This window comes from Equus caballus, chromosome X, assembly GCF_041296265.1.
Source record: "Equus caballus isolate H_3958 breed thoroughbred chromosome X, TB-T2T, whole genome shotgun sequence".
Classification (NCBI taxonomy): Eukaryota; Metazoa; Chordata; class Mammalia; order Perissodactyla; family Equidae; genus Equus; species Equus caballus.
The window spans coordinates 133,248,782-133,392,960 of NC_091715.1; the positions used below are offsets into that span (position 1 = coordinate 133,248,782).

Sequence of the window (144,179 nt, forward strand, 5' to 3'; positions counted from 1 at the left end):
TGAATTTGGTGAGCTAACTATGCTCTCTGTCACAGTGAATCTCAACCAGAGCGCTTTGGCACCCTAGAATACTGCGGCTCCATGACCATGTTTTGATCAACATGTGATTTCTTTTTTGCCACAGCTGAGGTTCCATACTGTTGGGAGAGGTCTGCCAGATGAGGCATGAGCTGGATAAATGAGGAGTTGTGAGTACCATTGGTCATGTGTACAAGTAAGAGGCAGAACATAATTTCATACCAGCACCAAGGAAAGATGGTGTGATGCCTGGGGAATATAAGAATTTGGCTTAGAGAGTATTAGAACATAAGCTATCAGTTCCACACAAAGAGCCACGTGGGTGTGCAATAACTGTGGATGTGTTCCTAAACACAGAGAAATAGTGATTGTGAGGACATTATCATTCACATGCTTTGGGCTATTTAGAATCTTTTAATCTCTTTAAGTGTACTGTCTAAAATGTAGTATTTGTCAGTGTGCCCTGTTCACAGAACAGCCGAGAAGCACTATTCTAGTGAAACCGACTTCTGTCTGCTGATGAACTATTGTTGAAATCTCACGGAAAGTATCGGCAGCGAACTCAAAGAAGGGAGAGGTCCTTCCTGGCTGGGATAATTAGGGAAGGCATTGTAGACGGGTGGGATCTTAGCTAGATTTTGAAACCAATTGCACTAGTACAAGATGGAAGAGATGGGCTTAGCAACCCATGTGAAAAGGGGTCAGGGTTTTAGTCCACAGTAAGCCCATGAGTTAATATGTTCCTTAAAACTTGACCACACCTATGTTGGGGGGACTGTGCTAGGTGCTGAAGATAAGGAGCTGAATCAGGCCTGGTTGTGCCCGGGAGATGCTCACAGTTTGGCTGGGGAAGATATGCTAATAGATAGCTGTTATGTATGTAAAACTACCTGCCCATTTGGAACCTGAAAGCAATTTGTAGGGCCTGGAGCATAGGTCTCAAGTCAGCATGTGGAGAGAATTGAAACTGGGGCCGTGGGCAGAGGCCTGATCATTGAGGGCCTTGTCCAGCATTTTAAACGGTTCATGCTTTATCATATATAGTCAAGAGTGCAAGATGCGGTTGCCAAGAATTTACTATATTTCCACCATTTAAAGATGCCGCCCATTGTTTACAGCTTGCATCATTGATCCAAAATGATCTCTGTTGGAAAAGGTAAAGTGCTTCACATTAAATGTATGTAGTTACTTCTCAATTTCAGATATCTTAAAATTATAAAAGTAACGGACCTCAGGACTCAGAAGTGAGGAAATATCATGATTTGATGTTAGGTTGTATTAATTGAAGTTTAGAGTCTGTAATGATGGAGATGTTGCTTGCTGTGCTCATCGTAATACACCTATGTATTATTTCTGGTCCATTTTAAAAGGAACATCTAGACAAACTAAGTGCATTGGGAGAAAAGCGACTAGGCTGGAGAAGGACTCCACCGTTCTCTATCTGGAAAAGATACAGGAATCATCTGTGCTCCCGTAGTACTCCACACTTCATCTACCCCTAGCACTCTCTTGTCACTCTCGGGACCAAAGTTTCTGTCTTATCCACTAGACTCTGGTTTCATGAAGTAGGGAGTGCTGTCCCTGCGACACCCCTACCACGCAGCACAGTACTTGTGCTTCCATTTGACATTTAATACGTGTTGAATGAACGAAAGAGTGAAGGAGAGGCTAAGGCTTGGAGGGAGAGACAAGGAGAGAGAACTGTTAAATCTTGGGAAGGCCGGCATGTGGAAGTGGGAGTGTGCTTGTTTTCTATGGTGGCCTGCATAAAATGACGCCCAATAGATACAGAAAGAAACTATAGGCAGACACAGTGGTCTCCAATAAAGGGAACTCTTCTCTTCTCTAATCACCTAAAGACAAAATGAATATTTATATACTGTAGCAATTTTTAACCTTGTTTGGGGCAATCTGATGAAAACTATGGTCAGTCTTCTCAGAAAAAAACCCTGTATATGCACACATACAAGCAAAGCTTGCAGATAATATCAAGAGGTTCAACAAACCTCTCACAGCCCATTTGTGGACCTCATGTTAACAATCTCGTTTCCATCACTTTGCAGTTAACAAAGCGCCTTCACATACATCATCTTAGGAGAAGTGATACTGTGGGTAAAAGCAAGGCTGGACTATGAAACCTATTGTGCAGGTGAAGAAAATGAAGCTCAGAGAGGTTAAGTCATTTGTCCAAGGTCACACAGTCAATAAATTCTGGTGCAGGGATAGGAGTCCAGATTCCAGGAGCTCTGCAGTGTGCCACTGTCGTTTCTGTGTCCCTAGAAGTGCTCAAAAGGCTGGGTTACCTCTTGGCAGGCAGACAGGTTATGTGAGCGCTGACAGGGTAGAGGTGAAATACTTGATGAGTGTATACAAGACTTTACAAGTCAGAAAGCGCTGTGTGCATGTTTGCCATCGGAGAGGGTGTAGAGCATAGCAGGTAAGGGGTGGGCTCTGGAGACAGACTCTCCAGCTTTGAATCCCATTTTGGCCGCTTAGCAGATGCATGGTCTTAGGCGAGTTATTTAACTTCAAGTCTCAGTTTCTTCATCAGTAAAATAAGGCTAATAATAGTATCTCCCTTATGCATTAGTGAGAAGCTAAATGAGATAATATGCATATAGTGCTTAGTGCAGTACCTGGCACTTGGGAAGCACCCAATAAACTTTAGCTCTTGTTAATAAATAATAGCTAGTGTTGATGTAATTACTGTTATTATTTGAGGTAATTTTTATTTCAGTGACACCATTAATCTCTAAGGAGGGTATCCTGTCTCTCATGGCCAGTGCTGAGAAGGAGTTTTTCTGTACCTTTAGCCAAGCTGTGAGGTTTCATGGATATGCTGCTTTAATCCATGCCACACAGGACAGTGGCCTACTTAGGTTTTGTTTTTTCTTTTAAGAGTAGGTATGGGGATAAAAAAGTAGTGGAAATGACGACCATCATTTTTGTGGTTTTAGTTGACAAACAAGCTTATATTTAATATTTGTATTTTGACAATAAAATAGTATACCTATATTTTTCCAAATTTAAAGCAGCCTCAAGAAAGAGAGAGAGAGCAGACGATGCAATTTCCTCTTAAAAAGTAAGCGGTCCATCAAATTGGCTAAATGTTTAAAATATCTATAGAAGACAAGGAGGTATTCATAGAAAAAAGTCAAGAGTCGTCACTTTTGGGATGCTGAGCATCAGGGAGAGATAAAGAGTGTGGTAACAGCTAGTGTTCTGGGAATTGTGCAAAATCCACAACGTCTGACACCCTGCAGTAAAGTAGAAGAATTATTAGGTTTCCTTTGGTGTTTTTGTCTTTGACACTAATGTCTGTAAATTTCCTTTTTTGGCAGATAGTTGTTAGATTAGGAAAGGCAGTTGGCAAATATGCTCCTTCAGATTAAATGGCAGATAACATTTAAATTGAAAGTGGGCATAAGGATTTTTTTTTTTTTTTTTTTTGCTGAGGAAGATTCACCCTGAGCTAACATCTGTTGCCAATCTTCCTCTATTTGTATGTGGGTTGCCATCACAGCATGGCTGATGAGTGGTGTAGGTCTGCATCTGGCATCTGAACCCGTGAACACTGGGCCACCAAAGTAGAGTGTGCCAGACTTAACCACTATTCCACGGGGCTAGCCCACAATAATGTTTTGATAAAATGACTTTATTTTATTTTATTTTTTTTAAAGCTTTCAACTTTTTTTTAAGATTTTATTTTTTTCCTTTTTCTCCCCAATGTCCCCCAGTACATTGTTGTATATTCTTCGTTGTGGGTCTGTCTAGTTGTGGTATGTGGGACGCTGCCTCAGCTTGTTTGATGAGCAGTGCCATGTCCGCGCGCGGGATTCGAACCAACAAAACACTGGGCCACCTGCAGTGGAGCATGCAAACTTAACCACTCGGCCATGGGGCCAGCCCCGATAAAATGACTTTAGAAGGATTTAACCTATCACTTTTTCCAGCAATAGATTTTTCTAAGCTTTTTTCTTTCCTCCTAATAAAAGCAGCTGGGATGTGGTCTTGTTATGTGCAGTATTTTAAACTACAACCTACTCTGTGTTATTTTACTCTAATGTATTGTATTAGGCAAATATACTGGCAAAATCCATTTGGCTTAATTTGTGTGTGTGTGTGTACGTGTGTGTGTGTGTGTGTGTGAGGAAGATTGGCCCTGAGCTAACATCTGTTGCCAATCTTCCTCTTTTTGCTTGAGGAAGATTGTTGCTGAGCTAACATCTGTGCCAAGCTTGCTCTATTTTATGTGGGATGCCACCACAGCATGGCTTGATGAGTGGTGCTGAGTCTGTGCCTGTGATCTGAACCTGTGAACTCTGGGCTGCCAAAGTGGAGCGTGTGAACTTAACCATTACACCACCAGGTTGGCCCCATTTGGCTTAAATTTTAACTATATTTAATTTTATAAGATTGGAGAACAATTCTTTTAGGCTTTGAATAATATAAACTACCAACCAAGATGTCAAATTTACCGTTTGATGCTTTATTTTTTCTTTCCAGGTTGCAACTTTTCTTGGATTTCCAAATTTTCTTTTCTTTTCTTTTCTTTTTTGAGGAAGATTAGCCCTGAACTAACATCTGCTGCTAATCCTCCTCTTTTTTCTGAGGAAGGCTGGCCCTGAGCTAACATCCATGCCCATCTTCCTCTACTTTGTACATGGGACGCCTACCACAGAATGGCTTTTGCCAAGCGGTGCCATGTCCATACCCGGGATCCAAACCAATGAACCCCGCGCCAGCGAGAAGCAGACCATGCACACTTAACTGCTTTGCCACCGGGCTGGCCCCTTCCAAACTTTCTATAGCTCTTGCAGGGAGATAATCGAAGGCAGAAAATTAATTCATATTTTATAAAGGCAAAAAAAAATGGAGTGGAGACTTATAACCTCAAGTGCTGGTTATTAAAATGATCACATGAGTTTTATCTTTCTATGTAAAGTAAAGTGGAGAGTTGAGACAGCTATCCAGGAGAGGGGAAAGTCCCCTGTTTACCTCAATGATTTTGTTTAAAGGCTTGCTGACCTCCCTCCTGGAGTGTCATGACGGGCCTCCCTTGATCAATGCCCAGTGTACTTCTGCTGAGCTATAAAGGGAAGCATTCAGCTATGCTCTATGAATTCAGTGGCTTCTCCCAGCTTTATTTCAGTTTTTCATCTGGGTAGTGGGAATATCCGCGAAGCTCTTAATAACTGCCTGCATTTTGAGGAAAAACGGCTAGTTAGCAGACATTTAGTATTTTAAAGCAACCTATACAATGGTGCCTTAACGTGCAAGGTGCTAGTGGTTCTGTTTGTTTTGGTTCTATTTTCTGCCATAAAAAAAAGGGAATAGATTTGGAATTAAAAGTACCTGACTTTGGGGGCCAGCCTGGTGCCACAGTGGTTAAGTTCGTATGTTCCGCTTCAGGGGCCCAGGGTTCGCAGGTTCAGACCCCAGGTGCGGACATGGCACCGTTTGGCAAGGCATGCTGTGGTCGGCGTCCCACATAGAGGAAGATGGGCACAGATGTTAGCTCAGGGCCAGGCTTCCTCAGCAAAAAAAAAGAGAGGAGGACTGGCAGTAGATAGCTCAGGGCTAATCTTCCTCAAAAAAAAAAAAAAAAGTACCTGACTTTGACCTATGTTTGAATAATCCTTGAGGCATTATTGTAATTAAGGGGACTGACTTGGGTGCTCTTCCATTCCTCCCAGTTTCTAAATAGGGGTTTTCTTTTTTTTGCATCACAAAAGAAAGTGAAAGGGTTGGAAATTAGTAAGGATTAACATATACTCTTCTTCCTGCCATTTCTTATGCCTGGTTGCCAAAGTACTGCACAGAATAAAACAGGAAAGTATTACCAAAAAGATACCAACGTTGAGCTTAATAAAATATAGAGTCTCTATTACATGCAGGCAGCAAGTGCTTTTGGAGCAGAGCTATCAGCCCACACTGACCGGGGAGGTATTGCCTCATGTTACTTTAATGTGAAATGTTGTGAGTGACAATCTAGAATAGAGAAGGGACTGCTACTGAGGAGATTCCAGTACCACAGAGGTACACTCTGCTATTGCTGCTTGCAATGATTTCTTTTTAAAGGAGATTGTACTTTTCCAAAATGAAGATGATGGTGTTCCAGAAAGATATTGCTTGAGCTCATTAAAAATAAGGTCCTCTATTTTTGTAGAAAGTCACACATGAAAAGATGAGGACTTGGTGATGAATGGGCCCCGTGCTTGTCCAGGCGAGGTGCATTTTGATACCTGGCCTTACTTAAGTTTTCTGTCTCTCTTGCAGTTATTAAATGGTACAATCAGTGTCTTATTTTTTTCTCCATTTGGACTAAATTTGGTTTGTCCCTTATTAAGACGCCAAAACTCTGTTGAGTGATGTGGGTGAGGTGGCTTGTCTGGAAGTTCTGCATCCCTTCAGGAGGTTCTAGATGGGGACTTCAGCCACGATTTCCTTTCTCTTCAATTTAAGGGGGGGATGTGGGGTAGGAGTCTTTGACCGGATGGCAGGGGATCTTGGGGTCCTTTGTGCTATCCATGTTGGGAAATCAATTTAATTCACTTCAGCTTCTTATGAAGCCCCTCTGGAGAGTGCTGGTCTGTGTCCCAGACGGCTCTAGCCCCTGAGAAGTGAGAGCGTCAGGCTGATACTTACCTGCCTACCTGCAACCAGATTCCCAAACTGAATCATGTGAACAGTAGTGTCTCTTCCCATTCCAGGTGCAGAAGACACTTGCCACTTGCTGAGAGAGGGTGTTTGCCACTCTGCAGAGTGAGGGCCAGAGTTGGAGGGGCTGGAGGTGGCAGGTTGTTCTTTGGTCAAGGCCATCTGAGCATTCTCCGCAGTTTCGAGGTCTCAGCCAAAGAGCCTGATAAGGGGGAGGAAGGTGTGGGGAAATGTGGTGAGGGATTTCAGAACGTCAACCTGCACTCACCTAGGCTCTTCCCCTGGCAGTTGGCATGGAGTGTGGCACAGCTCTTAGGTACTTAAGGTTGGGGGAAAGCAGCATGGGGTTGTGGAAAGAGTTTGGAATTTGGAGTCACTGGGCCAGTACCTGAGTCCCTGCTGTGTGATGAAGCAAACCACTGCACGTCTCTGAGCCCTCCCAACTTCAAGGGCTATGGAGAACATCTAATCCAACAATAATCTTCAAAGCATTTTCTGAAACCACAAAACACTAAATCAGTAATACTTATTTGTGTGAGAGCTCAAGACTGGAAATGTAGATTTAAGCCACCAATATAAAAGTGAGAATGAAAGCCTGCGAGAAGTCTTACGAGATTTTTCAGTCAATTTAACTCCTTAAACTATCAGATTTTGTAAACCCAGATTTTCTCATGTCAGTTTTGCTTCTTCTGTTGTTGACCGTCCTTAATAGTCTCTCCCCTTGATGGTGAATTTGAGCTCTTCCCTTACAAAGTCACAATCCTGGCAGGTAGACTCTACATTTATCTGTTCAAAAAGGCTTGCTATTCAGCCCTGCCACTCCGTCCTATTACTGTATAGGGCATCCCTTCCTGAGCCTCTGACGTGAAGCTGAGGAACCAGCCAGTCCAGCTGGCCTTCTCTGTCCTGACACCTGAAAGGACTTGCCTAGCACTGATTTGCCCCAAAGATGGAATGGAAATCTAGGGAACTCCCAATCGTACTTGGATAACAATAGCAAAGATTCCTGCCTCACTGAAGGCATCTCCTGGACTGGGGCTGCGGCTGGGGAGGGATGGCTGGCTGGAGGGAGAGTACTGCGGTCCAATGGGGAGGAAGAATGAAGATGAGAATGGAGAACTAGAATTCACTTCCGCAGTTCTAAACTTTAGATTTTGGTTCTTGCTTATTTGGGATGTAAATGTTACAAATTTTAGTGATTATTTTCAGTGGGTCAAACAATTGATTGGGGGTGGGAGCAGGAGGCACTGAAAAATATGAACTACACCTAGATTAAATTGTCTGTAATATGTAACTTGAAACAGTCATTTCACTTCAAAGTAGGACTTTTGTCACATAGCACGCAATGATTTGTTGTTATTGTAATGTCAGCTTTCTGAAAGCATCATAAATCCACAATGTCGACCAAGTATATAACACTGCCAAGCAGGAAGAGTCTTCAGTATGAGAAACAAAACAAAATAAAACACTAGTGAATTGCAATAAAGCCTGGAGCTATAAGTATAGATAGTTAGAAATAAGTTAGAGGAATAGCTATTTTATTCCCTGTCATTTTTACATACGGCAAAGAGGCCGAGTGGTGTTACTTGGCAGGCGGTATTACTGGAGGCAGGTGTTAGATATGCAATTATCATAAAGGCTCTATGAGAAGGATGACCACATGATACAAATTTATCTTTATTCTAATATAGTTTACAGAGTTTTTTTCTGACAAATTACACTACACTTTATGGAAATGTAACATTTTGTATGAATGGGAAGGGTAAGCCTGGTTGCATACTAATGAAGGAGACAAAGTAGCCTCCCTCTTATTTGCAACTGGCCCAGACCTTTCCATTAGCAAATTAAAATCTGTTCAAATTTATTTACTAATATATTAGGAGAAGCTTCAGGATAACCCCTTGACCTGTATTATATAGCAAACAACTGTAGCAGTGAAAATAATTAATAGCATGTAATGCACCTCCTGTTTATTTCTTCTTCATGCCCAGAGGTCAGCTGTATAGTGGGTTTGCCATCTGCATTTGGTTACAAGGGTATATTTACTTAAAAATTATCAATTACAGTTTTAAATGGTTTTGCTTAATTGCAGTCTTCTTATTCAAGTGTGATACATATCATATATATGCTTTGTGTTATTTGTATATTATATCACCTGCTCCTGACCAATTCTGAGAGGAACCCATTCATTTGAAAATAATGTCTCCTGAAGCCTGTTGTGTTGTTTGTGTTTACTGCATAATTGCAGGAGCCAAGGCTTTGTTCGTCCTTATTATACCAATACTGAAACGATTAGGGTTCACTCTCTATATCTAGGAGAAACCTTCTCTCAATTATCTTGTGGATCCTTATGAGAGGTTTGGTTGCTAATGGACCTGATATATGCAATGTGAATGTCAGGGTCTGCAAGGCTTCCCAGGAGTAGATGAGTGGACTGGGCTTTGCTGACCTCTGCTGTCTATTTTAACAGGCAGTGGGGTTTTTTCGTGCTGCAGAGAGTTGTTTCCAGACACTCACTATTGAGTGTCTCATTCTACTGAGAAGCTGATCACAATTTTGAGCAGTGGAAATGAGAAAGTGCTATTGGGATGGCAAGTGCACGTAGGTAGTACCATGGTCGGTGCCTGTTTCATCTAAGAGCCAAGCCCATGCACCTTTCATAAATCTGATTCAAAATTTGGGGCCAGGAACTGTCACACATGTAATGCTATCATTTTGTTGCAATTTTTTCAAAATCTTTGTCAGGATATTTCCCAATATCTCATTGGTTCAGAATAATATCTGTTCTGGGATGGTTTTATGATGAGACTCAGAGCCCAAGGAGCCACGATATGTCCCTTCCAGGTTTGGACCCAAACTCCTCCTCTTCTGGTGTAAAGTTAAAAGACTTGCTTATCTTATGAGAAATGAATCTTTTGATAGAGTAAATTGCTGTGCTGATGCCATAGTGGAACTACTTTTGCCTATAAGATTTAGCCCCTTTTTCCAAATGGCTATCAGTTTCCTCTATACCTGTAGGATTAAAGTCCCTATTGAGAGGCGACCCAGGACTGTAGACTCAGGCTGCAATTGGTGTTTTGATTATTCTGATTGAACACTTTCTCTGCTGTAAAAAACCAGAGCATTGTCCACAGTTCAGTGGTTCCTACCCTAGGGGCTACGCCAGGCATTTACTGTGGACTGAATAAATAATATCTCAGAAAATAAACATACTGTAGCTTTTCAATGTATGTAAATAACTGTTATGTTGTATTTGTAAATACAAATTGATTTTAAAATGTTATTGACTTTATAGTAGCAGTTTACCAGTTAAGAGTTTCTAAATGAACAGATACGATCGCGTGGAAGTCAGAGAAACATTTCAGTGTTAAAATAGTATTCTAATATTTAAAAAAAGGAGAGAATCTATAGCAAAAAGAATTGAGCTGAAACTCAGGAGGACCCAGGTTCTAATCGTGGCTCGGTTGCCAATTCTGGACCAATTATATACTGAGTGATTTGGAACAAGTGAGATATTTTCCGGTTCTGTATTTTCCCAGTCTAATGCAAAAATTCACTTATTACTAAATATTTATTGCAATTCAGTTACACTGCTAACATCCACCCAGTATTTATCAACATGCCATTCAACAGCTTTTTAACATTCACAGCGGCCCCATGAGGTAGGTATTATTATCTCTTCTTTCAGAAAAGGAAAATGAAGCATATAGAAGGAAGATATTTGTTCTTTCCTATTATTATAGAACTTTTTTTAAAGATCTTTTCTTCATTTAGAATTCACTATGGCATACAATTAGCATTTCAGTTAATCTTATTTTTCAAAATACAGTTGATTCTTCAGTTACTATTTATTGAATCTTTTTATCACTTATTTTCAATTCGGCTGTTACCATGTACTGAATTTCTATCTATACAGGATCTGCTTCCTGACTCTATTCTGGTCCATTGATCTGCCTTCCTAGTCCTGTGCCATTTCATTGTTTCAATGACTGTAGTTTAAAATGTTTTGATATTTTGTAAGATGTGTAACTTTTTAATTTTTTCTTAATGTTTTCTAGAAGTTAAAAAAAATCCAGACCACTCTTGCCCATTTTCTCTTCTGGATGAATAATTAGACTGAGATTTTTCAACTTTAATGGGGAAAAAAATGTGTTGGATTAAGATTAATTTGTGGAGAACTGACTTTTCCAGACCCAGGAGGATGTCTTCATTTATCTCCATCATCTTTCATATCCCTCAGTAAAATATTATAGTTGTATTCATGTAGATCTTATGCGTTTTGTATCAGGTTTATTTCTAGAGATTATTATCATTGATAATGCAAATGGGGTAAAGCTAGGTTTTTGAACAATGTGTAAAATTTGGGTTTGGGGGACAAAAATAACACAACTGAAGGCTTAGTGCAGAAAATAAGCCTGTAGTGTCTGGGAGAAGGTAAGGGCTAATTATTGGGTGGTAGAAGCTATCTGGGTGGCTCCCTATTATCTCCACGATAAATTTTACTGATAATATTTGCCTTGCTCCTTAATAGGGCTGTTATGAAGGTTCTCGAAATGTGTGAAATATATGAAAAGTAGTTTTCTAGTCTCATGCAAAATAATCGGAATTAATTGAGGACTATTTAAGTGTTAGATGAGCACATTCTGACACCTTGTGGTCACTTAAGGGTATGAGTAATGTAGTAATTCCATTGGTTGAACTGAAAGCATGTGAATTGTCCACAGAATCATATTTGGAGCTAAAAGGGGGGAGGGTATGGTTGGAGATAATCTAATCAAACGTCCTTGTTTTACACATGAGGAAAGTAAGGCCCAGAGAGCAAAGGGACCCTGCTCAAGCTCACACAGCTTCTTAGTAAGAGTTGGGATCATTTTTTCTGACTTCTTGCCTATTGCTCTTTCTACTATATCATGTTCCATTTGCTGATTTCCTACAATTATGGAAAAAAAGAGTTAAAATACAATTATTATAATTTTAAATCCCAGAGAGACATCTCTACGTAATTTTGGTGTCATCTCCGAGGAATTTAAATCAATTATGTGTGTATGTGTTAGGAGAGTGGTGGTGGTATTTTCTGCAGGTGGGAGGGAGGAGTAGGGCAGGTTTATAGGTGTTCCTAAAACTGGTGGAATTCTAAGCCCTAGAAGATTTAGTCATCCCAACTCAGTGCAGTGGATCTACACGATGCTTTGAGCATCAGTGACCTAGAAAATTTTCCAAGCCATTCACAGGGTTTTCTTAATAGCCCAAGGAGGCCTGCGTCTTCCAGGAATGGGTCTGCCTTAGTATGCCTGCTGCTCTGAGTCCCTGGAAGTATAGCCTCAGTCTGAATGTAGTGATGGATTCAGAGCACAGCAGCTGGGACCATTGGTCAGTTTCACTCTGGGGTTGGGGATCTGAACGGTGCATTTTCATGATCATGAGTCCTTCCATTGCTTTATACAGATCTACTTCTCCACACAGGTTCAGGGAGCAGGGGCTCCATGGTTCCCATGTACTTTCTTCTGAGAAGAACTCAGAAGAGGGAGGTTAGGGGGGTAACCTACAGCCCTACCCATTGCAGTTGATTTTGGGGCCACAACTGGTAATCATTCTCTCCCTCCTCCACTATGCATTCTAAATTCACCTTGCCCTCAGTTGTCTCCTCAGCAGGTCTTGGCAGCTTACATGGTGGTGTGACTCAAACCTTCATTCTTAAGTGGTCTGAACCCTTGGAATTTACACCCTTCTCAGAATGGCATTGCTGCACTTGTCCATTCACAGTTACAATGGGGAAAGTGTACCCAAGTGCATCAGCTGGGGTTCAGACCCAATTCCTGCAGGACCCCTTGTGTAAAAGTGCTCCCGTCTCCTTCTACTGATAAGGGTCAATTATCCCTGCCAGTGTCATGATTCTTCTTCTTGCAAGCTGGGCCTTTGGCACAAAGAATCCAGAGCTCTGATTTTCAGTTCCATCAGCTCTGATTTGTTGTTCGACGGGGCCCTTGCTGTGTCCCCTGGAAAGAGTGTGCCCCCTTTGGGAAACAGGACCTACAACCCTGGGAAGCTGAGTTGAGATAACAGAAAGCATAAAATCCCTGGTTGGTCACCAGGAGTGATGTTAAGTGGGGCCACTCCTGCTTCCGTTCCTTAATTCTCAGACCCAAGTGCTCTTCCTAGTGAGGATACTACACTGTATTGAGGTTTTAATTTAATACATAGACTGCATTTCTTAGGATGACACCCCGTTCTTTCAGAGTATTGTCCCCAAGCTAGTGCTTCAGCTGTGCCTTTAAAAACCCATTCCAGCAATCTCTGAGGTTGCTGCTTTTTTTTTTTTTGAAGATTGGCCCTGAACTAACATCTGTTGCCAATCTTCTTTTTTTTCTTTTCCCCCAACTCCCCACCCCAGTACATCGTTGTATATGATAGTTGTCGGTCCTTCCAGTTCTTCTATGTGAGACAGCACCTCAGCATGGCTTGATGAGTGGTATGTAGGTCCGAGCCCAGGATCCAAAATGGTGAACCCTGGGCGACAAAAGTAGAGTGCGTGAACTTGACCACTTGGCCATGAGGCTGGCCCCGAGGTTGGCTGCTTTTGAAGGGTGTGGTACGTTATATAACCAGTAGGTCTCATAGTCATGGATCCACTCCTATACCTCCTTCACTGTGGTATACTTCCATGTCTGTGCATTCTGTCAGCCCGAGGATAGCAGTGTCAGCTGAAGCTCTGCAAGAAGGAAAGGAAAACTCATTGCTGGAATAAATATTTATCCCTGTGAGTATGAATCACTGACCCATCCAGGACGGGAGGGTGTGATTATAGTCAATTTGAAACCAAGTGGCCGGCAGTTCTCTTTGAGGCATAATGCCATACCAGGAGCACCGACTTGGTCTCTGTTGCTGACAGTTTGGACATTGAGAAGCAGCAATAGCTAGTTTGGCCTTGGTGAGTGGAAGTTTATGCTGCTGGACGCATGAGCAATCTCTTTCTTTGCCACCGTGGCCGTTCCATTCCAGTGCCCATCCTGACAGTTCTGGGCTGGCCAATGACAATGGATAGCTAATGTCAACTGGTCAAGTTATTTTTCTACTTGATAAGTGTAGCTTCCTAGTAAATTTTTTAATAGGGAAATACAAATCTTCCAACTTCTTTTTCAAGATTGTTTCACCCATTTTGTGTCTGTTACATATCCACGTAAATTTTAGGGTCAGTTTGTCAATTTGTATTAAAAAAAAAAGCCTACTGACATTTTGATAGAGATTGCATTGAATCTATTAATCAATTTGGGGAGAATTTCCATTGAACAATATTGACTTTTCCAATCCATGAATATAGAATGTTTTTCCATTTGTTTAGATCTTCTGTAATTTCTCTCAGCATTGTTTTGTAGTTTTCAGTGTACAGGTCTTACACTTGTACAAGTGTTTTTATCATGAGTGTTTTTTTTAATTATGAAAGTGTTTTGGATTTTGTCAAATGTTTTTCCTGTGTCTAATGATACGATGTGATTTTTTCGCCTTTATTCAACTAATATGGCATATTACACTGACTAATTTTTGTATTTTGAACCAACCTTGCACATCTGGGATAAATCCCATTGGCCATGGTGTATAGTCCTTTTTCTATGCTGCTAGATTCAGTTTGTGAGTATTTTGTTGAGGATTTTTGCATCTATATTCATAAAGGATGTTGGTCTGTAGTATTCTTTCCTTGTGATGTCTTTGGTCTTGGTATTGGAGTAATACCGGCCTCATGGAATGAGTTAGGAAGTGTTCCCCCCTATTTTTTGAAGAGTTTGTGCAGAATTGTTAATTCTTGTCAGATGTTTGGTAAAATTCACAAGTGAAGCCATTTGGGCCTGGACTTTTCTTTGTGGGGAGGTTTTCAATCACTAATTCAATCTCTTCACTGGTTATAGATTGATTCAGATTTTCTATTTATTCTTTAGTCAATTTCAGTAGTTTGCATCTTTCTAGGAATTTTTCCATTTCATCTAAATTTTCTAAGTTGTTTGCATATGGTTGTTCATAGTATTCTCTCATAATCCTTTTAATTTCTGTTAGGTCGGTGGAGCTGTCGTCTCTTTCATTCCTGATTTTGGTAATCCATGTCTTCTTTTTTTCTTGTTTCGTTTTGCTAAAGGTTGTCAATTATTGTTCATCATTTCAAAGAACCAGTTTGGTTATACTGATTTTCTCTATTGTTTTCTATTTTGTTGATCTCCACTTTCATCCTTATTATTTCCTTCTTTCTGCATTCTTTGCATTTAGTTTGCTTTTTTTCTAATTTCTCAAGGTGGAAGTTTAGGTTAATGATTTGAGATCCTTCCCCTTTTGTAGTACAGATGGGTAAAGCTATGAATTTCCATCTAAGCACTTCTTTGGCTACATCTCATACATTTTGATACGTTGTATTTTTGTTCTTGTTCAATTCAAAATATATCCCATGTTCCCTTGTGATTTATTATTTGACATTTGACCTGTGGGTTATTTATAAGTACATTCTTTAATTTACAAATATTTGTTAATTTCCAATATTTTCTTTTGTCATTGGTTTCTAATTTAATTCCATTTCAGTTGGAGAACATACTTTCTATAATTTCAGTACTTTTACATTTATTGAGATTTACTTCATGGCCTAGTATATGATCTATCCTAGAGAATGTACCACATACACTTGAAAATGTGAATTTGTTGTTATTGGGTGGGGCATTCTATAGATGTCAGGTCAAGTATGTTGATAGTGTTGTTCTTGTCTTTTATATCCTTGCTGATTTTCTGTCTCTCAGTTATTGAGAGGAGGATATTGAAATCTCTATTGCTGTTGAATTGTCTATTTTCCCCTTCAATTCTGTCAGCTCTTGTTTCTTGTATTTTGGATTGTTAGGTATGTATTCTTTAATTGTTATAGCTTCCTGATGAACTGACAAATAAAATGTCCCTCTTTATCTCTAGTAATTTGTGTCTTAAAATTACTTTTGTGTGATATTAGTATAACCACTCCAGTTCTCTTTGGGTTGCTGTGTATGTGGTATATCTTTCTCTATCCTTTTACTTTGAACCTATTTGTATCCTTGAATCTAAAGTGTGTCTCTCATAGACAGAATATAATTGGATTGGAGTTTTATTTTTTTTGAAGAAGAAGATTAGCCCTGAGCTAACATCTGCTGCCAATCCTCCTCTTTTTGCTGAGGAAGACTGGCCCTGAGCTAACATCCGTGCCCATCTTCCTCTACTTTCTATGTGGGACACCTACGACAGCATGGCTTGCCAAGCAGTGCCATGTCCGCACCTGGGATCTGATCTGGCAAACCCTGGGCCATTGAAGCAGAACGTGTGAACTTAACCACTGTGCCACCAGGCCGGCTCCTGGATTGTGATTTTAAATTCAGTCTGAGAATCTGCCTTTTGATTTATGTTTAATTCTTTTCCATTTAATGTAATTATCTATATGGTTGGATTTACCCCTGCCATTTTGCTACATGTTTTCTATTGTCACATATCTTTTTTGTTCCTCTGTTCCTCCCTTACTATTTTGTTTTGTGTTAAATCGATATTTTCTAGTGTACCATTTTAACTCATTTATTGATATTTTTACTATATTTTTTGAGTTATGTTTTAACAGTTTCTCTGGGATTATAGTATGCATCTTAACTTATCACAACTTACTTCAATTAATACTAAATTCTAGTAAAATATAGAAATTTTCTTTAATATTCTTCTATTCCCTCACTACTCCTTCATGCTATTTTTTCGTATATATTTTACATCTTTATATGTTATAAGCCCAACCTTGCAATTTTATAATTATTATTTTAGCAGTTATATCTTAAATAAGGTAAGAGGAGAAAAATAAAAAGTGTATTTATACTGCCTTGGTACTTAACGACATCATTACCTTTTATAGATCATTGTTTTTTCATGTGAATTCAAGTTACCATCTGCTGTCACTTCCTTTTAGCTTGAAGGACTTCTCTTAGTATTTCTAATAGGACAGATGTGCTAGTGATGATTCTCAGTCTTGGTTTTTGTAGGAATACCCTTTGTTCTTCATTTTTGAAGGATAGTTTTACTGGATATGGATTATTGGTTGATGCTTTTTTTCTTTCTTTCTATTGTTTGCTACATCTCCCATTGCCTTCTGGCCTTCATTGCTTTTGATGGGAATTCAATTGTTAATCTTAATGTGCTTCCCTTTAAATCATGAGTCTTTTTTTCTGCTTTTAACACTTTGATTATGAAGTATCTAGGTGTAGATCTCTGTGCTTCTCTCACTTGAAATTTGTTGAGATTTGTGGGTATATAGATTAATGTTTATCATCAAATATGGAAAGTTTCAGCAGTTATTTCTTCATATATTTTTCTTCTTTTTCTTCTCCTTCTGAGACCTCCATTATACCTGTTTCAGTGTGCTTGTTAGTGACTCTTAGGTCTCTGAGGCTCTGTTCATTTTTCTTCCTTCTTTTTCTTTCTGTTCTCCAGATTGAATAATCTCTATTGATCTGTCTTTAAGTTTGCTGATTCTTTCTTCTACCAGTTTAGATCTGCTGTTGAGGAAATTATTTCAATTACTGTACTTTGCAACTTGATTCCTTTAAACATTTCTATCTCTCTGTAAATATTTTTTCTTTGATGGCTAATTGTCATCATATTTTCATCAATTCTTTAAACAGTGTTTTCTTTAATTCTCTATAAAAATATTTATAACAGCTGCTTTGAAGTTTTATCTATCTTCCTGGCCCATAGAGACAGGTTCTATTGACCACTTTTGTTTCTGTGTATGGAGTGATCTTCATTTCTTATTTGTGTTATGTAAGATTTTGTTGATAACTGGATATTTAGGTAGTATATTATAGCAAGTATATACTCTCATCTGCTCTCTTGGAAGTTGTTGTTGCTTTTTGTTTTTGTTTGTTTAGTAACTTGTCTGAATTATTTTTTTAACAGTCTGTCTTCTCTACAGTGTCTCTGCCCAGTTGTTTTCATTTCTATGCATGGCTTCCTAGGAGCTGTGACTGGCTTATTAAATATAGTAGTCAGCCAGTGTTTATTCAGAGGTTTTGCTTAAACATCTTGAGACAGTAAGGCTTCCACCCTTGCAAATGGATCTGTGGGGATGGCTTTCAAAATTGAGGCAAGTTATGAGACTGCCTCAGCTTTTACTTTCTACTGGGTCTTTTCATGTCTTCTCTGTGTATGTGCAAGGCCTTGTATTCAACCACAGAAGTAGAGCTCTGGAGTCTTCTCCAGTCTCTTCGGAATGCAAACAGCCTCATACATGTGCACAGCCTTCCAGAACACCAGAGCTATTTGGTAGCTTATCAAGGCCTACGATGACTGTGTTGTTTCTCTTTAAATTTCTGGCCAGTATGTTGCTTGCCCCAAGTAGTATTGCAGTCTCAAGCAGCTGTGATATTGGCCTTCCCCTCTTGTTTACCACTAAAGTCTGTTATTTTTGACAATGTGCCAAGGCTTTGGGCATTTACTCAAGTCAGTACCCTCTGGCGCCAGAGCTGCTGGTTTTCAATGTAATTCTCAGAGCTGGCGGGGATGGGAATGCAACATCAAAGACTCCCACTGTTCTTACCAAAGTTTAGTACATTTTCTTATATAAGTGCTTTTCAATATGTTGTATGCCTTTGGTCAATTTACAGAGTTCTGAAATAGCTGTTTTTTGACAACTTAAAGATTTTTGTTTTTATCTAGTTTTATAATTGCCTTTGGAGAGAAGATTTGCTGAGCACCTCACTCTACCATTCTCAACTTCCTTCTCCCTCTCGTAGCCCCTTTATTCTTTCCTCTACTATCTGCTAGAACAACTTAAGCATTTCCTCTTCATTGAATATTGGCCATAGCTTTTTCCAGGCTTCAATGATACCCCAAGTAAATATGTGCCTGCACCCATGAGGTCTTCACTAGGGTGTAAAATTTTGTGTCTTAAGAAAGTACTCCCAAGTCAATGAATTCTTGGTTATTCAGTCTTACATTCCATTGCCCTGGACCAACAGCCTCAGAATCCAATCCCAGGAATACTCTCATGGATCCCACAGATACACATGGACTAACTTTTTCAGCATATAGTCACTTTCCTTATATATCAGGCCCAGCACATCCTCATCTGGGTTATACTGGGATTTAACCTCAGTTATTGTCCTGGTAGCCTCAAGAGGAAGTGAGGGCAGCTTCTGAGTGGAGCATCTGTTATGTTGCAAGGGAGAAGCCTTTGCAGCACGTTCTAATACAGCAGAAGCACTTACACCTACTAGGGAAGGGTGAGCCACCTCTGCAATCCCATGTGTTCAAGACAGAAGGATGCAGAGCTAACATCTTCAGGGTCTTCCATCTACATGTTCTATTTGTATAGTTCAGTGTCCCAGGTTTTTCCTACCAGGGACCCTTTCCTGCACATAACTGATCTTGTCTTGGATAAATATCTCTGGCTCTGCATCTTTAACAGTTAGGTCTTTAGCTGTGTTTGCTCTTCACTTCAGGAGATAAGGGCCTCTTTGTGAGCTACCACCTAGGCCTTGTTCTCACACTTAGCCATTAACTGCTTGTTAGAGGCCTATAGACTCTCATTGTCTCTCTTCAGTGTGTTATTGTAATTTATTGGTGACCAGCCAACTCCTGTTTTTGAAGGCATTATTATACCCATATCTTTCAACTGCCTGAATCATCACACTTACAACATTTCCCTCCACTAGGACATTTCCCAGGTCAGTACTGGGGAATCTTTAGCAATTGTGCCACCACTGTGTGTCGGAGACTATCCATATTCCATCTACCAACCAGGATGGTGTCCTCTTCCTCTGCTAGGTAGTGAGTGAGCCAGTCTAAAATCTCCATATTATTGCTTGCTTTCTCAGACCACTCTTGGTATTAATTGTGCAAGTCTAGGTCCCCAAGAAGCAGATGCCAAGATGGGATTAGACACACAGATAGTTATTAGGGAGAATGTCTATAAGGGAAAATGTTAAGGTTGCCAGAGGAGGCTGGGATAGCTGAAAAATCATGAGGCAGGTTGATCCTTGTGAAGGAGTTAGAAAAGGAAGGAAGAGGGGGTTGAAAGAATCTTAGACTAAGTGCAGTTCTAAGGAAGTTTGGCGAGGCCGATGGGTGGGGTCCTTGAAGTAAAGCTGGCTGCTGGAGAAGTCCTGCTTCTCCCAGGAATGAACTTGAGTTAGCATCCCTGCCTTGTTCAGTCACTTTCTAGGAGAAGCTCCTGGAAAGCATGGCTTCAGTGCAAATACAGTGATAGATTTCAGAACACAGCAGCTGGGACCATCAGTAAAATATACTCTCTATAGTTCAAATTCTGAGACGCATAGTAAAGGGAGGAGATTTCATGGCTACCATACTTATTCTGTTTTCTTACTGAGGTCACATTGGTTTATAACATTATATAAATTTCAGGTGTATGTGATGGTATTTTGACTTCTGTATACACTGCATTGTGTTCACCACCGAAAGTCTAGTTGTGATCCGTCACCATACAAATGTGCTCCTTTACTCCTTTTGCCCTCCCCCATTCCCTTCCCCTCCTGTAACCACCAATCTGTTCTCTTTGTCCATGTGTTAGTTTATCTTCCACATATGAGTGAAATCATACTGTATTTGTCTTTCTCTGTCTAGCTTATTTCGCTTAACATAATACTCTCAAGGTCCATCCGTGTTGTTGCGAATGGGATGATTCTGTCTTTTTTATGGCTGAGTAGTATTCCATTGTACATACATATATATACCACATCTTCTTTATTCAATCATCAGTCGGTGGGCACTTAGGTTGCTTCCATGTCTTGGCTATTGTGAATAATGCAGCAACGAACATAGGGGTGCATGTGTCTCTTTGTATTGTTGTTTTCAAGTTCTTTGGATAAATAGTCACTAGTGGGATAGCTGGGTCATATGATATTTCTATTTTCATTTTTTTGAGAAGTCTCCATACTTTTTTTCATAATGGCTGTAGCAGTTTGAATTCCCACCAACAGTGAATGAGGGTTCCCCTTTCTTCACATCCTCTCCAACATTTGTTATTTTTTGTCTTGGTGATTATAGCCATTCTAATGGGTGTAAGGTAATATCTCAGTGTAGTTTTGATTTGCATTTCCCTAATAATTAGTGAAGTTGAACATCTTTTCATGTTAGCCATCTGTATATCTTCTTTGGAAAAGTGTCTGTTCAGATCCTGTGCCCATTTTATCTTTTGTTTTCTGATTGTTCTATATTTCTATTGTTTCTTTTTCCTTGTATTTCTGTCTGCCATTTCAGTTTGGTGGTTTTCTGTGATGTGTTTCTCAGATTCCTCTTTTTTTTGTTTTGTGACTCTGTTCTGATGTTTTGTTTTGTGGTTACCATGAGGTTTGTATAGATGAGATAGTCCTTTTTCTGCTGATAGTATCTTATCTCTATTGGCCTATGCAGGTTCCATCTTTTTCCTCTTTCCCTTCTATGTTTTTGTTGTCACAAATTATCCCTTTTTGTATTGTGAGTTTGTTACCAAATTGAAGTGGTTACAGTTATTTTTGAGGCTTTCTTTCCCTTTAGCCTTTATGTTATAATTAAGTGTTTACTAACCTATTCTGATATAGAGTTGCAGTTTTCTGATTCTGTCTGTCTATTGATCAGCTTGCCCAAAGCTTTGTAAACCTTCACTTTTTTATTTCAGGTATGAGGGCTCATTTCCACGTTTCTTGTAAGGCAGGTCTAGTAGTGATGAACTCCCTCAGATTTTGTTTGTCTGGGAAAGCTTTTATTTTTCCTTTTTATCTGAAGGATAATTATGCTGGATAGAGTATTTTTGGCTGATAGCTTTTGTCTTTCAATATTCGAATGCATCATTCCATTGTCTCCTAACCTGTAGAGTTTCTGCTAAGAAATCCCTTGATAGCCTGATGGCAGTTCCTTTCTAAGTTATTTTCTTCTTTCTGGCCACCCTTAATATTCTTTCTTTGTCATCGACTTTGACAGTTTTAATATAAGTGTGTTGGAGAAGGTCTTTTTGTATTGATATAATTAGGTGTTCTATTAGCTTCATGTACTCCAGTTCCTTTCTCACATTTGGGAAGTTCTCAGCTATTATTTTTTAAAATAAGCCCTCTACTCCTTTCTCTCACTCTTCTCCTTCTGGGATACCCATTATCTTTACATTGCTTTTCCTAATAGAGTTGGATATTTCTCATAGGATTTCTCCATTTTATAAAAAATCTTCCCTCTCCTACCTGAATTGTTTTTAGATTTCCATTCTTGAACTCACTAATTCTCTCTTCCATATGGTCTGCTCTATTTCCAATGCTTTCTACTTTTTTTCATCTCATTGTGTTCTTCAGCTCCAGAATTTGTTTGGTTTTTTTTTTTTTTTTTAGAATTTCAATCTCTTTGGTGAAGTACTCCTTCTGTTTTAATTTTATTCCTGAGTTCATTGAACTGTCTTTCTGAGTTTTCTTGTAACTCCTTGAGTTTCTTCATGACAGCTATTTTGAATTCTCTGTCAGGTGGAGTGTAATCTTCCGTGACTTCAAGTTTGGTATCTGGAGAGTTATAATTTTCTTTCTGTGCAACAGTGTTACTGTAGTTCTTAATGGTGCTTGATGAGTTGTTCCTCTGCCAGTGCATTTGTGGTAGTTAACACCTTTCTTATTTGGGTAAGGCTTTGGTTACTTTGATTCCAAGCTGTTTCTGGTTGTATCTGAGAGCCTGCACTTTTCACCCTCCACTGCCTCTCCCAGGGGCATTTCCAATGCCCTCCTTGTGTTGCTTGTACCTCTGAGGTTGCTGGTGCATTGCTGCTTATGATGTTGCTACAGTCACGGGTGTCACCACTTGGGTCACAGGAGGGTGCTGTGAGCACCTCTGCTGCTTCTGAGTTTGCCTGGGTCTCTTGTTCCCCCACTGGATCTCCATGGGCTCTCCATGGGCTCAGGTGCTGCTGCCAAGTGCATCATCTGTGCTGCTACTCCTGGGTTATCTTGGGGTGCTGGCAGCACAGTTGCCAGGGGCTCTAGGTTCCAAGATGTCACTGCCACTGCCAGGGGCCCAGGGTCCTGTATGCAGCCCCACTGCTGGTAGGGCCAGTTGAGGGATGTTGCCACTGGGGGCTGAGTCATGGGTACTGCTGTGGCTCCTGAAGTGTCAAGTCGCAGGCACCACCCACCACTGCCGGGGGACAGGTAGGGGCTAAGCTGAAAGTGCCACTGCATTTTCTGAAGCCTCAAGTTGTGGGCAGCATCTGCCACTGCAGGAGGTGGGGTAAGGGCTGAGCCGCAGGTGCTGTTGCTCCTCCTGCAGCCTCTGGCGCACTTTCTGAAAACTCTGGTCATGGGCACCATTGCTACTGCCAGGGGTATTCATGTTTTGGATGCAGCCCCTGCTGTTGGAAGTGCTGATGTTGGAGGCTCTGCCACTGATGGGTCAAGGGGCTGGGTCCTAGGTATCTCATGGTTCCTGGAGTCTCCAGTCGCACACCTGCTGTGATTCCTGGTGTCTCTGGGGGCATGAGCTGCCTGGATTCCTGGGGCCTCTGATCATGGGTATTAGCTCAGTTCCTGGAGCCTCTCTTCGCAGTCAGAGCCAGAGATCCTGGAAACTCCCCTCTCAGGAGCTGCTACCACTTCTCCCCTAGTTCTCTTGCCTCCAGGAGGTCCAGTCCACCCACCTTCATATGTACAGATTTATGGATTTCTTAGGTGTTCTGGTGTGCTGTGCAGAGAGCCCTTTGTTGGTCATTGGATGTCCTACTGTTTGTAACTTAGAGGGGAGAGACAAAGGGAAAAACTCACTCTGCCATGATGCTGATATCATTCCTCACACTTATTCTTTATTTTCCTTTATAAAATAGCTTTTCCAAATTTTCACTTTTACTTAATCTCTTTTCAATACTCATCTTCCTTTGTATTTCATAATTAATATTTAGACAAAGTGTTATTGAGTTATTAATGGTTAATGAGTAAAACTAGAGACAAAAGGGGTGAGAAAAATGTAAGGAAAGATAAAGGTGTAAACAGTAGAGTTTCAGGGGAAAAATATATGCTAATTATCAAAAACAGATTTTAAAAGTTCAATTTTAAAATTATTTTCTTGGGGCTGGCCCCGTGGCCAAGTGGTTAAGTTTGTGCACTCTGCTTGGTTGACCCAGAGATTTGCCAGTTGGGATCCTGGGCGTGGACATGGCACTGCTCATCAAGCCATGCTGAGGCGATGTCCCACATGGCACAGCCAGAGGGACGTGCAACTAGAATATACAACCATGTACTGGGGGGCTTTGGGGAGAAGAAGAAAAAAAAGATTGGCAGCAGATGTTAGCTCAAGGCCATTCTTTTAAAAAAAAACCATAAAATAAGATTGCTTTCCTACTTTCCTCAAAATTTATAAAGAATGTAAAACAGTTTTTAATCTATGCTAGAAATTATATATTTTATATATATACACAAATATATTGAGGTAACATTGTTTCATAACATTATATAGGTTTCAGGTGTACAACATTATAATTTGACATCTGTATGTACTACAGCATACTCACCACCAAAAGTCTAGTTCCCATCTGTTACCATATAATTGAAATGGAATACTCCTCAGTCATAAAAAAGATAAAATCCTGCCATTTGTAACAACATGGACAGACTTTGAGGGTATTATACTAAGTGAGGTAAGTTAGACAGAGAAAGACAAATACTGTATGATTTCACTCATGTGGAATATAAAAAAAACAAATAGAAATAGTATTTAAAATATTTTTATAGGGCATGACAGGGGCCATCTACTTCAGTAAATATCCAGTATTTCTTTGTCTCTTGGGCCCTTTAGTCCTCCTTTTGAATGCCTTTCTGTGTATGCCCTGAATTGTGAGAAGTAACCTGTGCATGACTTGGTTAATGTGTCTTAACAGTGCACTTCAATTCCTAAATGTTTTGGCTTATATTGTCTTAAACAAGTAACCTGAAATCTTAGAACTTTTACAAAATCAGGTTTATGTGATAATATATGTTGCATTCTTACTGCTGTTATATGCCGAATAGTTTTATTGCAGGCATGCCTCTAAAATAGGGGTCTTTCATTGGAGTGAATGTTTTCCCTAACATTCCCTGATGTTAGCTCAAGGACGCAAGTGGGCTTGGATCACTTGTAATCCAAACGTGGGTGGGGAAGGTACCCAAAAGCAGGAATAATACCACATCAGTATGTATGTTTATGGGAAATATTTTGTCTAATAAAACAGTTTGTTCACAGAATTCTGTTTTAGATGCTGGAATTTTCCTGCAAAATGGAGCATGCAACCAAATAAGCTGTTTGTCCCTCAGTATAATTTGATGAAAACTGCTCCATTTCTATAGGTGGCTCTGGATGTTAATCTTTATTCGCTTTAACTGCATTCAATCCCATTTAGCATTGCTGTTGAAAATCAAATTATCATTGCTAACTTAGCTTCCATATAAACTTGACTCTGACAAATTAAACATTTAGATCTACCACTTGAAAGAACTTTTCTAATATCTTCTCATTTTCTATGGACACATCTTTATCCTCTCAGCTATCTTCTTCCACTACTAATAAGGGTAACATTTTGATAAAACCGATTAAGTTGAAGTCTTTCCACAAGCTGTTTGTGACTAGTAGACATATTAATATATATGAATTTGGGAATAAAATTTAACTGGGAACCATCATGTCTTAATCATGTGACCTTTTTACTGTAAAGATGTACAACCATCTCTATAAGTCTCTGAGTCTCCTGTTGGTGTGAGTTAGTGAGAAATAAGGGTAGAAATGGATCTTTAAACCATTATAGTTAGTTCTCAAATTTATATGCCGTTAAGTAAGAAAGGAGTGACTGATAATCCCAAAGAGTGGATCGTCTAACAACTGTTTCTCTTTGATGTGGAAATGGATAATGAAAAATTCTATTTTTTCCTAACATGCTGACTTTCTTCTATTTGACTTTTGTAATGAAAAGTAATTTTTGACTTAGCTAATTGCATTCCAAGAGCCAGGAATGGGAGAAGAGGGAGTGCTCTGGAAGCATGCTGATTGGCGGGAAGAATTTGGCCTCTATTAAACATTGTTAAAGATACTCAAGAAACCGGGTAAGCCAAATATGGAAACTATGAGAGATTACTTTAGATCAGCTCCTTAGTTGGGCACTGAATGATCGGGAGGATATTCTTTCCATTTCAATTTTAGAGAATTACTTTTAAAAACTTTGTTTTGATATTTGTGTACACTAATGAAATACACAAAATTTGCCCATTTGAATAAATTGAATCCCAAAGTAGATTGAGATAATCCAGATATCTAGCTAACCAAACTAGATAACCCAGAAACAGACATTCCACTTACTTTTTCTCAGTAGCAAGGTTTCTTTTTGTTTTTCATCTCATTTTGTCCACATTTGCATATTTCAAAGTCATCCTAAAATGGCTGCATGAAAAAATAACTACACTTACATAGCAATATACTCCTTTTTTTCTACTTAATTTTAGAAGAATAAGTTTGTACTTCTTGAAATTCTTCATGATGAGATATATTTGAATGCTGGAGTACGAATCAGAATATGTGGATTCTGTTCTGAGTTCTACCTCTTCCTGCTAGTAATATGATGATACATCATGGCTCACTTTTTTTTTTTTAAGATTTTATTTTCCTTTTTCTCCCCAAAGCCCCCAAGTACATAGTTGTATATTCTACTTGTAGGTCCTTCTGGCTCTGCTATGTGGGATGCTGCCTCAGCATGGCTTGATGAGCAGTGCTAGGTCTGCGCCCAGGATCTGCACTGGTGAAACCCTGGGCCGCCGAAGCGGAGCAGGTGAACTTAACCACTTGGCCACAGGGCTGACCCCATGGCTCACTTTTTCTAATGGTAATTTCAACTTAATAATACTAGAAAGAGCTTGAGCTTGGCCACAAGCTTGTTATGTGCAATCAGTGTGATCCATATTCCAAAAAACTCCTAATACTATCACAGGCTGGGCTGATAAGAATAGGTATCTATAGGAAAAAGAGGGTGATTGTCCTTTTCTGATCTGAACTGTTAAGACTTCAGCTGGAATAGTATGTTCATTTCATGACACTGCCTTTTGGGTAGGTTGCTGAGAAGATGGCCAGCATCTGGAACAGTGGCTTTCAAAACTTTTTTGACCATGACCCATGATAGGAAATATATTGTACGTCACAACCCAGTATGTGTATTTGTGTGTGTGTTTGTGTGTGTAACAGAATAGTCTCATAAAACATTTAGTACATGTGACGCACTATGATATTTTCTGTTTTACTAAATTGTATGTTCTGATTCAATTTAAACAATTGATATCATGGAACAACTAAGGAGCACATTCCCACATTTTGGAAAACACTAATCTGAAACATATTTGACAATAATAATATAATGGTTATTATTATCATCATTAGTTGACTCTAAATAATAGCATCGTTATTATGCAATTGCTTATCTAATGGATAGTATATGCTGTTTGGTATACACTGATATATTGAAAAAAATAGTCATTTCAACTGTCAGAGAGACACAGCTGGCTGTATACATACACAATTAAAATTACTTTAGCAAGACCTGCTCTATGTAGACTAACTGCTTAAAATGAAAAGACATTCTTATGATAATTTTGTTTTAACTTTGTGCATCAGTGACATATTTGTTAATCATGTCGTTATTCCCATAGGGGAATAAAAGAGAAAATCAGATATACCTAGAGGAATCAGAAATAACATTTTAAAGAAATAAAAAAGAACTGAGACTAGATTGCACAGTCTGTGTAAACAAATACAAATTAAACTCCCACTGAATGCCTGGCTCCATTATTTCATCCGCCTCCTGTCCCAAGTCAAAGCACTTCTCTCCTGCATTACAGAGAATCTGAATTCCTGCCTCAGTATGACACTTGCAGTCTATTTGATTGAAAGAAGAGGGCCACACTTTTCTGATTAAATGATGCATTTATTGTCTCAAGTTGTGTAGTACTGTATGAAAGGGGATTACAGGGCAATTTTGGATTGAATTTTAAAAACCCCAATTCCCCATATTCCATGTGATGTATCCTTTAGGTATAGCATATGCTATATCATTATCTCTCTGGGTTCTCATCTCGTGGATAATACTGTCATATTTCATTATACCTGGAATGAAAAAACCCTGAAATTATTGTTGGTATAAATTGAATAAAAGAGCAACAGGTGATATAACTGTATCACTCATTCATTCCTTAAATCTGACATTTTGAGTTGACTGTCCCTAGCTCTACCCTTTACCTTCCCTCACTTTCTGTCCCTTAACTAGTCCGAGTTCATGCCACTAAGAGAGAAGGAGAGTGGCATGGGCTGCGAAAAGGAAGTATAGTAAAGTGTTTAATTTTAATATCTAGATGATGAGTGTGTTCAGTGTACAATTCTTTCAATTTTTCTGTGCATTTGAAAAAATTCATAGTGAAATATTAGGAATAAAAGAAAAGTGGTTTAGGTAAGATAAGGCCCGAGAACTGACCGTGGAATGGCAATGTGTAGGTAATTGGAAACAGTGGTGGAGTGGTAAGGATGCACGCCTGGTTGGAATGGATTCAAGAGAAAAAGGAAGGAAAGGAACTGGAGACAGTAAGTTTCAGCAGCTCTTTTGAGGAGCTTTACTGTAAAAAGACAAGTTTACTGTAAATGGGGCAGTAGCTGCAGGGGACTGATGGAAGGAGATCATGGGAGAAATGACAGCATGCTTGTATGCCAGTGGGAATGATCCAGTAGAGAGGTAAAACATAATGATGCAGGAAAGGGAAGGAATTACAGGAAGGATGTCCTTGAGTTGGCGGTGGGGATAGACTTTTGTGCACAGGTGGAGGGGTTGGCCTTAACATGGATAGTTCCTCTACAAGAACAGGAGGGAAGGCAGAGAGTATGCATACAGATGCGTGTAGGAGGGGGATGAGTGGTTGGAGCTTGTGGAAGTCCTCTTTTGACCACTTGTATTTTCTCAGTGAAGGAAGGAAACAAGACCATCACCTGAGTGTGAGGCTGTGGGAAAATATGTTAGGGATTTGAGAGGAGAGGAAAATGCATGAGATAGTCTTCTAGGAGAATGGCTGAATAAATGGACCAGGGAAATGGGATAGTGTATTTTTTAGGAAACAAGTCCTAGAAGTTGAATTGCTCATCAAAAATAGTATGTACATTCTTTTCTTGTGATAGATATTGACAATTTTCGTCTATAAAAGTTGGACCCATTTATACTCCTACAAATAATATATGAACTAATCTGTTTGCCCGTTCCTTTGCCAACACGGTATGTTGTCAAACATTTTGATCTCTTTCAACATGATAGCTGAAAACCCATCTTTTGATATACTTTTAATTTGTATATCTCTTATTGTATGTGAGGTAAGCATCTTTTCATATGATTAAGAGTTCAAGTTTACAGGAGAAAATTGGATTTTTCCAGGGAACTACTTCTCAATTGTATGAGGCAAACAATTCTACTTTCTGTCTCCATGACTAAACCTACCCTGGGACCTCGAGCCCTGGATCACAGAAGCTTAGGGGTAGAAAACATCTTAGAAGAGGTCTTTGGTTTTGTCTAAGCTCACAAGAAACAAGTTAGTGTTATAAGAAGGACCATAACCCAGGACTTCTGATGCACTGACCAGGACTCAAGTTCTGTGCTTGGTGCTTGGGGAAGACAGAGTTTTTGGAGCAGGCAAGTGATGAAACATTCATACGTGAGCTTGAGGAAGATGAATAAGCCCATGTGTTTGTGATGGACGAGGATGGATGAGAAGCAGCGGCTTGCTTACATAGCAAGCATTTAGTGATTATGCAAAAGAGAAAGAAAAAGGACACCTTCCAGGATAGGAGAAAGCTGCAAGACACAACCGTGGCCTTTTGGCTCATAGAACTCTGAGTCAAGTGGTCTTACATGGTTCCAGGAGAGAAAGCCAAGACAGAAGAAAAAATTGCCAGAAGTGCGGCTCACAGGACTGCTGTGTATGATTGTGTAATTTGTGTGCTACACAAAGGTATGTGGTGGGTGAGAGTGGACAGTCAGTCCTGAAAATCAGCCTATGTTCTGTTTGCTACGCCATAAACCCAGAGGGCTGTATAAGCCCAGAGAGGGTTCTCATGTTCAATATGTCCAAAATGAGGGGGCGCTTTACTTATTTGTTAACCCAGAGGGGCATCTTTTTCCAGTATATCTGTTCTGAGGGGGCACCTTTCCCTAATTTGCATAAAAGTGCTGTGTAGTCTAGTGGTGGCCACCTTGGTGCCCTCTGTAGTCATGCAGCACAATGTCCCCGGCAATGGCTGTGGGTCCTCACCCCCCTCCCCAGGTCCTCAGCTTCCCATGATGTCCCAAGAATTGTATGGAATGGCTGGAAGTAGAGCTCCCAGTTAGAAGGCTGTGGAAGGACATCAGAGGGAGGCGAGAGATTAGAGATAGGTTTAGGGAATAAGGAAATAACTTGGAATTATACAAGAAGCCTAAAATGCAGCTTTCCTATAGCTAAAATGTTAAACGTTAATAAAATTAATGTAATGTATTCCATGCTATATTTGCAAAATTATGAAGAACTATTCATTCACATCGAATGTTTGTTGTCATTACTATGGAACATTAAGAGTAGATTCATTTGGTTTCTGGTCTGTTTTGTCATGGTGCAGATTAGGAAGCCTATTCATCAGAAGATAAGAAAGTCAGTGTCAGGGAGAGACCAAGGCTAACACCAAGTGTTATTATATTATGCAGATATTATTTACTTTGTAAGAAATTGAATCATCTTTGCCTACCGCATATCTCAAACAAATATTCACTTTCTGACATTACAGATTGGCAGGTGTTGATTCCTGTCTTTTGAGATAAACAGAATTCCTTCTAGCATTCAAACAAAAAAAGCGAAGCGAAACAAAAGACAAATAACTTTAAAGAAAGCTATATACTTGCAAATCATCTAAGTTTAGACCAATATTCTCTGCCACCAAAACATGTACATCAAATTACAATTAAGGTCATACAACCATGTTCATATGATCTGGCTAGGAATGAAGTTTTGTGGGTGCCAACCAAAAAAATGAAAGAAAAAAAAGCAGCAACCCCTAGAGAGAATGTTCAGCTTAAAGACCTGGAAGATTATAGTATGAGATTAGAAGTATAGAGCTTCTGAGCAAATGCTCATCTAATTATTGTATTTTATGGACAGTGCTGATAACCAATACGCAGGCAAAGACAGAATCACATAGTGTACAAAAGAAGCTCTAGCCTATATTTTCTTTAGGAATAACTGTAATCTTACTGAATGGGAATATTGCCTTGATTTACCTGAGTATTTTGATGGATATTCACCATCTTGATGTGCTCCGTCTTTTTCATTTGGTCTGGTTGGTGATCCATTGATTTTTATGGGTGCTGAAAAATATTCGTGACTATTTACTGTCTTGAAAGTTTTTAACAGGGAAATATAATTACTCTAGGATACAATTTTACATCCCCAGGGGTTAATGTTACTTTTTAAGACTATTAGTTATCCACTCGATTTTCACTCACCGGAATAAGACAAGTGAAAATGAAGTTGACATTCCACCAAAAACACGAAAATAAAAAGATAAAAGAACTTTGGAATTTTGTCCATTATTTAAATATTTTTAGTCCTTTTGTCTTATGGACAAAAGGAAAAGTTTAACTGTAGTCCAGTTATCTACCCTTTATCTTTGAACTAAGATGCTTTGCTCCCTTCAGGATTCTGAAGTGGAGCCACTAATATGAGGTCAGCACACATCAACATAATGGTATTACTTCATAGAATCAAGTCAGCCAATGGGGTGACTAACAGAATGAAAGGGCAGGCCTTGAGGGCTGCTTGGGAATCCTGCTGGACCTCTGGATACAGGGGTGAATGAGACTATATCCCTGTCCTTCGGGAGATTGTAGTTCAGTAACAGAAGGCAGACAGATATCAGTGATAATTCAGGATGAGCTCTGTATTAATGACGTTGACAGAGGAGTATATTTTATAATCCCTCTGGAGTTAGAGATAAGGCTTTAGCAAACAATTAGGCTGCGATAAACTAATTAATGCCGTATTAGTGATATATTAAACAGCTCATTTCAGATAATAGTATGTTCAGAATCCTCTAGTCCAGTGATTTCTAAACCTGCCAATATATCCTAATCCCTTAGGGAACTTTACAAATATAGATTCTCAGGTACCAACCCCCAAGACCTACTAATTCTGTATTAGGGAGATTCTGAATATAAAAAGTATTTTTCTCGGTGATTTTGATGCATAGGCATAGGCAGTTTGGAAAACTGCTGATATGTCCTGGCCCCCTTTTGTGACTGATAAAGAAATTCTTACAATAATCTTTCAACTGATTTGTGTTGCTTATCCATTCTGCCTTTCAGAATGCTTCTCATTTTTGAGAAAGGGTTTCCTTTAGGGTTGATTGTCTGCCATAAGATTAATTATGCAGTTTCCTTTCCTTCACTGTCTCTGGTTGGGCTACAACCTCCCACAAACAGGCTCAGTCCCACTCCAGAATTGGACCAGGCTGGCCTTCAGAGAGAGTACTAGGAAAGCCTCTTGTACTCACACTCAACATTTCTAGCCTCGTTACACTCCTACTTTTGACAATAAACCCTAGCTATTTTAACTGAGCTCTTACCTTGTTCCTTGTGCTACTTACAAAATCCCTTGCCTTGGTTCACTACTTTCAGCACTAGAGTTCTGCTTTATTCATAAAAGTTATCTTTCTTCAACTAGAGTCCTGTCAATGAACCAAGGTTCATATGGCTGGACCTAGTCACTACATTTTTCTTCTTGGCATTGCTGCCTTCCTGTTTCCTTACCTTCCTGTTCTTTAAGTCTCTGGCTCCCATCCACTTTTTGCCACAGATACCCTTACATCTTCCCTCATCTTTGCCCCTTATGCCATATTGGAAGATAGTACTAATTAATACTTGGGCCTCACTGAATTGCTATGAGAAAATTATGCATTATAGTTTAGAATTGTTTAGATATTTGCCCAGCTCTCTTAGGTTGTTGATGCTGTTTGCCAAACTATGGCTGAACGTGCTGTAGTCCAGTTGCCTCTTTGAAGTCTGGTCAATTTTTCAGCCTGAGTAGGGAAATCATAGATAAGAAGCATGACGGTGCCCTCATGACAGCATGAAGCATGTAGGAAAGGGGAGACAGCATGATCTGGCTAAGATTGAGGCTGGAAATAGAAGACACGTATTTTGGTGAAAGAAATCAGTGACACTAGTACAAGATGAAGGAGGAGATCTGAACAGAAGAGTATCATGTGAAAGGATGTGGAAGTTTGAGTTAACATAGACCTGCTTACCTACCTACAGTAGCAGAGCTACTAAAAATAGTTTAAACAGTTCTAGGCTACATCAATTTTATTTAATCCGCACAACAACTCTGTATGGCACAGACATTAATGGGTATCAACTCCATCTTATAGATGAAGATTCTGGTGTTCGATGAGGTGCATTGACTTGCCCAAGGTTGTACACTCAATCACATGGTATCTTCGACTACTCCCGTGGTTTTAAATACCATTTGTAGGCTGATGACTCCCAGTTTATACCTCTATTCCACACCTCTCCTGTGAAGCTATATCTAGCTTCCTATACAACATCTCCAATAGAGTCTCAAATTCAGTATTTCCAAAACGGAACTCCTGATTCACGCCTTCCTCCCCCAAATCTGTTCCTACTCCCGCGTCTCCATCAATTGCCTAGCACCACCATCCACCCAATTACTCATGTCAATAGTCATTCTAGATTACCTTTTCCCCTTACCTAGATTTTATTTTTCCCTTATTGCAGCAATAATACCCTGTTGACTCTACCTCCAAAATATGTCCTGAATTTGAACCCTTTTCACCACCTACTCTACTTCCATCTGAATCAAGCCATCAACATCTTTTGCCTGAGCTCCTGAAAGATACTCTTCACAGATCTCCCTGCTTCCACAGCTTGCCAAGATTCAGCCTATTCGCAACACAGCAGCCACAATTATAATTTAAAAACATAAATTGTATCATGTAATTTCCCTGCTTACGTCCCTTCACTAGCTTCCCATTGCAATTAGACATCCAAGTTTGTTACCATTTCCAATAGGGCCCTCTGTGATCCGACGCTTGTCCACCTTTTTGCCCTTATCTCCTGCCCTTTTCCGTCTTTTTGTCTCTGGACATGTCAGACTCATTCAGTCTCAGGACGTTTTCAAGAGTTGTCCTGTCAACCCAGGGAGCACTTCTACCTACAGTTTCTTGGTTTAATCCTTGTCATTCAGATTTCACCTCAGATGTCACTCTCTGGGTGACCTTTCCTGATCACCCAAGATGCTCTGTTGTATTACTCTGTTTTACTTTCTTTGTAGTACTCATCACTATCTTACATTCTTATTATTTGTTTGAGTCCTCATATTGGTCTGTCTTCTCTCTTAAGCTTCTATGACCTTGCAAGGCACAGACCTTGTCTGTCTTATTCGCTGTTGTACCACAGCACCTAGTACAATGCTTGGCTTTCCCCTCGACCCCGTGCTTTGCTATATAGTGTCCTGGAGTATTTTTGATCATCAGAAGTAACAATCCTAATCTTCTCTGTGTTCTTCAGCCAAAATCTGGACTATTTTGATGAGTTTGTAGCATTATTCTCTGAAAGACACACTAGGGAATCTCCAGAGGAAGATATTTAGAACAGTGAAAAGTTTTAAAACTTCCATCAGCGAGGAACGGGTCATGAAATTTTGATGTTTAATCTGGAGAAGGGGAGACTAAAGAGCCATCGCAAGTTCATTACTAATTCTCATTACTCTCTGGTTGTGCTTTTTCCTCAGGTTTTAGTCATTAATGTTTCTAGTTGAGTTAAAGGTAAGCTCTAATTCTGGGCCTTCTTTTCTCCTTATAATGAAAGCCTTTGAGTTCGGATGCAAATAACACTTTTGTACAAACTCTCAGCAGAGAGATCAAGCTTCTTAGGTGACTTTCTGTGACTTTATTTATGCTGTACTGACCCTGGTACAATCCCGTGCTAGAGGCTATGTTCTGACAGATGCAAATGGCTGGAAAATTCAATTGACTTTCCTTTCATGCAAAGAAAAGTGGTTAAATGCATTATATTCTCAGATTTCCTAGGCAGCAGGTTGCAAACACCATCATCTTCTCTTTTATCTCCTGATTTAAAAGAAATTAAAGTTATTTATCATAGCAGTATCAGGCATGGGAACATGAACAGCTCAGGATACAATCTTAGTGGAATGTGGTTCCAGTTCTTCCAGTCCTTCTTCCAGAGCCTGGTTCCTGTTTTCCCACTGAAATAGGTCCTGAGTATCTTACCTTGCTGTAGGAGTGGCAGGCATGGCTCTGTTGTTGAGTCTGTTAGTGTGCCTGCTGTGGCTCAGCAGTGCTGTTCTCCTCGTTTCAAATGGGGATCCAAGGAGCAGCTCCAAAGTCCCAAGGATCTCACCAAACAGTGCCATTGATGACTTGCCTTAACAGTCCACAGTCCCAGAATACTCTCTTTGAGGAGCCTTCCTAAACAGTTTATTTTATTGGAAATATTTTATTTAAATTGGATTACATTGTAATCAGCGAAGAATTTAGGTCAGGCATAGAATAGAGTCATTCCTTTGGTATAAATATTATTTCCAGAATTCTCCAATGAAAATATTTATATCTTATTTGGAAACTGTAACACTCCAGAACACAAGTTAGAAGTCTAATTTTCCCTTCTCCTGCTATCCTTTCCCAGAGTTGATATCACAATTATCATAGCATTATAAAAGATATTGGGGAACTTGGGCCTGAATAGTTATTTTTATTGTTTAAAAAGAAGTTCCTCAGGGCCGACCTGGTGACGTAGTGGTTAAGTTCTGCTTAACCTGCACAACCTGCTTAAGCCCTGCTTCTGTGGCCCAGCATTCATGCGTTCAGAGCCAGGTCATAGACTTACACACCACTCATCAAGCCATGCTGTGGTGGCATCTCACATGCAAAATAGAGGAAGATTGGCACAGATGTTGGCTCAGGGACAATCTTCCTCGCAAAAAACAACAACAAAAAACAAATAAAAAGAAGTTCCTCATCAATCATTCACTAAATTGTTTTGGCAGCTATTAAAGATTGTTGTCTAGTTCTGTTCTTTTGTTGAGGGTTGCAAAATGGTGGTTTTTCCAATTCTCTCATTTCTTCTGCATTTACTAGCTGGGAATTTCCTAGAAAAAATGAACATCCCCTTATTAGCTATGTTATTATGTTGAAACTCAGCTTGCACAAGAGAGTTAAGAGAAATGCTTGAATATTTCCCTGTACTTATCAATTTTCAGATTAAGGGGCTGTTACCCTTGTAGCTACCAATGGTGACCAATGATTTGGTGGGGGAGTTAATTATGATTTTTATATATTTGATGCATTGCAGTCATTGCAGGCATTATTCTTTTTGATGCTCATTAGGGGCCCCTTTATGTTGACTCCTGGGTGGGACTGGAAGTTTCCATTAGGCGACCAAGTAGGCATGTCAAATCAAGAGCCACTGCACTGGGATGCCTGAGAGGGAAGAGAGGTGGTTACTGAGGAGCAACTCTACTTAATTGGCCTGAAGCAATGTGTTGAATTCACAATGAAGCCATATATTTTTCTCTTCATGATTTGTTACTGCTTTATTTATGACTAAGTGATTACTTGGGTACCTGTGTTAATTTCTTCATATCTATTCTTCATTCCTTTTACCTCTTTGTGTAATTTTACTACACTGGGCACCACCCTCTACCCAACCCTCACCCTGGGACAATGTTGAATAGTTGTTGTAAAAGCAGACATCACTCATCTTGTTTCCCATTTCAAAAAGAAAGCTTTCAATTAGCCAGAATGTATGAAGTTTGTGTACTTTCTCTCTCTATGCACACATGCACACACATGCACATATTTGCAGATACTTTTTGCCCAGCAATGACAAAATCCCTAAGCCACAGGAGCTGCTAGGTTTGGCTTGCTACTCTGCCATATAATCAGCTGATCAAGAGTCAATGAGCCAAATAGATGCAGTCTGTTACTTACAAGGACGGAAAAAGCCAAGATCAGAAGACCAGTAAAGTGTCAGCTCCTTACATCCTTAGTCCCATGACAATGAACCAAAAGGACAAGATAACAGATGGGTATGAGCAGTGAGTCATTCTATCATGGAGGAGTTGTTTCCGTATTACATCTAGTTGGTTTTGAAGCCTGAAGTTGTCTCCTAAGGGAGGAAGCAAGATGCAAAGTCCTATGCCTCACCAGAATGAGGGAGGTGAATGAGAAACTGCCTCCTGGCAGCCCTCCACAAAATAGAGAGATGGTGAGAAACAGTCCTCACAAGAAGGCTTGTCTTGCCATGTTCCAGGGAGGATTAGAGTGCATTGCACCAAGACTTAGGTCAGCTTGCAGCTGAGGCTTGCCTTTGGCGCCTTTGTCGACTGTGCCAGGTTGTTAGCGCAGCTGAGCAGAGGCATTCCCCTGTAACCAAGAACAATACTGAAAATTAAGGAAACCTTTTAACCATACTGATACACAATAATAAAAATACTTTTATTTTAATTAATTTATTACAATAAAATTATAGTAATTTTTAATTGGTCAATTGTCTAATTGTGGTATTTAGAAATCCTTCAGTCATGGTAAATCAGGATTTGAGCACTAGATGGCGCATGACAGATGGGTAGTAGTCATCATCCAATTGGTCAGTATGGAAAGGTCTTTAACTGGGGGATTACAAACCTAATTGTCATTAATTCCAAAATGTAAAATTCCAAAATTTTAACTTTAAATATAATTATTGTGCAATAATTATTTTCATCACAGTATTTTATTTTCTGGATTTTAGATTAAAAATAACAGTAAACACAAGCATATACTTGACCCAGATTTACCAATTATTAACATATTGCTATATTTGCTTTACTTATCTCTCTCTGTGATTTTTTCTAAAGCATTTCAGAGTAATTTATAAACATTATGGCACGTCACCTCTCAATACCTCAACATATGTCTCATGAGAAGAAGTCCATCATCCTACATTATCATACCAAACCACTACTACATTGATCTAATATTACCTAATATCTGCTCTATATTCAAATGTCCCAGTTGTTCCCCAAATGTCTTTTATATCTGTTTTATTTTCCATCCAGGATCCAATCAAATATTACAGATTGCATTTGGTTGTCATATCTCTGTTCTTTTTGGTCATATTTCTTTAACCTGGAGCAGTTTCCCTGTCCCTCCCTTTTAAAATGTGATAATTCTATACAGATATACAAATGCACATATATATATTTACATATTAAAAAGTTTAATATGTATTTCTTTACTACCTCCACTCACGGGGAGTCTAATATTTTTAGGCAGACGATGTAACAACCCTAGTTATAAATGTTACACAAAATTAATGAAATAAAAAAGGAAGTTAGCAAAATACTTCTGTTTCTAAATGTAGCAAATCTACATGTCATGTATAATAAAAACCCACATAAAAGTTTTGGGGGTAGTTGTTTGTTAGATTATGAACTTTTAGAAGGGGAATGGACTGTGTTTTATTCATTTTTTTTTTCTTTTTTGAGGAAGATTAGCCCTGACCCAACATCTGCTGCCAATCCTCCTCTTTTTGCTGAGGAAGCCTGGCCCTGAGCTAACATCCGTGCCCATCTTCCTCTCCTTTATATGTGGGACGCCTGCCACAGCATGGCGTGCCAAGCGGTGCCATGTCCGCACCCGGGATCCGAACAGCAAACCCTGAGCCGCCGAAGTGGAACGTGCGAACTTAACCGCTGTGCCACTGGACCGGCGCCACACTCGTGACATTTTGGTGTATATCCTTCCAGATTTCTTTAGTCCATTTATTCCTATCCGCATAAGATAGAAAATTGAACGTGCTATACATACTGTATAGTAACCTGCCCTTATTTACTTAACATGTAGTCAGTATTTTCCTTGTTAATAATTATAGATAAATGGGTGTTTTGGATCTGGTTCTATTTCGTCCATTGTTTTTATGGCTTATGCCTACAGTAGCCCTGCTAATGGGTGGGGGTTATGGTGACAAGGCTAAGGATTCAGATGAATTCTGTGCATTTTTCTTTTCTCTGAGCACAGGGGGTAACAGCACTGGTTTAGGGCCTGGATTTCTAGTTACGGAGCTATGTGTAATTTGGGGATTGCGGAAGGGGTTAGGCGTCTTTTACTGAGGCCTGTCATTAGGTCAGGGGTCTAGTGACAGCATTGTACCAGAGGAAGGGACAAGAACAATCTCTGTAGCTTGAATGGAACGTCATTTGAATCTGAAGTCTTCCTCTGGAGAGCTTGTTATTGAATGCCTGACCCTCCTTATTACTTACCTGGGGACAACGCATATTGAACAACAGAATAATTTTGCTCACTCCCAGAGACTAGACCTTGTCAATGTTCTCTGATGCCTAGTAGGACCACTGCAGAAAAAAATATTAATGAGATTGTTGCTAGGAGACGGGAGAGCCAAAAGCCCAGGGTATTGTAGGGGTTCCACTGGAAATCAAGGCAATTTAAATGTGTTTTAGATCAGAAGTTTAGCTATTAAAATTTCTCCTTTGACGAGCATGTAGTTTTTAGCATGTGATGTTTAATGTGATTTTATATTTGGGGAGGAATTTTGAGGATAGTCCCAAGGCATTTCATTTCTTTCCATACAGCTAATCCCCTCTTCAGAGCACAGCTCATTTTCAAGTGGCTACTGCTGCTTTTCCCCCACCCCCTCAGTGCGACAGCCGCAGACCTGGCGAAGAGGCAGAGCGCATGCAGCTGGTAAGTAGCTGAGAAATCTTTTGTAAAATAGATATCCAAAATATGCTTTTTAAAGCAAGTGATATGGAATGAATTTTGATGGAATTGAATAAACAGAACTGTGGAGGAATTTCTGATTCTAATCAGTGGTGTTGGGAAAATGGATTAATTAAATTCTAAATATTCTATGGTCAATTTTCTAGTTTAAAGCTTGTTTCTTAAATGGTGAATGAGTTGCTAGAAGGAAATACAGAAACCTCCCCTTTGTGATTCTGGTAAGATCTTTTCCAAAATAAGACCTGATGAAGATGTTACTGAAATGAGAAATTGCATTCGGAACAGGAGCTCAGCTTTCAATGTTTACATCAGATGTGTTGAAATGAGTTACGATTCAAGGTGTTCTTAGATCTGATTTCCTTTCACAGTGTGGAGAGAACATGAGGAAAATGTTACTTTGCAATGGAGAAAAGGATACTATGCCTAATTTTTTTAATTAAAAAAATCATGTGACTGGATGTCTGTACAGGAGAGAACATGGGAAGGACGGCAGTCTATAATGCTCAGATTAAATGCTTCATGTGTGAGATGAACGTGTGTTGAATGGGAAATATTAAAATTTGGTTTTAGGATCAAAAATCTTGAAAAGAAATAATGAATATTGTGGCTATGCCTTTATTTTGAAAATATTCATTTGTATTTGTGGATATCAATTTGTATAGTAAAGACAGAATATTCTCAGTGCTTTCTTTCTTTGAAAAGGGATGTGACAAGGATAGCAGATTCCTATCCACAAAGCTTTTATGTTTGTTTCTGAAATGTGCCTGAAAAGGTGTAAGCTCTTGTATCCCCTTTTACCTGGAACTTGCTTTTGTAGATCTGTTTCTGCAAGAAAAAAGAAAAGCTGAAGTGGTGGTTTTTTATTTCTTTGAAATTCAGATTGTTCTGACACTTTCAAGAAGAAGAAAGGAGAAAAAAGTTAGAGAGGTAGATTTTTGAGTTAGACGACAAAACAACAATCAGCGAGGGAAAATAAGAATGAAAAGCTTAAAAGAAAGTCCAGAAGATGGGCTGTTTTTCCAAGCTGAAAATGTCTGCTGGTAGCCTGTTTTGCAGGGGAAATGGGGAGAGCATGTTGAAGGCAGAGAGAGTGGGGGGTTGAACAGAGCACTGCGGCAAAGAGAATGACTGACGCATCCAGGGACATGTGACCATTCTCCGGTGTAGTGAAGGAAATTTTCCAGGAGTCCATCTTGTATAAGAAATTCTGTACCTACTAACATGCGAATAATACTGCAATCTTTATGTAGGACATACTGAGTTTGTTTTGCTTGCTCCTCTGTTGGTAGACGTGGGTACATTTAGTCTTTGCTTTTTATTGTCTTTATTCCTAGACTTGCTCTTCTGTGCTCCCACTGCTTTTATAGCACTTACTAAAACATCTTGTTAAAAATGCTCTTTTTCTCCTTTATTATAAAAATATTGCGTATTCATTGTAGAAAATTTGGAAAAATCTAAAGATGACTATAAAAATTACCCATAGTTCTATAACCTAGGGATAATTACTAGTAACATAATTACTATCAGTCTCTCTTCTCTGAATACATGCAAATAAATGCATAAAATGTATATTTGGTTACAAAATGAAGATCACATGTACATGTGGTTTTCAACCTGCTTTAATCATTAAATAATATATTGGGAGCAATTCTCCATATTTTTAAATATTCCACAAGAATGTGATGTTTTGTGGATGCTTAATTTTTGATCACATAGGTGTCCCGCTAAATGTTCCATTACTGGATGTTTATATGTGCAATTTTTTCTGTCTAATAAGGAATATCTTTCCATATAAATCTCTGTGTGCTTTTCTGTTTTTTTCCTCTAGGATAAATGCTTAGACGTGGAATTCCTGGATCAAATGGTATGAACCAGTTTAAGGTTTCTCCCCTCACCCCCACCCCATGCATATCACCTAATTTATTTATCATATATGGTAAAAACATTATTTTCCGGTTGTCGTTTGCCTACTGATTTTTTTTTTTTTATCATTTATGGTGGGGTTTTTTTTTTTAACATGTTGTAGATTTGTATTTTTAGATATCTACAGCTATCAATTTTTGGTTTTGTGACTTGTTTCCTTTGATGAGTATATTTACCTGTATTTTTTTTATTAGTCATTTCTTTGCTTCATTTTTTACAATTAACTCTAACCATCTGGAATTCATTTTGGTATATGGTATGAAGTAGGATCTAATTTTGTTTTTTTTCCAAATAGGTCACCAATTGTTTCAGCATCATTTATTGAATAATCCAACCTTCTTCCACTGATTTGAAATGGCAACAACTGCTCTCCCATTAGATAGGGTGTAGCTTTCCACAGGTCGGCCATTTTCTCTCTACCCAAGACGTTACATTCCACAATACTGCTCGTACCTTCTTGCAGCTTCTGGCAGCATTCTAAAGCATCATGTTCGTGCTAATGCCTTTCGAGAATTCTAGGCACATGCAGTTTAGGGCAGTGGTTTTCAAATAGGATTTTAAAATTTTAAATACTTGAAAATTTTATTTTTATCAGATGCCTTTTACAAATTAAGATTGAGGAATCTGAATATATAAAACCTCTGTTCCAGATGGGCTATTCCTCTTGGACACACTTGACATCCTAATTGTGTGTTCGAAACTCACCCCCAGGGTTAGTGTTACTTCTAAGGTTCTTCCTTCAACCTCTTTTTCTATTCCTCAGGTACTCGGAGAATTAAAGCTGTCTGGACTCAGTTCCTGGAATTTTCTAGAATGGTGTAAGAGGGAAAAGTGAGAAATGTATGAGAAGCAGAAATAAATAATGTTTGCTAGCCTGTTGCTGGCAGTAGTCTGATCTAGGGATTTAAAGGAGGTAGGGTGAGTCCCAATCCATGCCACCACTGCCACCATCTGTGGTGGATAGTGACACACCCCAATGGTTCACCTCGTTTCACTGCAGGTAGAAGGCTCAAGCATAAAACATGGAATCTTTTAGTGGGAGATGGGTTAAGTGCTGCTCACAGAAATATTTCGCCTACCACCCACTGTTGACACCCGCCCCCCAACACAGCCTTCTTTCTCTATCCACTTCTGACTCTGGCCTCTAGCCGTTACTGATTCTGGAAGAAAAAAAGAGGTGTGGGTGGGAGGATGCCTTGCCTGCCCTTATTGCAAGGGGCTCCTTTGGCTCACAGCCACAGCCCCAGTCATTTCTTGACTTGCCGAATTCGGCTGTGATTTGTTTGTGACTGAAAACTGGTTTCCCTGGCAACTGCTGCTCACCAGGGCATGCGCATTCTCTCCTCTGCAGTGGCAGAATGCATCTGTGGAGGCAAGGGAGGGGTCTTGGAGGCCCCAATCGCTGAAGGAGTTATTCTGCAGTGATGATGTCAGCTTTTCTGGGCTAATCAGCCATCGTTATTGTATGTAAAACATTGCATTTTTAAAAATCATTGGAAGGCTTTGAGACACTCCCTTTTTCTTCTTCATCCCCAATTACCTGCTTTCAATATGTTTACCAGTGACCACGAAGTCTTCCCAATGTTTGAGGCCCCTGATGTCCTCAGGGCCCGAAGGGGATTCATAATAGTGTGGGCAGAGGAAACCGACTGCCTGGTTTCAAGCCTCCACCACTTGCTAGTTGCATGACCATAGTACAGTTGCTTAATTTCTCTATGCCTCAGTTTCCTCAGATGTAAAATAGGGATAATAATAGCACCTGTAGAACAGTGTCTGGTACATAGTAACCATTGTATGCATTGGCTATTATTATTTGTAGATATTAAAGGAGACTTGCCCTGAAACAGACTTGTGCTGCAATGTACAAACTCACCCTCTGATGTCCAATGGTTAAATAACACAAACACGCATTTACCCCTACAACACAGAATCTTCCCATGGCACACAGATAAGCACCATGGCAAAAAGACTTGTCCCATAGCACACAGACATTTCTCATATCACTCAGACTCACCCAGAGGCACACATGTTCTCCCCAAGACAAAAAGTCTCACCCAAGGGACACAGACCTGTCCCAGGTGACTCAGACTCCTTACCATAAAAACTATCCGTGACATACAGACAGTCCCGACATCACAGACTGTCCCCATATCACACAGACCCTTCCTCTGGCACACAGTCTCTCTAGAGTACACAGACTCACCCCACAGAACACAGATTCTCCCAAGAGCACGCACATTCTCAAGGAAAAAAGACTCACTCCACAAGACACAGACACGCCCTACAGCACACAAATACTCCCCACAGGACAAAACCCTCACCACCGAACATGGACTCTGCCCATGGCACACAGACTCCCCACAGCACACAGATTCTCCCCATGCCACACTGACTAAACCCATGGCTGAAATTCTCCCCATGACACAGGCTCCCTTCACATCACATTAACCTTCACCAGAGCGCACAGACTCATCTCGGCACAGACTCCCACGGAGCTCAAAGACTCATCTCATGGCACAAAGATACTCCCTGGAGCACACAGATCCTCCTCAGAGCACACAGCCTCACCCCACAGCACACAGATTCTCCCCAGAGAACATACACTCTCCCTATGACACACAGACTCGCTCTAGAGCACACGGACTCTCCAGAGAACACAGACTTCCTCCCAGAGCACAGTTCACAGCACAGCTTGAAGACCCACCCCATGAAACAGAGACTCCCATAACAGACAGACTTGCCCCATGGCACACAAACACCACAGGACACAGACCATACCAGAAGGAGACAGATTTGTCCCACACTACACGGAAACTACCCAGATCATGTAAAGTCACCTCACAAAACAGACTAAACCCATAGCACAGAGAGTCTCCCCACAACCCACAGATTTTCCCCACAGAACACAGTATGTCTCACAAACCACCATGCCACATAGCATACAGACTTTCCCTGCAGCACACAGACTCGCCCCACAAACACAAACCGTCTCCACAGGACACAGGACCTTCTCACAGCACACACACCCTCCCCACTTCCCGCAAACTGGCCTCAGGACACACAGCGTCTCCCCAAGACAAACAGACTTGCCCCACAGCAAAAAGACATGGCCCTAAGAACACACATTTGCCCCACAACTTGAAGACTCACCCCATGGCACAGACTAAATCCACAGCACAGAGACTCTCCCCACAGCACTCAGACAAGTTCACTCCACAGCACAGAGATGCAGCAGTACATCTCACAGCACGTATATGCCCCCATGATGCCCAGCTTTGTGCCATGACACAAACTTTTCCTACAATGCACCAATTCACTTCAAAGCAAACATGGTTACCATGCAATGCAAATACTTGCCCCACGGTGTGCTCATTTACCCTACAACATGCTGGCCTCCAGCAAACAGACTGAGTTACACAATGCACACCGTGGCCTTCCATCAACAAAACACACCCGAAGTTCCTCAGACACGCTCTGCAATAGATAATAGACACACCTCACACTGCACAGCACCACATCACAGCGTACAAATTGGCCCTACGAGGGACAGACTTGTTCCACAATAGGCACACTCATGCCGTAGCAGCACCCAATCTTTCTCTAAAGCGCCTCAGGGCACAGGCACAGCTGTGATCCACAACACCCTCACTCATCCCACAACACAGATGCAACCCACAACATACAAACATATCCCACAGCACAACACTCCACCCCCACAAAGCACAGAATTCTGTCACAACACACACTTGCCATACTGATTCACTTCATAAAGACCATACTCCTTATGGTGATTACACGGTGCAAACAAATGCCCCAAGCATGTGCAACCATTTGCTCTATAACTTCCGGATTTACCTCAAAGCACAAAGACTGCTTTCACTGCTCACGCTGCTGCCCTTACACAAGAAATGCCCAACCACACTCAGAATTCCACCCAAATACACGAGTTCTTCCATCAGTATACGTAGTTGCTCCACAACACACACAAATACCACTGAACCCTGAGGCTCCCCTTAAATGCACAGACAAACTCTTTGGAGCATAGACTTGCCCCACAACATAATCACACCCACAAAACTTACAATTCACAAACATGCCGGTAAACGCATGGATTTCTTCCACAATGCACAGAATTGCATCACAACACAGACTTACTCTAAAATGGAAAACCGACAAAGCATATAAACATTCCCCAGTGTGTAGACACACAATACACATATTACTCCTGCAACACACAAGTTTCCATCATAGTTTACAGACATGCTTTACTACACTACTGAGCTACAACTCTGGCCTACACCAGAGACACAGCTTGTGTAATGTCTAAGAGCAAGGCCTCTGGACCCAGACTACCTGGGTTCAAATCCAGGTTCCGCCCCTTTCTAATTGTATCACCTTGGGTAAGTATATTTTTCTATTCTTTAGTTTGCTCATCTGTAAAACAAAGATTGCAACAGTACTTACTCAAAAAGGTTGTTGTGAGTATTAAATGAATTAAGATATGTTATGTGCTTAGTACTATGCCTGGCACATAGGAACTATTACAGTTGCTAATTTATAATACTCTCGTCCCCCCAACCACCAGCATTACTACTAAATACCTAGAATCATCTGATAGCACAAAGATTCACAACGTGATACATAGACTAGCCGCAGAACATCTAGAAACAATCTATAGCATGCAGACATCCCACCACAATGCCCACATACCCTACAGAGAGCACAGACAGAACCCTAAACCAGATGCTGCTCACCACACACTGAACTGCATCACAGTGAAGAAATTTGCTCTACAGTCCGCAGGCTTGCTCCATAATACACAGATTCATCCTGCAATATCCAGACTGAATGCATAACACCAGGCCTCACCCCACAAGGCACAGACCCACCACACAACACACACACTCCATACAGCTCAGTGATATGCCCTATATAACACAAACATACACTACCACACACAGATTTTTGTTCCATAGTGTGTGGATATATCTATTATTCACAAACATGCTCTTAAATCCATGGTCCTAAATTTACAACTTTTGTGCTATGATACTAAGACTCATCCTGCAACACACAGACTCATTCAACAATTCACAGATGTGCCACAATGCAGACTCATCACAATACAGACTCATCACAATACAGACTCATCTAGAGACACCTAGATATGCTCTACAGTACATATACTTGCTCTAAAAAAGTTGAGCATGCACAGACATACCCTATACAGTGCATGGAATTGCATTATAACACACAGACTAAGCCCACAATGTGAGGCTTTCCCCCATAAACTAGGGCTTGGCTCATGCATACATAGAACATGCCATAATATGTATTACATCTCCCAACACACGTAGAGGTACTTTAATGTGTACAGAGAAGCTTCACAGTGCTCAGCATTGCATAACACACACCCTCACTCTACAATGCACAAACTTGCCCCCTCAATGCCTACTTGCCTCCCATGCACAAACATGCCCCAAACATTAAGACACTTCCCATGAGCATAGATGGGCCCCAGAATGCTCAGACATAATTCCGCACCAACACACACACACACACACAGCCTGCAACACACAGAGGCATCCTATAACGCACAGACACACACCCCCAATGTAGCAATTAGCCTCAGAATATCTAGGGACCCCTACATCATATACACACTTATCACAGCACACATGGTTCCCCCACAACTCACAGAATTTCATCACAATTTACAAACTTCCCCTGCAAAGCACAGACTTGGCAACAATACCCAGATTCATTCCACAAGGCACGGGGACATGCCATAATCCAGGGACCAGACTCACAACAAGTAAACATTCCTTTCAAAATAGACACTCCCCAAACACACAGAACTCTCTGACAGCTCACAAAACCACATCACAAAACACAAAACAGCTGAGAAAAACACATCTTTCCTATAAAGCAGAGGCTCAACACACAACTTCACAGTTAGTCCATAATCGAAAGCCTTGCCACATACACAGTGCAAATGTTAGCATGTTGATTGTCAAACATGATATAAAACAATGCCCTCTCAACAGGACCCATCCCACAATGCACAGATAAACCCCACTGTTGTTTACTTGGATAAATTTTATAATCCCTAGGTTCTCTGCAACCCAAGACATGCTACAACATCTAGACATACCCCACAGGCCCAGAGACATGCCACAAAGCACAACATGCCCCAAAACAAAGGGGCAGTATAGATTGTGGTTAAAAGCTTACACTTAGGATTTGGGCTGCCTGGGTTCCAATCCCACATGGATCATTTACTAATTTTGTGACCTTGGAAAGGTTTTTAAACCTCTCTGTGCCTTACTTTTCTCAGGTCTAAATTGAGAATAATAATGGTACTTACTTGTCAGAACTGTTAAGAGGAATAAATGGGTGAATGCCTATAAAGTGTTTAGAACAGTGCTTGGCACAGAATTAGTGTTATTGATGTTAGCTGATCTTGTTGTTGTTATTGTTGTTGTTTCTACACATGGAACTGGACCATAATGGTAAGATTCAATCTAAAATAATTAGAATTAACCCACAACACATAGAGTATACCCCCACAAAGCACCGAATCACATTACAGCTTACAGTTTCACCATCCTTTCCTTACAATCCTATATAGACTGCACTTAGCCCGCAACACCCAGAAACATTTACCACACAGTCTCTGCGTAACACCTAGACTCATCACACAACACACAGACACACATCGCAATGCACAAACATGCCCATGGTACAGAAACTCATCCATGCAAAGTCTCATCCCGTTCGACTAAATGCACCCCATCATATATATACACGCTCTGCAATACACATACTCAACACCAGACACATTGGCCACACAACACAAAGAACTCACTTTAAAATCCCTGGAAACAATCCACAACACACAGACTTCTCCAACACACAGAATTATATCACATCATTCCTATCAAACCCCGCAAATATCACCCATACTCCCCAATTTTCCACAGTGCACAGATTCTCCCCATAATGCAGATAATATCTCCACAGGATCCAGCCTTGCTCCACAACACACAGGCTTGTCCCATATCACATAAATTGCCCCATTCCCCATAAACATGATCTTTAATGTACAGAGTCATATAACAAAGCAGACACACCCCACAATGCCTATACTAGACACATAACACACACACCGGCTATCCACAATGAAGACTTAACCAAAAACATCTAGAATCAACCCAGTAAACACCTTCGTTTCACAATACCAAGATTTGTCCTACAGAGTATGGAAAGCCCTCCAACACACAGACCTGATACACAATACCTCAACATGCCCTACAATGTACAGACCCAACTTCACAGTGCAGACTCCTCCCACAAAGTAGAGAATGGCATCACAGCATACCATCTTGCTCCACTGTGCACAGTCTGGCCTCACAATATCTGGATGTATTCTTCAATGCACAGGCATCCCCACAGCCCACAGCCCCCCAGGGGAACAGAATTATATTATAGTGCAAGGGCCCCAAATGCCTTCAGTTGTTCCCACATAGTCTTCCAATTGATATGCAGGACTCATAACACTCAAATACAACCTATAACCACAGACTTATTCCACAATCTGCAGACATACTCCATGATGCATAGACATCGCCCACAATGCAAATGTCTGCCTGCGTTACCTACACTCACATCAGAACATTCAGAGTCAGCTCACTGCTCACAGATTACCCCCCAACCCATAAACATGCCCTCAACATACAGACATGCTTCTCAAAGTATGGATATGACCACAACCCACATGCTTGCCCCATAAAGCACAGGATAATAACACAATGCCAAGATATGCCCCACAAAGCCCAGACTGCCACACAATACACAGAGTCATCACACAGCACAGTCATGCTCCACAGTGCCAAGCATAAACCCCAACAAAGCACACATAGACTCCAGAATGCATAGACCTGCCTGGTGACACAAGGCATGCCATGCAACACATAGACTGTCCTACCTTGCAAAGGTTAGAATCACAATGCACAAACTCACTCTACAAAACTGATTTTTTCTACAATAGATGCAATCACTGCACAATGAAAACACTAGAACCACAACACCCAACCGCACTGCAAAGCATTCTCCCCGTATTTCCCCACCACATAATGCATCTGTATGCCCCTCAACTCCCAAACTCGCCCAACCACACTTAGACACACCATACAATGCATAGACATACTCCACAATCCAGACAGATACCAGAACACCTCATATGCGACACAAACACGCCTCATAACACACTTAATCTTCCACAATGCACAGACTTATCCCATGAAGCGCAGGTTTGCCCAATTGAGTCTGATTTAATATCACAACTCCTAGACTTGTCCCCAAACACAAAAGCATACACGCAGACATATACCACAACATCCAGAATCACCCCAAGATGCCCAGATTCACTCCACAATACCCAGAAACACCGTGTCATTAATGCGCAGCCAGAAACGCACAGCACACAGACTTATCTCAAAAGTACATAGCTACACAACAGTGCACAGACATGCCCTACAACAGAGATGTGCCCACAATCTACCCTTACTTTGCAGTGCAAACACCTGGCTTACAGGGAAAATAGGAGCAACAAAGCACTTCGATCTGTCCTGCTGCACAAAGACACATCCTGTAATGCCAGTCCGCAACCCGTTACACACACTCATCCCACCAACAGCGAGCCCATCGCACAACATACAGAACTGCAAAAACCCAATACACAGACCCAAATGCACAACTCAGACTCTTACCCAAAAGCGCAGAATCACACCTCAAAGCACTACTATGCCCCGCAATGCACAGTATGAAGTCACAGTGGAGAGACACACCTCGTGTTACAAGACTCTTCCTACAATGCAGAAACATGCCCCCATGTGCATCTCTTCCCCCATGACACAGCCATCCAGATATTCTTTACAATTCCTAGATACAGTGCCAAGACTCTGCCTACCACTCACAGACCCACACCAAAGCATACAGAACCACCCCAGAGCATACAGATTCCCCACACATTGTATAGGATCAATTCATGACACATAGATGTACCACACAAAACTCAGAGTTGACACAAAACATGCATATACACACTTGCCCCTCAGCACAAAGACTGACCCCAAAACACTTGAGGTCAATGACAACACTCAACCTCCTCTCCCAACAAGACATGGAATAGCATCACAAAACACAGTCCATCCTGCAATATATAGAACCATCCTACAACTAATGTGCTTGCCTCACGGTGCAAAGATTTGTCCAAGCATTACACACACATGCATTATAATGTGTAGAAACATCCTACAACGTAGAGACATGCCCCCAGATAAAGACTTGTCCCATGACACACAGGATTGTACCACAGCACATCAGCTCACTGTTCAAGATCTAGATTAGCCTAACACACAATGTTGCCCCACACCACACTAATTCTACAAATCCCATACTTGCAGCAAAATATACAGATTTGACCCATAAGGTCTCAAACTCACAGTACAACACACAGACTCTAAAAATAGCTGCCAAATCATATTAAAACATAAGAATATTCCCCCATAGAAACACCTTCATCAAGCCCACAGTTGCCCTGCAATGGACAGAAAGGAACAACAACACTCAAACTTGGCTCACAGTTTTCCGGTTGCCCCACAACATATGGAATTGCATCATAATGCATAAGCATGACCAATAACTCACAGACTTACCCCAGAGAACAAAGAATGGCCCCACCACACACTTACCACACAATTCCCAAATTTACATAAAACACTCACACTCAACCCAAAATACACAAATCCACCTTGCATCAAACACAACATAATACCTAGCTTTACTCTCACTTAGAATCAATTCACAATTCACATTTGTCCCACAATGCCCAGACATAGACTATAATGTACAGACAATGGTCACAACTTAAACATTCCCAAAACAATGCACAGAATCCAGTAACACCACAGAGCTCTCCATACAATCTTCAGACTCACCTCACAGCACCCCAAATTACATAAAAACACGCACTCATTCCAAAATGGACAGCTTCTCCCACAGCTCCTGTATAATCCCACAATACACAAACATGCCTCATAAGATACAGACTCCCCAGAAACACAGTATTGCATAACAACTTACAAATGTATCTCAAAACATACACTCCATAATGAGTGGACTCCTCCAAAACATCTGGTCACATCCTCAAATGCAGAGCCTCACCCCTCCCCCACCAGCATAGTCTTTCCCAGTAGATCTAAAATATGCCACAGAAAACACACTTGCCCCACAATGTGTAGAAATTTACACAACTTTCAAATTCATCCTATAATGCACAGACTTTTACCCCTACATGCACTGTTACCCCACAATGCAGAGACTCATCCACAAAATGAATAATTAACCCATAGTTCACCACAACCACCATATATGCCCCAAAACACACAGACATGCACCACAACACCAAGAAACACTCCACAACATGCATATGAGCCTCGTAATGCCCAAACTCTCCTATAACTCCCACACTCATCCCTCAACACTTAGACCAACTTATGATGTCATACATGCTCCATGACATAAGACTCCCACCACAGCCCACAGAATCATATCACAATATACAAATTTACCACACACTGTAAAATTCCTCCAAAAAATGCCAAAACTTGCTCCATAAAGCATCCAATATTACTATAACACCTAGATTCACCTCAAAACTCAGTCTTGCACCATAATACTACAGAAATGCCTCACAATACCTACGATGAACAGACTTGCACCACAATGGCCAGACTACCTCATAACACCAAGACATGCCTTATAACCCACAGGTAAGTTCCACAATGCAAAAATACGATAATACATAGCCTCACTTTACAGTGTAAACTCACCCCACTATGGTAAGAATAGAATGCAAACATCCAGCCACACCCCCAATTCAGTCTTGCCACACAACACTAAGACATGTCTTACAATGCACAAACTAGCTCCACAATAGCTAGATACAGCTAACTTACTATGGACAGATGTAGCCTATGACACAAAGATTTCTCCACAAGCAAATTGCATTCTGATGCACAGATTCATCCTAAAACACACACAATCACTCCATAAGGCAAATACTTACCCCACAAAGAGAACATATGTCCCCAACCTCCAGAATAGCCCTAGAACACACATATTTGCCCCATAGGATGAAGATATACTCCATATTGTGCAATTATGCCCCTCACCAGACGTGCTTTACAACACAGCCTTACCCTACAAACCACACTTGACCCACAAACTAGACACAATCTTCAGTGCACATACTCACCCCCACAACACCTTGGCAAAGCCTCCAATGAAAAGACGCATTCTACAATATACAAAATATCTTGAAAATGTACAGACATCCCCCACAATCCCAGAATGGCAACATCATGCTCAGACTTTCTCCCAAATGCAAATTCATTTCAAAACACCTAGAATCTAATCACAACATACAAACTTAACCCATATCAGATTCCCCCAACAATGCACTGACATGCCCCACAACACTCAGACTCTCCTACACGCACAAAAATCTCATCACAACCTCACATCGCCCCACAAAATCTCTATGTGACTCACAATATTAGACAAGTCTCACAATATACAGATTTGCCGCACCCCACTGAGGGACACACCCTATCAGGCATAGATATGCTATACCACACAAACTCACCCCACAAAACAAATCATCACCCAACATAATGATTCCAAACTCAAGACATGCTCAGTTACATACTGGCACACCCCACAACACACAGAATTATGTCATAAGGTATATTTGCCTTATGGCATACAGAGTAGTCCCACGGCACAAACACAAGCTCCCCCACATCCAGATTTTCCCTTAATAATTCACACTCTCTTTACAACACCAGGACACACCCAACACCACATCCAGAATCAACCTATATCATACAGACTTGCCTCACAATGCACAGCATTGGACCACAACATCCAGAAATGCCATACTATGTTCAGACACAACCCCACACCCAAGAGAAGTCCCACCTTTTAACAAAAACCCACATAGATTCTCCACAGGACACAGACACACCCTACAATACAAAGACTGGCCCTGAGACACAACAATTTAGTATAGAATCTCTAGAATCATCCTATGACACATAGTCTCACCCCATTACTCCAAGATATATTCCGCAATATACAGACTGCAATGTATAGACCACAAAACCTAGGCATGCCCTACCATGTGAAGACATGTTCTATAGTCCATAGATTTCCCCAACAGTACATTAAGAAAATCACAGTCATAAAAGTCGCAACACTCAGAATCACTCCCGTAAAACAAAGTCACTCCAAACCAGATGCTCAGGCTTCACAGAGCCCATAATTCATAGAGACAATGCACAATCCAGGGCTTCACCTCACAGCCCCTAGCCATGCCTCCCTTAATGCAGAGAACACAGTGCACACATGAATCAGACTAGTCAGACTGGCATCACAAGAAACTCACAGGACCTACAATTTACTAACTCTTCACATAACTCATATACTTGCCTCACAACACCTAGACTCACCTTTCTTCAGAAAGACTCACCCCACAACATAAGACTCATCACCCTAAAACATATAGAATCAACCCACAAAACAAAGAGACTTCCCCTGTAGCAAAAAGGTTTTCTCCACTTCACTCAGACTCACCTCACCTCACCAGACTCACTCCATAGCACCTAGCCTCACATTATAGCACAGAGACTAGCTATACAACTAGAAACCTAACCTGTAACACACAGACTCACCCCACAATGTCTAGCCTCACACTGCTGCAAAGGCATGCCACCTAACTCAGAAACTAGCCCCCAAACACTCAGACTTGCCCCACGGTCCTCATGGAGTCATATCACAACACAGAGAAGAGCCATACACAGAAAAACATAATCCACAACACACAGTCACCCCATAACACCCAGACTTGCCCCAAATTTCTGAGACACCCCTAATAATACCCAGAGTTGCTACCCAATACTCAGAAGGCCTCACAACACCAAGAAAAGCAGCACAATATGTATGCTCACTCTGGAACATTCAGATTTACTCTATGACATTTAATCCTTGACAACATGTTGTTTCTCCATAGTGTATAAACAGAGGACCTACATGCTCATACTGAGCTTTGGCAAGTGACTTCATTCCTTTGAGTCTGTATACCCATCTGTAAACATGGACAAAATACTTCCTTTTAGGCCATTTCAAGAATTAAATGAGATAATTGCAGGAAAGAAGCAAGGTTCAGAACACAGTCTTGGGAGGCAGATGTGCCTGCTCCAAGTCCTGGCTCCACCAGTTACTGGGGCTGGCACCTCGGCACATTCGACATTAGAAATAGTCAGTGGTAGAGTTGAAGGAATATGGACATGGTGTCAGTCAGGCCTGGTTTTGGATTCTGCCCCTGCCACTTATTGGTCATATGACCTACACAATGCACTCTAATTCTCTGATCCTCAGTGCTCATTTGTAAACTGGGGATGACACTGGTTCCTGTCTCCTAAGCTGTTGGAAGGATTGAATTACACCAGGTATCTTAGTCTGAACTTCTAGCCAAAGAAAAGAAGTAGAATGGAGAAGAAGGTAGGAGTAACTCTGGAGCCCTTTGTAATAGGCAAGCTTGGGAAAGCAGAAGGTGGGATGGGGCTGTGTGTGGTGTGGGCTTTGAACAGTGAGAAGTCAGCACATGGGCCCTGCCTGGGGCCAGAGGTGAGAAGGAAGAGAGGTACATGCCAGGATCTCCGACAGACATGTCCCCTATGGCAGCGGGATTTGAAGATCTGAGCAGCCACCTGCTTTTTGTCTTCAGATTATAAAAGTCTGTGTCATTAGACCATAGTTAGCATGTTCAATAATCAACATTTTCAAAGGAGGCCATCTTTTAATGTTTATTTTCTTGGCTGCTTCAAGAGTAGGAAGAAAATCTCAAGCTCTTTCTACTGGCTGTGTCATAGAAAAGCAGGTGTGGAAATGACCAGAAAAATCTTTCCAGAAGAAAGTGCTCACATCTACTCACATGTGTTTATCATAGACAAGTACATACAAACCAGAACACACACACACACGTAGTGCCACAGATGTTCACAATGACACAGGTGTGTCATAATCTCACAGACCATACGTTCTTACAGCCACACCCAAGGACGTATGTTTGCACAAATATGAACATAAAACCCAGAGTTCCAACAGGGGTCATCTCACGAATACACAGATATACATATGCATATATGCAGATACACACAAATGCCCATAGTCTTCTATGTGGGCACAGAGCAACCTGTAGTCATAAATATGCACTCCACACTCGCACCCACCCAGAGAAGCATGCAGAGACATATATATGTCAACCTAGGCATTCAGAAGATGTGTTTACTGATTCATAACCTCATGCAAAACACAGACGCATACACATACACACATACAAAAACACATACATGCTTCTAGAGGCTCACAAGGCACAGATATATTCTCAGACATCCCCAGACATTTATGCAGAAATATAGACAAGCATACAGAAACCCACACAGGCACATATGTGTTTGCATGTGTGCATACATACCCATAGACAGATGCATGGAATTATCCATTAGGAAACACAGGTGTATGTGTTTTTGCTGACATGCAGAGACATGGATACATTTATATAAACACTGAAACATAGAGATTCATAGGTAAATACATATGTTTTAAACATATACTTACAGTTTCATGATCACAGAGTCACATGCATATACACAGAGACGCATGGTTCTTATTAAAACACACATGCAGAAACATGCTTATGCCTGCACATGCAACATAAGTGCTCACGCTCACCATAAAACATGTAAATGTGCATACATGCACATGCATGACAATGTACGTGGGAGTGCACATGGACATAGTCATGCACATGGGTGCACATATGGAAATATACAAGCATGCAAGTGTGCACATGCACTTGTACATGGAAACATATACATGCACACACAGACAAAACAGAAGATCTGATGGATCCATAGAGATGGAGCCATAAAGACATCTCTGCATGCATATGCACACACAATGTATATACATTTAGAGAGATACGTTTTTATATGCAGAGAGATATGCATTATATATAGATGCAGAGAAACAGATTGATTTAGCAGAGAGAGTTTCATGTGCAGAAACATATACCTACACACACAGACACAGGCCAAAAATCCACACAAAGATATACATGGGCAAACACATCTGCATTCACACACAGATTCACCCAGATGCATAAGAGGAGCATGCGAAGTCATGTGCATGTGCGGATACCTAGGTAAATTCACAGAGATGGAGGCATGTGCACAGAGGCAGAGATGTACGTGGACCCACACCCATAAAGACTCACAAGGAGATGGACACAGAAGCTTGTAGAGATGCATGCAGAAACACATATACAGATTTATACACATGCAGACATTCCACATGGATATACAGGTACACATGGAGATCCACAAACACATACCTGAACAAACACAGAGGCACACAGATCACACAGAAGCATGCATGTCTGTTGACCTGTGCACACAGACATAGAAATGTGTGCACCCACACTGATAGAGTCCAGCATACCTTCACAGCCATACACTTGCACAAACACTTGTGTGTATAGTCATATGTATAGATGCAAACATAGGTGAGCATACATACCACCAAGGCATGCACAAATACTGGGACAGACATACATGTTACACACAGGCATGCGAAATATCCATGCATATAGAGTCCTGACATGCACACAGAAACATAAACCTCTGCACATGGACATACAGATGCATTCGCCCAGAGTGCCATCCCAAGGAATTCATCCTCATGCAGACTGATTTAGGCAGACACGCACACATATGCCCCCATAGGTATGAAGGTGGTCACGCAGACATACATAAGCAAACAGAGGTGGATGAACAGATGGATGAACACTGAGGCATGCATGTATGAATATAGAAGCACCTAGACGTGGAGAAAGAGGCTTACAGGCCAGAATGTACAGGTACAGACATATAGACTTACACTCAGACACACACACATACATTTATTATGTGCACACAGACATATAGGCATGCAGAGACCCACATAGATGAATATTTGCAAGCAGTAAACATGAGGACTAAACATGTCCATACAGACATAGATGCTATCTTTTACACATGGACTCATGCAGAGATAGATACACAGGAATACAGGTACAGTCCCAGAGACTTACATATGTACACATAGACATGGATACTGGCCTCCAAAGAAGACAAGATTTCACCTACTCAGATAGTGACACACTCCAAACCCCCTTACAGGCATATGCACACAGAGCTCTATAAATGCACTTGCATACACAGACACATAAATGCACATGCAGATGTACACTCAGGTGCCAGGTGTATTTACCCAGAAATGCACAAGCACACATCCCAAGCACATAAAAGTGAGAGACATACACATATATTGATAGACAATGCAGACCTAAACACACTGAAAAGTATAGATATATCCACAAGGAACACAAATGCACAGATGCGCAGACTCGCACACTCACATGTCACCGTACACACACACACACACACACACACAGTAATCTACAAATGTACTCCTATGCCCATCCAACACTAGATCCTAAATGTACATCAAACATATGAATGGATTTTTCTACATCTGCCAATATAGGCATGTAGATGCATACATGGGTTTAATCATGCTACAGACAGAACTGTAGATTTACACATGCACAGACATAGAGACATGTGTGTACACATATGAAAACACAGAGACTCAATCACATATAAAAGAACACACAAATAAATGCTTTTTCAAAGCAGGCTGTGACTTTTAGTGTACCTTTTTCTAGCCTCTTTAAGAGAAAATAAAAATTCTTGAGCTCCCTCTGATAACTATGCTGTATAAAAGTAGATGTAGAAATTACCAGAAAGATCTCTAAAAGATCTGGAGTGCACATATGTTTGTGTGTGTGCACTCACTTCCACTTGCACAGAATCACAGATATAGAATCACACTAAAGCACAGAAATATAAACCTGCATAACCAAATACAGAAAGATACATAGAAAGACACACATCACACAGTGTAATATTTAAGGGCATGGCTATTGAATTTGAAACCAAACAAACCAAACCAAACCTGAGTTTGCATCCCAGCTCCAGCACTTACTATCTCAGTGATTTGGGGCCATTTTCCTGCTTTCTCGTCTGTAACATAAGGGTATCTATCTCTTAGAGCTATTTGAAGATTCAGTGAAAGGCTTGGCCTTGTGCTTGGACTGTCATAGATGCTACTGCTGTTGTTTTTTAGTTTTGCTAAAGCTGAAGGTCTTATCTGGATAGGGTTTTGGGTTTTGTGGTCAAAGCGCATGGTTCTATCATAGAGATGTATTCATTATCATTATTTGTAAATGGTATTAATAAAGAATAGATTACCTTCACAGAGAGGCCATTTCTGAAATTTTCAGAGATGATAAGGGCTTATTACTGTCCCTGGCAAATGGAAAGACCTTAAATATTTCCTGCTATTGTTGTTTGTTGTGGTTGGGACCATTATTCGTATCGTTTTCCTTCTTTTCCTTTTTGCAGGAGGAGTTGGAAGATGGAGAGAGCCATTAGAAGAGGGAGAAGAGGACTTCCTGCCCAGTGCGCATTTGCCACCCAGTGACCATGCTGAGTAAGTACACTATTTGTGAATTGCTCAAAAACATCCCTAAAATTTCACCCAGTTGCAGGGTTGCATAACCGCTGTGGCAAATAAGCTAGAAATATCAAGTTATAGTGGTTTCTGCTATATTCAGAAATTAAAAATAGTAGTAAAATAAAAAGAAACCTTTCTAAATTTCCTTTCCCCCACTCAGTTTCTCTCTGGGCTTCACTGAGACTGTTCCATAGCAGTGTCTTCAAACTCTCTAATTATAGGCCACCTAAAATAACTATCTACCCCATCATACATCTTGAAGTTAGCACCCGAATTTTTTATCGCAAGTGTAATTATTTGTTGAGTTATTTCCAGCATATTATAAATACTTACAGTTTTAAACGAGTGATTTAATCACATTTTTGCATGCATTCAATTAACTATAAATACCATAGTAACTTGATACTCATCTTGGTTGATTTAAAAGCAAATAAAGAAAAAACCATGAACAGTCATAAATTCTATATGATTTTATTACTTCCTTGAAATCACCATTGCATTCAACTTCCCTCACATTAATTTATCCTAATGTCATATATTTTTATGTTTAAAGGCCTTTTATTGGTCATCCTACTATACATCTCTTTAAAAGGTATATATGGATTGAAATAAATTTTCCTATAACTCTAAGCCTGTAAGTGTTAAATTTTTCTTCATTAAATCATTAGTAGTATACAGTTTATCAGAACAGTATAAAATATTACACATTTTGATGAGTAATTATTAAAAATGAAAACTAGAATTTGTTTGGACGTACATTCTTTAAGTGAATATGATCATTTATTTTCCCCCAAATTATTCATGACTCTGAGGATGACTGTTACTTACTCTAATGAGACAATGCAGTATCATTTTATTCCTATTTTTTACTTTTATACATATAAGAACTCAGAAAACTTTGTTCCCATAAGTAAGTAGAAGGGAATGGAATGAGTGTCCAAGCCATGGGTCAAAAATCACACAGTGACCTGTCATCAAAAATAATTTTTAATGGTTTCATTTTTCAATTAACATTTTTAATTTTTAACAGATAGCTTTATTAGGCCTATCTTTAATTCTGTGAAAGCAAAGAAACCCAGATTTACAAAAAGGATTTGCTGCTGAATCATTTCTTTCTGAGTTTACAGGAAGTTTACCAAAACACCCTTACTAAGATATAGCAAATGACTATTTTATCCATCATACTTTCATTTTTAGACATTAGTTTTAATCCATTGTAATTATAAAATATTGGGAAAAATCAAAATAATTAGATCAATATGCCTTTGCCAATACATTAATTTTGATAAAATGCCCTTAATTTATTATATCCTTTAAATGTAAAACTTTGAGTCTGCAGATTTGGATTTCTGATATCATAGAAAATATTTCTAAGATAATTTAATTGGCAAAGGCAATATTCATATCAAAATATTAGCCAAATCAGATTTACTTTCAAAAAAAGTGTCTGATTTCATTTTTCAATGAGAAAAATGAATTGATATGAATTCTGAAGAGCATTGTTAAAAGCACAGAGAAATCAATTATGATTTACTTCTTGTTAAATAGTTTACTAACAAAGTAAATAGAAGACTAAAATGATAATGAGATTTTTGTCCACTTCAAAATAGATTAAGAATTTAAATAATAATTCTGCTTCTCATATATAATTTTAAACTAAACGATGTTATATGTAGCTAACATTATAATTCATATATGAAACAAGGAATCCAATGGCAGGCATAGTCTCCTTTGGTAGACACATATGCATGTGTTTTTAGAAATCTGATGTTGGGTTTCTAGAAATAAATTAAGAATCAGGTATAAAATTTTTAAGATCCTTGAACTTTATTAAACCACAGAATCAAATTTTTTAACTATATTTTATGAAACAGAAAAGTATATATAGCTGAAAATTAATTGATCTGGCAACTACCTTATCATTTTACTTTTGATAATAAGAGGTAGAAAATATATAATTATTTAGGAAATGAAATGAGAGTTGACTTTAATTGGAAAGGATATTTCATGATACAATCCGAGAAAATAGGTTTGAACTAGTGTAGTGGAATGATGTACCTTATCTGAAAGAAATCACATAGAATTTCTATGCATGTTTTACCAGTGTAAACATTTTGTAGTACTGAAAAACATTCTAGTTATATTTAAAAGAATCAGTATCAACAATATATACTGCTATGTTAGGAGGTACTTTTCTTTCCAGTTAATGACACATTTGAGTGATAAGTATTGAGAATAGTTGCAAAAATAATGTTTAATTTTAAGCAAGTGGAAAAAAACGTTGTTCTTAGGCAGATCAATTTTAGGTGAGAACACACAGAAGAATCTGAGAGTGGATTCTCTGCAAACTATCCCTGTTCACACACTTCTTGTAAAGAATTCACGTACCAGTAGCCTAGTTTGAAGAGCACTCTTGTGGACCATCTCCAGCAGGATTGCTCCAGAGCAGTATATTCTTGTCATTGTTGGGATAACCAATGTATTGTAGTTCACATTTACAAGAGTGTGGTGGAACTAGCTGCCACTCTTGAATTTCCGCCAAATGCTTCTATGCCTGATCTTTTCTGAGCAAAATGTTCTGGACAGGATTATTTTGTTTTGCTGATAAATATATGTCTTAACTAGACCTGCATTGTCCAATATGGGAGCTACGAGCCACATGTGGCTATTGAACATTTGAAATGCGGCTAGTGCGAACTGAGATATGCTGTAAGAGTACAGTATACGCTGGATTTCAAAGACAGGGCAAACATAAAAAAACTATTTTATTAACATTTTTATATTAATTACATATGGAAATGATAATAGTTTGGATATATTGAGTTCAATAACACGTATTTGTTAAAATTAATTTTGCCTGCTTTTTAAACTTTTTTAATTGTTGCAACATGAAAATTAAAATTACATATGTGGCTTACATTATATGTATTATATGATAGTGCAGCTCTAGAGCTTATATCGGAATTCTCTAACTTCCTCTAAAAACATGACCATGGAAAACGTGTCCACTCATTTGGTCCAGTGTATTGGTGTTCTGATATAGCCAGCATTGTTTACTAGTGTTTGGGTTTCGTGGTTGGGGAATTTCGAGTTGTAAGCAGGAAAAAGTAAAAAAAAACAATATTCCATTAAGGATATTTAAAAAGTAGTCTTTTATTAGTACCTAGAAATTTTCCCAATATGAATTTTGGATGGCTTCTCAGTGGGTGCATGTAAATCTTTTCAAACTCTTCAAAAATGTTAGTGGTGGATATTGCATTCTATTGGAGATATGAAGTATTTCATCACATCTGAGATGCCTTTTTATGTAATTATTTTTTATGTGATGCTAAGAAAGAAAAAAACCCTTCTAAATAAACTATGATGTAATGCTTTCATATCCGTAGAACTTTAATTTTATACTTACTGAAAGAGCTCTTTCTGGCTTAGTTAGACATATATTTTTATTCTATATCATGATTCTACAATAGCCCCGACCAAGTTTGAGTATACACGGGCAACGACCACTCTCTTCCAACTGCTTCCTGGCCGTCAGTGATTGTAAAATGCCATTAGTTATAAGGTGTGTTCTGATTTCAGAGGTGTGACAATGTGAAGAAAGTATGTGCCTTAGAATTGGTTAAGCATTGTAAGTCACTTGTCAAGAAAAAGGGCTCATGGGGGGCAGAAAGCCAAACCCCAAGACATCAGCCTAGTGAAACCACCTTTTCTGTGTATTACCCTATTTACAAAAAACAACAGGTGTCTCTCATTTAAAAATTTATCAGAGTACACTTAAATAACATTACACTATACATTTCACCCTTACAGATCGCAAGCACTTCCCTGGGCCTTTCAATCTGATTCTAACAATCAGCCTTATCTAGGGCTAAGGGGGCAGGTGTAATATCACAGATGAGAAAATAGAGACACAGAAGATGCCCCAGCATGGAGTCCGGGCAGCAACCACCTGCCTGGGGGCCTGGGGGCCTGCGTTGGGCTCAGCAGTGAGGCTGTTCTGGCCTGTGACTGCAGAGCAGTGTCCCAGGAGGTCCTAGAGCCGGAAAATCAGTGCCCCTGAAAGCTCAAGAGCCCGACCAGTGCATGAATTTGGAACAAGTTTGCAAAATAACAACCTAGGCTTTTTAATCAGACTCTACTGAATTGCGTCTTGGGATCCTTGGAAGTCACAGCACTTCCTGACTCTAAAGGTGCTTGAAAAAGAGATGCTGAGTTACTGTGATCATGAATGACCGAATTTGTTGCCGCCTACAGTGGTGGTAATATCTTGACGAGGCAGTGGAGAGTTAATAAGAGAAAAGTTCTAGTAAATAATCCTCTGTGTCCACAGTGACCTGAGGATTTACCAATCATCTGCCGAGGATTTCTGATTAAATGTCACTTCTCTGAGTTAAAGATTAAGGTAAAGGTGTCTATGTTATGTCCAAGTTATTTTGGAGTGGCTCTGCCACTTACTAGCTTTGTGATGTTGAGCAAATAACTTCTTTAAGGCCTACTTGTAAAATAGGATTTACAACAATACCTACCTCAAATCCTTGTGAGGATTTAACGAGTTACTCTACATATCCCCAGCGCCTTGCACAGTGACGTGCCCAGAATAGCAGATTAGGAAAGGTTTGTAGAACCAATAGGTGAATGAATTTACAAATATTCATATTGCAGTGAAAGTACAGGCTCACAGAGATGCCCTCTTTTTGGATCAATCTGAAAGTACCATGGTTTATTATGGGAGCTAATTGCTAAAGCCTAACGAGATTCTCTATCAAATATTTAGACTCAGCGTATTTCCACTCCCCTGGCATTTTCATAAAAGAGATGCGAGACATAGATGGAGAGCTAGAGAAAGCATCTTCTACAATTAGCTTTGTGTCTCTCACCGGCCAGAGTACACATTTTATGTTACAGCATTATTTTAGGGGATCACATTGTTCTCAAATGTGAAAAATGATAAATACAGGTCATTTATAGCCGAATGTAAGTAAATTCTACTAAATAAGGAGGTAATAAAATGGACAGCATGAGTTAGATTGGTAATTGGTAGTTATATATTTTTGGAACATGCACACTTAAGTACTTGAAGAAAAAAGTTGAATTCTCTGAACAGCTTCTATAACCTCTCCGCCCCAAAAATAGAGCAAATGGGTAACTAGTAGCCCGACTTTTTCTTTTGAAGAACAGCTATAATAGGATGGCGATATTAACTCAATAAAGAGATATCACATAGAGCCATGGTTTTAGATTTTTATTTTAAGTAAGGAGAAGTTTGAAAAGATAATATCATGCTTTTTTTTTTTTTTTTTTTTACTGAGGATAGATTTTCTGAAAGTCCGTCTTCATACTATAGTCATAACCTAAGTCACGTCTGAATGAAACGTTGGAAAGAATAAAATTAGAAACCTTTTGTATTAAGAGAGAGTTGTGGCTACAGAGACTAAAAGTGACATGCTTTGAAGTTAGGTCAAGTGTAAAGAGAGTCAACCCTGGCATAATTCAAGGAAATTCCATTTTAAAGCCAGATCACTTCTACGGCTTCATTTTATTATTTTTTTAATCCCATGGATCATTTTATCTTGACATCTCCATCGTAGGAGCTCTATAGAATGGGGGAAGGGAGCAGAGAATAATAGGACCTCTCACAGGTGCAGGGACAAAGTGAGAAAGAGAGAAAAAGGTGCAACAAGAGTTGGGGGGCTGAATGCATAGCTGTCCCAGCAGGTACTCCAGGGAGGTGGGTCACAGAGTCATCAGAGGCTTCACCCTGGCCCATGTACCTGGGTGAACTGAAAGGAGTATGCATTTACAATGCCATTGGTTTATTTTCAATTTTGTTAGCAGTTTTTGAAATCAACATATTTTATAGAAATTAACTATAATTACGGATCTTAAAAACATTTTTATAATTACATGCCTAATTATTGTCCTTTCATTTTCATTTAATTCTAAAAGAAATTAACTGTGCTGTTTTGACAAGTACTTAGTGTTTTCAAAACTGATTGTGAATACTCTATCACTTAAACTTTTTGTTATATATTTTCACGAACTTTTCCCCAGTCTGAAAATGTCTATAAATGTTTGTAGTAAGTCTCCTGTCTGTATGCTGGTCCCACACTCACTCTCATGCCTATGATTGCTTGGAATGGACTGTCGCCACTGCCAAGGAAAAGTGACCCACACAATTAATTAGTGGCGGACTAGGGGAGAATTGGGCTCCATATTTTCTAATCGTGATTGTTTGGCCACTTGGCAGCAGGCCACCAAATGAGTTATCGATCCATAGGAACTCAGCCCATTTAGATTGCCACGATTGGCTTTCTGTCATCAGGCTACTAAACTGTGTGTTTTGGGGAGATGAAAAAAATTTAAAAACAGTCTGTGTAACTTAACAAGTTTAAACTATCTAAAGTAAGATATTTGATAGGCATCGACAACAGGATAGCTGAATGGGAGAAATACTGACCACTTGTTGGACTTAGGTGCATTGAGTAAATCTCTGAAATTTAATTAACTGGGCCACATAGCATCTGGAATGCTGTTTGTGGTGAGGAGGGATAAATTAAACAGTACCGATGAGGAATGCTAATACGTGTTATATTTACAGTGAATTCTCTTTTTTTATTGAAGTCACATTGGTTTATAACATTAAATAAATTTCAAGCGTACATTGTTATATATCGGTTTCTGTATAGACTGCATCATGTTCACCACCAAAGTTCTAGTTTCCATCCATCACCATATATATGTGCCCCTTTACCCTTTTCACCCTCCCTCCACCCCTTTGCCCTCTGGAAGCCACCAGTCTGTTATCCGTATACATGTGTTTATTTGTTTATCTTCCACATATGAGTGAAGTCATAAGGTAATTGTCTTTCTCCTCTGTCTGACATATTTTCCGTAGCATAATGCCCTCAAGGTCCATCCATGTTGTTGCAACTGGCAAGATTTCTTGTTTTTTATGGCTGAGTAGTAGTTCCATTGTATATATATACACTACATCTTCTTTATCCATTCATCTGTCAATGGGCACTTAGGTTGTTTTCATGTTTTGGCTATTGTGAATAATGCTGCAATGAACATAGGGCTGCGTATAGCTTTATGAATTAGTGTTTTCATGTTCTTTGGATAAGTACCCAGCAGTGGAATAGCTGGGTCATATGATAGTTCTATTTTTAATTTTTTGAGGAATCTCCATAATGTTTTCCATAGTGGCTGCACCAATTTCCAGTGAATTCTTAATAAGAGGAGCATAATAAAAGAGAGGAAACAGAAGAGGTAGGATCAAATTCCAGTTCAGGTGTTTATTAGCTGTGCGACTTCTCATGATTTTCAGAGGGATAAATTAGGTAATGTGGGTAAAAGAATCAAGGACAGTACTTAACACATAGTATGTTCTCAGCAAATGCTCTTTTTCTTTCTTTCCTTAAATCTTAGAGTTGTGTTATTCTATAAAGAGCTCAGTTTTGAAGATTACTTCATTCTGAGAAATTTTAATTTACTTATTTATCAATTGATGGCCTAAGAATGAGCAATTATTAACTTGTAGACCAATATAATTTTTTTATGAACTTTTAAAGCTTTTCTACCATTGCATTATAATACAAACTTTATTTGTTTATTTTTTATTGAGGTAACATTGGTTATAGCATTATATAAATTTCAGATGCACATCATTATATTTCAATTTCTGTGTGGATTACATCATGTTCACCACCCAAAGATTAATTACTATCAGTCACCGTACACATGGGCCCTGTCACCCCTATCGCCCTACTCCCTCCCCCTTCCCCTTTGGTAACCACCATCTAATCTCTGTATCTATGTGTTTGTTGTTTTTATCTTCTACTTATGAGTGAAATCGTATGGTATGTGACTTTATCCATCTGGCTTATGTCACTTAGAATAATACACTCAAGGTCCATCCATTTTGTCGCAAATATTTCATCTTTTTTTTTAATAGCTGGGTCGTATTCCATTGGGTATATATACCACATCTTCTTTATCTATTCATCCATTGATGGGCACCTAGGTTGTTTCCAATTCTTGGTTGTTGTGAATGCTGCTGCAATGAACATAAGTGTTCATATATCTTTACAAATCTGTGTTTTCGTGTTTTTGGGGTAAGTACCCAGAAGTGAAATAGCTGGATCATATGGCAGTTCTATTATTAATTTTTTGAGGAATCTCCATACTGTTTTCCACAGTGGCTGCACCAGTTTACATTCCCACTACCAGTGTATGAGGGTTCCCTTTTCTTCACATCCTCTCCAACATTTGTTATGTCTTGTCTTGTTAATTATAGCCATTCTGACAGGTGTAAGGTGTTATCTCATTGGAGTTTTGATTTGTTTTTCCCTAATAATTAATGATGTTGAACATCTTTTCATGTGCCTGTTGGCCATCTCTATATCTTCTTTGGGAAAACGTTTGTTCATATCATTTGCCCATTTTTAAATTGGGTTGTTTGTTTCTTTCTCATTGACTTGTAAAAGTTCTTTATATATTTCGGATATTAACCCCTTATCAGATAGATGGTTTGCAAATATCTTCTCCCAATTGTTAGGTTGTCTTTTTGTTTTGTTGATGGTTTCCTTTGCTGTGGAGAAGCTTTTTAGTTTGATGTAGTCCCATTTATTCATTTTTTCTTTTGTTTCTTTTGCCTGGTGACACATGGTATTCAAAAAAATGCTGCTAAGACTGATGTCAAAGAGCATACTGCCTATGTTTTCTTCTAGAAGTTTTATGGTTTCAGGTCTTACATTCAAGACTTTAATCCATTTTGGGTTAATTTTTGTGTATGATGCAAGATAATGGTCTACTTTCATTCTTTTGCAAGTGGTTGTCCAGTTTTCCCAACACCATTTATTTAGAGAGACTCTCCTTTCTCCATCGTGTGTTCTTGGCTCCCTAGTCGAAAATTAGCTGTCCATAGATGTGTGGGTTAATTTCTGGGCTCTTGATTCTGTTCCATTGCTCTGTGTCTGTTTTTGTGCCAGTACCATGCTGTTTTGATTACTATAGCTTAGTAGTATATTTTTAAATCAGGGAGTGTGATACCTCCAGCTATGTGCTTTTTTTCTCAGGATTACTTTGGCTGTTTGGGGTGTTTTATTGTTCCATATAAATCTGAAGATTCTTTGTTCTGTTTCTGTGAAAATTTTCATTGGGGCTTTAATAGGGATTGCGTTGAATCTGTAGATTGCTTTAGGAAGTATGCATATTTTAACTGTAATAATTCTTCCAATCCGCGAGCAGGAAATATCTTTCCATTTCTTTGTGTCTTCTTCAGGTTCTTTTGACAGTGTTTTATAGTTTTCAGTGTACAGTTCTTTCATCTCTTTGGTTAAATTTATTCCTAGGTATTTTATTTGTTTTGTTGCAATTGTAAAAGGGATTGTATTCTTGATTTCTCTTTCTGCTAGTCTGTTGTTAGTGTATAGAAATGTGACTGATTTTTGTATGTTGATTTTGAATCCTGCAACTGTATTCATTCATTATTTCTAATAGTTTTCTTGTGGATTCTTTAGGATTTTGTAAATAGTGACAGTTTTACTTCTTCCTTTCCAATTTGCATCCCTTTTATTTCTTTTTCTTGCCTGATTGCTCTTGCTAGGACTTCCAATACTATGTTAAGTAAGAGTGGTGAAAGTGGGCATCCTTGTCTGGTTCCTGTTCTTAAAGGGACAGGTTTCAGTTTTCACCATTGTGTATGATATTAGCTGTGGTTTTGTCATATATTGCCTTTATTATGTTGAGGTACTTTCCTTCTATACCCATTTTATTGAGAGTTTTTGTCATCAATGGATGTTGTATCTTGCCAAATGTATTCTCTGCATCTATTGAGATGATCATGTGATTTTTATTATTTATTTTGTTGATGTGGTGTATCATGTTGATTGATTTGTGGATGTTGAACCATCCTGGCATCCCTGGAATAAACCCCTCTTGATCAGGGTGTGTGATCTTTTTAATGTGTCATTGTATTCGATTTGCTAGTATTTTCTTGAGGATAGTTCATCTATGTTCATCCATGGTATTGGCCTGTAATTTTTTGTGTGTGTGTTGTTCTTGTCTGGTTTTGGTATCAGGGTAATGTTGGCCTCGTAGAATGAGTTAGAAAGCTTCCTCTCCTCTTTAATTTTTTGGAATAGTCTGAGAAGGGTAGGTATTAAGTCCTCTTTGAATGTTTGGTAGAATTCATCAGGGAAGCTGTCTGGTCCTGAGCTTTTGTTTTTTGGGAGGTTTTTGAGTACTGTTTTGATCTCCTTACTGATTACTCATCTTGATTGGTCTTGATTCAAATTCTCTATTTCTTCTTGATTCAGTTTTGGAAGGTTGTATTATCCTAAGAGTTTATCTATTTCTTCTAGGTTATCAAGTTTGTTGGTGTATAGCTTTTCATAGTATTCTCTTATAATCATTTGTATTTTCTGATGTCTGTTGTAATTTCTCTTCTTTCTTTTCTGATTTTATTTATTTGAACCTTCTCTCTTTTTTCTGGTGAGTCTAGCTAAAGGTTTGTCAATTTTGTTTATCTTTTCAAAGAACCAGCTCTTGGTTTCATTGATTTCTTTTCTTTTGTTTTTTAGTCTCTATTTCATTTATTTCCACTCTGATTTTTATTATTTTCTTCCTTCTACTGATTTGGAGCTTTGTTTGTTCTTCTTTTTTCTATTTCCTTTAGGTGCACCGTTAGATTTTTGTTTGAGATTTTTCTTGTTTGTTGACATAGGCCTGTATTGCGATAAACCCTCTTAGTACTGCTTTTGCTATATCCCATACATTTTGGCATGTTGTTTTTTCATTTTCATTTGTCTCCAGATATTTTTTGGCTTCTCCATTAACCTAGTAGTTCAGTAGCATTTTGCTTAATCACCCTATATTTGTTGCCTTCCCAGTTTTCTTCTTGTAGTTGATTTCTAGTTTCTTACCGATGTGGTCAGAAAAGATGCTTGGTATTTTTTCAGTCTTCTTACATCTATTGAGACTTGTTTTGTGGCCTAACATGTGATCTATCATGGAGAATGTTCCATGAGCATTTGAAAAGAATGTGTATGCTGTGGTTTTTAGATGGAATGTTCTAGATATATCTACTAAGTCCATCTGGTCTAATGAGTCACTTAAGGCCAACGTTTCGTTATTGATCTTCTGTTTGGATGATCTATCCATTGGTGTAAGTAGAGTTAAAGCCCTCTGCTATTATTGTGTTACTGTCTATTTCTCCTTTATGTCTGTTAATAATTGCTTTATATATTCAGGTGCTTCTATGTTGGGTGCATAGATATTTACAAGGGTTATATCTTCTTGTTGGATTGTTCCCTTTATCATTAAGTAGTGCCCTTCTTTGTCTCTCGTTACAGTTTTTGTTTTAAAGTCTATTTTGTCCATATAAGTATTGCTACACCAGCTTTCTTTTCATTGCCGTTGCGTGGAATATATTTTTCAATCCCTTCACTTTCTGTCTTTGAGTGTCTTTAGGTCTGAACTGTGTCTCTTGTATGCACACGTATATATGGGTCTTATTATTTTATCCATTTAGCCACCTGATGTCTTCTGATTGGAGCATTTAGTCCATTGACATATAGATAGCTATTGATAAGTATGTACTTTTTCCCATTTTGTTACCTTTTTCTGGGTGTTTTAGCAATTCTTCTCTGTTCCTTTCTTCTCTTCCTCTCTTCCCTTGTGATTTGATGGCTTTCTTTTTTTTTCTTTTGCTGGGAAAGATTAACCCTGAACTATCATCTTTTGCCCATCTTCCTCTTTTTTTTCCCCTTCCTATAGCCCCAGTACATAGTTGTCTGTTATAGTTTTAAGCCCTTCTGGGTTTTCTACATGAGCCACCACCACCACATGGCTACTGACAGATGAGTGGTGTGGTTCTGTGCTCAGGAACCGAACCTGGGCTGCTGAAGTAGAGTGTGCAGAACTTTAACCACTAGACCATCAGGGCTGGCTCTTGATGGCTTATTTAAAATTATGTTTGGGTTCCTTTCTCTTAATTTTTTGTGTATTTATTTTACATTTCTGGCTTGTGATTACCCTGAGATTCCATATATAATAACCTATGTAAATAGCAATCTATATTAAGTTGATTGTCTCTTAAGTTTGACCTCTTACTAAAAGCCCTATACTTTTACTCCCCCTCCTCCACATTTTATGTTTTTGATATGATATTTAACCTCTTGTGTGTGTGTGTGTGTGTGTATCCCTTAATCTCTTATCATGGAAATAGATAATTTTAGTACTTTTGTCTTTTAATCTCATATTAGCTTTATAGATGGTTGATCTGCTACCTTTACTTTCTATTTGCCTTTACCAGTGATTGTTTTTTCTTGGATGGTTTTCTTATTCTTATTTGTGGTCTTTTCTTTTCCACTTAAATAAGTCCCTTTGACATTTCTTGTAAGATTGGTTTATTGGTGATAAACTCCTGTAGATTTTGCTTGTCTGGACAACACTATCTCTCCTTCCATTGAAAATGATAACCTCGCTGGGTAGAATATTCTTGGCTGTAGGTTTTCTCCTTTCAGCACTTTGAATATATCATGCCACTCCCTTCTAGCCTGTAACGTTTCTGCTGAGAAGTGAGCTGATAGCCTTATGGGGTTTCCTTTGTATGTAACTTGTTGTCTTACTCTTGCAGCTTTTAGGATTCTCTTTTTATCTTTAATTCTTGACATTTTATTTATAATGTGTCTTGGTGTGCTTCTTCGGGTTCATCTTGTTTGGTATTCTTTGTGCTTCCTGTGCCTGGATGTCTGTTTCCTTCCTTAGGTTAGGAAAGTTTTCAGCTATTATTTATTCAGATAGGTTCTCTGTCTCTTTGTCTGTCTCTACTCCTTTTGGGACACCTATAATATAGATGTTCATGCACTTGATGTTCCACAGGTCCCTTAGACTGTCTTCATTCTTCTTAATTGTTTTTTCTTTTTTCTGTTCAGCTTGGGGGATTTCTTCTAGTCTTTCATCCAGCTCACTGATCTTTTCTTTTTTGTCATCTACTCGGCTGTTGATTCCCTCTGGTGAATTTTTCATTTCCATTATTGTATTCTTCAGTTCTGATTGGTTCTTTTTTATATTTTCATATTCTTTGTTGAATTTCTGACTGTGTTCATCTATTCTTCTCCCAAGATCAGTGAGCATTCTTATGACTATTAGTTTGTCCTCTTTATCAGGTAGATTGTTTATCTCTTTTTCATTTAGTTCTTTTTCTGAGGATCTGTCCTGTTCCCTTATTTGGAACATATTCCTTTGTCTCCTCATTTTGCCTCTTTCTCTGTGCTTATATCTATGTATTAGGTTGATCAGCTATGTCTCCTCATCTTGGAGATGTTGCCTTATATAAGAAATGCCTTATGGGGCCCAGCAGTGTGCTTCTCTCTTGTCATCAGTTCCAAATATTCCCTGTGTGAGCTACATGTGCCCTTCTGTTGTGGTGGGGTTGCTCTTGCTGTGGGCACACAAGTGGGCTAGGCTGGCCCCCCAGGCCAACTGGTTGTAAGACTCAGCTGCGTGTGGCTGCTACATTCCCTTTAGTCACTTCATTGGGCAGAGCAAGCGCCAGCACAGCTGGCTGCAAGGTGTAATAGCAGGCATCTGTTGCTGTTTTGCTGTTAAGTGAGTCAGGCCCCCAGCATGCCTCGTTGCTAGGCTCAGGGGCTCATAATTGCTGTCGGCCTCTGGCCTATGAGGCTGCTGTCAGCTCTCTCAGGAGCACAGCTGAGTGGTGCAGGCCCTGGTGTGGCAGCACACAATCATTTCAATTGTTATAAGGTGGGGCAGATCCCCTGTATGGCTGTTTGAGATGGCCAGCAACACAAGTTGACTGCAGCTGACATGCCCCACTGCCCACGGGCCCACATACCCCACCAACACAGTCCTACCCCATGCGCACACCCCACCCCACCAAGGCAGACCCATTTGTCCCACTACAGAGGTCCCACACACTCCACCTATGTGGATCCGCAAGTTCCTGAGGGCTTGCTAGTGGGTGGGGCTAGTCCCAAGGGTGGGCTGCCTGCCCTGGCTGATATGGATTAAATCTGTACTCTAGTAGGTGGGGCAAACTCCTGCACTAACAGGTCAGAGGAAGAATTCCAATGGTGTCTGCCAATGTCTGTGTCAGCACATCTGTACTAGGTCACAATAAATGCTGCTGCCAGTGTCTCAGTCCCAGGGGAGGTGGGCCCAGCCACCTCCTGCTTCTCTGAGATGTGCTCAGAATCTGTTTTACCAAAAGACTAAGCACCTTTATTTCTGGTGACTTTGTGTTGGTTTCTGGAATGGGTAAATCTGTGCATAGGCCTTTAAGAGCTGGCTTTTCTTTCTCTTATGTTCGATAGCTTTTGTGGGAGTATTACCTGTTGATTTTAATAACCAGCAAAGCCAGGTCTTATGGCACTCATCTCCATTGTGCTGAGTTCAAAGACTGCTTGCTTATGGTGCCATAGATCTCCTGCTCAGATCCCCCACTCCTCCAAGAAAAGCTTCGTTCCATAAGATTGTTCCTGGCTATGAAGTGCTGCAGCTAGAATATGGTGTTTTCCTCAGCAGAAAAGTATTTCTGCCTCTTTCACCTCTGTCAGTGAGTGACAGGTGCCATGGCCCTTCCATCACATACAGCTTACCCTAGCCTGAATGGCTGATTTCTACCCATCTCAGCTTTCTTTCATTTATTCTTGGGGACCACCAATGAGCCCATAATTAAGGGGCCACATTCATTGTGGTGAATCATTCATTCAGAAAATACTTATTGAGCCCATTTACTGGACCAGGAATTCTGCTAGGTGATGGAACCATGGAGATGCCTAAGGCATAGCTCCAACTTTAAGGTTCTTAAGTCTAACAAGGAGCTAAGACCAGTCTATGGATAACTCTAACACAAGATAAAACCAAAAATGTCTCAAGGAAGAACAAGGAGCTATTGGAGTTTAGAGAAGGGAGTGATTACTTCTAGTTGGGGAAATTCAGGAAAGGCTTCATCCACTGATTCATTCCTTAATTCATTCAACAAGCACATGAACAACAGACTATCCTAGGCTCAGGATACGGAGACAAATAAAACACTATCTGCCTTCAAGGAGTTTACCTGCTAGGGGAGGACAGATACCCAGACTAATGACAGCAACAACCTGGGGAAAGGTTAAATGTTATAGACAATTATGGTAAGAACTAGTGCTGTGGGAGCCTAGGAGTTAATATCTTTGGGGACGCCATGGAAAGAGTCATGGTTGAAGCAGAGGTTGAGGTGGGTTTTCTTTAGTGAGTTTATAGTCTAGTGAATGTGACTACCATGCACATAAATAATTCCAGTACCTGGTAAAAGGTGGTAAGTGTCTTAAGAGAAATTCAGAGGAAAGACTGTAAGGGAGGATTCAGGGGTGAATGTTTACCATCAGCTGGGGCCTCAGGCAAGTATTTACCAAAGAGATCGAATTAGAGCTGGACCTTAAAGGATGAGTAGAAGTTCAACAGGGAAAGGGATGAGGAAGGGGATAATACAGAAGGAACAGCACTAATAGAGGCATGGCTTGTTACTGCTAAGTCCTTTGAAGTGGCTAGAATGGACCAGGCTGGGTGGTGGCACAGTGTTAGGAAAATAAAGATACTGCTAGATCATGGAAGGTAGTGAACATCAAGCCGGGTCATTGGACTTCATTGAGTAGGCAATGTGTCTTTTGTTCTTCTGGCTGTGCTTTGATATTGAGGCAATATTAATTAAAATCTAGGGCTCTGGAATCAGACTGCTTGGGTTCAAATATTGCCCCACCATTCATTAGCTGTGTGAACTTGAGCAAGTCTCTTAGCCTCTCTTGGTCTTGGTTTTAACATATGTAAAATGGGGATGGCAATAATACTGTACTCCACAAGTAAAGTCCAGGAGGATTGGTTTAGTTTGTGTATATGAAGCTTCTAGAAGAGTGCCTGGCAAGAGAGAACACTATATGCGTCAGTTGTTGTCATTAGTAGCAGTGGTACTGCTACTATAAGTAGTAGTAACAATAATAGTTGTGACATAAATAGTAGCAACTTTAGGGAATTCTTTTGCTGCGAACTTGTAGGGACATACTTAGGATGATCTGACCTGCTTGAGAAAACTAGTAGTGAACCTCAGGGCATATTTAAAAATGATTGGTGATGGATGGTAAATTAGTCTTTGGGTGGTGAACATGATATAGTCTACACAGAAATCGAAATACAATGAGGTACACCTGAAATTTATATAATGTTATGAGCCAATGTTACCTCAATAAAATCTAGGTGGAAAGAAAATGATCAATATTATCCTCTTTGCATAATTGTTGAGGTAGAACTAAGTTGAGCCATGTACTAGCTGCATAAATAGCAAGGCCTCAGCAGCTAGAAATGGCCCAACCAGAATGTTGGCTGGCAAGACAATGGGGGCAACCAATAAAACAGGTCCAGGGTCATGTCCAAGCTAGAGAGTTTCAGAGAGCTCCTCCATCTGTGATACAAATCACATCATCAACAAAGCTTGCAAACAGTATGGATCACCTGTGGCTAAACTTAAGGCTGTGCTGAAAGTCTAGCAAGAAAAGAATTTAATTCGCATGTCCCAGGTGCTTTGGTTTTCACACCCATGCCTCAAGCTGAAATTTTAATATGAAAGTGTGACTATTTGAAAGTAATACTAAAGTGTTGCCACTGGGGGCGTGTTCACAAGAAACAGGCACAGCCTGAGAACCATGATCTGCAAAGCTGTGGGAACTGTTCTTCCTCAAGTCGACACTTGGGGCATTTTTGGACACACTCAACAAGTACAGCTGCGTTCAGCAGGTGGCCCATGATTTAGCGTATTCCCACTGTGTGCCCAACTGTAGATTCAGCAGATGGATGTCATTGTAAATGTGACTCTTTCTGATGGGTTGCTCTAACCTTTGGTTCATTTAATCTGGTTCTTGGTCATCACTAAGGGCTCAGGCTGCTGTTACAAGACAGAGGCACCTTAGTAAGTACTAGAAGAGCCCACAAATCTCTCTTCTCAAATGAGCTTTAGCACAGCGGGCTCAGTGTTCCCTTTGCAGATTCACACCAAGCCCCTGGAAGTTCCTGAGACACAGGGCAATTAAAATGGATCTCTTTTTCAGACCTCTGTGTCTTGTACTCTCTAAGCTCTATGCAAACATAATTTTGTAGGTCTAAAAGTAAGTGAATTGTATTGCACTGGAAAAATTATTACATGTCTTAATCAAAAAGGATTTAAAGGTGCCAGTTGCAGGTACTCTGCCAGTAATCACGCAGTCCTCCAAGGATTAGGCCTTAAGTGTCTTCTGCCCGATTTATGCACCTTCCATCAGAAAATGGATCTTAACTCATACCCTGTTTTGGAGAAACATTAATTAAACATTTACCTAGAAAAAAATTGTGTTTGTCTCCTTAGAACTTTTTTTCTTGAGAAGGGATGTTTTGGATGGCTCATATTTGTTTAAAAAGACTATCCATGGAAGTTTCCTAAAATAAAAGTTATTGTGGCAAATACTTTCACAATCATTCATAGAGTAGAGCTGGAAATGTAGACACGAGGGAACCTCAGTTCAGAGGGGTGAGGTTCAGTGGACAGAACATGGCGCTTGGGTTTAGGACCTTGAATAAGCCAATGTTCAGACTCAGTTTCTTAATCTGAAAAATAGGGCAAAGGAAATCTGCTTATAGCACAGTGTTGTCCTGAGGGAAGACTAATTAAAATACTAAATGGGGAGAAGCTTTGTAAATGGCAAAGTGCTATTCAAATGTGAGGAATTACTAGTATTATCATCACCGTCCAAGGTCCTACAGCTTACAGCTAGCTACTCAGTTTGTCTAAATACATAAATAAGAAATAATGCACTTATATATTTCCCCACTAGATGGCAGGCGAGCCACTTGATAAAATGCTGACCGGCTTAGCAATCTAAAAACCACAGTAAAACTTTGGTTTGTGAGGCGGTGCAGCAATGGACAAAAGGTGAATTAGAAAGCTCGAAAGCAGAGACAGCCCGTATTGTTAAAACAAATCTCATTCAAATGCCATTGGTTTGCAATTTACCAAAATTCTGTGTCTATGAAAACATAGTCTTTTGACTATGAGAAAAAGGACAGCTAAGCAGCAAATACTTTCCGCAAATAATGAAAATATTTGGCCCACTCAGAGTTATAGTTAACAGACTTAATGATTATTTATAACCCCACTTTATAGGTAATAGTTTCATTTATATCAGGGGTCAACAAACTGCTTCTGTAAAGAGCCAGAGAGTAAATATTTCCGGCTTTGCAGGTTGATCCATCTCTTATGCAATGCCTCATCTTTGCCGTTGTAGGCTGAAAAGAATAAGAAAGGCCTGAGAGAATACGAAAATGAGTGGGCATGGCTGGGTTACAATAAAATTTTATTTATGGATACTGAAATTTGAAATTTATATAACTTTCACTTGCCACAAAATATTATTCTTCTTTTGATTCTTTGCAACCATTTAAAAATGTAAAAACCATTCTTAGCTCAGAAACCATACAAACAATGGCCACAGACCTGATTTACCCCCAGGGAGGAGCTTTCAGATCCTTGGATTAATACCCTTAATAGCCAGATTGACAATCTCCTCAATTAATATAAATACATTTTTAATGCTTTCATAATATTTCAATGTGGCTATCATTTTTTGAGTGTGTGAATTACTAAGAATCCTTGTGACGTTTTTTGCCTACTTCTCAATATTGACTATGTCTTGTTTGTTAGACTATAAACAAAAGAGTTCAAGCAGTGGTTGCATTGTTGTTAGAGTTGCCAGAAAAAACAGGACACCCGGTTAAAACTGAATTTCAGTTAAATGAATATGTTAAAAGTATAAGTGTGTCCCATATATTGCATAGAACATACTTCTACTAAAAAATTATTTGTTGTTTATCTGAGATTCAATTTTAACCCTGTGACCTGTGTTTTTATTTGCTAAATTTGGCATTGGTTCTTGTACTTAGGAACTTTGCCCATTACTCATTTACCAAGGCCGTAAAAATAACCAAAGATCTGAAGACAGGACTCCTGAAGCCAGCTATGTCTTTAGAGACTTGGCGGAAATATGTCTCCACTCCGCTGGTTGCTTTCAGTGCACTTTAACACATTCAAATAACCGTGTGGCAATAAACAGCCACGTTTCGCATCCACTTTTCGGGATTTTGTTTAGCATTCTGAGCACTTGGACAAGCCGTTTTAATTGCTTTGTAACGAACCCAAAGTAACCTGTGGACAGGCATTTGCAAAGAAGTTCGGCGAAATTTGAGGTCTTACAAAGGGGTTGGGTGAGAACAACAAATCCACTCCCCTAAGGCTGGTGTTCTCAGGGGCTGGGCTTACCTCAGGCCAGTTCCCACCAGAAAGCCCACCCTTCTCCGAGCACTTTTTCATGCCTTGTAATGGAGACTTCAAGTGTGCACAGGCAGCGATTGGTGGAGTGTGCTTTGGCGGGATTTCTTTGTGTGTGTACTTGTTAGGATGCACTACTGGTACTAAATGTTAATGCATATTTAATTTTCTTGGTGAGTTTTCACGAAAGACATCGAATGCTAAATCCCACCCAAATCTAAGGTTCCTTCCAGCTTTAAGATTTTCCGCCTGCCCAAGCCATCAGGCCGATCAGCGACTGTTACCGCTATGGAATAACAAACAGACGCTTGCGAAGTCTCTTAACTCTTTGGCCCTGAGATAGTTAATGGAGAGTGCCTCTCGGCTGCCGCTGCTGGGATGGAGTGGGGCGGGGGCGCAGTGGGGAGGTTGTTGAGCGGTGTAACTGACTAAGTGTCCTGATACACAGTGACCAGGTGGGAAGTGACAGCACACAGTCCTCCCATCCCTGCGGGGGACGGTCCAGCCCGCCCTGCGCGGAGGGAGTGGACCTCCGCTAGCAACGGGTGTGGCGGGCGGACGCTGGAGAGGCCCTTGTGGGGGCAGGTCTTTTCCAAGAGCAGCCGGTTGATAAAGGCTGCCCTGAGAGGCACCGCTTCAGAGTGGGCGCGCTGCAAAGACGAGATGCATTGTCCCCAGAGAGGAGCAGATCCTGCCTTGGCGGTCAGAAGAGATTGCGGGTCGGGAGCAGTCAGAACCAGGTAAGCAGATGTCCTTTCCGTATTCCGCTTTAACCGAGCTGACTCCCCTCCGGGGCTGCGCAAATTACCGGAGCGGAGCATCGTCGCCTCCCAGCCAGCCAGCCAGCCAGCCCCGAGCACCTCTTCGGCCTCTTCCTCCCAATCCTGCAGCCGCCCATGCTTCGGCTCCTAGGCGCCATCTCCGGGCTGCCTTTTACCCCTTTTCTAGATGCAAAATCATATCCATCACTTACTGCCCTCATTCAAATCCCCAGAGACGGGATAAGGGCAAATCGAGGGAGGCAGTAGCCAAGGGCGCACAATTTAAGGGGGCACCAAGACATTCAGTAATTAAAATAAAAATTGTAATGTAATATCTTTAAAATTCAAAGTTAATGCAAAAAGTTCCGTGATAGACAAAATATGAATATTTTAAATAAAGACGTGATCCGACCCTGATTTTGCGCGACTTGGCCACGCTCACCTCACCCTAATCCCAGGCTTTGCAAATCATCTCTGTAGTGATTCCTTCCTCTCTCCATGGTCCCAAGTCCTGGACCTCTGTAGTATCTGTTATTTGCTCTTCATTGTGTATATGCCTCCCTGCCTGTGCCGAAGGGAGGAGGGACTGCTGCTTCCCCATCTTGTGCCTCAAGGAGCGCAGCCCGGTGCTTGATAACCTAGGCCGTGCAGGCTGTATGGAGTTTGGAGGAGACCGAAGGTGAGAGCTTATGCAAGCGCTCCAGGTTGCAAAGCTCAGCATTGGAACCACAAAAACCCCGCAGAAGTAAGGCACCGGAGGAAGCTGTGGCCCCTTAATTAGGGTTTAGGAACCCATTCAGAATTGGATTGAATATAAAAGTTTTAAAGGAACCACAAGTAGCAGAGAAGGGCTTTTGAAATGATTTTGCAGGAAAAAAGATGTCTCTGTGCTTAGGGACACCTTGTTCCTCTCTAGCCTGCTCTGAGCGTTTCTTGGTATTGCAGTTCAGTCCGAATTTGCAATGATACAAGCACCTTGTAATGAGGCTCACACCCCATAATTTACAGCGCATTTCCCTCTATCATACCCCATTTAACTCTGCCAGCAGGTGACCAGACACTATGCTGGGCACTGGCTAATGGCTTTCAATTGTCATTATCCCCTGAAACTATTTTATGCTGATCGTGTATTGTTTGCGGCCCTTATGGTTAAGGGAGGGGACCAATGTCACATCTAGCCCAGGCTTAAGAGATAGCACGGTTATATTTCAGGTTGGGACATGGCAAGCCACTAGGTCTGTGATTGCAGGATTTCTTAAAGTGCTTCTTTTTCTCTTACACAGGCCAGTGAAAATGAGGTAAAGAGGAAGAGCAAATGGAGGAGGAGATCAGGAAACTATTGTTCAAATTTATGTGCCTTTTCTTAAAGGAAAAAAATCTTTAGAAGCTTTGGGTGTGGCCAGCCCCCCTAAAAGATGAGGGGAAAAAGGGAATTTGTCCGAGCACTTGACCAATTCCTGACCTGCTAAGACGAGTTTGCTTACCTTGAGGAGCTAGTGAATCAACATTCTGCTTAACATGAAAAGGGAAGAAATTGAGGAAGCGTGGACATTGCGGGCCTTGTCAGGCCTGACTCACCACGGACCGCCTTGGCTTTTGCGTTCCTTCTCGGCCCGGGTTTAGCTGTTCCACGCTGTAGCCAGCGGAGGGCACTGTTGCTACATAGAATCCATTTTGACTTCTTTTGGGGGAGAATTTTCAGAGCTTTAAAAAATACTCGGATCCAGTAAGAAATATGCAAGATTTTCCATGAAATTTTAATATGAAAAATAGATTATTATTAAGAACTTATGGATGTTTAGTTAATTAATGACCCATCGAACCATAGAAGGAAAGTGAAGATGTTTCATAACTGTTTTTGTTGTCAAAGATTAAAATAGCAAGAACAAATAGCAATGTGATAATAAACATCAGCATGATATCCCTAAATTATTTAGGACACAAGTAGTTAGGACTTTTCTCCTAGGAATGTATATGCCGAGACCTAGTAACAAGGAAGAATAGGTCTGATTTATCCTAAACGTCTGCTTTTTTATTCATTGCAAACATAAACCCTTTCATTAATATTAAGACGGTTAAACGTAACTCCCTCTCACCAAAGAAATCTGGCATCTGAGGACCTCCGTGATTTACCTCAAAAGACTTTTCCAATCTTGTTTTTTACTCTCCTCTTCAGCCACGCTGTGTTTCAGCCTCATCTAATCGAATCTCCCCATTACCCAGGATTGTCCTGCCTTGGCCTTTGCCACCTCTCACCCCCTACTTGCTCTCCTCCTTCTCACACACTGCAAATCCTACCCGTTCTTCATGGTCCGATTCAAATGCTGACCCTTTTGTGAGTCTTGCATGCCCTTCTTACTCTCTTTACCATAAGCATTTGTGCAATAAAATGAGGACCTATTTTGTTCCAGATACCGTCAAGGCTATCATAAATGCTTAAAACACAGGGAAACAGATGGCACTGCAGTGAAATATCATAAATGCTGTAATCAGAGTAAGAATGGGAGGGAGACTCTGAGAGCTCGGATCAGTGCTTCAGAGCCAGCTCGTGCTTCGAAGCCAGCCAGAGGGAGCAAGAAAAGCTTCCTGGAAGAGGTGGTACTTGAACTAGTGTTGAAGGTTAAGGAATCTGGATGTTTGAAATAGCTCCTTACCTGGCCGACATGTAGATTACAGAGGAGGAAAAGAAGAGGTATTTAAGGATAAGACTGGGGAAATAGGCAGGTGCCTTCATACAGAAGGAAGTTGGACTTTATTCAGTAAGCCATGGGGTCTCACGGGAGTGATTGAGATCAGAGGAAGTAAGGGATTAGACCCCAATATTAGAAAGGTTGCTCTGGAGGCAGAGTGGTAGGCAGATGACTTAGCACATTCTTCAGATCAGGAATGAGAAGGGCCTGAAGCAGTCAGAGTAGATAAAGTAGGGATGGACAGAGGGGCAGATTAGGCCCCCATAACACGTTTGCGACTCTTATGGAATATGTGGCTTTCTATCTTATATTGTGTGATATTTATCTTCCTTGAAGACTAAGTTTCTTGAGATCAAGGTTTTTTCTTAGTTCGTTTCTTTATTCCTCATATCACATGGCCTCGTACATGGTAAGCTCTTTGTCAGCATGCGTTGATTGAGGAGAATGAATAAATGTCTGAAATCTTTGATCATGAAGATTTACTTTTGAGATGCTCTATTATTGCTCTTTGCTCTCAAAGGTCAGTTGAATGACATCTTTGTTTATCTTATTAGTAAATGTGTTGTGGGTAGTTTATAAATTTTGAAAAAATAAGATTTCTCACGGAAACCTCACCATTGCTTACCATTTACGGTTATTGTACTTTAAAACATTAAATGATTCTGATGGTCTGTACTCTTTGAGCTCACCACATGAGTGCGTGTGTTTTGAGATTTTTGAAGGGGGAAGATGATAGCTCTGCACAGCCTGCACAGCAGCAAACCTCTTAAGACCAAATGTCCTCTCATAGCAGAAGCTGCAATGAGCTCAATCTTGTTTGTCTGTACAAATCCTCACAGGGTGTTGCATTTTTAAAAATTTCTTGTTCTTCTCCATCGAAATGCTGACAGAACAAACATCCTGAGATCCTCCTGCCTTTTGGGCACCTGAGCAGTGTGAACTCCACCAGGACTACCAAGCTCAATCAGCTAGGCTTTATTTCTCCTTACAGAGGATGCCAGGCATTCTTGGACCCACAAGCACTAGAAGAACGATGTTACACTCTCAAGCCTGTAGATAAATATACTTTGGAAAAATACCTTGAGGAGAGATTCACTTGATTATACTAGTATTTCTTAGTGCTCTAACAGCTTCAGGTCTTTATATAGTTTGCAGAACTGAAAGGTCACACAGGAAGTTTCTTTCAGAGGCTTTATTCCTCATATTAACTTGGCTCAAGCATCTTACACAAGGGACATATCCTTAGCAAGATCAGAGAACACAGGGTGAAACTGACCCAAAATGAATTTTATGGGTAGAAGTATATACTATCATTTGAATGTTGGTTGAATGAAGTTTCACCCAGTGATTTACTTAAACATATAGTAGTCATTCTCCCTACCCAGGGTTATCCGTTTTTATGCTCTTGCTTGTTCCTTATTTCCTTTCATAAATCTCCATCTCTTGTGTGGTATAGAAAACGGTGCTATTAGTATTATGAAGTTGAACTGTCCCTAGGTTCAAATAATCTCGTTTTAGGTAAAATTGCTATAAATCTTCTGTTCAGATTTGGTAGAGAAAAAGGAACACTTGGAAATTGAATCTCTTACCTTTAAATTGATATCAGGGTTCAGGCTTCTTAATGCCTTAGTATTTAATGTATTGACTTAAAAGTGGGGAAAATATTTCTTTTAAAGTGATTTCCCTCCAATGATCAGTTGTTCTTTAGTTGTAACTCTTCATCTTGTATGTAAGCCAAAAAGCTACTGACACATATGTGATAGTGCCTAAAATGTAGCTGTGAAACATGAGATTACTTCATACACACATGTGCACACATACACACATTTTATTATGAGAATGTTCAAACCTACAGAGAAGTAGAAAGAATAGTGCAATAAAGGCCCACCTACCAGCCACCTGGATTTAACAACTGTTAACCTTTTTCCCTCAGATAAATTACTGATTATGTAACATGTATTTTCTTCGGTTCTCCCCTCAAAAAGTGAATATTTGCCTATATTACCATAGTTCCATTATTATACCTAATAGAATCAATAGTAATCACCTAATCTCATCTAAAAGCCAACTCATATTCAAATTTCTCCTGTTGTGCCAAAACTGAGTCACTATTTATTAATTATTAGTGAAGCCATTATGAGAAGATCAGAGATCTAAGAACTTGGTACTGTCACTCAGTTGATATAAGTCAGGAGTATAGATTGGCAGCAGAACAGAACTTAGGCCAGCAAATGTATAGTAATTATTTATTCATTTGGACACTCCTTTCCCCAAGCTATATTGACCTCTGGAGAAATTGAGTGATCAACTGGACTCAACCTGAGCCCTCAACTTGGTCGTCAGGTGGCTCTAACTCTACCAGAACCCCTGTGGCTCTAGCACAGATGGGAAATACATTGTGAGAGGTCTGCAGACACTCTTGTAGATGGATAGTCAATTATTCCAACACCATTTGTTGAGTAGTTTATCTTTTCCTCAATACCTTGAAAGAATGCTACAGAACTATAAAAATTCTGAAAGAAAATATGTCAATGTATTTTTATCATCTTAGGGAGGGGAAGGCATTTCAAAGAAAGGCATGAAACATTTGACTACATAAATATTTTAAACATCTTTATGGCAAAAGACAAAGTAAATAAAATTAAGAAGTGAATGATAGGCTTGGAGAAAATGTTTTCAAAATAGAATGAAAAATAAGAGTTCCCTAATATGCTAATAGTGCCTACAAATCATTAAGGAAAAAATTTAAAAGGGTGCAGAGGATATGAACAGACAGTTTAAAGATGAAAAGATGAAGAAATAAAAACAGCTTACCATGTGGAAAGATGATTAAAGAATTGAAAATTAAAACTAAAATGAGATACCTTGTTATTCACCTTCTGCTTGGCACAAATTACGAAGGTTGATAATATTTTGTGTTGGAGAACATATGGGGGGAAGAACTCTCATCCACTGTCAGTGAGCATGCAAATTGGTACAGCCTTTGTAAGTCAATCTGGCGTATATTACAATTATTCCAAATTTCTGCTCTCCTCACTACTTAATGCAGACTGCCTCCGTTCCTGACTTCATTACCGATTTTTTTTGTCTGCTTTCTCCTAGATGGTGATAATTATGCTTCTCGCCTCATCCTGGTAGCCTGACCTTGACTCCTGACTTCCATGATCCCTTCACAACTGCAAGTCATTCTCATACAAAATTTGAGTTTACCTAGTCTGCACCTTTGAGAGTTTTGGAACAATATGCAAGTTCAAGTCACCATCGTGTTGTCTTGCTGACTATCTCATGTGACAAGACCGACATTTGGGTTGCTTGCTTCTACTCTTATTCTTCTGCCTGTTGTTCCCTCTGCAGCCATCGATCACACACATATATAATCATACAAACAGTGTTTTGCCCTTTTTATTTGTCATGTGGATGTTGTCATTTGCTTCTTATATATTACAAATTAGTGTTGTGTACCGCTCGCTCAGTGATATAAAAATGTCAATAATTGCAAATTTGTGTAAGTTTGGGTAAGAATGGCATCCAAGCAAAAAAGCAAGAAGGTGGAATGATAGAATTGCAAGAAGAGTGAAGAGGACAAGAAAGGTGTTGTCTATAGCAAACAAAATGAGAGTTCTTGAAATGCTTGATAATGGTGAAACCAAGACCTCTGTAGGGTGTTTTTTTGGTTTTAATGAATCTACAATTCATAGAGTAGAGAAAAATGAGAGAGCTATTAGGGCCAGTGCATCAAGGGGCACACCAGAATCACTGAGAAAATCATACATAACTTGAAATGCCAAATAGAGAAAATGGAAAAACATTTGCATGTGTGGCTTCTAAAACAGAGAAGGCTGAATAGCCTCTCTCTGTATGTATAATCCACCAGCGAGCATCACAAAAATGCAAGTTTAAATTTCAATCTGGATGAAAAGTTATAATGTTCATTGCAAGTAATAGGTGGTTGGATAGGTTTCAAAAGTGCTGTGGTCTGTATGAAAAGGAGTGGCTGGCAGAGGAAGCAGATTGTGAAGCTGCTGCAGAGTATCCTGAATACCTGAAGAAACTGATGGAGGGAAATGGCCACCTGCCTGAAGAGGTCTTTAAGGCTGATGAAACAGTCCTGTTCTGGAAGCACATGCCTACTTGCACATCTATTGCAAAGGATGAGAAAAAGACCAGAGGCTTCAAGCCTGGAAAAGACAAGCTCAAAATTCTACTTTGTTCCAATGTTTCTGGTGACTTTCTGATTAAATCTATGTTGCTTCACAGATTCCAAAATTCTTGCCCTCTGAAAAGAGAATGCCAGAAACACTTTTCTGTTTATATGAAGGGAAACCATAAAATATGGATCACTGAGAAACACTTTTTGGACTGGTTTTTAAAGTGTTTTATTTCTGAGGTTAAACAATATTTAAACCAAAAAAATCTTCAATTCAAAGTGTTGCAGATTCTGAATACTACTCTCACTGACAAAAGTGTGATAGTAAACGCCAATCCTTGTGTTAAGGTCATCTCCATTCCCCCCAGTACAAATCCTCTCCTTCAACTCATGCATCTGAGAGTGCCAAAAATGTTCATGATGTACTATACTCGGAGTATTTTTGACTACCTTGCAGATTTTATGAAGGAGACACCAGAAATTATGGTGAAAGTAGCTTGGCAAAATTTCTCCATTTGTAACACTTTAACGATAGTAGAAGAATCAGTGAGAGAAATAAAACAATCAACCCTTAATGGAGGCTGGCAGAAACTTTGGAATGAGGTTGTAACTAATTCTAGAAGTTTCCTTCCAGTAGTAGAAGAAATTGAAAATGTTGTAGCATTCGCAAAATGTTTGAGTGGTGGAGGATTTGAAGACATTAAATTAAATGACATTGCTGAACTGTTAGATTCTCACCCTCAGCAGATAGTTGAGAAATACTTCAGAGATGTGATCACAGCAAAAGTTGATAAAAGAGGTCAGCAGAGGTTAACATCCAGAACTCGAAGAATGTTGAAGCACTCACTCTGCAAATCAAATTGCCGTGATGATTCAGAGGAAAGAGATCCTTTGGTGGAATATTTATTGACCTTCAGGCAAGGCTTAAATGATTACCTCCAACTCTATAAAGCAGTAAGAAGAATCCTTCAAACAAGGCCAATAAGTCTTTTCTCTCTGCTTGCTTCAACAGGGGAAAAGAGGCTGGACCATCGGGCCGTGTGTCGTTCAAACCCATTTCGCACAAGCAGGCAGAAAGGCTGCATACAGATAGTTGAACCTTGGGATTCAGAGTTCGACAGCTCTGATGATGTGGTGATCCATATGCTGGAGGATGAAAGTGGAGCAGAAGACTGACCTTACTTGTCTCCAGACAAAATCCAACTTTCTCAATTCTTTCTCTATCACTGTAGTGATGACCGACATTTTCATTGATGCATGATTGTCCTCACCTTGAGATCAGAGAGAAAGAGAAATCAATTGCCCAGTAATCACTATTGCTAATGTAATGCTAGTAAAATGCCATCAAGATTCACATTGCTTAGTGTTTTATTTCAGTGAACAAACCAGTTGTCTGGGCTTTCACAATAGTCCCTTCCCTGCTCCAGTTTTCCCCCAAAGCTAACAAATTCCTCCAACACAAATTCCCCTACAATGAGGGTTTCAGGAACTCAACTCTAGTGCCTAGGGAGGGGCAGCTCTACTTGGTTGGACAGTTTGATTTTGTATTCTTGATCCTGAACTTTACTTTAAATCTTGTTAAGCCTAATTTGCTATCTCAACAGAAAGGATCTAACCCCTCTCCTTTTAACTAGTTTGGTATCAGTTAATTTGTTTTGCAGCAATTGTATAATGCAGCTATTGGTTGATTCTGAAAGGCAGTACATTTACAATGGATTCCTGGATTTACTTTGGTACCTAATCAAGGAGAAGCTGCTAGAGTTCATTTCCATAGATCTTTGTTCTCATCTCTCTTCTTCCCAGTGATGAACAGTTGACTATCCTCCAGAAAAGGGATACTGATACTTCCTCTTCCATAAAGGTGGTGGAAATCCAGTAATTTTGCCCCAAGCCTGGAGGTCTGAATGATAGGCAACCTATATCTGAGTTTGAAGTGATCAGAGAAAAGGAAAAAATAATACAAACGTTAAAAGGCCTTGCTTGCATAGTTACACTTGAGATGATAGACATTCCTTGGCAAATTTAAAAGAGGCAGATGAAAGCGGAAAATCCACTATAGGGTGCTGTGGATCTAGTGCCTCGCCATGGTGCCAGAGGAGATCACGTTCTTGATCTAAGCCACAGTGATTTTCAACACCGACTGCACATCAAAATCGTGCTGGAGAGTCTTGAAATGGAGATTTCTGGGACCTGCCCCTAGACATGTTGAACCAGGGATGGGCCAGCATCTGTATATTGTGAAAGCTTGCCAAGTCATTTTCATACAACCTTGGTTGTAAACCACTGTTCCAAGTCTATAACAGAATTATAATAGAAAATATAATACAAACGGCAGTGGGCCCAGGAACTAGGAAACCTTGATTCCAAGTTTCTGTTCTGCCACTAGTTCAATGGATGGTCTTATTCAAATCACCCTACTCTTTCCTTATCTGTCAAATGAGAGGATAGGACCACTTGGTCTCTAAGCTGCTTTTATCTCTGATATTGTTATCTTGAGAGAAAGGGGCATCAATCTCATTGGTTGATTTGGAGAGTACCTCCAAGGTGAGTAGTAGTATTACTCTATTGTGTTCTTGTTATTTTAAAAATTATGTTTGTGGTTCAGGCTTTTACCACGTTTTAGTCCCTCCCAGAAAAGAGAGTTAGGCATAGATGCCATAGAAAAAAAGGGAAACAAACAGCACCAGCTTCCTGAAAAGAAAAATCAAGCATACCTTCTGTGAGTTTCTTTTGATGTGATAACTGCTGTTTTTCTTCTGAGTTAGAGGGTTTGGGGAAAATAATAACGCATCAATGTTGTAAAACATTTTAACATTTTGTATCTGTTGTTTCCATAAACCAAACCAGAGGACTCTGTATGGTTACTCTTACAAGGTTCCATGGATAATTGGCATATATTTAATCATGTCTAGAGGTAAATATTTTTAAGTCAATGATTGTTTGACGAGTATAATCAGTGGTTCCATATGCCTTTAAAGAAAGTGCCTTCCTGATAATTTAACCATTCATTAAGGTTAATGCCTTGGCAATTTTCTCTCTTAATTTGAGCAGGATTAGAGAAATCAAAGTTTAAATTGAATAGCATCAACCAGGAACTATTACTATTAAATAGTACAATGGGAAACTGTCTAGTGTATGATTTTAGTTTTCATAGGAATGCCTAAGCCATTTGAAATAAAATATTGGTATAAATCTAATTCTTGTTTAAGGCAATATCCAGTTAAAATAATCTAAGAAGTATCATTGATGAAGGTAAAAGATAGAACATTTTAATATGGTTGAGTTTAACAAGTCAGCAGAACTTATAGGAGGACGTGAAAGTTGGTATAGGCTAAGTGGTAGAAATAGAAGTTAATGACAACACTGCCATGTAAATGGGTGTTTCTTTTTTCTTTTTTAAGTTAAGAATAGTCCCCAAAATTGAAAATCTTGAAATTTACTATATTTTATGCAGTTTGAGGGGAAAGAATCTTTCTGTTGTCAAATGGTTCAGGTAAATTCTTGTGTTCGTTATTATGAAGTGCATGGAAATTTCCTTCTTTACAGATGTATTTAATCACTGGCAAAAAGAAAAAGAGGGTGAGGAGAAAGGGCAGCCCAGGTTGCTGAAATTTGTAGAAAATATTAGAAAACTGGCATTACATTTAAAAAGAGCCTTTTATTTGTTTAAAACCTTTTAAGTTCAAAATGCAGAGAAGGCTCTTTTAAACTACACATTTGGATTACATAGCTGCCACCACCTGAATGCTAATAAAGGGCTTCTACAGCATGTATAGTCTAAAAGAGTGTGTGAACCATGTTTGTGCTGTGAAATACATTGATCTTTGAACTTTACATAGTATTATCTTTCAATGGTGGTGTGTTATGGTTGTTTATCTAAGAATTTGGAAATAAATATGATGTGCTATGAACAGAGTGTATATGTTCCTGGGAACCATGAAATCAAATAGAAAATAAATGAAAGGCTAAATAGTACTTTCATTAACATGGATAACAAATATTGAGAAATTAAATATGAATCTAGTATGCTTGAGATACTGCACTTCATCTCTCTTGCATTACTACACAAAGCCGAAGCTATAGCTAACCCATCATTGCAAAAACCTAGAGTTGGCTCTTGATTAATTGGCAGTAGTATGATGAGTACCATAATGAGAAGATGAGACTTAGAATGAAGGCTTCGTCACTGGTTTCTCATCTGCCCTGGGCTTGGGACTGCCTCTCCTTGGGTGTGTGGTGCTTAGTCCTGGCAGGATAACCCTTGGGCTATTGGGGTGTGCGAAGTCAGCACGAGGACCGGTTTTCAATCCAGTCCCTGCCAATTGCCAGCTATATGACTGTGGGCATGTTTTTAGCCATTTTGGACTTGGGTTTCTGATCTGTAAAACGGGGTCAAAAATACCTGCACTATAGGATTGCTATGAGATTATATGAAATGCTTAGTACAGTGCCTGGCACATAGTAAGCGCTCAATAAATTGTTGCTATTATTATTATTATAACATGAATAAGCATTATAGAACTAGAATATGATAGTTTACTCCTGTCTTTGCAAAATTTTAATATTTTGATATTTTACCTAATTTCCCTCGAAATAAGGTATGCATGATGGTTTTAAGAAGAGAGAAGGAATAAAATTGCTTTTTAATATTTTTCTTTGCTTGTGAGAGATACCTAAAACAATAATTCCTATGTCCCTATGTTACTCCTTGACCTGCAGTGATTCTATATGCTATATTTATAGTCTGGTTATCTTTGCATATTTATTTATATAATGATTAGATGTAATGATTTTTTTCACATGGATGTATTCCTATTCTCTAGAAAATAATCCATCCACGTGGTTCCACTTTTAAGATAATTAAGTCACTCTGTGTTAATAGGAGCTAAAGATAAAGCTATATAGGACCTACTTTGCTTAACCCACCAAGTTATCAGCTCAGCTGCCTTTGAGAGTATTGGATGTCTAAGTAATCTTACTAAGTGAGGACAGTTCCTCATAGCTAGCTTCTGATCTTCTTTGTATTTGATGTATTCTGTGATGGCATTCAAGAAGTTTAAAGCAGTGGTATTCAGAATGCTGAGTATTCATCATAAGTCTAATGCTGTGTCTGCTGAGCAACAAACTGCCACTTCCTTAATTCAAGCCCCTACTACCACTTAACCTGAATGATTGTAGTGGCCTCATAACTCACATCCCAACCCCTTAAGTGTTTTCACCTGGAGTCTTTGGTGTTCTAGTATATATATCTAGTAGTCTTTGGTATTTAGGACCTTGCTGCTTGACTAACATTCCTTGTGCACAATTCTGATTCTGGTAGTTCCTTATTCAAAACTCTTTAGTGACTGCCCATTGTCTATATTTTCCACTACTTAACCTTTAAATCATGGCCCAGGCCCAGTGTAGCTCAATCAGCTTTGTCTGCATGTTCTCCTTCATGCAGTGTATGTGATAGTCCTTGTCTTCCTCAGCCCTATGTGACTAAGTACTAAGGACCTTCAGCTTACAGCTCGACCTTGATCTCTTAAGCTTGTCACTTAAGCTCTGGTGGGTAAGATCAGAAATTAGACTTATTACCTGAAGCCAGAGTCCCTGAGATGAGCCCACCAAACGATAGTTTCCTTCCTGTTCTGCTCCATCATTGCAGACACCTAGAATTAGCTCTTGATTAGTTAGCACTGGTATGATGACTGCCATAATGATAAGAACATGGGACTTAGAGTGAGGGTTTTGCCATTGACTTCTTGTCTGTCCTGGGCTGGGGATTCTCTCTCTCTTTGGTTGAGTGGTGCTTAGTCCTGGCAGGAAAACCTCAGTCTGTAAGGGTGAGTTTCTTCTTTAATTTTATTCTTAAGCTTCCAGCCTACTAAATTAGGGCATTCTCACTGAACTCTAGCCCCCTTGGCTGGGGCCCTGAATACTGTCCCCTTAATTTTTGCTCTGAATACAGATCTTCTTCTTTGGGCCCCTGAAACAATTAAGTAGAGATATAAACTCCATTCTTAGGTTCTTATCATCCTCAACTCCTGTATCATCACATACATAATATCTTTATTTGCCACTGGGCTTCAAATTGTTCTATCCATTCTCTTGCATATGAATGCTAGCCTGGAATGTACTTAAGTTTACCATACCCCAGATTTGGCATGTAGAGCTGGGCCTGGCAATATAAGGCCCTTGGGCTAAATCTAGCCCAACTATTTTTTTAAAAAATAAAGTTTTATTGCAACACGGCCATGCCCACTCATTTACGTATTGTCTGTGGCAGTATTGTCAATGGCAGAGTTGAGTAGTTGTCACAGAAACTGTATGGCCGGCAAAATCTTAAATATTTACTGTCTGATTCTTTACAGAAAACCTTTGCTGACCTCTGATCTAAAGCCAAGTAGTTCCCCTAGCTTTTTATATTGCTTATTCTTTGATAATTCCTCATTCCCATCCTGTCAACCAATACAGACCCCAAAGGCCAGTTCATTAAGACTACGAAGATAAGTTCCAACCCATTCAAACTTCTTGCTTTTACTTGAATTTCCCTGCTTCCTCTTTGTTATCTTCCTAAGATGTCCTTTCCCTGTGTTTTGCTTCTTAGCGAAAGAGACGCTGTAGAGTAGCCTTATGATATGTCTTTTAATGTCATATCATGTCGTAATATGAAAGTCTTTCAACATTGCCAATATCTTTCAACACAACCTTCCAATAGTTCCAAGATTAGGCTTTTCAGTTCTTTACTGTCTCTAACATCAGGTATTCTGAGCTCCATAGCGTCCAATACCTCCAGTTGCCAGATCTTCTAAATATTACAACATCCATGGCTTCCACTCTCTGGCCTATAGCATCTCCAATGCCAGTGTTTTCTAATCTCCTCAATATTGGGGTCATTAAAAGTTTAGCTCTTCTAATATCTTCAATAATCATTTTTTAAGTTGTAGGTCTTGTCTTTCAGGGTTCAGAGTTCTAACTTCTAATTATTCTATGTTCCCAATCCTCCAATGTCTCCTATATATAGGTCTTCTAGAGTCTATGTGTTTCATTATGTCTAAGTCTAGCTCCAATATCTTCTAGCACTTACATCATTCGGTTCCTACAACTTTTAGTGTCTCCTAAAGCCTGATTTTACAATGTCTTCTTATCACCAGTTCCTCCAATGTCCAAGTCAATATCTTTAAGAACCTGGTCTTTCAACATTCAGGTGTTCTAACATCCCCAATGTCTGAATGACTAGGTCTCTTAATGTCCTGATCTCTTAGTGTCCAGGTCTAAAGTCCGGGGCTGCCAACAGCCTTGACTTTCAGCATCATGAAAATTACATCTTCCAAATTCTATGCATTTTAACATGAATATGTCAATATCCAGGTTTTCTAATGTCTCCCAATATCCAAGGCATCTGATTTTAGGATTTCTAAATACCTAGATCTTCTATTGTCCATATCTTCCAATGTTTAGGGATTCCAAGTTACAGGACTTGCAATGTCTTTAGTGTTCAGTGTTTCCAGTATCTATGGCTTCCAATATCCATGAATTCTAACATTCAGGGCCTCCAATGTCTCCAATGTCCAGAATAACCAATGTCATCAAAATTCAAGGCTTCCAATGTCTCCAACATCCTGTGCTTCCAATGTCTCCAATGTCCAGGGTTTCGACTGGTGCCAGTGTCAAGGTCTTCCTACAACACCAGGTCTTCCAGAAACTCCAAGTCTTCCAACTAATTTCAAGCCTTCCAACAACATCAAGGTCTTCCAGCTAATCCCAGTCTTCCAGAAGATCTACGTCTTCCAGACAATTCACGTCTTCCAGACAATCCATGGCTTCCAGTAAATCCAGTCTTCCAGCAATTACGGGTCTTCCACAAAATCCATATCTTCCAGGAAAATCCATGTCTTCCAGAAAAATCCATGTCTTCCAATGGTTTCAAGGTCTTCCAGACAATCCACGTCTTCCAACAATTTCAAGGTCTTCCGGCTAATCCACGTCTTCCAGAAAAATCTGTCTTCCGCCAAATCCAAGTCTTCCAGTCAATCCAGGTCTTCCAGCTAATTTATGTCTTCCAGAAAGAAATCCAGGTCTTCCACTCAGTCTGTGTCTTCCAGGAACATCTACGTCTTCCACCAAATCCAGATCTTCCACCAAATCCAGTCTTCCAGCCAATCCACGTCTTCCAGAGAAAATCTATGTCTTCCACTAAGTCCAGGTCTTCCAATAATGCCACGTCTTCCAGAAAATTCGTGTCTTCCACTAAATCCAAGTCTTCCAGCAAATGTATGTCTTCCAGAAAATCCATGTCTTCCAGTAACCTCCAGGTCTTCCAGCAAATCTACGTCTTCCAAACAACCCAGGTCTTCCAGACAATTTGGGTCTTCCTGAAAATCCACGTCTTCCAGAAAACCCATGTCTTCCAGGAAATCCATGTCTTCCAACGACCTCCAGGTCTTCCAGCCTATCCAAGTCTTCCAGAAAATTCATGTCTTCCAGAAAATTCATGGCTTCCAGAAAATCCATGTCTTCCAGGAAATCTATGTCTTCCAGCAAACCCTTGTCTTCCAACAAAGCTGTGTCTTCCATCAAATTCATGTCTTCCAGCCTACCCAGGTCTTCCAACAAAATTACGTCTTCCTGAAAATCCATGTCTTCCAACAAAGCCACGTCTTCCAGAAAATCCACGTCTTCTAGCTAAGCCACGTCTTCCAGAAAATCCACGTCTTCCTACACCTCCAGGTCTTCCAGCATCTCCAGGGCTTCCAGCATCTGCTCGTCTTCCAGCATCTCCACGTCTTCCAGCGTCTCTGCGTCTTCCAGCATCTCCATGTCTTCCGACAGCTACCCAGTCTTCCAAGAGCGGGCTCAATACCCACGTCTTCCAACGTCTCCAGTGTACCGGTCTTCTAACATTCAGATCTTCCAGTGTCTACGATATCCAGGTATTCTAATATGTTCTACAGTCCAGGTCTTCTGACCTTTCCCCAGATCCAGACTCTTTCAAAATTAGTCTTCCCAGGTCCGAGCCTATCCATGTTCAGATCTTTAAACAGACAGGTCTTCCAACTCAAATATTCCTGCTTCTAGTAGAAATAGCTTCAAAAAATTTAATAGAGTATTCCTTCTTATAGACCACATCTTATGGATCAACTGTACTGCAGCCTAATAGTATTTTTTTGCTATTAGGAAATGTGTAGTTATTCTTTACAGCTTTTTGAGATAGCGTTCATAAAACATCTGGTATAGAATAAACACAAAGATGGGATTGCTGTGATAAATTTTGGTACTTTGCTAATACTTATAGTTTTCATACAGTCAAGTATGTTTAGGGGCAAGTGAAATTCTTATTTTAATGAGAAAAATTTCTGTTTAGAGACTTTATTATTTTAGATAAAGTTTATTATCCATAAACATACAGTGTATTTTTCCATTTTTTATAACATCAATTTTTGTTTGGTCTTATGTGACTAAATAATAATAATAATAATAATGACACTTAACATAGCATTTGCTACGTCCAGGCACTGTTCTAAGGTCCTTACATGCGTCAACTCATTTAATATTCACAACAACCCACTGAGGTAGGTACTATCATCCCCGTTTTACAGATGAGGAAACTGGCACACAGAGGTGAAGTCACTTGTCCAAAGGACACAACAAATAAATGATTGAGCTGGGATTTGAACCCAGCTAGCCTGTTTCCAGAGTCCATGGTCCTAACCACTGTGCTATAACATCTGCTGTTGAAGATCAAGATGAGAATTATGGGATCCAAAGCTTGATTGCTCCCATTTTATGAATAGACTATTATGAGATCTTATGTACAAATGTTCTCACTTTATACTGTCACTATCAGAACCTATTTGTATTCACAGATCTTATTCTTCAACTAGCTACTATCACTCCCTTGCTCATGTACGTGGAACTAGGCACAAACACTTCCTGACACCATTTTCAGTTTGGGCAGAAATAATAAAGGGGAGCACTGAATTCAAGTACCCTTTGCTTTAGAATCATATTCATAGCTCCACGCTTTGAGTACTGGTGCTTGGAATTTAACTCTCCTATCTACTTTAATTCTTTATCACTGACCGTTCTCTAGTTTGCACCTTATTATCTAGACCACTTACCATTAGTTTGTTTCTGACCTCCAGGATCCACCTGCTTCTTCAAATATCACTGACTTCCTGGATTCCTGACCACTGCCTTGTGTCCGACTAATGGTAACTACAACTCCTTAACTCCCAGCATGCTGACCTAGAGAACTACTTGGTTCTCCAAGTCTCAGCTTCTATCAGGTGCTTCCAGCAACATTGCTACCCGTGCCTCTGGCTGGCATGACAAGCATTACAGCTACATAATGAAATTATGGTTAGGCAAGGAATCTCTGAAGATTTAGAATCATCTACATGGTAATATGAATTAATAATAATAATAGAAATACCTTCCAAATGTCAAATTATTTAGTTTACAAAGTACTGTCACTTCATTCATTCATTCATTCAACAAATATTTATTGAGTGCCAACTGTGCGCCAGGTATATTTTAATGGAGATTAAAATAATCTGGGGGAAACAGACAATGTACAAATAATTGAACAATTATTTATCAGTTGTTGTAAGGCTATGAAGGAAAAGTAAGTATAGGATGCTATGAGAATCTGGAAAGTTAAGGAAAGAATTCCTGAGGAAGTAACATTTATGGTGACTGAAGGATCTATTTTCTCATTTGATTAGTACAATAACCTTGTGACTTAGATAAGACGTATGTTTTTATATCAATTTTACCTAATCAGAGGTTAAACAGAAAGTACTAAAGATAGTCATGGGATCCACATATTTTGACTTCATTTTTTTCTTCTACTCTATGCTGCCTTAAAATATAAATATATAGTAAGTACAGTTTTCACAATATATATCAAGGGTTATAAAAATGTTGGTACTCTGACAGTGTTTCACTTCAATGAATCTACTCAAGGAAATTATCTAAAATGTGGATAGTTCATGCACAAAGATGTTCTTCACATAGTTATTTGGTATAGTGAAAAACAGAAAAACCTCAAGGATTTAACTCTAAGGGCATGATTAAGTAAATGTGCTATTTCCATGTGATGGAATATTCTGCCATTAAAATATTTATCGTGTGTTCATATTATATAATGTTAAGTGAAAGATCAGCATACAAGATTATATAAAGTGTGTTTGCAATTATTTTAAATATATTTAATCAGAGACAAATGACTAGAAATAAATACATTGGAGATTGTGAACTACTTACCTTTAGGTGGGTAAGATCATATGTGATTTTTGTTTACTTCTTTATGTTCTTTTCCAAAGTTCTTACAGTGTGAGAGTATTTTATATTCAGGAAAAATATTTAAACAATTGTGCATAAAAATTCATTATTTATTTATCTTTTTATTTTACATGTAATCAAGTTTACTGTTGAAATACTTCAAAATATAAGTATGCAAAGTGAAAAAATTAAAATCTCAAATAAACTCAATACTCAGATAATGCTGTAATGTTTTTGGTGTATGTTCTTCCATACTCTTCATAGGTATGCTTATTTTCTTTTACAAAATGGAATCATACTGCCATTTAACCTATCTTTTCCACTTAACAATAAATTGTAAGTATCATCCCATGTCATTGACAGTGCATCTATAGTATAATTTTAATACATTACATATTTACTTTATCTCCTACTGGTAGGCATTGAGCTCTTTCCAATTTTTTTTTCTGTTATAAAAACTGCTATGATGAGCACATACATTATGCAAGTTGTGCAAAACACAAACTGCATCGTCCTTTGCGGTGGCCCTGTACATGATGGTGTGCAAATTTGTTGAAATACTACTTAGGATAAATTCTTAAAAGGAGAGTTGCTGAGCCAAAGCATATGTACACCATAATGCTTATCGCACCAAAAAATCTAAGCAATCCAGATGTCCAACAACTGGGGTAGTTTAGTAAAATTATATTGTAAGTTTATGGTGGAATACTATGCAGCTATTTAAGTTTACACCACAGAAGAATATTTTATGAAATGGACATATGTTCACAAGATTTCATTAGTGAGAAGAACATGTCACATGAAAGTACATATAATATTCAAATTTTGTAGAAAGGAAACTATGTAATTGTCCTCAGAAAAATAGCTATAAGAATATATACTAAAATATTAGTAGTAAAACTCCCAAAATGAAAATGGATAAATTGTGGCATATTTACACAATAGAATGTTATACAGCAATGAAATGAAGGCACTACAGCTAAACATAATAACATGGGTAGATTTTACTTCTATTATGTCAAATTAAGATAAGCCCCAGAAGACTACATGTGGTAGAATATTCTTTTTATATTATTCAAAAACAAGTAAAACTAAACATTATATTATTTAGGCATACAAATATATTTGGGATTGAAAATATTTTATTAAAAAACAAATAAATATCAATCAAAACTTCAGGAAAACGGTCATAGGAGCTGAAGAAAGGGGGTTGGAATCAAAGAGAATCATAGAAGTGGGCTGAAGTTATTGTCAGTATTCTGGTGCTCAGGTTGAGTGGGTGGGTGGGTGAGTGGGTATTAATTATGTAATTAAGAGCATATCATTGACTATTTGTGTTATTATTATGAAAATTAAATAAAAGAAGACAGTAGTGGATAAAAATTGCAAAGGGTCATGTATGGACCAATGAGACAGTGTGCATGGTCTATGACAGTGTGCATGGGTTACTTATAATCCAATTCTGTGTACTCAAATTTCATATTCTTTTAAGCAGCAATGTCTGGGTGGTGGGAATATATGTACTTTTTATTCTCTTGTGGCTCTTTATTCTCTAAATTTTCTATAGGGAAAATACAACATCATATTGATTGAAAAATGGGCCCAAAACAAGCCTTCTTACTTCAAGTAAGATCTCAAATATATTAAAAATGCATAACAGGGACTAAAAAGAAGGGTTGATATGTTAATAATAATTGCCTCTGTGTAGTGAGATTTCATATTGCTTTTCTTGTGTTTTCTTATATTTTTTTCACCCAAATGTCATAAAGTAAGCTTATGTTAGTTTTTTCTGTTAAAAAAGTAATACATGCTTATAATAAAAGCAAGAAGTGCAGAGCTGGCCTGGTGACGTAGTGGTTAAGTTCACATACTCTGCTTCAGTGGCCTGGGATTCACAGGTTTGGATCCTGGGCACAGACCTACACACTTCTCATCGAGCCATGCTGTGGCAGCATCCCACACACAAAAAATAGATGAAGATTGGCATAGATGTTAGCTCAGCGAGAATCCTTCCTCCAGCAAAAAGAAGCAGACTGGCAACAGATGTTAGCTCAGGGCCAATCTTCCTCAGCGAAAAAACCAAAACCAAAAAAAAACCCCTGCAGTAGTATATATAAAGTAACAAATGAAAATATTCTTCTCCCAGTCACACTGCCCAGAGACAGCCATGATTATTTGTTTGCTTTGTATCTTCCAAGTACTTTTCCCATTTAGGTGCATGCATTCTTGTGTGTTTTACAAAAGGAAATCATCCTATACATATTGTAGAACTTGGTCCCCCACCCATCCTCAATAGAAAGTCATTGTTGTAACAGCTAGTAGAATTCCATAGTAGGGTGTACTATATAATTTATTCAACTCTTTCTATGTAATAGATCTTTGGTTGTTCACAGTTTTTTACTATTACAGAAAATGCTATAAAAAGCATTCTTTTACATCTATTTTTTGCAGGTTTAGAAGTATTTTTATAGGCTAGTATCTTAGAAGTATAACTGCTAGATCAAAAGGCTTGAGCTAAATTGTCCTCCCAGCAGGGCAGACACTATCATTCTTTTTAATTTTGGTCAACATTTTGGATGAAAAATCCAATCTCATTCCTTTAAGTTATTTTTCCCTAATCATTAATAAAGTTAAGCACCTTTTAATATATTTATTAGCTATTTGTATTTCTTCTGTTGGAAACTGCTTGTTCATATCCTTTGCCTATGTTTTTGTTGAGTCACTTATCTTTTTTCCTTGTTGATTTGATTTCCTTATAGGAGGTTTCTGGATATTAGAGCTGATATGTTTTTTGTCTGCTATATATTGAACGTATCTGCCATTTGTCTTTTTAAAGTTTATTTATGGTGGTATGTGACATAAAGATTTGATTATGTAAATAGGCAAAGATTTTCATCTTGCTTTTATAGTTTTTTGGTTTTGTCTCAGTCCTATGTAGGCTTCAGTATCCCAAGATTATAAAAAATATTCTTCTATATTTTCTTCTAATATTTTATGTATTATTATTGCTTAGTGCTTTAATCCATATGGGATTGATTTTATGTATGTGTGTATGGTGGAAAGTAGGGACCTCCGTTTAGTTTTGCAGAAGAGGTAGCTTGTTTTTCTTGTGTTGAATTATATCTGTACTGATTTGGAATTCTCTTTTTAACCTCAACTATGTGGATATGCTTACGTTTCTTTTCTGTTCAATTTTGGTCTGTTACTGAGTTAGTACCTTACTGCTTTAATCACTGTAGTATTATAATATGTTTTAAAATCTGATGGGGCTGCCCACCCTTCATTATTCTTTTTTTCAGACTTTACTTGACTATTCTTGTATATTTTCTTTTTCTAGATGAATTTTAGGCACAGATGTTCACTCAGGGCCAGTCTTCCTCAGCAAAAAAAAAAAAAAAAAAAAAAAAAGGAGGATTGGCAGTGGATATTAGCTCAGGACCAGTCTTCCTCAAAAAGAGGAACTTGTCAACTTCTTTAAAAAAAAAATGCCTGGAAGTGCCTCATACCTTTTGAGTAATGTGTCAAGAATTGACATCTTTACAATATAGAGTTTTGCATTTATCTTCTATCCAAGCATCATGTTAAACTCCATTCTTAGCGCTGGGTTTTTTTCCAGTTAATTATCTTGAATTCCTAGGTACACAATCATGTCAGTTGTAAATAATGAAATGTTTGTTTTCTCCTTCTTAGTGTGTGTATCTAATTTTTTTTCTTTTAGCACATTGGTAAAGATCTTATGACTTCCAGAACAATGCAGACTTACAGATTAAAAAAGAGCAAGTGTCCTTCTCTTGATTTTGACTTTAATAGAAATTCCTCATTGTTTCTCTCTAAAATATGATGATCACCATTGTTTCTGATAGATACCCTTTTTCAAGTTATAGAAATGCCCTTCTATTCCTGATTCCTGATTAACTTATAGTTTTGTAAGGAACAGATACAGAATGTTATCAGATACCTTTTCTGGCATCTGCCAAGATGATAATATGGTTATTCTCATTAATCCATTAATGTAGTTAATTACACTAATAGATTTCCTAATGTTGAGCTATTCTTGCATTCTTGGAATAAAACTGACTTGGTAGTGGTGTTTGGCTATGTAGATATTTCATTTAGGATGTAAAACTTTATATTAACAAGTGTCTAGAGCAGTGCCTCCTTACGTTTTTCACATGGGGTAAATGGACAAGATTGCTCAGGGCAGAGGCAACTGGCTTCCCAGGCTCTGCCTGGCTGCCCCCAAAGCCTTAGGAATAAATATCACATTACACATACAGCCCATCCATAAGACACCAATGTGCCAAGGCACACTTATTGGAAAACTCTCGTTTATTGTTTTCCTTTGTGTGATGTCCTTTCCTGATTTAATATCACAATTGTGTTACCCTTGGGAATGAACTTGATTTTTTTTTTCTTATTTTACAGTGTGAGTAACTCAGACATAAGCTGTTCCCTTGAACAGCTGCAACACTCACCCATAAAACCATTTTGTCCTGATGCTTGTTTGGGGAAGGGGAGGGTAGAAATGTAAACCCTCTTTCAGTTTCTTTGATGATTAGTCTATCTGAGATTTCCAACTCTACTTGGGTGGAAATTTTGTCAATTTGTCTGTAAAACTCTTCCATTTTATTTGGATTTTCAAATGTATTGATTGAAAGTTGTACATAATAGTTTGTAATGTGTCTTAATTTGCCTATATGTAGCTAAACCCCTTTTTTATTCTTTTCCTTAACAGCACTGTCCATAGGTTTGTATATTTTATTTTTAGTTAACTATTAGAAAAAACAAGTGGTTTTTTAATTATCACTTTCTGCTTCTGTTAATTCTTTCTTTCTACGTTCTTTGCTTCTGTTTGATCGGTGTCAACATTATTTAGGTGAATGCTTAGTTTATTTTTTAGTTTTTCTTTTTTTTATTTAATGCATTTAAATTATAAATTGTCCTCTGAATATGTTTGGCTGTATCCCTTAGTTGTCACATGCAGTGTTATCAAAGTCCTTCGTTTGTCACCTCATTTGTAGTTAGTTTTGTTTTCCTTTTTAATCTGACTTATTTAGAAATGTATTTATATATTTCAACATGGTTAGGTTTTGGTTGATGTTTTGTTTTTCTATCCTTTTTTTTCCTTTTTACTACTTATACTGTCTCATGGATGGGGAATGCTTCCTGCATGAATTATACATTTTGGAAAATTTTCTGTGTCCTAATGTAATAAAATTTTATAAATATTAAATGGGCAATTGAAGCAACTGTGTATTTTCTTTTTGTTTGGGTAATATTATATCATATTTCTACATATTGAATCAAACTTGTTGTTATTCAGATTTTCCCTTTTTATCTGCTTGATCTAAATTTTCTGGTAAAAGTATGTAAAATCTTCCACTGTTGTTTTATCACAGTTTCTTATTTCTAACCTTTTTTCCTTTACATATTTGTAATTTTTCTTCAGTGCATTACATTTCATGATTATCTTATTGGATTGTGTTAATTCCCGATTCCTTTTTTGATTCATTTAATGCTTTTTGCCTTGACATTTCTTTGCCACCTCTATGTGATTTTTGTTAGCATTGTGTCTGGTGTATCTTTATTCATTCTAATATTTTCAACTTTTCTGTGTTGTTTTGTTTTAGGTATATCTTTTCAAAACATCACGTGATGAGATTTTTTTTTACTCTGAGAATGTCTGCCTTTTGTTTCATAATTAAACCTTTCACATTTATTACAGTTCTGTAATATTAATAATTCCTTTTATTATTTTTATTTTTTCTTTCTTTGCTACATTTGTCAAAGTGCATGTCCTCCTCCTTTTTCCTATGGTGGTTTAGGAGTTTGAAATATCACTTCTAATAGTGGTTGCACTGATATATATATAGATAGATAGATAGATATAATATATACATTATAATATATATATATTTTTACTTTATATACTTTTTCTTGTTAAAACTTTAAAGTGAGCATATAATACCTTTGTAATAAAAAAATATAGAAAAAGCATTTGCTTTTAAATGTGTCCAGTATTTGTTCATTCATTTCCAGTCTCACTCCCCTTATTCAGGTTCTCATCATCTAGATTTTATATGCTTCCACAAACTTCTCAATCCCTTACTTCCCCTGTCTATCCTGTTTGTTGCTACCAGATTATCTCCTTAAAATATATTTTTCTTCATATAACTGAATTCCTACTTAAATCTAAACTTCTACACAGACATTCAAGTCCTCCATGACCTTCCCTACATAACCATTCTTGTTCTCTACTTGCCATGAAACGTCTACTCTAGTCAGACACGTTTCCTCACTCCCTCATAGATCAGCATTTGTTCTTTCCTTTCCTTTCATTTATTTTGTTCTCTACTTTTTTCCTATAATTTCACAGTCCTACCCAACCACAAAGAGTCTAGATATCTGTATTAGAAGATAAGTTATTCTTCTGTGCTAATAGTTTTCCATTAGTGAAGACCTGCATCTTCAGGGAGCAGAAACATTCTGGTCACAAAACTGTGGGGACAGACTTCATTTTTTACCATAAAACCTTAAAGCACTTGATGTTTATTGAAAAGGGACATTTTTTTTTTAAGATTTTATTTTTTTCCTTTTTCTCCCCAAAGCCCCCCTGTACATGGTTGTATATTCTTCGTTGCGGGTCCTTCTAGTTGTGGCATGTGGGACGCTGCCTCAGCGTGGTTTGATGAGCAGTGCCATGTCCACACACAGGATTCGAACCAATGAAACACTGGGCCGCCTGCAGCGGAGCGCGCAAACTTAACCACTCGGCCACGGGGCCAGCCCCTGGAAAGGGACATTTTGACTGTGTCCTAAAATGATTTATCTTTGAGATTGATATTAACTCCTCATCCAAAACCAAAAGTTTCTTTACACTTCTTCCTTAATAACAGTGCTGGTCAACATTACCTCAGTTTAAATCTTTTCCCAGTTTCTGAATCCTCTGTAGTAGAGGATAGTTGATCTCCAATTTCCTTGAGAGTTGTCTGGGGCATAGCAACATTTAGTCCATGACCTTGAGCTCCTCTGGAAGTTTCTATCAGCTGCTCTATGCCTGATTTCTCAACAGAGCCTTTGCTTCCATTTCAGTCAGGGTGGCCTTTCCTACCTTAGAATGGAGCTAGGAATGGGGCACACAAACTCTAGGCACTGAGGAAACATATTTTCTTACCAATGCCAAGAAATAATCCGTTATTTACAGTGCTCTCACCCCAACAAGACAAGGTCTTGAGCATAATTTATACTTTTATTTCCCCTACCATCTCCTCCAGATCACTCTTCCCCCAGAGTGCCTAGAAGGGAGTACAGCTGCAAGCAATGCTGTCCTCATAAGGTGGATTTCCACCTGGTAAACAAAGCAGAATTCTCGATGAACCACTGCCCCTTTTCTAGATTTCAAAATATTTTTGGTTGCTTACACTAGGCCATTTCTATTTTAGGACTTTAACTTAATAGTTTACTTAATTTAATAACCATATTACCAGTAATCATTGAGACAATATGTTATCCTGGCTACCATTGTTAGCACCAAGTCTTCTCTCTTTTTGCATGTGTTTCTCATTTTTAGTGAATAAGACACATATTTTTTTCCTAAAGTGTGGTACAAAGTCTCTGTTTTTGCATAGCTCAGCAAGCTTCTCTTGGGTGCCTAGGATCCCTGGGAACATGTAGCTGCAAAAGTCCACACAGGATGCGGTCCTGATACATCTTAACTCACTGCACCACCAGCTTTTAATATGTGGATCTTATGTCATTTAGGAAGAACTCACCAAAATATGTGCCTCCATTTTGAACTAAGCTCAACATCACAAAGGTCCCATCCTTATTGGCAATGTAAAAAGCAAGGATGAGCACAGGTGCTGATGCCACATCTGCCCGCAAGATCCTAGTAGGTGAGAAAACCCACAGATCTGAGCTAATATCCAGACTCAGGTGGTCCTGATACAGACTTTGTCTGAGGATTTCAATCATATATGCATTTTATACAACTTATTTCTTGCTCCATTTGTGTTGCCCCTTTTGAGCATCATCATGGACATTTGGCCTTTCACAGATTCCACCAGGTCCAGGGGACCATAATCACTTTTTTAATGTTTAAATTTTCATAGACCAGGGGGGGCGATTTCACCCTGACACCTCTGTCACGACTCAGACATCTTTGAAAGTGTCCTTGCTTCCTCTCAAGAACAGGATATTCCAGGCTGATTTTAAAGTATGCTACTCTCGAAGGACCCCAGTTTCTTTTTAGTGAAAAATTGAAAGAGCAAACTCAGGATGCCAGGAGTGGAAATTATTTCACGAGTGCTTGGGGTAGAACAGGGTAACATGGTGGCTACTATCCACTTTCATGATGAATCAAAAAAATTACTTTTTTCAAAAATACACCAGAAGTTAGCATTATTCTTTTAAGTCACTGTTTCTTTTTACCTGGTTTAATGCAGGTTTATTAACCCAATTTTTCATTTGTGTTTCTGTGCTACCAAATTTTTCTCCTTTTCTATTGACTTTAGTATACCATGCTATGTATTATGAAGCCATAACATAGTGTTCAAATTACAGCATTGCCAGCCTCACTCCCAATTTAGCAGCCATCATGTTTTCTTTATTAGATTATATTTCGTTAAAATGGCCACAAATTGTATAGCTCCAGGCAATGTCCATCAGTATCCCTCAAACCCCAGTTATCCTCAGTGAAAAATCTCCACCCTGCTCGGGGGAATTCAAAAGTGTAGGCTATCAGTAGCTCAAATAGAATATCAGGCTGTTGTCTAAAAGTTATTAATGCTTTGTTTTTATGGGAACTAGAGTTTTTTCTCTTGTTGTTGCAGGCAGCTTTAATGTTGAACTCCAGTTTCTTAAAGGCTTTTAGATAAACGCAGGTATTGTCTCAGTACTGTATCAGTTCATCTTTGCAAATAGCAATCAAGAATATCAGAAGAGGTAGCTAATGTCAACAATCATCCAATTTTTATCCAGGAAGTTCAGGTGGGCTTATTTCTCTACATCTGTATAATTCACAATTTTGTTTGTTTACCATAGGCACCAACAAATAAAACACCAGGAAATTAAGATAGCAAATTTCAATAGAAATTTTATGCTCATCACATTTACTTACCCTCCTTTTTCTCACCCTCCCTCCACTCCCACTAATCTCCAGGTAGTGACATTCTTTACATAGTTTCTTATAAAAACAAGGACAAAGCAGCTCTTTAAAGTTTTAGTGCAAAGATCAACATAGATTAAGATGTCCCATCTCTATAAGCCCAATTTTGAGTTCAGTGGTAATTTAGTGATTGTCACAGAAAAGATATACAAAGTCACTTTCTTCCAGGTTATTTTGTTGATAGGGCCTGTATTGCTTACCAATTGTGGTATAACAAACCACTTCAAAATTCAGTGGCTTGAATCAATAACCCTTTATTATTATAAGCCTATGAGGTAGCTGGGCATTTCTTCTCATTTTTGCTATACTCACTTATGTGTCTGCAGTCAGCTATGGGTAAGTTAGGACGCTCTGTTGATCTTCGTTGGGCACTCTTACGTATTTGGGGGTTTGCTGGGATAACCAGGCTCCCGTTCACATGGTCTTTCATCCGCTATTAGACTAGCCCAAGCATGTTCTCATAGCATGGCAGAGTTCCAAGAGGGAGAGTAGAAGCATGCAAGGCTTCTTGAGGCTGACAGATAGAACTGTCACACTAACACTTCTGCCACATTCAGTTGGCCAAAGTAAGTCACAAGGGATCCCAGATTCAAGATGTGGGCAAATAAACTCCACCCTTTAATGGGAAGAACTGCGAAGTCACATTGCAACAGTTATGGATATAGGGAGTCCATTAATGGTGGCCATCAGCTGTAGATCAGGTACATAGCTGTGCTGCTCTTGACTGTGCTCTCTCACATATTTGGGAGTCCCTAGCACTATGCTGCCCTAGGATGGCCTTAGCTGGAACAACTGGGGTCTGTTCCACCTGTTTCCTTGTTCTCCAGCAAGCTTGTTCTCATGACATGGCAGGGATCCAAGAAAGGATTTAGAAGGGACCAAGACTCTAGAAGCCTACAGAAGGAACTGGCACATCATTTCCTCTACCATAGTGTATTGGCCAAAGCAAGTTACAGGGTGCTATAGACTGAATGCTTGTGTCCCCCCAAAGTTCATATGTTGAAACCTAATTCCCAATGTGAGAGTATTTGGAGGTAAGGCCTTTGGTAAATGATGAGGTCATGAGGCTGGAGCCTTTATGAATAAATATTTCCATTTCTGAGAATATTTTCAGATAGAATTCCTGAATTATTGAAAATTGTCTCTGCCCTGATATCAGCAAGATAGTGAACTAGGAGGTTCTAAAGCTAATCCCTCCCACAAAAACAACAAAACCATAAACAAACAACTACATGCCAGTAAGAATAGCTCTAGGAGAGCTCCAAAGAACAATAAAGAAGTACAATAAAGAAGCTGAAAGAGAGGAACAAAACAACTGCAAGACAAACAGAAAACAACAAAGTAAGTTCTCACTTATCAATAATTATCTTAAATGTAAATAGATTAAATTTACCAATTGAAAGGCATAGAATGGCCAAATGGATGAATAGACATGATCTAGTGATATGCTGTCTACAGGAGACTCACTTCAGAATTAAATACACACATAGGCTGAGAGTGAAGGGATGGAAAAAGATATTTCATGCAAACGGTAACCATAAGAAAGCAGAGGTGGCTATATTTATATAAGACAGAATAGGCTTTAAGTCTAAAACTGTCTCCAGAGACAAAGGTCATTATATAATGATAAAAGAGTCAATTCAACAGGAAGATGTAACAATTATAAATATCTATGTACCCAACATCAGAACACCTAAATATATAAAGCAAATATTGACAGATTTGAAGGCAGAAATTGACAGCAATAAATAATAGTATGGGACTTCAATACCCACACTTACAATAAATGGATAGAAAATCCAGACAGGAAAACCAATAAAGAAACAGCTTACTTGAACAACACTATAGACAAAATGGACCTAACTGACATACATAGAACTTTCCATCAACAGCAGAAGAATACATATTTTTATCTCACACTATATAAAAAAATCAACTCCAAATGGATTACAGGTTTAAATATAAGACCTTAAATCATAAAAACTCCTAGAAGAAAATATAGGGAAAAAACTCCTAGACTTTGGTCTGGAAAATGACATTTTGGACATGAAACCAAAAGCACTGGCAACAAAAGCAAGAATAAATAAATGGGATTAAACTAAAGAGCTTCTGCACAGCAAAGAAAACAATCAACAGAGTGAAAAGGCAACCTATGGAATGGGAGAAAATATTTGCAAACCATGTATCTGATAAGGGATTAATATCCAGAATGTATGAGGAACTCATACAACTCAATAGCAAAAATAAAACAACAACAAATAATGAAAAAATGGGCAAAGGCATGAATAAACATTTCTCAAAAGAAGACATACGAATGGCCCACAGGTAGGTGAAAACGTTCTCAATACCACTAATCATCAGGAAGATGCAAATCAAAACTACAATCAGATATCACCTCACACCTTTTAGAATGGTTAATATCTGAAAGATGAAAGATGACAAGTGTTGTTGAGGACGTGGAGAAAAGGAAATCCTTGTACATTGTTGGTGGGAAGGTAATTGGTACAGCCCCTATGGAAAAAAGTATGGAGTTTCCTCAAAAAATTAAAAATAGAAGTACCATATAATCCAGCTATCCCACTTCTGGGTATATAGTAAAAAGAAAAGGAATCAGGATCTCAAAGGGATAGCTACACTCCCATGTTCATCTCAGCATCATTCACAATAGCCAAGATAGGGAAACAACCTAAGTGTCCACCAACGAACAAGTGGATAAAGAAAATGTGATATGTATCTATATATACACACACATACATACAATGGAATTCATCCTTAAAAAAGAAGGAAATCCTGCCATTTGTGACAACTTGGAAGAACCTAGAAGACATTATGCTAAGTGAAATAAGCCAAATGCAAAAAGACAAATACTGCATGATCTCACTTATATGTGTCATCTAAAATAGTTGAACTCATAGAAGCAGAGAGTAAAATGGTGGCTACCAGGGGGTGGAGAGAGGGAGAAATGGGCAGACTTTGGTCAAGGGGTGCAAAGTTTCAGTTATGCAAGGTGATTGAGTTCTGGAGATCTAATATAAAACAATGTGACTATGATTAACAATACTTTATTGTATACTTGGAATTTTCCTAGCAGGTAGATCTTAAGTGTTCTCACCACACATACATATACAAAAATAAGAAAAGACAAAGGAAAGTGGTAACTCTCTGAGGTGATGGAAATGTTAATTAGCTTTTTGTAGTGATTATTTCACAATGTACATTAAATAATTAAAGTGGTATACCTTAAATATATACAATTTTGAATTGTCAAATATACCTCAATAAGAAAAAAAGAAAATTGTCTGTGCCCTAGGTGACAGTTTTCTGGTATCCTAAAAAAGCCTATTTCTTTGCAATGGTATTTTAGGTTCAAAATCCTTTCCCTTCGGAAGTCTCTGAACATCACAATGTCTAATAATATTCCATATTGTGGATGAAGAATTCAATGCTAGTTAGTACAGCTAAGCTTTTATTCTCTCTCTCTGAAATCTTACATGATCTTCGCTTTACCCTTAAAGCATGTGCGTCAGTTAACTTTTGTTTTAGAACAAAACACTTCAACATTTTGTGGCTTAAATTAATTATTTATTGAGCTCACAGTTGTATGTTTTGGCAATTTGGGCTGGGCTCAGCTGGGTGGCTTTTCTGCTGATCTTGGCTGGGATCACTCATACATCTGCAGCTGTAGTGAATGGCCTCACATGTCTGGGTGTGGCATAGGTGTCGGCTTGGATGATAAGAGTGACCAGGTCTCATAAACCAGCACAATAGCCTGGAGTTACACAGCAGTCATGGGTTTCAGGAACAGCAAGAGAGCAAAACTTGATTTGCTTTTCAAGCCGCTGCTTATATTATATTTGCTAATATTCCATTGGCCAAAGCAAGCCACACGGCCAACCCAGATGCAAGGAGTGGAGATAGAGTCCATTTCTTGATGGGAGGATCTGTGATATCACATTGCAAGGGCAAGCATGCAGAAAGGGAAATAATGTGTGTCCATTTTTACATTTACCACACTCCTCCTCTCATTTCATCTCCTACTCCTTCCTCCATCACTTACTCCACTCCAGCCAAACCCACTTCCATGCTTTTCCTCAGAAATGGCAGGCATGCTTTTACCTCAGGACCTTTCCACATACCCATCCCTTTGCCTGAAATGCTCTTCCATCAGATACCCACAAAGCTAGTTCCTTGGCCTCCTTCAGGTCTGTGGGTTGGCAATTTGGCTTGAGCTCAGCTGGGCAATTCTTCTGATCTCAGCTGGGATCACTCATGTGTCTGTGATAATCTAGTAGGTCAGCTGGGTGTTAGGATAGCTTCAGCTGTAAGAGCTTATGTCTGCTCCACGTTACTTCTCACCTCAGCACACTAGCCTGGGCATGTTCAAATGGTAGTTAGAGGGTTGGTTCCAAGCACATGTAGAAGCACGCAAGGCCTCTTGAGACAAAGCTTGGAACTAACACAGTGTTACTTCCACCACATTCTATTGGCCAAAGCATGTCACGAAGCCAAGTTAGATACAAGGGGTGGGGAAATAGATTCCACCCCTCAATGGAAGGAGCTTCAAAGTCACATTGCAAAGGGGCATGGATACAGGGAGGGGAATAATTGTGACTATTCTTGCAAGCAACATACCACAGTGCACCATTTTTCAGTATTTTGCTTCAAAACATTAGTCTTCAGCTCAACAAAGTGTATCTTCTGTTGCTTCCTAAATTCTGTTTTACCATCTCTCCTTTCTCCTCTTCACCATTTGGAACTCCTATTAGGCAGACATTGACTCACCTATAGCTATTCCCCATACTTCACAACTTTCCTTTCTTGACTTTCCTCTATCTCCTTTCAATCTCCCCAATACATTCTAAAAGCATACTTTAATGTGATCTTCCAGACATCTAATTTGATTTCTGCTGTGTTCCTTCTGCTATTTAGGCCTTCTTTTGAGTGAGCATTTTCTTTTTTAATCCAGCAGTTATAATGTTTACAAACCGTTTCCTTTACAATTATACCCTTTCTCACAGTAGCTTGTTCTATTCTTTCATGGATACGGTATCCTCTTGAATCTCTCTGAGGAGTTTTTTGTAGAGTTTTCTTCTGTTTCCTGCATTAATCCTTTGGAGTTAGTTCGTCTATTCAGCTTTGCATCACTTTTTTTATGCTGTTCATTATCTTCAGGTAATGGGCAATTATTTTTCAGCTGGCCTCTTCTGAATTGCTCAATTATCAATGATCATAATATGAATACTACCCCTGTTGTTACTCTGTATCACATAACATCGTTATCTATTTGAGAAACAATTCAATAGAAAATCAGTGCTTGTATTTGGAGTATTGTGATTTGGAGTATCTGTGCTTGTGACCTGTAAAAATGAGCTTCTGTTTGGGCACAGTGTTAAAAAACCTGTTTGATTTTTGTCTCCTTGGCATCTTAAGGTATATAAGGGGTTTCCTGAGTAGCAGTCATAAAGCCCTCCTGCTGAACCTCTGCTATAGTTGCTTTGAAGCATTCTTTTGTGAAGATTTGCCTACTGACCCCCAAAGCGAAGCTCATGTATTTCAAATCGCCTGTATTTTGAGTGAGACTGTTCTACAACATACCCTGCAAATTTGGTGAAAATTCATCCAGCCATTTTCATGTGATAGTGATATGTATTAATAAAAATATCCTATTGCAGGATTGTTTATAACTTGAAATAATTGAAAACCTATTTGAAACTCTTTTGGCATATTATATAGCAGATATAGCGTACACTCTCATATATGTGCAGTGGAAGGATGCACCATTATACTGTTTGAATTTTCTAAGCACATGTGTAGCTTTTTTTAAAATGTCATCTGGGCTTAACTTGTAGTAGAGTTATGTGGAATTTTTGTTTCCTTCCTCATACGTTTTGAATTAAGAGAAAAAAATGTTATTTAAAAAGAAAATTATGCAATATTAGCTCAACAGTATAAAAGTGCATAGAAAAAAATGGGAGAAAAGATGCCAAAATGTCAACGGTGGTTATCTCAGGATTATGGATGGTTTTTAAAACATTTTCTGTATTCTTCAAACTTCTTTAATGAGTATATATTTCCTGAGCAGAAAATAATAAACAGTTGAATGAAAATAAGTTTCACATGATGGACAAAAACATAGGATTTATGTATTGTGCGTATACAGTGTAAGTTATGAGTTTATCATTACAACGTTGGTACCTAAAATCATTTAAATAAGGGATGGTCGATGCATTTCTGGATTAGTTAGTAAAGACAACTATGGCTTTGCTAAAACATAGTGGGGATTAAATGGAGAAGATATATAGGTTGTATCCACAATCTGACACCAGGTCAAAGTGGTCTGTCTCTCCTCTGAACTTTCCGAGAGCTTATTGTGCATATTACTCATTAAGCACATGTGCTTTACTCCAGTATTCCCAACTAAGTGATTTCATGGGGAAGGGTACCATGTCTTAAAAGTTATCATATTGTCTATAACGCCTAGTGCAAAAGAGTCATTAAATAAATATGTGATAGTTGATGAAAAAAGTGGCATAGCTCATTTTGTGACACTGAGTGAAGTGGTTATTTGACACAGTAAACTTGCTCTTTTACTGTCATGGAGGTTTAGAGAATAATAGATGACAATGAAGAAATCAAGGCACAGAAAAGTTATGTACCTTGCCCAAGATCACACATCTCATAAGTGAGAGGGCTGGGATTTGTATTCAGGTTGTCTCGCTCTGGAGCTTGGGGTGTTTACCAATACACACTATGTCAAACAACCTGACAGATTCAGACAATGTATTAGCATTTACATTAGCCCAGATAGATTCAGACAATGTATTACTTACACAGATAGCAAAAGCAAGATCCTTATAGTGTCAGCTCCCCATATCCCTTGTCCCACAGGAGGACACTGAACAAAAGGGGCCAAATGGCAGGCGATATGAGTAATGGGGTACCTTGTTGCTGAGGAGCCAATTCCACACCATAGCTAAGGAGTTTTATACCCTTAGGGGAGTTGGCATGGAGCAGTCCTCTGAACTTTACCATCTAGATAAAGTCTGGCAAGTGGGCAAATGTCAGCTCGTTTGAGTAAGTAGGAGATGTGAGCTAAGAATCAGCAATAAGCTGCAGGTGTGGTTGATAAGGTTAGGAGGCATGATGCCCTGCTGATGTGGGTGAGGAGCTTTTTCTTGGTTTACTGAGCATCATGTAAAGTTCCAAGGAAGGAGTATAGAAGACTGAGGTATCCTTTAAGGAAAGCATTGTGTCAAAATAGCTGTTGAAATTCAATCAGAGAAAAAGTTTAAATGGTTATTATATCATTATATTATCTGCTCTTGAGAGCTCAGAAGGATATATTGTGGCGATGGGCTTCTATGAAGTCACTAAAAAGACCCATGCCCCTGTCATTGCTGTTCAATTCCATTTTCAAGATGATATTTCTGTTTACCCAATTTCTTAGTTTGCCTAAAATAAAGTAGCCAGTATAATCGTCTTTAGAAAACCACAGGAATGATTCTATAGCTAATTTCTTAGTATATAGCATTTTAATATAAATCTAAGAAGCCACATGTGTAAAATTATGTTTATAGATAATGGAAAATGCCTGTAATGCGGAAGTTCTCCCAGATTATAGTTATTTTTCTTCCAAATATGAATATGTCATGGCTGAAGAGCTAACATGAGTTAATATCCATAAATGTTAATATTCATAAATGGGAAATTATTGCAATGAAACCTGGTTAGGTTATAATATGCTCCAGGGAAAAAATTTGGAATTAACCAAATTAATATGGACCCCAAAACAGGAATATGTTTACTGAAGTACACACAGACAAACACACAAAAATTCCCAAACTTGGAAGAGTACTGAACTCTTCCAGAAGACTCCTCACTCCAAGACTAACTCACTGATCCAAACCACCATTTCCTTGCCTTTGTGAGGGTTTAACTGCACAATCTCTAAGAGATCTTCCAGTTCTGACATACTGAATCTAAGATTTTCATAATGTACCATGGTTCATTAACCTGATTTTTTCTAGTAATTCTTTAGAATAGTAACATATCTATTACATAATGTCCTATTGATATCTCATTGTTGAACTGTAATTATCACTCTAGTAGTGTCAAATATTGAGGTTAACAAAACTCATAGGAGGAAACAGCTGATTCATGCAATTCACACGCTTTGATAAATCTCAATCACTGCTTCCTGGGAGGCAATAATGCTTGTGATAAACTAATAGAACTTTAGTCCAAACAGATAATCACGGTCTGTAAAGAAATTGTAAAAAGACTCCAAGTGATTTTGCCATCGGACGTTTCATGTTTACAAATGTTAGCTCACTGGGTTTTTATCGGTGATAAATATAAAAGCAAATGCAAATTTGCAAAGTGGTAGGATTTCATTTTAGGAGGTACCTCCAAATCTCTGCTTTGCTTTTCAGCAAATGAGTCTTGCAAGGGCCCCCTTGGTATTAGAAATACAGCATATGGATTCACAATACTGACTTCACAAATGTCTTTTTAAAAACTGTAAGACCGAGCTCTTCACTTATTTTTATTTTTTTTTAATTGACAAAGGAATTAAGAAGCAATTTCTGGTTTTATACTTCATTGCCTCTGAGCTGGCTTTCATGTTTAATTCTTGTGCTGGATACACTCTTAATAATTTAATATTTGAAGTATAATAAAGCTAAAAAGATGCAGACATCCCGATACGGGAAATCAAAATTGCAATTAACTATCGTCTGAGTCACTCATTAGGGAGAGATCTTTTGAAGTGTTAGTGTAAGGAATAAAATTGCCTTAGGGGTTTTCTTTCAACAAGTATAGTTTATTTGACTACAAAGGCATAATTTTTTAATGTGTAATTGCTACTGACTGAATATTTGTGTACCCCCAACATTCATGTATTGAAACCTAACCCCCAATGTGATGATATTGGGAGGTGGGGCCTTTGGGAAGTGATTAGGTCATGAGAAGTGGAGCCCTCATGAATGGCATTAGTGCTCTTATAAAAGAGGCCCGAGATAGCTCCCTCACCCCTTATACCACGTGAGGACACCTCAAAAAGACTGCAGTCTATGAACTGGGAGGTGAGTGTTCACTAGACACCAAATCTGCTGGTGCCATGATCTTGGACTTCCCAGCATCCAGAACTATGAGAAATAAATATCTGTTGTTTATAAGCCACCTAGTCTATGGTATTTTGTTATAGCAGCCCTAATAGACTAAGACAGTAATAGAAGGAAATATTAATCTTGTGACTTAATTTAGTTACACTAGAGAGAGAACCGCATTGGTAAAAGGTTTGTGAAATTAGCACTATCAATGACACTGTGAACCAGGATCTCACACATAACACATGATTCTAGTGCAGCAAGCACACAATTTACTTTGATTGTTAATGTAAATACCATCTTTATTAGTATGATTTTTTTCAAGATCATATATAATAAGTTTCTCACAAGATGTATTTGAAGCTCAACCTGAGGAAGACAGAGAGGCAGCTGGTAGACAGAGCAGTGATTGGCTTCTGTTTCTAACTCTGCCACATTTTAACAATTGTTACCTTGGTCAAGTCTCACCCCTGCCATGGTTCTCAGTTTTCTCGTTTGTGACATGAATAGGTTAGACTAGGGGCCATTAAGAGATTCTCAAAATATGTTTCCAAGCCCACGGCTGGGCAGTATGTTTTTACCTGATGGGTTATAAATTAATCTAAAAGTATGAGTCCTTTCCTTGGTTATTGCAGGCAAATGACACATTATTCCAGAGACTATTATTTTATGTAGAGCTAGAAGAACGTACTTTTTTGTTTAACAAACACTCGTATAGAGCTTACTATATGCTGGCACTGCCTTAAGCAATTTATAAATACTGATTAAATGTGTTTAACCCTCATAATAACACTGTAGATAGATGATACTTTTACTCTCCCCGTTTTATAGATGGAAAATTGAAGTACAGAGAAGTTAGGTAATTTGCCCAAGGACACACAGCTAGTAAGTGGCAGAGTTGCGATTCAAATCCAGGCAATCTGACTCCAGAGCCCATGTTCTTGACGATTATCCTATACTATTAACTTACTAAGAGAGTGATTAAAGGTTTCCAAAGCCTGATATTCACAAGCTAAAATCAGCACATTGCTTAAATTTACTGAAAACTCAAATTCAGGATTGTAAGGCTCCTGTGGTGCATGTTCACACACAGCTCGCTGCTGGTGTTCCCCTGGTTTTCAGGAAGGCTATTTAACAGCAGCCCAATTTCAAAGTTATCTTGAGTGGTTTCTGACTCACCATGGCCATTTCCTCGCATTTTAATTTTAAATTGCTGTTGGTGAGTTCTGGTGAATATCTTCATCGGTAGCGCGCCTTCCTCCATTCTCAGCGTTCATATCACTCCTCTTTAGGTTTACCAACAGTAAGAAAGAGGCCCCCTGCTGAGCTGCATAGGTCTTGATGACTTCTCTTAGCTATCAAACTGTTATAGCTTTGAGATTACCTCTTTCTTGAAGGGCTCAGTTTAGTGCTCTCATTCCCTTCACGTCCTATATTGGCAGAGTGAGGAAAATGGGGGAGGTATTTATTCTTCCGGTTTCAACTCATTCCTCCAGTTACTCACAAGCAATTTTAGGAACATCTAACACAGTGGAAGGTGGGCTGAGGGAGCAAATTATTTTATGGTGCCATATTTTTACTGCTCAAAAGCAACACAGGTTGCTATTCGAAAATTCAGGTTCCAATTTTAATGATAGAAAAAGAAATATATTTCAGTTTATGCTTTTTCTTTTTCTAACCATTACAAAGGTATAGACCAAATCTGTTACCTTTTACAACAAAATTTGTAGTTCCTATGAAGCCGCATGTCTTAAATTTAGGGAGATGTGGCAGCTACAGAAATGAAATATTGGTGTACCCAGTAAGTCTCAAATTAGAACAATTTCCATGACAACTCATTCAGTAGTCTTTAATAAAACATTTGCACAGTTCATATACGGAATCAACATTCTGTTGTTTGGCTCCCAGTATATTATTTTGTGTATGAGATGTTTTATGTTTCAATTCTGGTACAACACGCTGATATTTTTAGATATATAAAAATAATGCTATTACTTGACTGTAAAATAACTGTTGTGTGCCAGTCTCAGCCTATCAATAACCAATGTTGTGGCTGGACCAGCTCTTGTGGTTCTTGTTATGAATGCAAAACACCCTTAGCAATAACCATCATGAAACTTTGAAAAAAAAGGTTTATTACTTACAAGTCCTGGAAATTACGTGGCAGCACACCTGGAGCCACACAGCAAGGTGGCGGTGAGCGAGAGAGAAAAAAAGAGAAAGAAAAGGGGAGAGAGAGTGCAAGCGCATGTGCAGACCTGCACGGGCCTAGGGTTCTGCTTTTATTGGGATCAAAGGTGGGGGCCTAGGGTTTTATGGACTCACTCCTTATTGGTGAATTTAAAACATAAGAGTGGGAATTTAAAGCTTAGGAAGAAAAAACAAGAAGCCCAAATGGTCAGTTTATGAAATCAACCAAGATATCTAAAACAAAGGAGCTTGGGAAAGTGGAGGTGAAGGCAGCCTGGCTCTTTATCCAATCATCTAGCTGGCAATGTTTATTCCCGATAACCATCCTTGAAGCGGATGCCTCGGCAATCAAACCTTAAGTCAGGCCCTTGTATTACAAAAAAGAAAAAAAAACAACTGTCAGAGCTTACACTACAATACTGTAATTCAGGAGGAAATTAGGTCATTGGTCTTATCATTAACAAATATATATCTATGTAGATAGATTAATTTTCTTATAGTATGTCCACTGCTATCATCATCAAAAACAATAAATATAGATTAAGCCCCTACACTAGGCAGTCATACAATGAGGTATGCCATATGGACCTTTGAGGGCCAAGGAAGTGCCATCCAGCTGGGAAAAGAAGATATGTATATGAAGCAAGACACAGAAATACCAGGGAGCCAAAGCAGTAATGCAAGCATTAAGCGACAGGGGAGTTCAGAGAAGTGAATAGTTGTTGTGGATGGGGTGCTTGAGAATGGCTAAAAAGAGGAGGTAACCCTTGAACTAGGTGCTGAACTTTTCCTGCTTGTCCTATCTAAATCTATGGAAAGTGCTGTATTAGGGTAGAAGTTCTCATAGTAGGGTCCCAGGACCAGCACTGGGTCATAAGGATCCTTCAGATAGAATCTGAGTGAATTCTCATTGCAAATCCCCCTTTAATTGCTGTAGACAAATGACATCAAATTCCAGAACTTTCATTGTACGTATAACCAGAGCCTACCTATGCTAACTTCCTAAGTGAGATATTAAAGATTACAAAGCTTGGGGCAGGCCTGGTCGCGCAGTGGTTAAGTGCGCACATTCCGCTTTGGCGGCCCGGGGTTCGCCGGTTCGGATCCCGGGTGTGGACATGGCACCGCTTGACAAGCCATGCTGTGGTAGGCGTCCCACATATAAAGTAGAGGAAGGTGGGCACGGATGTTAGCTCAGGGCCAGCCTTCCTCAGCAAAAAGAGGAGGATTGGTGACAGTTAGCTCAGGGCTAATCTTCCTAAAAAAAAAAAACAAAAAAGATTACAAAGCTTGGTATTCATAAACTAAAATGAGCACAATGCAGATGTGTCCTGAGGACTTAAAACTGGGATTCTACTGAGAAGCTGGCTAGAGGTTTAGCAACATTGTAAAGCTCCCACGGGGCATACTCACACATAGATGTTGGAGTCCCCATGGTTTTCAGGAAGAACACTTGCTCAGCAGTCCATCTGCATTTCCCTTATTGTCCTGAGTTGACTGTAGTTTTCTTGCTTTTGAATTTTAAAATGCTATTGGTTTAGCCTCACTATTATTAACTTAATTTGCCGTGTGTGTTTTTGTTAATCTTTGAAGGGTGTTAATGATACATGGTTACATTGATATTGTTTGTCCCAACTTTTCACAATAACTGGGGTTTAAGATATGCATGTGATACAATCCAAATCTGAATAATCATACCCTTAGTGTTATGGTAGGTGTGTACATAACTTCCTCCCAAATGTGTTCATATAATAAAGCTTCATTGTTCAAATATTTAATCTTTCATTCTACAATATTTATTGAAGCCCTACTACTGATCCCCTCACCACCAATATACCCCAAGAAGCCTTTCCCATCTCAGAAAATGACACCACTATCTACTCAACTGCTCAGGCTAAAAACTTAAAAATCATCTTTGATTCCTCTCTTCTCCTTATATGCCACATTAAATCCATCAGTAAGTCTTATGACCTCTATCTGCAAAATATATTCTAAATTCGCTCATCTCATCATCTCCACTATTACTCCCATAGTCCAAGCCATCATCGTCTCTTGCCTGAATTATTGCAACAGCCTCAAAATTGGTGTCTCTGTCTCCTCACATGACCTTCCCTCCCATGAACTTCATCCTACACATAGCCAAAGTGAATGTCCTAAAACATAAATCAGACCCACTACTCTACAGCTTAAAATCTTCAAAGCACTTCCTATTCACAACCAGAGGAGCATCCATTCTCCTCTTTATGGCCTATAAGGCTTTCCATGATCTGGCCTCTGTCTAACTTGCTAACCTCGTCTCCTCCTCTTCCCTACATTTACTCTGCTCCAGCCACACTGGCTTTCTCCTTCACTGTCGAACATGCCAACATCATTCCCGCCTCAGGGCCTTTTAACTTACTGTTCTTTATACTTGGCATGTTCTTTCTTCATTTTTCAAATGGATGATTCCTTCTCATCATTCAGGTCTCAAGTCAAGCATCTCCTCCTCCTTAGAGAAGCCATCCCTGACCACTCAACCTAAAGCAGCCCTTCCAGTCACTCTCTCTACATTACCCGATTTTGCCTTCTTCAGGGCATGCATCAGCACCTAAAATTGTCTAATCTATTTATGTATACATGTGTATTCCTGTCTCTCCTCACTGGCAGTAATTGTCCTTTTCACTGCTATATCCCTTCAAACTGGCTTAACCCACAAGGAGATTTATTATTGCATATTATACAAAGTCCAGAGGGCAAGTGGTTACAGTGTTGGTTAAATCAGTGACTTAGCAATACTATCAAGGGCCCAGGTTTTTTCACCTATCCATTCAGCCATCTTCAGCCTCAGACTTAGCCTCTCATCATGGAAAGGTGGCTTCGGTGTCTCCAAGAATAGGAGCCTCACAAGGCACCACCCAAAAGCCTGAGGAAAGAACTCTCCTTTTTTAAATCTCTTCCCCAGACACCTCCCAGCAACCTTTCCCTCACATTTCACTGGCTAATAAATTTTATTGAATAACCTACTATATTAGACACATACAGTAGTAAAGATGAGCAAAATCCTTGGTCTTATGTAGTGATGTTTACTGGGATCTCTAAGGAGACACCCCCTTCCCCACCAGGTTTGGAACAATTTGAGAAAGCAAAGAAGTGGCACATGGAGTCACAATGTCATTTTTATAGCCTTTAGAGGTCAGCTCAGAGGATGTGGCCTTAGGTCTGTTAGCTAACTGGGCTTGCTAATACAGAACCCAGGAAATATGCAGGTTTACCAATGCATTCATAGCAGCACTAGGCTGGAAAAGTCACAAGGGTTAAAGCTGGGATGAAAAGGACCACTTAGGACTCTGAATAAAAGACAGGTTGTGAAGCAGATCAGAACAGAGACTGTGGATAAACGTAAGGATGCCCCTACATTATGGGTGGAGGTGGAGGTAGCCTGACTCCACGGGGTGGACATGATTCTTCAAAGGAACTTTGCAGGGCTAGATATCAGCTGTATTCAGCACACGCTCTATGAAATCTTGAGAAGGAGTGGATCATCCTTTCACACTCCTTTGGATTGCCTATTTAAGCTGGGCATATGTATAGTTGCGTAGGAAGTGGATTGCTTAAATGTTATGCTAGTTACAGCAAGCTTCTAAGCAGCTTTCCCAACCACCTTGGAAGCTATTAGACAGCTATGTTGCCTCGGAGGTTTCCAGGTTAGCACTGTTAGCACCTTCCTCAGAATGGGCTCTAGAATTGTGTGAAAAGGTGTGAGAAGATCCGAGGGCCTGAAATAAGGCTCACATTATTTTACAGTCAGTACATATCACATCAAAAAAGCCACTTAGGTGAGTTTGCAAGGAGCGACTGTCACTTCTACCCCAGTGAGTTTCGGTTAAAATTGTTCACTTGGGTTTATGTGCAACTACCTCCAGGAGTGTTCGGGTTTCCCACTCCCTCCAAATTTTTCTGTTGAAATATCTAGTAAGAATTACCTTTCAGAAATGTCAAGAAATGAGTCTTTGATTAAGATTGTGATTTTCTTTAAGAATGGTGCAAGAAAATAAATTTGTTATTTAGAGCTAGCCTTCCAAAGGGATATCTTGTTCAAAAGTTTAATATCAGAATTGAGGGAGTTAAGTGGTTGAGACCTACATGTGTTTCACTTTCTGCAAATTTTATTTTTTTTATTTTCATTGATGAAGAATTAGACAAAATGATGGGAGTGCAGAATTTTAATTTTAATTCCTTTTAAAATAAATAATACATTAGCTATCCTGCCCCACAGGGAAGAATATAATTGAAATACTGAATTCATTTCTTCGAGTCAGAAATAGTACGAGGTAATGGCATATTCTGACATCTTAGCTGCTTTTTGGGATCCCTGGGAGACTGGATGGGTTGATGTAACTGTCACATTTTTGTTAGAAATGAACATCTCCCTCTTGTTATATCTTTGTCAAAACTATTCATTTCCACTGTATTTCATGTTTCAGAAGTTTCTGTATCTAGCTAATGTAAGAGCATCTTTGAGGCCTCTTAGGAAGCTTTGTATACATAATAGAGATTTAAAAGTAATGTCATACTTTGCTTTGTAAAACACTGCAGTCCTCTAATGAAACATAACACTTCAAGAGTCCAGGAGTGGTTCATCTAGGGGTAATTTAGGACAGGAATGGGTAGACACAAAATAGGACAGTCACGGCTATAAGTTGGTGATGTCAATGGTGTATCTACATCATGGCCCCACTAGTTCTTTATTAAACATAGTAGTGATAACTGCTATTACAGGGCCATTAGATCATATATTACACTATTCTGTAATTATTTATGTGTCTACTTTCCTCTCTGCAGTGTGAGTTTTTCAAGAGCATGGTCCACGTCTCATGCATTTCTCTATTCCCTGCCGTGTTAAACTCAGTGCCAGGCCCATCATAGGTGCTTGCTGTTTGCTTTGTAGAGGAAAATAGAATTATTGATTTCTCTTATTATGATATCAGAATTTTCAAACCCCAAGCCCCACACTGCCAGACGTATTAAAAATCGGTCCCCTCTTCATTCGCCTATGCCTATTTTCTTTTCCTAGTAGATGCACACACTTAACTTCAGCTATGGGTTCCATCCTATTCTAAACTATACGCACTTAGGGGAAAAGTGCATGATTGTACATACTTTTATGTTGTAACTTCTCTGTATATTGGGCTGATACTTGAAGGCAATAATAAGATGGATGATGTTTAGACCTTCTAGATCCCTCATGGCAAAGAAGAGTGAAATCAACTAATTCTCTCTGCTCCTTTTGGTCCTCTGAACCAGAGACTGCTGGCTTGTGATGGGGGTGGGAATGAAACGATATTTTATGTATTCCAATAGCATAAGTATAATAGGTTCCCGAATGTCTGTTTTTGGGAATTTTATAACTAACATAGGCTGCCTGATATAGAGTCTGGTGTGAAGCTCTTTGCCTCAAATACTTTCTTTGCTATTCTTCTTCTGGCATCATTGCCAGTGCACAGCACCAGGGGATCACCTCCCATCTCCAGAGCCTTCCTAGTTATCTATTGAATAGTAGTGCAATTGACAATTCAGGATAGATGATGCCTGGAGAACAAACATACCAGAACTTAGACATCCATATGAGAATATTCATCTCATGCTAAAGATCCTGCCATTGTTCACAATATGTTCAGAATTCTTCTTGCTTTTAGAGGCAGTTATCCAGCCAAACAATCACATTTTTCTTATAACTTTACTTTAAAATGTACATTGGACTGAGAACATTATTACCTACCTGATTCAGTAGGTTTGGTTGGGTCACTTTTAAGTATGTCTACAAATTAAAAATGGGCTCATATAATGAAGACTTGTGACCACTGAAGAGAATCAAATGAACCAACAAACAAACCCCTCTGAAGGTTTATCCAAATGAGTGACAAACACATTTGGAGTTCTGGCAGCATCACTGGACTCACTACAGGCTTCCTATGGAGACGGATTTGAAGGTAACAGCAATCATCTTCAAAACTGAATGCTAGGGAAGAATGAACTTCAGAAAACAGGAAAACTGTGGTGTGACCTATGTAACTAGTTTATTGACCAGGCTGGACTCATGAAATGAGTGGGGTGAAATCATGAAATTACTTTAATTTGTCACAATAGTGATTTTCAAGCCATTCCAATAAGATCTCCCTTCTTGCTCATGAACAGAATCGCAGGCAAATTCCATAGCTTTTTCAGTCATATATAGCTTTTAACGAACAATGTCAATCTTGAGTATTAAAAAACCTAGTCAGGTAAAAAGTAGAACTTGAGTCTCTTTTAATTGAAAGCTGCTGTCCTCCCTTACAACTCTTGGCCTAACCTGGACTCAGAAGCATCTAACAGGAAAGGTACAGCTGTTGCAGGCTGTGTCCCTGGGAAGCAGACTCTGAGATGGATATTAAAGCAGGCGGTTTGTTACAGAGAGCTCTTGGAATCAACACTTGTGAATAGAAAGGGAGAGGAAAGAAGCAGGATTGGGGAGGGGGAGGAAGTTGTGCTGCAATGCATTTCAGTGGAGGTCTCCATCAACTCTATGGGGAGCTCTGAAGCTGAGATGACACTTTGGAGTCGTCCCGAGTTGGGTGAGGGGGCCAGGACTTTATGCCCTGCATTGAACAGTCACTGCATGAGGGCCATTCCTTAGGTAAGGTGGCTTTTTTTAGCTGAGGCAATCTCCATAAGGGGCTGAGAGCTGAGGGCTGTCAAGGACAGCACTCTGGGGGATTGGGGAGTAAGTGCTTCATTTCTGAATGAGGAACTGGGCAGCACATCAAGGAGTCCACCAAAGGGCATAGTCTGTCTTTTTTCCATTCCTCTCAGACTAGAAGTCTCTTCCCCTCCTCCTCTTCCACTCATTACGCTATTTCAGGATTCACTTGGGTCCTCCAGATAGGATGGATGAAAGGAAATGGGCAAAGCCTTATTTGACCAATGCAGTGTTAATCTTGCATTGGCATGCTCTGGGTGTGGTACATGCCCCAGTGCTGACTTTTTCTCTTGCGAAGCACTTCTAAGGGTTCTCTGGAGTCACTCCCACCATGGGGACATTTCACTGCACCATCTCTACCATGAGTGATACATCCTCTGAACTACTTTGGACTCCTCCCACCCCTCTCCTGCTCTGGCAGCACACCTGATACACATTTTCTTTGGAGCTATCCCTGCCCTTTTAGGCAGATCTCTTGGGCTGGGCCCTGTCAGTATGACTGATGCCCATTGACCTTCCTCAGTGCTTATTGTTGCCCATGGAAAACACTTTTTCCCATACAACTCTGGCCATGCCAGCTGCTCTCCCTATAGCTCACCCTAGCCTGTCTTTTATCTTTAAACTTCCAGGTGACAGCAGGCACCAGTTTATATGTTCTCCAGGGGATATATGCCAAGCTTTCCAGATGGTTCTCTTGAAGTCTCCCTACCTCTCTTGAGACCACCACCTCCCTGGTTCTTGTCACTGTGCTTAGAGTAATATAGGGTGAGACAGTGTTTCCTTTTGAATAGTCAATGCATTGAATCCTAATGAGCTGTCAATTTGATGAAATCCCTGAGTTTTGAGGGAAAACGTAATCTCTAGTGCATTTCTTAAATAATTGGGCACCCTAGAGGCACCCTTTTATGCAGGCCAGGGATGTATAAGCTGCATTTGTAGAAATGGGGATAAGGGTGCAACCTTAGCATGTCACTAACAGGGGACTTGTACTACTCTGCCGTCCTTTTCCAATAGCAAGTCTAGGCTGGCCTGACTTTGTATGTATATTAAGTAGGTGATGCCTGTACTGTGCGATCTCACTGCCTCTGAAAGGCACCTGTAGGGAATTGGAATGGCCACAGTTCATCAGTACGTGATCAGCAGTGTCTTGAGTTGGTGGGGACAAGTGGTAGTTACACCTTAGGAGGGTATGTCCTAATTGCGACAGATCAAAAAGTTTGAGAAACTCTGATATAGACAAATGAGCATGCTTTGTAGTGTCAGAAGATTTGAGTTTGAGCTCTAATGCTGTGCTTTGGGCTAAATCACATGACTTCCCTGAAATCCACTTTCTTCATCTATAAAACTGAATTAATAATAGCAACTGTATTAACTTCACAGGAATGTTTTCAGGACAAAATATTTGTAAAAGTAATACAATAGGAAAATAAAAATATCATTAGATATTTAAATTTAAAGTGTTTAAAGTTTAAAGTGTTTGAACTTGCACTAAGGATGAGAAAGAAGCCTCTTATCTATTATGTTACACTTTTTTGATGTTATTTTGGCTAAAATGTCAAAATTTGAATGGTTACATGGTTATACAGACTGATCACATTGAAAAAAATTCTTTAAGTAGGGTAATTTTTCAGGAAGGTGTAGAAGCTGCAAGTGGCAACCAATGGCAAATTTATGACTAATAAGACCCTGAATTATCTTGAAAAGTTACTTATTTGGAACAGTGCTCCAGGAAATCTAATTTGAGATCATTTAAATGTCAGTAAATTAAGGGGCCCAGATGATTAAAGATAGTGTACAGATATTAAAAGCTGCAGGGATGAAGGGCAAGAACATTTTTCTCATTCTGATTAAGAATTGCTACACATAGTTCTTTTTCTAGTGTAGTAGATATTAAAAGCCATACCTTCTGTTATACATTTCTGAAAACTCAAGAGTGGATTAGAAATGTGGAGAGAAGGGAGAATGATGCATTTTGATATCCTTAAGAACTTTGAGCACTTTCTCTTGTCTTTAAAGTAAAATTCACTGAAAACTAAAGTTGTAGAAGGTGTTGTAGAATTCTTGAGATTTGCAGCTATGGCTTCCATTCCAATATCCCCTTGTGGCCACATTAAATTAATGTTTAAAACTTTTATTGAATAATTACTATATCCTGGGCAACAGATATGGAGGAAGAATCCACAGACAAATGAGGCATGATTCTTTTGGGGGGTGTCTCAGTCTAGGGCAAATGTTCTGGAACTTTAGTAAGCCTAAGTATCACCTGGAGAGCTTGTGAATATGCAGATTTTCAACACCCATCTGCAGACCTTCTGATTCCAAAGGGTTGGGGTGGAGCCCTGGAGCCTGAACTGCCACAAAGAACTCCAGGTAATTCTGATCCACACTCTAAAAAACACTGCTCTGGAGGGAGCAGCAGATATACACAAAGAATTGTGGTAAAAGTAGAGTTACAGAGCCCAGTGGGAGTATAGGGGATGGGGAGATGACTTGTGACTGGTGAAATCTAGGGAACTCTGCAAAAGGAAGTGTGGTTTGAGCTAGGCAATGAGGAATGGGCAGGACAGCCACAGGTGGACGTGGTGAGGTGGGGACTGGGAGAATTAAAGAGGAGGTGGGAGGATGCATTCCAAGTTGGGGGTTAGCAAGCAAAAAGGTATGTGTGTGGAAACACTTGGGGAATGGCAGATAATATGATATGGCTGGATAGTAAAATGCCTGTAGGATTGTAGTGGGAGATACCATAAAGAAAAGAGGGCCAAGTATGGACTGTGGAGTTCTTCGAAGGATTCTGACTTCACTTTAAAGGCAACAGGAGCCTTTGAGGTCTTTTAAGGGGGAGCATGGTATCATTACCTTTGCTTTCACTAGTAATTCATTAATTCCTCACAACAACCCTTTAAGATAGGTAGTATTATCTCTATTTTACAGCTGAAGAATCTGAAGTTCAGAGAGAAGTCCCTTGCTTAAGGTCTTGTAGACAGTATCTGGCAGAGTCAGAATTTAACCTCAAGTTCCTAACAAGTCAGTAGGCGGTTCTTGTAGCAGAGGTAACAGGCAATTTGGGTGCTGCTTCTGCATATGATTGGAATGTCCCTTTTACAATAGTCACCAGATGGCTTTGCTGGCACAGCAAGTTGGTGAACACAGCAGGTCGGTGTTCACAAGGTGAGCGCAGCAGGTCAGCAATCAATCCTTAGTTTAGGGAGAGATGCTTATCCTTAAGGAAATGCCAATGTTGGGGAAGTTACATACTTATCTTTAAGGGCATTGTTTTTATCTTTGGGACATAGTAAATACTTAAAGCAGATGTACAATGCATGCTCAAAGGTCACATCAGGCCCTTTTGGAAATAACAAGCTCAGGCCGAATTAGTTTTACACCAAATGGCTTCCTCACATACTCCAATGTATCCTAGTGCTTATCATTTATCATTATACATTAAGTTGCAAATGTGGAAAACAGGGTTTATTTTTCTTTCGGCCCCCTAAACCTACACCTCTATTCTCTCAAATAGTTATATTATAATTTTAAAATCACTATTATTTGTACAAACATTATTTTGATTGTGTAAATATTGTACATAGCTGAGCTGGATAGTGTACTGTGACTATTAAAAACTGTACAACTTTACTTTCCATAGAGTTAAAAAGTCCCTTGTTTTGTGTTTCTTTATATACTGCTCCCTAAATTTTCCCTAGACTTTACTAGACAGCTAAAACGCCTTGTTACAATCAGCCATATCAGGCGTTCTTTCAGCCCCTCCTCTCTCTTCCTCCACTCCTCTCCCCACCTTTTCATGTCCTGCATCCCCCACCTTCCTCACTCCAATCTGGACTGGTTTCTCTCAAGCCAGTTCCACAACTGCCATCCTGAGGCCTTTCCTTCACCATTGTATGGGGGAATTTTCTACACTTCTTTCTTGTGTTGATCCGCAGTTCCCTGGAGCCCACCTCTTATTCATTCCTTGTTTACTTCTTTGTTTTGGGGCAGCCCCTCTTCAAATAGCTTGCTAAGAAGGTGTGATATTGTAACTTAAAAAATATACATTTGGTGTACATCCCAGTTATTTGGCACAGAGCTCCTAAAACCCTTGGAACTGCATAAGCAATGAGAGCAACAAAGGTGTCTTTTGTTATGTTAATAAGGTTACTTTTGGAAACCCCTGGGTAACTTAAGGATGGGAGCTGGTTGCCAAGGGAACTAACTCTGTGATTAGAGGGTTGGAACTTTCAGTCCCACCTCCAGACCTCCAAGGAGGGGAGAGGGGCTGAAGATTGAGTTCAATCACCAAAGGCTAATGATTTAATCAATCATGCCTGTGTCATTAAACCTCCATAAAAACCCAAAAGGATATAGTTTGGAGAGCTTCCAGGTTGAAGAACCAGAATGCGTCCACGTGCCACTGTGCTGGGCCCCAAACTCCACGGGGACAGAAGCTCCTTCTTTTGGGACCTCACCCTATATATCCATCCGGCTGTTGATTCGTATCCTCTAATATCCTTTATACTAAACCAGTAATCTAGTAAGTAAAATGTTTCTCTGAGCTCTGTGAACCACTTTAGCAAATTAATCAAATCCAAGGAGGGGGGCATTGGAACCTCCAATCTATAGCTGGGCAGTCAGAAGCACAGGTGACAATCTGGACTTGTCATTGGCATCTGAAGGGAGGGCAGTCTTGTAGGACTGAGCCCTTAACCTTTGGAATCTGACTCTATCTCTGGGTAGATAGTGTCAGAATTGAGTTGAATTGCAGAACACCCAGCTGCTGTCTGAGAATTTCTTGTTGGTGTGGGGAAAGCTCACGTGTTTGCTGTCAGAAGTTTTGTGAGTGTGGTAGTAATGTGAGAGTAAAGGAGAAACACTGGAGGGAAAAGACAGTTTTTCCAATTTAGGAAGATTTATGGGGCATAACTGGTTTCTATACTTTACATCTCTGAAAAAGTCTTTATTCTAATTTAACACTTGATATGGTAGTTTGTGCTGGGCACTCAGTGCATCGTTATATGGAAACACATTCTTCTGTTCTGGGAAGTCTTCTTGTATCATTTCTTTGATTTCCTGCCCCTTCGTTTTCTTTGTTCTCTATTTTTGAAACTTTTATTACTTGGGGTGTGGGTTCCTCTCAACTGATTCTTTAATTCTTTTTACATTTAGTCACTTTATTCTATCTCTATGTCTTTGGCCCTACTTTTGGGACATATTCTCAACTTTATCTTCCACCACCTCTAATGGATTTTAAAATTTGGGTAGTACGTTTTAAATTTCCAAGAGCGCTTTCTCATTCTCTAATCATTGTTGCTTTTCTTTTTAAAATAATCTGGATTCAGGGGCCAGCCTGGTGGCGCAGCAGTTAAGTGCGCACATTCTGCTTCGGAGGCCGGGGGTTCACCGGTTCGGATCCTGGGTGCGGACACAGCACCGCTTGACAAGCCGCGCTGTGGTAGGCGTCCCACATATAAAGTAGAGGAAGATGGGTGCAGATGTTAGCTCAGGCCCAGCCTTCCTGAGGAAAAGGAGGAGGATTGGTGGCAGATATTTGCTCAGGGCTAATCTTCCTCAAAAAAAAACATCTGGATTCAATATTTTCATAGATTCAATATTTATTTCTAACTTCTCAGGCTATCAATTAAAAATATTTTGAAGCTTTTTCGACTTTATGGATTGTCTAGTTCCACTGAGTTGTTTGTTTATTTTGGTCTTTTCTTTCATGTTGGAGGCTTTCTTCAGATTTGCTCCTCATTGTATTTGATGGCTATGCACAAAAAACTAATAAGCTCTTTGTTTATGAGTGGTGTTTTTGACTGGTAGTCTTCATTGTAGGGCAATTATTAAGGGACCGGTTGTCAGTATCTGTCACTCCAGAGAAATGCTCCATTCTTCCTGGGTGATAGAAACTTAGCTAACAGCATTCTGGGAGCCAAGCAGGGAAAGGGGACTGTTGGGGCTCCTTGCCATTCAGTATTTAGATTTTTATTTAAGTCCTTTGTTTTCAGCCTGGTGTCTCTAAGTTGCTTAATTTCTCCAGAGCATAAATATAAACTTCCCTTCTGTCCATAAAGGGAGAGAGAGCCTGGATTTGTAAGGAGGAAAAGGAGATCTGTGACTGTATGTGCTTCTTATGCAGGTTTTCAGCCCCACAGTTCACCTGAAAAAGACAGAACAGATCTGTCTTTGCCTACCTCTGCCTTTCTTTTCCTTCCGGAAATATTTATTGAGTGGCTAATATGTTACAAGCTCTACTACCACCTATAATAAAATTATGAATAAAGACAAATGTAGTCTTTGCCCTTGTGGATCTTATAGAGAAAGAGACCCTAATTAATGACAAGATGTAATGTAAAATTATAACTGAGACAAGTGCTAAGAAGGAAAAGTAAGAGGTAAAAATAAAAACAGTAACAACAGTGATAATAGCCGTAACAGCTAATAGCCTCTTATTCCTATACTTTAGGAGTATATAATGAGAGATTTCACGTAGTTGGGGAGTTCTGAAGCTTTAGCTGAGCTCTGAGAGGAGGGAAGGAGTTAATTAGGGCAGAGTGGGGTGTGAGCATACCCCTCAGGAGAAAACAACTTGTGGCAAATACCCACAGTGGGAAGCACTCCAGTCAGTGAGAGTGCTGCTCCATATAGCTGTGATCACATTAATATTCGCTAACTAAAGCTCTAAATGTAAAATCAAGTTTTTCTTTAAGCCTTTACGTTTAACATAAAACCTTGTTATTCTATTTACAAATCTAGTATTTTTGTACAAAAATTAAAAAATCACTTCCTTTTGTTCTTTGAATAACTCAATTTCCCTTAAATTTTTACTGTAAATAACATTTGCAAATTTAATAAATTTGATTCCTGTAAACATTTCTAATGCTTAACAGGGTAATCTTAAATACCTAACAGGCAAAATGTTTCTAAGCTCTTTAGTAATGCTTACAAATTTAATTAACCAAAATTATAATGGTAATGAATGACATTCTGAGAAGCATTTAAACTTAGTTTTCTTATGCGTATATACAATCTCACCTCTTTCTATAGTTTAATAATAATTATACATTTCAGATTAAAGATATAATTTTAGAATCTCTAATAGGTCAATTTCTATTAAGTTTTTCAAATACCTTAAATTACAAACACACGCACAGATTACCATGATAATAACAAAATGTATTCCTAAAATGAAAAGTTATCTACTGAGAGTTTGATTTGCTTTGCTATTTATATACTTATTTCTATAGCTTACTGACTATTCAGGTTGCCAGATTTAGCTATTAATGTATAAGATACCTAGTTAAGTCTGAATTTCAAATGAATAACAAATAACTTTTTGAAAACTGAAATTTAATTTAACTGAGCATCCTGTATTTTGTCTGGCAACTCTACTTGGTTTGCAAAATCACTTACCCAACTAGGAAAGCAGAATTACCATCTCTGACGCACTGCATTTACTTGGTCAAGGATTTGTGGCCATAATATGGTTACAGATTAGAGATCTTAGTCAGAAATTAGATACCTGGGTGCTACTTCATTGAATGATTCTACCCAAGTCACAGCTTAACATGCTGAGCTATTTCAAATAACCTGAATTTGACCTGCTCTGTTAATGATGACCCGAAGCCCATGCATTTTACCTGGGATGTAGTGTTGTAGCCTTGGACATCATAGATTCTTTCGATGCCTTCTAGGTTTCATCATTACCTAATTTTTATTGTAACTGGTTTAAACTTTTTATATCATTTGAGTTGATAGGATTGTATGATTAGAAGTGATGGAATTCTGTACTACCCAGCCACCCCGTGTCAAATCTTACCATGCAAGACCTTAGAGGCCACTGGAATAATTTGGCTATTTTTCCCCTAAGAGCAATGGGGAGCCATCAAAGAGTTTAAGCAAAAGCATGACATGACCAGATTTTTGATTTTTGAAAAAAAAATCACACTGCTGCATGGAAAATAAATAGGAGGGGTTTTAAATGAGTGACAGAGACAACTTAGGAGGCTTCTGCAGTAGAGGAATTGAGAGATGATAATGAATTTTGTTGATGCTGATGGAGAAATAGGACAAATTTGAGCTATGTGTTTTGCAGACAGACACAACAGGAGATGGTGATGGATTGAATATAGGCAGTAAGAGAGAGGGAGGTATCAAGCATGACTCCCAAGTATCTGGTGTGAGTAACTGGATAAATATTGACACCATTCACCCAGATAAGAAATAGAGGAGGAGAAGAGCAGTTTGTTTTAAATTTTTGTTTGTTTGCTTTTGGAAAGGGAGGGGAGAAACAATGAGTCCAGTCTGGGCATCGAAGATATATATGGGGCACACAAGTGGAGATGGTCAGCAAACATCTGGAAATACATTTCTAGATCATCCTTTGGTTTCCAACTATGGCTACAGAATCCAGACCTTTCCACAGCAAGTTAATTACAATTTGTGTTTTCAGAAGCTTTCTACTGTGGCCATGTTTTACAAAAGAAACCTGTAATGTGCAATGTGTCCAAAATATATTTCAGCATTAGCGCTGCTGTTCTGACCTTGGACATTGTGCTCTCTTGTTGGTTGGTGATGGTATTTTAAAAATGTCACTTCATTGATAGATTCAGGATTGTACCCCTATTTTGGGAATGATGTGAATTTATTTGAACCAATATCCAGAAGAACACTGTTTACATGACTTAATTTAGTCTTGAATTTTGTGCCTTGTTACTCTGTTTAATGATGCTCAGCTATTTAGAAGAAATAGGTAAATAATAAATCTTTAAGCTTGGATGGCCTGTTTACAGTCAATTGACTTCTACCTTCAGGAGATGGTAAATTAATGAACTCTATGCTTTCTGTGACAACAGATTTTACTCAGTTCAAGTTGTTCTGAAGAATTCTTGTACCTTTTTCAATTAGCCATGGCATCATGATGGTGTTTTTAACTTAGGGAATCTCTGCTCTTCAAGACATGGGTTTGTGGTTTGTGCGCTTTGCCAGTACACTTGATGTACACAGTGGCTTGAGCAACAATTTGGTCTATTTCTCATTTTGTTTTTTCATGCCCAAGCATCTTTCATTTCTATTCAGAATAAGTAATTTGAGTTGTTCATGGCAGCTTTCATTCTTTCTTCTTGGTGAGGAAGATTGGCCCTGAACTAACATCTGTTTCCCATCTTCCTCTTTTTCTTTCCCTCCCCAAAGCCCCAGTACTTAGTTGTGTATCCTAGTTGTAAGTCATTCTAGTTCTTCTATGTGGGATGCCACCACAGCATGGCTTGGTGAGCAGTGTGTAGGGCTGCACCCAGCATCTGAACCAGTGAACCCTGGGCCACCGAAGCAGAGTGCAGGAACTTAACTGCTATGCCACTGGGCCGGCCCTCATTCTTCTTTTATTTATTTATTTTGTGTATGTTATCTTAGGATATTTGCAAAGATAGAGGCCTAAAAATAGCTTGTCTCCAAAGTGAACTTTTATACTATGCTAATTATTTTGATTTTTATTCAGCTGTAGGAAACCATTTATCTATTCTATGCAAACTAGTTTTCTGATTACTGAAAATGAGAATATAATTATTATTAATTAGCTATCACCAGTACTTTTTCTGGGATACAAAGGATTGCTATTTCTATACAACTTTTGACTAATTAATTAGAATGTATACCCATATTATCAAGGATGTTTTATCTCTATATTTAGAAAGAGGACAAGGACACTTTTAGACTTCTTAACATGTAAATTCTTTGCTCCATTGCTAGTCTGGGCCTTAACAAATCATCTTGGGAGTAAATTGCTCACTGATAGTAGATAATGAATAACTAAGTAGTCAGTCTCTAGTAACCTGAAATCATTTCTTCCCAAATGATGAGCGGTTAGCAGAAAATAAAAGATAAACCATGATATCATTAAACAGTTAATCAAATTAGTTGTGATGTAATTTTCAGGAACCAGGAGAGTACAGCAAGGAGCCTTTCCAACCTTGTGGTTAGTTTTTTTTTTTTTAATTATTTTGCTGAAGTCTCATTGGTTTATAACTGTGTAAGTTTAAGGTGTACGTTATTATTTATCAGTTTCTGTATAGACTGCATCATGCTCACCACCAACAGTCTAGTTTTTATCCGTCACCATACATATGTGCCCCTTTACCACTTTCACTCTCTCCCTGACCCCCTTCCCCTCTGGTAATCACCAGTCTGTTCTCCTTATCTAGGTGTTTGCTTATCTTCCACATATGAGTGAAATCATATGGTATTTCTCTTTCTCTGTCTGACTTATTTTGCTTAGCATAATACCCTCAAGGTCTATCCATGTTCTTGAAAATGGCATGATTTTGTCTGTTTTATGGCTAAGTAGTATTCCATTGTATATATATATATATCACATCTTCTTTATCCATTCATCCGTTGATGGGCACTTGGGTTGCTTCCATGTCTTAGCCATGTGAATAATGCTGCAATGAACATAGAGATGCACAAATCTCTTTGAATTGTTGATTTCATGTTCTTTGGATAAGTACCCAGTAGTGAGATAGCCGCATCATACGGTATTGCTATTTTTACTTTTTTGAGAAATCTCCATACTGTTTTCCATGGTGACTGTACCAGTTTGCATTTCCACCAGCAGTGTATGAGGATTTTCTTTTCTCCACATCCTCTCCAACACTTGTTATCTTGGTAATTATAGCCATTCTGACAGGTATGAAGTGATATCTCATTGTGGTTTGGATTTGCATTTCCCTAATAATTAGTGATGTTTAATGTGTTTTCATGTGCCTGTTGGCCATCTGTATATCTTCTTTGTAAAAATGTCTGTTCATACCCTCTGTCTATTTTTGGATCACATCATTCTTTCTTTGTTGTTGAATTGTATGAGTTCTTAATATGTTTTGAAAATTAACCCCTTGTCAGATATATGATTTGCAAATATTTTCTCCCAGTTGGTGTGTTGTCTTTTCGTTTTGCTCATGGTTTCCTTTGCTGTGCAGAAGTTGTGGTTAGTTTTTTGAGTGCGTTATTGGCTAGAGCAGCATCAGAGGTACAATGAATCCAATCACATTTCAATGACACAATGACTCAAGCCAGAAAGAGGTGTGAGTCGGGATCAGAGACAGAAAATAACAAAAGCAGGTCTTGAAAACAGCAATCCAGAAGCTAAATTCCACAGAGAAGGCAACATGTGAGATACAGGTAATACCAGAGAGGACTCAGACAGAGGGGGAGTAGGTCCAAGTCAGGCTGTGATACTGTAATAGACCACTTTGACTGGAACCAGCATCTAGAAATCTATAACCTAGGCTTAAATTTTCCTTTACTCACCTGGTCGTAGGAAAATCCCCAAGAGATCATAGGAGCAGGTTGAGGAAAATATAGCAGTATGATAGGAGGCAGATCAAGACAGTTACCACTCTGCTCATGCAACTTACTTGTGCCTTCAGTGGCTGGAAGTTAAGTTTGACACCTGGACATTTGGGGCCCACTAGGCAACCAGGCAAAAAAATAGGCTATGTTTTTTTCTGGGTGACTGACATCATATAAGAGAGTAAGGCTGCTGCAACATGGTGGTGCAGAGAAGAATATGAAAGGAGCTTGGGGGAATCTCCTGGGTTGTCTTGTTCTACAATGTCCAGAGGTAAAACATAACGGTCCATTACTGAAACTATCCAAGAAGGGCAAATGAAAGCTGAGATCCCTTAGAAATGAAATTTGGATCATACTACCCAGGTAAACATCCTAAATAGCAAATAGCTGCCTACTAGGGTATTGATAGGTACCAGAAAAAATGGTGCTTATAAAGTCTTATGAATTATAGATTTTATACATATTTAATGCAAACAATATTGAGCATGAAGTATTTAAATAGTAATATCTCAAACTAGTTTACCTTGCTTGGAGGTGGACTATAAATCATTGTGTTATCCAGGAAGTATCAGAGCACTTGACAAAAGAAAACGTTTTAAATTTGGATTCCAAGTAGGAAGAGACTTGTAGCCAAAGTGGATATAAACTCCTGTCTCCTCCCTGCCCTTGTCAGTATGTTCAGAACCATGTGGTGTGTTGGGGAAGGCATACAGTCATCCAAAAGTCCATGAGCGCAGCATGCTCAGGTTAAGGAAATACAGTCATTCTCACCCCTTAATCCCCACTCTCTATCCCTTTCCTGAGGTCTTTTGTTCTTGTTTCCTTGGCCTATACTAAGGTTAACATGTGTCTTGAACTTCTCTTATCATATGCTGATGGTAGACATCACTGATCAATGCTTTCCCATTGAGCTAGACTGGCTACACACTCCTCAACTCAACACAGTGCTCCAGATAGCTACTATAAATTGTTTGGGTTGGAACTTAAGGTGAAACCTATTTAATGTCTTAGGTCTATAGTATCAGGAAAAAGAATCAGAAACAACTATAGGAAGGCCTGATCACCTGCTCATTCATTTCTTAGTATGCTGTCAGCAAAAGTATAAGGGCAGACAGTTGTGTCTGTATCTTCCAGTGCTAGGAGAAAAAAAATACATGCAGAGTGAGGGTAGTAGAACAGAGAACAAAATAAGCCACTAGTGTTTATTCTAATTCACCTAGTACAAAGAAGGACTGCTTAATAAGCACTCATAGTGTTATATCAATAAGTTATTACCCCATTTGATAACAGTGACCAATTAAGAAGTACTAAGAAGTGCAATTATGTGTCCACTCATCACCTAGAGAAAAGGTAAGGGTGATTACAGGCATAAAATAAAACATACTACAGCATGCTTAGAAAATATTTCAATTACACTATGGGATTATAGTACAAACAATTAATAATAAAAATACACTATTAAGAATACAAGAAGCTAAAAGAAAGACAAATTCAACAATTTCTTTTAATATTAACCCTAAATAAACTTTATTTTCCCATTATTGAGCTACAGCAACCATGCCACTAACCGTCAGAATCAATGGAATCAAGACTCTTGAAACCCAGCTGTCTTTTCCAGCTCCAGCTCAATAGCCCCGCACTTTCTGAAAGCACACTAAGGAGAAAGCTTTCTATACTGTTCACATCTGATAGGATCAAGAGCTGAATTTTGCTGGACTATCTAAATTCAGTGGACACTTTTATCTCAGCAATGTTGCAAAGGATGACATGGTGCTTAAAAAAAAATCAGAACTCTTAACTTTGAATCTGTTCCATTAGAAAACCACATACTGATTTAATATATGGAGCAGGCAAATGAAATGTTTTTGGAACTCCTTCCTGGGAACTGTTTCATAGCATGTCTATGAGCCAAAGAATTAAACATAGTCTTGTAATATGATAATTTATTTTTTAACCTAAAATGATAATATCCAGTTTTTTCACTTTCCCTTTTGACTATCTTGGCTCCGAGAGACTTTTGGTGGTTTCCAAAAGGTAAATTGATCCTTAAAAACCACAGAGGGTAAAACTATGTCCCTAGTATCTGAAGACAATCCTAATGAAGATCCTCCCAAATACTTTGTGCAGTGGTTGCTTCCCTGAAATGTGGATAGCTTCGCCATGTAAGAAATGTGGAATATTTATGCATTTATTCATCCACTTAGTCATTTGACAAATGTATACTGATACCTACTTTCCAGGTAGATTCCATCTAGATGCTGAGGATGCAGGAGTAAACCAGACATGACAAAGGTTTCTGCCTTCATGTAACTCATAGCCAAGTGAGGGGATACAGACAATAGGAACAGACATAATTAATAAATAACATATAGTATGTCAGAAGGTGATAAGTGCTACAAACGAAATAAAAGGTAAAGCAGGGCCCGGGGAATGGGAGCTATGGAGGCTGGGCGTGGGAAAGTTGTGGTAATGAAAACATGACATTTGAGCTAAGATTTAAAGAAGTGAGAGAGTATGCCTTCTGGATATCTGTATAAGTGCTATAGGCCGCGGGGAAAAAAAGTAGAGAACATGCCTGATATCATGGAGGAACAACCAAATCAATGAGGATGAAAGGGAATGAATATAGGGGAGAGTAGAAAGAGATGAAGGCAGAGTAGTAACACGGAGGGCCAGATTATGTAGAGATATGCAGGTCACTTGGCTTTTATTCTGAGTAAATTTGGGAGCCATTGCAGGGTTTTGAGCAGAGGTGCCACAAGACCTGATTTTTACCTAAAACAATCACCTTGGGAGTTACACTTCTGGAGTGTCTGAGTAGTTCCTACTGGACCTGGTCCTCCATAACAACTATAAACTCTGGAAAGAATTGATGGCGAACAGAAAAGCAAACAAAAGCAGTGGAGAGGGGGATGTGGAGTGGTCGACATTTCGAAGAAGCAATGGCATGGGGTGAGATTCCCATTTTCACGTTTCAGCCCAAGGCTGAAGGCAGCACCATAAAGTGGCTAAAACTCTGATTGAAAACTTGCAGTCTTTCCAGCCTAAAGAATTAGAATACAGAGTCTGGGGCAATCACAGCCTATGCATCTCTGACTGACCACTGAATCACACATGTGCAGGGCAGACTCAAAGCAGCTCAGCTAAAGGCTAAAAAAAAAGAAAGAAAAGAAATTAAATGAGACTTGAACTGTAGCCCAAGAAACAGACTTGTCGGTGAATCAAGGGGAATATCTACTTATGCAGGAGAAGAAAGTCCTTACTAAAGAGGTAACATTAATGCTGAAATCTAAAGGATGAGGAGGAGCAAGCCATACGAAGGCTAGAGGAGACGGGGAGGGAGAAACAGAATTCCAGGCCTTGGGAACACCATGGCCAGAAACTCAAAGACAGGAAAGAGCCTGATGTTTTCCAGGAAATGAAAGGAGGACAACTGTGGAATATATTAATGGAGGAAAGGGCAAATTTATAGTAGAACAATGAAAGCTCTAAATATTTATTATATACTATCTCTACAAAGAGATAAAGAAAAAGCATTAAAGTGATCTCTACCCAATATAATCATATTGGGGAGACAAATCAGCCAATGTAAATGAAACAACTGAACTTCAATGCTAGACAGCATGTAGTTGGTCAATGCTTTGAGTTCCCAAATCACATCTGTAAGAATCATCTTATTTGATCCTCACAATAGCCATATGAAACAGGTAGAATTATTGTTATTATGCTTATTTAACCTGGTTATTCTCTCATGTAGAAATTGAGAACATGCTCTGATAATGTGACTGTGCCTTGTCTTGTATTTCACTGGGCAGGCCAAGAAGATGTGTTCTGTGATCCTCTCCTCATTTGTACAATTTTGTGTTAGTGGACCTGTATAGGCCTAAAATAAAATGGTAAGTGAAAATCTATAACTTCTCTAATAAATGATATATGTCTAAGAAGTTCAAATCCATACCAGATCTGACAGGAAGAGCTGTATTCTGAGATCGGCCCCCAAACCTGTTCTGTACTACATATGGAATACATCTACAGCTTTCAATGTGCTCAAACATGATACATTTGAGTGAGCATATTGTATTTAATATAGTTTAACAAAGAATTTAGAGTGCTTTTCTAGAACTAAATTCGATCCAAATATTTGTGTCCTTGAAGCACTTCAAAGCAGCCCAAGAGTTTTGCAGAACTTGGCTTGTAATCCAGGCCCTACAGCACTATGCTTCACCCTAAGCTACCTCAAATTTAGGTAGGCTGACTTTGTGCTGGGGAAGTCAGGTATGGTCTGGCAAGCCCTAGCAGTGAGGCATTATGGGACTTTTTCTGTAGTGTTCAAGACATGGATGTACATTTTGCCAACCATCTCAGGCATAGCCTCTAGAAACAAAGCAATAACCTTTTGCTCTCCAGTTGAAATGTAATTGCTCAGTTTATCAACATTTAGTTGGGGAACTGAAGGAATATTTGAATTTTTATAGTGTTATTAATATTCTTTCCCTTTCCAGTTAGCTTATCATCAATCTGTAAAGAGAGATTCTGGAATTTCAAGAGTTGAAGGGTATGTGACCAAATTAGCTCATTTGCTTTCATTAACTTAATACTGCATAAATAATTTCTCAAAAAGATCTGTCACTGATGCTTATTAGTCTTTATATTAACATTTTTTCAAGGAAATAAAGCTGTGTTTACTCTTATAAAATGTATAAGTTCAGGTTTACAAGAAAAGGGAGTGAAATCTATTTTGTGGAGCAGGGTAAATATGTGTAAGACAAACAGTGGAGTTGGACCATGGTTAGGCAGTTTGCCTTTTCCTGCCTTAACAGACCTGAGGTAGAATACTCCTCTTAGTAATGGCGGTTCATAACGCAATGATTTCTCAGAGCAGGTGTGGGAATGGTGTCATAAAATTCTAAAGCGCCTTGTGTGTGTAGCTTATAAAGCACCCCCCTCGGGGAATTTTAATATGAATTTAATATGAATGCGCTCTTGGAGTTTCCCAGCATACTGAAATCCTACCTAGCTTTCTGGAGTGCCTCCGGAAGGACTTCTCTGACCTTTCTTATTCTTGTTCCTCAACCATTCATCCCTCCTCTGAACCTCTACAGAAGTTATAGAGCCCATACCACTTAACCTAGCTTAACGAGTACACTGAATGGTATGACTAAAGAAAGTATCCTTTATTAGGAGTTAGAGGACATAGAATTTGGTTGGTGCCCATGTGACCCCACTGGGCAAGTAATTCACTTATTCTGATTCTCATCTGTTAAATGAACATAGTAGTAATAATTCTACCTGGCTCATCACGCTATTGTGGGGGTCAAATGAGATGATTCTTGGAAATGCGATTTAAAAACTCAAAGCACTGACCAACTACATGCTGTCTAGTGTTGAAGGTTAGTTGTTTCATTGACATTAGCAATTCTGTCTCCCCAGTTTGGTTATAAGCACCTTGAGGACAGAGATCAACTTTAATGTTTTTTTCTTTATCTCCTTATAGTGCTGCATATATAATAAATATTTAGAGCATTTATTGTCTTTACAATAGTCATTTACGTTTACATAGAGCTTCATAGTTGCCAAAGAATTTTCACATATATTATATCCATGGTATACTTCTATTTTTATATGCCAGAAGACTGGGATTTCAGGAGGCACAGTGACTTTCCCAAGGCCACACAGTTAGTGGAATGTGTGGAACTATCACACAGGTCTACAGAGTTGCAGTCTACGGCTCTTTTCACTGTGTGATTAGACCTTTTGTAATCTGGGTAGTACCAAAGAGGTGCTTTATGCTAAGGAGTTCATGCAGTTCTGGTTATAGAAGGAATTTGACTTTGTAAACCATGTAAGTCCTCTGGGAGTGACATTATTGATTTTCTACTTTACAGCTGGCTGCACCTGCACCTTTGACAGCTTTATTTTCTCTTTCATTCTAACAGCAAGGGTAGTTAGTGTATGGCATATGCCCAGAGTGATGCATGGTTTGGAGCTTCTCCATTTCAATACAGCCAGTTCTTAATTTTTGAGATTGTGCATTTTCCAAGGTCTCTGGGCTGTTCCTTTCCTTTTCTGCTGCTGCCCACTTTTTGTACATGCCATTGTGAGCTGGAATTCTGATCAGAAGGTAACCAAGCAAGGGTGAGAGAGGGTGAACAATTTCAGTCCTAAAATCTAATACTTTTTCACTACCCTTCACAAAATGTTTTAGAGAAGAGGGTGAAGTTATTGGACAAGAACGCGTTTTTAAATTATCTGGGTATTTTTCCCCTCTACATTCTCCTGGTCCTAATTTAGTACTGACCGTGCCGTCCAAATTAAACTCAAACAAAAGTGACCAATGAAAAACATTCTATCCTAATTATTATAATTACAATCTGAATTTAGGTCAAAACATTTTCCTAAATCACCCTAGAGTTTGACTAGGAATGAGGGTAGTGGTGATGCAGTGGGCTACTGACAAGTCCTTCGTCCAATTGTCATCAATTTCTATAATGATTTTGACATTCCATCAAAGCTCAGGAGGAAATTGAGCAATTATTTATTTGACTTTAAAAATCACAGGGTGTCAGAATGTACTCAAATGACTACAAGTGAAATGCTTTGAAAGAGAAGAACTGCAGTGGGTGCACCACAACTGAAATTAGAGCAAGTGTCAATATGTCAGCTGCAAAGTGACAGTTCTTACACAAGGTGCTTAAGGTTAATGAGAGATATTTCATTTGGCCAGAGTGACCAGAAAACTTTAAAGATACAAGCTCATCTTAGAAAAGAGCTACTTAAAACAAGAGTCCAGAGAAAGCTAATATAGTTGAAAAAGCAGCAAAATTATATCACAATGGTGTTAGTATACACCAAATAAATGATAGTTGCTTTATTATTACTATCATCAGGCACTGTGCACTAAAGCATGTACCTGTAATATCTCATTTGCCCTCCGCTCAACCTTATGAGCTCGTTCCATTTACTACTGAGCAAACAAAGGCTCAGGGAGCGAAAAGCTGGCATTTGAACCCACATTGATCACATTCCAGAGCCCAGTTTTCTAAACCTTCACCTACTACATGGGTCTTGTGTCACATCTAACATTTACAGCTGTGTGACCCTGGAGAAGATACTTTCCCCATCTGGAAATTTCTCCATCTGTAAAATGAGGGCATTTGACTGGGTTTTCCTATCTTTAAAGTCTTTTAAGAAAGAATGAATACATAGATTATTTGGATGGGGTAAAGTGTTGTAGAGAAGGGGGGGGTCGCTGGTGTGAAAGGGTGTGCAGCCTAAACAGGAAGTTCGAGCTTGGATGGGCACACTTGCTCTGTGATGTGAGCCCCTCCTCCACTTTTGGCCAGTTTGTACTATTCTCACCAGACTTTGTTATTTTGGGCTTCAGAAAGCCCTAGACGGAGGGAGAAGAGTATGTGGACAGGAAGAGAGAAGGCTCTTCTTTGGCTTTTCCTCATATTAGCACACTACCTCTGGAGGTGAGCATCCAAATGGTCTGTATCTAAAGGAATGAAGAGAAGGAGAAAGCCCTACACTGAGAGTTAAGAGGCTGGAAGTTGAGAAGTGCTGATGTAGAGGTAAAGAAAATATTTTCTTTCATCCTTTTTCTCAAACCACTAACAAATTTTCAGTATAACTTAAATGTAACATTTAATTTTTTTAATATTCAATTTTGTAGAAAAATTAGATTATATATGTAAAAACAAAAAATTTAAAGCATCCAAAATTCCAGTGCTTAGAGGACAACTCAATATTTTCATGTATATCGTTCCTAAGTCTTTCAGTGTCCAGATAAAAAATATCTAACTAGGCTATCACTAGAGCATTTCATAATCTGCTTTTCCCATTTGAGGAAACCTTTATGATCATCTTCATAACTGTATTCTAGGGCCTTGAATGCCATAGGAATACACACAACACCTATGTCCTTGATATTACAGTCTGGAATACTTGTTACCTACACAAATAACAAATTCTACTACAGGAGATTCCTACGGTAGGTCCTAAAGAAATGTATGTGACATATTCTGAGGCATTTTCCTTTCTCATTCAAATATTTCCAGAATGCTTCTCTATTTCTGAGTACCTTTGGGCAGAAGTGGGGTAGGGGTGGGGGAACCAATCCTATTATTCAGATTGCTCTTTTATATGGTGACTGTTTGATCTTAGTCATCTAGACTGAAAATGAGAAAGATAATATGGATAACTCCATATTATGTCTCTGACCTATGACTGGCAGCTCATTGTTTACTCACCAATCGTCTTTGCTGACAATACTTTTGAC

General features: G+C 39.1%; 1 protein-coding gene and 1 long non-coding RNA gene across 10 annotated transcripts; one reads left to right on the plus strand and one right to left on the minus strand.

Moving 5' to 3' along the window:
- Positions 1–27,583: 27,583 nt before the first annotated feature.
- On the minus strand, positions 27,584–31,362 carry LOC138922003 (uncharacterized). The gene is made up of 3 exons (XR_011435093.1): positions 31,187–31,362; positions 30,962–31,048; positions 27,584–27,783 (listed from the first exon to the last, which is right to left on the minus strand). It is a non-coding gene; the product is annotated as an uncharacterized lncRNA (long non-coding RNA).
- Positions 31,363–38,246: 6,884 nt separating this feature from the next.
- LOC106781387 (tigger transposable element-derived protein 1) lies at positions 38,247–97,607 on the plus strand. Of its 9 annotated transcripts, XR_011435096.1 has the most exons (7): positions 39,339–39,462; positions 41,327–41,362; positions 59,055–59,142; positions 85,074–87,035; positions 87,131–88,662; positions 93,751–95,033; positions 96,246–97,607. XR_011435096.1 is itself a non-coding variant. In XM_070258652.1 (6 exons), the coding sequence occupies exons 5-6, from the start codon at positions 85,897–85,899 to the stop codon at positions 87,213–87,215; spliced, it is 1,224 nt and encodes a 407-aa protein (XP_070114753.1). In that variant the 5' UTR covers positions 38,247–38,491; positions 39,351–39,462; positions 41,327–41,362; positions 59,055–59,142; positions 85,074–85,896; the 3' UTR covers positions 87,216–90,029. The 9 variants fall into 9 exon arrangements, 6 of the variants coding, with proteins under 6 accessions (XP_070114753.1, XP_070114751.1, XP_070114755.1 ...); XM_070258652.1 differs by lacking the exons at positions 93,751–95,033; positions 96,246–97,607 and adding an exon at positions 38,247–38,491 and having other exon boundaries at positions 39,351–39,462; positions 87,131–90,029; XR_011435094.1 differs by having other exon boundaries at positions 85,074–88,662.
- Positions 97,608–144,179: the final 46,572 nt, after the last annotated feature.

Coding starts and splice junctions, on each gene's coding strand:
- LOC106781387 (XM_070258650.1), top strand. CDS start 85,897: ATGTTCATTGCAAGTAATAGGTGGTTGGATAGGTTTCAAAAGTGCTGT.